Here is a 144,179-nt window from a genome sequence, read left to right as displayed (position 1 = left end):
GTCAAGCCTCTAAACAGATTCTGGAACTACAGAACCTACAAAAAAGACAGAGATACACAATCCTCCTACTTGAGATAATTTAGAAGACTTCAGGAATGGTCTGTCTCACCTAGGCGAAAGGAAGGGTATCTCGGGCTGACTCACCTACAGCTCAACACAGCTGAGAGTGGGACAGCTGAAAGTGGTAAGAAGCTTGCAACAGTTACCCCTGTGCCCCAACAGCCACCCCTGTGCCCCAACAGCCAACTGCATCTTTATAAGCTTAAAAATAGTCTACAATATGAATAAGAAACAAAAAAGGACCTTTACCATTGACAGCTTCTATGGTGAAAGGGAAGACCAAAACTTTGTCAAAATGCCTACAAGGGAAGATTCAAGTGGGAAGATGATCTTATCACAAGACCAAAAAGCCTTCTTTGAAGAGCTCAAAAAGGCTTTTAAAAACCCAATGAGAGAGAGAGACGAAAAAATTGAAAGAAAAATGAGTTACTCTGGGAAAAGAAGCACAAAAATTGACTGAAGAAAACAATTCCTTAAGAAATACAATTGGCCAAATGGAAGAGGAGGTGCAAAAGCTTACTGAGGAAAATAATGCTTTAAAAATTAAAATGGGGCAGATGGAAACTAATGACTCCACTCAAGCATAATCAAAAGAGTGAAAAAACAGAAAATGTGAAATACTGAACTGGAAAATAGATCCAGGAGAGAGAATTTGAAAATAAATCCAGGAGACATAATTTGAGAATTATTGGACTACCTGAAAGCCATGATCAAAAAAACAGTCTAGACACCATATTCCAGGAAATTTTCAAGGAGAACTGCCCTGATATTGTGGAATCAGAGGATAAAGTCATTATTAAAAGAATCCACCTATCACCTCCTTAAAGAGACCCCAAAAGGAAAACTCCAAGGAATATTGTAACCAAATTCCAGAATTACCAGGTTAAGGAGAAAATACTCCAAGCAGCAAGAAAGAAACAATTTAAATATCATAGAGCCCACAGTCCATGATTGCTCAGGACCTGGCAGCTTCAACATTAAAGGATCACAGGGCTTGGAATATGATATTCCAGAAGGCAAAGGATCTTGGATTACAACCAATAATCAACTTACCCAGCAAAATTGATCATTCCTCTTTCAGGGGAAACGAATGGACAATCAATGAAAACAGGGGACTTCCAAAGTTTCCTGGAAAAAAAAAAAGACCACAACTGAACAGAAAATTTGATCTCCAAATACAAGACTTAAGAAAAGTATAAAGAGGGTAAAGTGTGTGTGTGGGGGGTGTTGTTCAATGAGCTTAAACTGTTTACATCCCTATGAGGGAGGATAATACTTTTAACTCTTGGTATCTGTATGTCTATTAAATCCTTATTTTGCATATAAGGAAATAGAGGCCAAAAATTCCTAAGTGACTTGTCCAAGGAAATGTGCTGAGAAAATGTGAAAATTGGGATATAAATCTGGGAGGGAGAGATAGAGACAGAGACACAGGGAGAAGGGAGGGGGTCTAAGAAGGAGAGAATGAGAATTTAAGAATTATAATAGGGATGTGATCAAATTGCTACACTCTCCTCAATGGCTGAGCCCAGAGATTAATTTTTCAGTGGGAGAAGCTCTCAGGACCTCATTTTTCTAGGGGATTGATGCCTGGATGTAAGGGGACTACACTGGGAGGCATGGACTCTTTTTCAAAGTAAGAGACTACTCATAAAAAGGAGAACAATATGAAATGAATTAATCAATCAAGAAGCATTTAATAAGTGCTTATTCTGCACCAGGCATCATGCTAAGTACTGAGGACACAAAGAAAGGCAAAAACAGTCCCTGCTTTCAAAGAGTTCACATTGTAATGAATGAGCTGAAGGTGGTTGGATGTGCTTGCAGGGGGCTTTGTGTACTCTTAGCCAGACCCAGTTCAAGATACAGGAAGCCACCACCTAAGAAACCTAAGAGAACAGAGAATTTGGGGGAAGGAGGAGGAGGGGGACAGGGGAGAGAGAATGAGCATTTATTAAGGGCTTTATTATATTCAGGCACTGTGCTAAAAGCTTTTCAATTACTTCATTTTGTCCTCACAACAATCCTGGGAGGGAGATATTACTATCCTGTTTGATAGTTGAGGAAACTGAAGCAGAGGTTAAGTGACTTGTTCAGAGTCACACAGCTAGCTAATATCTAAAGTCATTTTTTTTGTTTGTTTCTGTGTTTTTTTTGGGGGGGGCTGGGGGCAATGGAGGTTAAGTGACTTGCCCCTGGGTCACACAGCTGGTAGGTGCCAAGTATCTGAGGCCAGATTTGAAACTCAGGTACTCCCTGACCTCCAAGGCCGGTGCTCTATCCACTGCTCCACCTAGCTGCCCCTAAAGTCATTTTTGAATTCAGGTCTTCCTGCCTTCGGGCCAAAAGCAGGAACCTCAAGCTTTGGAAATAGTGCTGATCCCCATGGAGAAGTTAAAGGTACTCTGTAACATGTAAGTAGCCAAACATTCACACAAGAAAGGCAACTGAACTATCTAGGGACTTCCCCCAGAGAGTGTTTGATATGTTGAGTAAATGTAGCACTGAACCAGTTAACCCATTCTCCAATTTACCTTTGCTTGGTAAGCGAAGATGCAGACTGAACTTGTGCTCAGTATGTTCAAATAAAAATACTACCAATGTATTCTGCTTATCTGAAGAGTGAAAGTACCTGCAAGTCTTTGACACTTAGGGACATTTTTTAATCTCTGGAATAATATGGGAAGAACATAAGCAACATTCTAATGGTGACAGTCCATTTCATTCCACATGCAAGGACTTACTAAACCAGGTACCAAAAGACTACTTGAATATGCAAGGTGCTATATGGCAAGAACTCCTCTGAATACAGCTTCCCTGCCAGAATCCATTTGGAACAGGCTCAATTTGAGAGCAGACTTGCTCAAGTACTATGCAATTTGAATGTAATAAAAAAAAGTCTAGAACACAACTATATCCTCATCCTCAGCAGACCCACAGCCAGCATACACAGAGCTTTTTAATCATAGCCTAGAGAACATGGTAGGAACCTTGAGGCCTGAGCAGAAAGCTCAGTGAAGTCAGCATGAGGCATTCTAGTGCATGCATAAAATACTGCCAAGAATTATGCAGAAGTTTTAGTTTGTACTTGCTAATGTTTGGATAAGAACCATATCTGCCTATTGATCTGTGCTTTGGAGTTTAACATGTAAAGACTCAAAAACTGATCTGAGAGAACACTTAAAAGAGGCTTCTGCTCATAAGAATTCAGAAAGGAGGCAACAATAGTATTCTCAAGTTCTCTGGCAGCAACTCCAGCCAAAGGACAGAGTTGTGAAACAAAATCTTGGTGTATGAGAAAAATATAAGATAGAGGATCATTAGAAAGGCATCTCATACCAGATAGCTGAAAGACTGGATAATCTGGCAGTCTACAAGATTGCCCCAGAGAACAGTACAAACTCTGGAAAAGACCAAAAATCATAACCATCTGTGGCCTTTAGTGGAGTTCGTATCCAGGAAGACAGGAATGTTGAAATCCCTCTAGACCCAAACACTCAATCTACTAGAACAATGAAATCCCAGGAGCTTCTTCCAGTGAAAAATTATTCCATAGGCTTAGCCATTAAGGGGAATTTAGTAGGATGGTCATGACCCTATTACAATCCCAACTTCTCATTTTCTCTTTTATCCCTCCCCTTTTCTGGATCTCCCTCTCTGGCTCTCCTTTCAAGGTTCAGGACTGAAAGTGATGCAAAGGACTCCATGAGTTCCATCTATCGAGTACAGATGATAAGTCTGTACCAAACATTGATTTATATAAAGAAAATTGATATCCAGATCCAATTGGAAAGGAAATGCAAGTTAGTACCAACTACACATTTGGGAAAGCTTGGCAAAAAGGCCTCCAGCCTGAGGGGTAACTCTTCTCCAACAAGGGATATGAGATTGGGCTGAATCTTGAAGGTGTCCTTTTCCTGATTGATATTCCCAGTTGTGGAGGACCTACGGAACTGAGTCAAGGTACATATATTTCATTAAGGAACTTGAGTTATGACATTCAGCCTGGGCCATACATAAATTCCATTTAGGAGATTTCTCAAATCTAAGAGTGACACTCTAAGTCTGGAATATTGTATAACATTTTTTTAGTGTTTCTTTGTTCCTGAAGGACCTAAAACTGAATACCAGTTCTTCCACTTACTTGTGGTGTTCCTTTGAGTAAATCATTTAATTTTCATGTGCCTCAGTTTAAAATGATGGGTTTGAGTTATATGACGTATAAAGTTCACTTCAGTTCTATCTCTATACTTTCTAGCCAAAGGTATGAATGATACAAAACCCACAAGTTTGAACTCAGTGTGTTAACTAAGCTTAAAACAAAGGTTAACAGTAGAAATAATTTACTAACAATTATCTCTGTCTAAAAATAGAATGTGCTACCTTGGATGGTAATGAGACTCTCAACATTACAGATCTTTAAGCAGAAACTGGATGACTTTTTGTTGGGAATATTGTAAAAGGAATTCCTCTTCAAGTAAGAATTGAACTACATGGTCTCTGAGGTCCCTTTTAACTGGAATTCTATGAGTTTGAAGCTTTCCTGTAGGCTTATATTACCCAGTAGTACACCTTAAAGAGACAGCTAATTTAGATAGTGAGAACTAATCGGGTTTATGAACCAATTCATGGAATTAGTTCACTTAATGAATCTGCTTCAGTGTCTGACAGACACTGAAGTGGGTGTGCTCCCCCTTCATAGCAGGCTAATGCAAACCCACCTGTGTAACTCTCCACTCAGTAAGATTTTTCTTTTCCTTTGTTTTTTTTTTCCTTGTCATCTTTAGGCAGCACAGACAAGTATGAAGTATGAGGCAAACTGCCTGAAGCATTCAACATAAAAGCAATCACCCAACATTAATCTAATATCATACCATGAGGAGCATATTTGAAAAGAGCTCTCTTTGTGAGGACACAGCTCTCTTGTGCTCTATAGAGAAGACACCAGGAGCAAGTGGGTGGGGACAACACATGGACGGAATGGAGTGAGAGCCTGCAGTGCTTTCAGAAGGTGAAACTGCTCTTTAGTTTGATTGAGCAACCCCCAGTGAGCAATCAGCAACCCCTGAGAGAAGATGTCAAAGATGGCACCTGAACGCAAAACCTCCCAAGTGTTTATTTGAATGAAGCATTTTCACAGGACTTGCTAGACAGGAGCATAATGGAAGTGAAACAATAGCCTTCCTTCCCCCATGAGTCTTCTAACTAGGTGTCCTAACGAGTGCATGCATGTTTAGGAAATATCAGGCACACAAAAGTAGGTGAAGAAAATGGACGTTTACAGAATCTGCCCAAGAGCAGACTCACTACACCAAACGTAACGATGAGCTTTGTTAAATTTTGATTCTGATTTAGTAAAATGTACTCCAACCTATATATGAGTGAATAAACCTTTCAGGTAACATGGATTTGGGGAAAGTGATTTGAATCTCAGTAGGAAGGAGTCCTAACCATGAAAGACTGACTTATTTGTTTGTCAAGCATTGATTAAAGATTTCATATGTGCCAGGCACTGTGCTAAGCAGTGGAAAGGCTGAACTTTCCCTCAAGGAGTTTCCTTTCTAAAGGGGGAAGACAACATATAAATGGAAGCTGAGAGGAAGAAGGGAAGATGGAGGCACCAGGTTTGAGGCATAACAGACAAAGTCTGAAATTTAGCCTGGAGAAGAAAAAGAGGTGATTGGCCCAGGAACCCTCCTTAAGTGAAAGTTCTGGGAGAAGTCATCCAATTAAAGGGAGAGACCACAGAAGCAGAGGGTAAGGGTGCTTCCAATTCTAAAACAGCCATTATTTATTAGATAGCTTAAGTAATATTATAGCTATTTATGTCCTAGGAAGAAACTCAGCAAGGAAATTATTAGGAAAAGCTAGCAACCACACGAGCCAACCATAGCTGAAGCATGTCCCTGCAAAGGAAATTAGTGCTTAGAAGAGGCTAGGCTCAGTCCTGCTCAATTCCTTGAGCTAGTAACTCAGGAGTTAGAGTGACTTCAAGTGATTTACCCAGATCAACTTTGAATAACTATAAATGGAAAACCTTAGTATAAAGGAATTATCCCTCTGAGTAGAACACACCCCTTTACTTTCATATTGCAAGGCCATGGTAGAATTCACATTTAGGGCTTGAGGAAGGAGAAAGCATAGGACATAGAAATCATTCGTTCCTCCACACACAACTTAAATCTGTTTTGGTGTAAGCATCTTACTTTAAGCAAAAAGCTCATAAGGGTGAATGGTTGTGTGTTTAAGGGTTACCACTTATTCTTCCTACTTCACCATTCCTTTTATATTCCTCTTCTTCCTCAGTCACCCTCTTATCAGCCTGAAGTAGATATTATAAAAGTAAAAAACTGCTCTAAGCCGCTTAAGAATTATATAAATGGAAGCAATGCCTTTCCTGTTCATAAAGAGAGATGATACTATTAACCACCATAAATCATGTATGTGTACTCAATTGTTTTTACAGCAGTGGGAATGAATTTTTTCTTCTCCATTCATATTCCCTATTCAAGCCAAAGGTTGTATCTGATACCTAGTTTTAGGCATGGAGTCTGAAACAAGAGTGAGAATACTGGCCCATGGGTTGAACAAACACCTAATATGAGCTCTCCTGGATTCTGTTACTATCTTTTAGAGTAAAGACTGATCATTTCAGATTCTAATTCATTTGAGTTGTAATTTCCCAGACAATATGAGCCATTAGTTAGTTCATCTCAAAGTGCCAGAGTAACAGGCACACTCTTAGAAAGGCAATGGCATAATTGCAATCTAAATGGTCCAGATAACCAGCTATAGATCTGCCAAGTTCAAATAAGGTGAAAACCTTGCAAAGATAAGTGATTTTTACAGCTTTTCCTTTGGTATCTTACCACAAAGTTTGACTCTTACATCTAGAAGAAAACCAACATGATAAATGGACCAATTTCATCTGGGACAGCTAATAACAAAGAAAATTCTAAAAGAATGCACCATTTTCAATATTGCATAAGTTATCAAACACAGTAAAGAAACAGATGTGAATAATAGCAGCTTTGTAGTACTGACTCAATGCTTTAGTGTGCACATCACTTGCATGCACACTAAGTGGCTGGCATGTGCTGTCTCATATTCCCTTCTCCCTTCTAATATTTCTGAACAATAAAAGCCTTCAAAGAACTTACTTAGTCTTTTTAGCCTAATAAACATAGATTGGCAAATAGTACAACATTTTCCATGACAAGAATCTAGGTTATTATTTTCTCCCTAGACTTGGCAACATGTATTATTTATGGTGATCTCTTAATATTTTATCAATGCATACATATCTGAAAGGGCTTTCTTGAAAACAAAAGGCACATTCAATATTTCTAAATAACTTCATGATGAATATTATTGCCCATGCTTCAGTGTGTTCCAGGCCTTATTTTAATTTGTTTCTTTGCTTCCAAAACACATCCAGGAATCTTTCATTTATATTTGAATCAGAGATTTCCAACTCTGATACTGACAAGATCTTGTTTCATTGCCAACTCTTCAATAAATATTCATTAGAGAAATAGAACCCCCAAAGTCCAACAGTTAAGGTAAAGGAGAATGATAATGATTAATCATTAGCCATTGGACTCTAGGGATTTATTAGTTTAAGAGCTGAAAGGGACCTTATAGATTACCTAGATGAAGCCTCTTATTTTACAAGAAAGGAAACTTGACCCCAAACAAATTATGTGAAAAATGACACACCTGGGAGGTATCAGAGTTGTTCTTTCTACCATACCACACTATCTTCTTCATAAAGTTTCTTCATAGCCTCCAATTCATTCTCTTTACTGAATTCCCACACAGAAAAAAAGTCAAAAATAAAAAGAGAAAATGGAGCTTAAAGAACCTGCCATCAAGTGACTTTTTGCCATCTTATTCAATATTACAAATATGTTCAATATTAACTGAGCCTTTATTTTGTGCACAGCAAATGTCCCCAAACTCTACAGTATTGTTTACACTAAAAAAGTTTACATCCCACTTGTCCCATCAAAATTATTTATAACAACTTCTATCACTTAAAGATAAACAGAGTAGGAACCTAACTTATTTATAGCCAATAACAGCTTCAAGTAATTTTTTAAAAATCAGTCAATTAGAATGGTATTTTTTATCACCTGATAAGTGTCTTCTGTTGGGATAAGTCTTATGGGGATTCAGGTAGGGGGAGAGATTAGGAGGGAATACAAAGGAGGAATAAATCATTTTCATTGCCTATAGGGAATTTATACTCTAGTAGAGAAGATAAGAAATAGGATAGGAAACAATAAAAGCAAGACAACGTATATAATAAAATCTAAGATTAGGTTATACAGACAACTTATGAATAGACTAGTATATACTAAGTAGGAATTAATTGTGACATATGGATTTGCCAGTAGTCAACTATAATACAGTAAATTGGATATTTCTTTCAACAAGGCAAGTTATAATACACACATATCTGTCCATGTGTCCCTCTTATCCATGCCATCCCAGCAGTTTGTCACAGGAAATGCACCTGAAGTACTGAAGAACCTTCCTCAAGTTATCATAACATCATGAGGATACCAATATATCCAAAAAGAAAACATTTAAAAAAAAGGAATGAGCAAATCAAAGAGGGCGAAAGCCTTTAGGGCCTTGAACCAGACTTTGAGAGATGAAAAGTATATGAACATAAAGAAAGGAGGGAGGAGGACATTCTAAGTGGATATGACAACATGGACAAAGGCAGAAGCAAGATGGAGTGTAGCAAATACCTATGAATGAGTCAAGAATATGTCAAGAGCAAAGAGACTACTCTAATTAGAGTAGAAGGTACATGTTAAGGAAAGCAGAAGAGAGTACTAAGTAAACAGGACAGGGCTGGATTCTGAAGGATCTTCAAGGCATGGGAGAAAACTTCATACTTAATACAATAGGCAATAGCCAATTATAGACCACATCCATAACACCTCAAGCAACTTTACTCCATGGTAAGAGTGTGATGGGGACTGGATTTGTAATATTTATTTCGATAAACTCTACAACCACAGTACTGTCCCAAGCATCAGGGGGTTTGTTGCCTCTGTTTTCAGAGATATTTCTAGGAATTTTTAAGTTTTTAGTTCTTCCAAGATGGTATTATTGAAGGAGAGGTTTGTTTACTATTCTCCTGGTCTATGCTGGGGTCTACAGGCAACCACAAGCCTGTTTTTCTGCCCTGGAACTACGAACATAATCCTGCTCCACTATGGCTACAAGCTCAGGTGTGCTTGTGTTCCTCCCCAGCCTGGGACTGCCACCCAAGAGTGTGACCTGCATGGGAGTATGGGCAAAACAACATATTCCTGCCTTAGTGCTAGCAAAGAGAGCCCTGTAATCTTCTGGTCAACTGTTTGGCGCCCTTACCATCTGCTTTTTGCTGCTGCTGATTCAGTGGCTCCTGAGGTCTGGTCCTGGTTTGGTAGTACTGGGTCTATGCTGGCATGGCCTGCCCTGGGATGCACTCCACTCTCACTAGGTACAACAGACCTTTCCTGCCAACCTTCTAAGTTTTCTTTGGCTGGAGAATTACTTCACCCTGTCCTTTTATGGGTTCTGGAGCTCTAGGAATTGTCTTATGGCATCACTTGAAGGTATTTGAAGGGGTTTTGGGGAGAGCTGAGGCAAATCACTGCCTTTCTTCCACCATCTTGGCTCCACCCCCAAAGGGGTAAAACTAGTTCCCATATTAAGAAGAGTTAATATAAAATAATGGCAAACCATATTAGAGTTAGAAAAGTCAACCACTACAAGTTTTGCCACCTACTTACCTGTGGCCTTAGGCAAGTCACAACACTGATGGGCTTTAATTTCCTTACTTTGAAAATATGTAGATAAGAGTAAATTCCAGCTCTAATTTTATGATCTTATAAAACGTAAGTTGAGGCACGCAGGGTCGTCAAGTCCGTGGAGGCATTGAGGGAGCAAGCGGCTCTGGGTGCTGCACTGCGATCCTTAGGCCAAACGGGCTGCGCTGTGGGGCTCCGCCCTGCCTGGCCACCAGATAGGAGGAGTAGCCATGAGCGCACTGCTGGCGGGCTGCCTCAGGGGCGGTCTTGGGATCACTGTCTGTGCTGCTGAGGGCGTGCTGCTCCACAGGATCGAGTGCAGCTCGACTCTGTGACATGCCCAAGGGACAAGGAGCCGGGGTCATTGGAGGAGCCTCAGGCCACCAGGGCACAGTCCGCTGGGTCGCCTTGGGGCAATGTGAGCCCTCTTGTCCTCCCGGGCTACCGCCATCAAAGCGACCTAGGAGAGAGGTTGTCATGGACCCAGAACTGGCAGCACAGTATGAGCAGGACTTACAGATTGCTCAAACAACGGCGCTCCCAGATGAAGATGAAGAAGATAATGAAGATGGTGATTAATGTGATGATGGTGAAGATGGTGAATGGGGTGAAGATGGTGAAGGGGGTGAAGATGGTGACCTGTAAGGGATTGAAGCTAGAGACCAGCGTCAGAGGTCTAGTTTTATAGGCAACTGTCCTGTGATGTCAGTGGTATAGCATGTTTGCCACTTCATTATAAAGCTGATAAGAACCATGTGCTTAATCTTTGGGATGCTGAAGGAGATGAATGGGCTTCGGAGTGAATGTGGCAGTTTAAAAAAATATATAATTCATATTTCGGAACTGCAAAAAAAACCAAGAAACAAATGTAAGTCACCATGCCTCATCTAAGATGGAAGAACTATATATCTTGAACAAAAATCAACAGCTTTACAGCAGCTTTGAGGATGTTAAAATCAATGTGGGTAAATCTGTTGCTGCCACCACAAAGCAGAACCATTATCATAACCAATACCCTTAAAATATAATGCAATCCCAGTACCACAAATTTAGGAACCAATGAAGGTTTATTGTTTGCCAGAAAGGAGGCCCCACCATGAGAAAACAAAAGGACATAGCTTATATGGGTTTCAATTTAAGCTAGTATGGAAGGAATAAGGGATATGGTATCCCATGATTAGACAGACCTGTTGCTGGGGGACAATAATAGGAAAGGCTTCAGGTTAGCTATCTCTTGTAATGCCCCTCCCCCCCAATAGCAAGGCCCATCCTTGCTGTTTCAGCAATAAGGAAGGTTACAGACATGGGGGAGGTGGTAATATATAAAAAGGTCAGAGGCAAGATGAAGGAACTGCAGACAAAATGGAGTTGCTTTAGCTTTCTCTGCTACCCGCACCAACCATATGAAACTAAATCAACCATATTGACAATATAGCTCAATAGCAACAAATGGATATGTTTTTTCCCATGAATATGTGAATATACTCATTTGCTGACAATTTTCTTTTCTATCACGATGAAGGGAGAGAGGAAGAAATGGTGAGAGAGACAGAGACAGAAAGAGACGGGGAAGGAGAGAAGGATGGAGGGAGAGAGGGAAAAAAGAAAGAAGGAAGGAAGGAATGAAGAAAGGAAGGAAGGAATGAAGAAAGGAAGGAAGGAAGGAAGGAAGGAAGGAAGGAAGGAAGGAAGGAAGGAAGGAAGGAAGGAAGAAAGCATGGACAGATGGATGGATAGTGGAGAAAACATAGACATAAAGTCAAGAAGACTCTAATCTAACCCCAACTATGCCACTAAGAGCTGTATGTAGGAACTTAAGCAGTTCGCTTCACTCTTGTAGGTCCCATTTTCCAAAATATGTTGGATTAGATTTTCTATTAACTTCTCTCCAGTTTTAAAATTCCATGAAAAGACTAAAACTATTTCATAGACATGTGACACAGATCTTTTCTAGCATCCAAATTCCTATCTATGGCCTATTAGGTCAAGAGAGTTAAAATAGGTGTTATGTAAAGGTCAGGAGTTGATTACTCAGGTAGAAAATATAATCATTGTACCTAGTTAATTTTTCAGTGCTCCATGATCCAAAGTGCAATTCTAACTCTAGCCAGTAAAATATAAACAGCATACTCATAATCACTAGAGGGATTAGATGAAAGTGTATGCATGAAGCCATATAAATAGTGTAGATAGACAAACAGATATCCACCATAGATAGATGTAGATGATGATGCTGATGACAGATAGATAGATAAATAGATATAGATAGATGGGTGGATGATAGAAAAGTAGATATATAGGTAGACAGATAGAAAGAAAGATAATGCATGTGCTTCTGCTGAAGGGTCATTGGTACCATCTTCATGTCTGAAACATGGCATATAAACCCTGATATTCCTCCTGTACCTAGGATTTCTGTGGCTTTTTTGGATCATTCACCTATGAAATTTCATATTCCTTTGTTTTCTTACTACTACAAAGTTCTTTTAATAGAATCATTCCCAGCTTGAATTTCACAAATTCCTCATCTCCTTGGTTTTATAAGCTCCTCCCCTCATCCTACAACAATAAACTCATGGTTGACTGGAGGTTCTGAGTTTACTTCTCTGTCCTGTAATGTACCACAGCTTTTGTGAAATTAAAACTTTCTCAAATTCATCTTCTAAATCAAGTCCATCTACTGTTCTTCACAAAGCTGCATTTTCATAATCCATACCATTCAGAAAGTTCTTAATGCTATTATAATCATTATATTTCCGTTGATTTACTTGACATATATTTTAAAATGCTGTCCTTTATGTGAAAAGCTGGCACTATTTACCTACCATAAAGAGGATATGATTTGGGGATATTTTGTTCTGTTTCATTTTGTTTTTCCGAGACAGATACTGCATTTCACCAAATTGCATTCTCTCTTACCAATATACTCTTTGTACTCAAAACCACTGATTTGAAAGGGTTGGCTAAGTTTAAAGGTGTCTAGTGAGTGGATGTTTATGTACCAGAATAAAGTTAACTGTCCTATATGGAAATAGAAGTCTTTACCTTAACCTTGTGGCTTTTCCAGTTAAATGAGCTAACAAATTGGAGACAGGCATATCTGCAGGAACAGTATGATATTTCTGATACAGGAACATAAACCAATTAAATTCAATCCAAAAAGGATTTAAGCATCAGCAAAGTGGGAAGCATTGTGTTCAGTTCTAGAGACAAAGAGACAAAATGAAAACAGTACCTGTCCCTGAAGAGCTTGCTTTTGAACAAGGGGCAGGCAAATAAACAAAATAAAATAAAATAAAATAAACGAATGAATGAATAAGTAGATAGATAAATAAATACATACATACATACATAAGTGAATAAATGAATAAATAAACGGATAGATAAATTAATAAATATATCAATAAATAAATGCATAAATACATAAACACATAAACACATAAATAAACAAGTAAATAGATGGACAAACAAGCAAACAAATGAATGAATGAACAGACAGATAAATGGATGAATGAATGAAAGGATAAACAAATGAATGAATAGATAATTGAATGAATGAATAGATAAATAAATGATTAAATGAATAAATAGTTGTATGTATGACATTTTTAAATTAAATTTACCTTTGAACAGTTTTTTTTCTATATGGGATCAATTTCTTTAATAAAGTTATTTTGTACCTATAATCTCATACCTCTTGAGACTGCAACAGAGTTTCCTCTACCATGTTCCCATGCCCTTGTTTCCTTTTTCTCCCATGTTCAGCTTCTTTTAATGTGTCTTTCCCAAGGATGCCTTATTTTATATAGTTGTATTCCCAGTGCTTAGCACATTGCTTGGCACATATTTAGCACTTAATAAATGCTTGAAAGCCATTAACCACAAAATCTCATAGATGGAAAGAATTTCCAAACCCATATAGTCTGAACCATCTCTAAATAGTAATAGTTTCTAAAACATGAATGACATATAGTAGGTGCTTAATAAATGCTTGTTGATTTGCTGACTAATCTCTAGTGAGAGGGAGCTCACCACTACATATGAGACTCTGGGCTAGACTCTAATTTCAAACTGTCAGGAGTACACTATCCTGAAACAATAATAAGAACAAAATGCATCTTCCACCTTTCTCCCATCAGCAGGATTTGGGGACTTTTGTTTAGTTTTGCTGTTTGTTTAGGCTCACACACTTTGGCTCACAATAAAAATCCAAACGTTCTTCTGAATATCAATAAGTTCCCCAGCTAAAACTAATAATTCGCTCCAGTTCTATATATAATCCACATTCCGTGCTTCACCAATAATTCCCTTATTTTCTTAAGCCAAAATGAAGGAGTACAAATTTAATTTAATGCTCTGCTCAGTCTAGACACACTCTATTGAATTCTACATTTAATTTGCACGGAAGCAGCACTAAAGCTTATGTCTGCATTAATTTACCAAACATTGTCTCAAAAGCCCTGACATAGCATTGTCTACACACAACTGGGGCAACCTGGAAAATCTCAGTTATTTGCAGTGATAAAACAGGGGGAAAAATCACTTTCTTTTTCCTCTTGTCAGACTGATAAAAGAATACTTGACTACAAGCAGTAACTTTTAACCTTAAAAAAAAAAGTATAGACTAGAAACTTGAACCCTGCTTTGTGGAAGAAAGCAAGTACATCACTTCACTACATTAATTCCCCACAAAGTGTGCTTGAATGAAAATACTTTGTCAGACTCTATCATTATCAGAAATCACTGGAGGTTATTCTGTGGGGAAATGATGATACCTTTTTTTATAAAAATGTCTTTCTTATTCCAAAACTCAGTTTAAAATATATTTGTTTGAACCAGAATGGTGACAAAGGGCTATAGCCAATGTCATTCGACAACTCTAATATTTTTTTTCACACATCAAATGACACCCCTGAGGAAAAAAGTCATCTATGCTTCTATTTTAGCCACATGAGTATGCCTTTGTTCTAGTACATCTAGGGGAAAAATGGAAAGAGGAAATGCAAATGTTACCTTAGAATTGGAAAAATAAGTTAATGTGACTATACTCACTGAATTGTTTCTAGAACAGTTACTAAATAAATATGGATGACTATGGTGGTGATGATACATGAGGATGGGGGTAGGTTTTCTGTGACCAACTTGAACTCACTCCTCTACATCGTAAGGTCCCGGGTATATGGTATCAATAAAATTCACATTTTGTCATGTCTACCACCCAAACATCAGTTCTGGAGATAACAAGATAGTGTAGTGGATCAAGTGTAGGACCTGGATTCAGGAAGATCTGAGTATGAATCCTGCTTCAAATACTGTCTAGCTGTTTTCCTGTATTACATTTCACCTCTCTATACATAATTATCTTCATCTGTAAAATGGGGATAATAATAGGGCTGTTATAAGGATCAAATGATTTAATATCAATAAAATGCAAACCTTAAAGTATATAAATGGTATCTGTGATTACCATTCATACAATAAAATATGTAAAAACATTATATAATACATTATATTATATATGACTGGTAACATTAATACAATATATAATTATAAAATATAATTAGTATAATAACAATTTCCTCTTGACTATGCTCCTTTATAAGTGGTCTCATTGTTCTAATATAGATCTTGGACTTGGTATGTATTATTTAATTAAATGCCATGACTCATATTTCCCCATTCCATTATAGTTTGCTTCTTTCTGTCTGTCCATATGCATTTCATTCAAGGTCACTCAGAATTCAAGCTGTAGAAAACCTTACTAAGAATAGCAGCAATACATCAATACAGGCTGATATCATTATATATACAAAATGCCCCTCCCACCAGCCTATAATTCATCCAGTTCCCACAACCAACCCCAGGCAGTAAGCAAGATGAGCAATGCTTAGAAGCTGAGAAAAGGGAGAGATTTTTCCCTCTAGCTTTTATTCTCTAATTGATACTATATAGATCAGTTTTATAGTGCAAGAGCTATAGCATCTTAAGGTATGTCATACTAAAACCTGCAGGACTGCAGGAAGCCTCATTGGGCCTCCTGATAGCCAGGACTCCTCAGTTCCATGCCTTGAAAATGAGTTGTGTGAATCTAGAAAAGTACCTCTGTTCCTTCTTCAATATCAGGTAAATCTTAAAGGGTTCACCTTGTGGAATATAATGCCAGTTGCACAGCAAAATCCCAACAATGATACCTTGCTAGAGGGTGGGTAGCCCAGCTTGGTCGCCAAAAACTTCCTTTCTCTTCCTCTTAATTCTTTATTTAAATCCCTCACCATCTCACCATGATGGTTATCATTCACTCAAGCCATGAGAATACTCAGGACTGTGTGGGTAGAATTTGTTTACTAAAAATAAATGGACTCATCTATTTTTGCACTGAAAAATGTACATGCCCCTACTCTTGCTTCATGTAAAGAATATGAAATTCATCCCTTTAATGGAATGATTGTGCATATTGACTACTGGGTACATAGCCAATCATTCCATGAATAAGCATTTATTACACCAATTCTATGTGACAGAAATAGTGCCAATTGGGAAGAATGTAAACAAGGTTTTCCAGTGAATGGGGCCTCACAGTTATTGTTTCAATCCACATTAACCACACCCCTTAGATTAATTAGACACATGTACCCAAAAATACATTGATCTGTAAGGATAGAAGATTGATTTCCTTCTGAGAACTACAAAAAGAACACTTTTTTTCCTTTGCTATGTGTGGTGGGGGTATGATTAATTCAGTTTTGGTTATGTTGTATTTAGAGTGGTGGTGGTATATCTATTTAGAGATATTTATTAGACAATTAGAAATGTAGAAGGGGAGCTCTCCGGAAAGGTTGTAGATGAAGATGTAGATTTCTGAATTACCTACACAGAAATGATAATTAAAGTGATGTTAATGTCACAACCATGCGTTTGGTCACCCAGATTTCTAACTTCAGTGTCATCTTCCACTTTTCCCTCACTATCACTTTCCAGATGTAATCTGATAACAAATCCTATTGATTTTACTTCAGAAGTAGCTCTCAAATATGGAATTTCCTTTCCATTCTCACTGAATGATCCTATCTCAGATCTTCTTCTTCTCTTGCCTCAACTTAAATAGTCTTCCTGGATTTCCCTCTCCAATTCATTCTTCTCAATGTTGCTCAAATAATCTTCCAAATTCACCTCCCTGTTCATATCATTTTTCTATTTAAAAGCTTTCATTGGCTATCAAATGAAGTTTAAATTCCTTATTTTCACATCTGAGGCACTCCCATGATACAGTTCTTACCTACAATTCCTTCATATAACTTATATTCAAACTACTCTTTCTTATTCTCCATTTAATCTTATACTATCTCAATTACATACATATTGTTGATCTGAGGTACGACCTTACACTTATCAGACTGGTGAAGAAAACCATGGAAAATGACAAATGCTGGAGGGGCTGTGGGAAAACAGGCACTTTAAGACACTGTTAGTGGAATTGGTCTATTGATTCTGTTAAGTAATTTGGAACTATGCCCAAAAAGCTATTAAACAGTATGTGGAAGAAAACTACATGGAGTTTAAAGAGTGGAACCCAAATAGCATCCTATGACTTTAATTGAGGCTGATAGTCCCCAGTAACTAGGTGAAGGACCTTTCTCTGGTTGTTCAAATTAGCAAGCACATCCTATTACAAAAACTTTTTGTTATTGCAACATAACTTCCTTGAAATGTATCATTCCTCCCTTTCCTTGGAATTGCTCTACTTCAAGACCTAACCTAAGGAGGAACTGGTTGGTAAAAGACTTCTATGTAAATATATATATATATATAAAATTTCTTTTTGTGGTGTTAAAGAACTAGAAACTACTCATCAATAGGGGAATGGCTAAACAAGTTATTGTATATGAATGTGACAGAACACTATTGTGTTACAAGAAATGATGACGTCTATGGTTTAAAAAAAACACCTGGGACTAGCTGTGTGACCCTGGGCAAGTCACTTAACCCCCATAGCACTGCAAAAAAACAAAAACAAAACCCAACCACATGGGGAAACATGTATGGAGTGATACAAGGAAAGTACATATAGACTGAATCATAGTTTTTTTTCTTTTTGGGGGGGGCAGAGGTGTGGAACATGGCTAATACAGGAATTTGTTTTGCATGAATATATATACATATATTTAAGTTTTGAATAATGAGTTTTGCTTTTTTGCTTTCTCAATGAGCAAGATGGAGTGAGGGGAGGGCAGAGGAAGAAGAGAATTTGGAACTAAAAATAAATTAAAGCTGTATTTATATATATATTTGAGTCATTTTCTAAATGGAAGTATGATAATTGCTGTAAAGTTTAGGAAATACCTTATACGTGTTCCCATAATGAACCTCTCCATTTTGTGGATTAGAAAATTGAGATATAAGTGGTCTATAATAAGGTAGAGGCAGGATATACATACATACATACATACATTGTTATGATTCAGGAATTATTCAATCATGTACAACTATTTGTGACCCTATTGGGGGTATTCTTGGCAAAGATACTGGATTATTTTGCCATTTCCTTCCCTGGCTCATTTTGTAGATGAGGAACTAAGGTAAACATTTAAATGACATCCTCTGGGTCACACAGCTAGTAACTGTCTAAGGCCAGATTTGAACTCAGGAAGGTGTTTTCCTTACTTCAGGCCAAGCACTCTATCCATGGTGCCATCTAGTTGCTCACATGCATAGATACTTAGATATATATCTCGATAGATATCTAGATAGATAGATAGATAGAAAGAAATATAGAGAAATAGATGATACATAGATATATAGAGAGAAATAGAGATATCTATGTAGATAGATATGTATATTTACAGGTTATTTATATATGGGTATACCTATGCATATATATGTCTGAATGTACATATATGAGTAATCAAATTTCATTAGGTTTCTTGATTCATATAATTTTAATGTGTTGGGGTTTTTTGTTTGTTTTTGTTTTTGCAGGGCAATGCAGAGTTAAGTGACTTGCTCAGGATCACACAGCTAGTAAGTGTCAAGTGTTTGAGGCCATATTTGAACTCAGGTCTTCCTGTTTCTGGGACTGGTGTTTTATCCACTGTACCACCTAGCTGATCCCAATTTTAGTGTTTGAAAGGACTACAGAGATGATTAGCTAAATTTCTTGATATTATAGGTGAGGAAACAGATCCATAGAGGAAAGGTAATTTAACAAAGATTAACACAGCTCATGGAAGACCTGGGTTCTGAAGATAAGCCTTAAATCGCAATATAGTATTCTCTTTACTTCTAAGAATTGCTTTGAGAAAAAGATTTTTTAACTTAAAAATGCTTTGTAAATGTTACTAAAAATAATAATAATGGTTATTTTTCCACCACACCCCATTGCTAGAATAGTAAAGTGGTTAGAGCACTAAATTTGGTGTCAGAAAACATGTCCAAATCCTCTCCCTGCTACTCTCTCTCCCTATATAACTTTGTGCATTCCTCTCACCTACAGAATGAAGGGTTGAAATTGATGATTTCAAAGGACACCCCTAACTATGCCCAAAGGGCTATGGGACTGTGCATACCCTTTGACCCAGTAATAGCAATACTAGGTCTGTATCCCAAAGAGAATAAAAAAGAAAAAAAGGACCCACATGTACAAAACTATTTATAGCAGCTTTCTTTATTGTGGCGAAGCATTGGAAATCGAGGGAATGCCTATCAATTGGGGAATGACTGAACAAGTTGTGGTATATGAATGTAATGGAATACTATTCTGCTATAAGAAATGATGAGCAGGCAGATTTCAGAAAAACCTGGAAAGACTTAAGGGTACTGATGTTGAGTGAAGTGAACAGAACCAGGAGAACATTGTACACAGTAACAGAAACTTGTGATGATCAACTGTGATAGACTTAACTTTTCTCAGCAATACAATGATCCAAGACAACTTCAAAGGACTCATGATGGAAAATGTTCTCTGCATCCAGAAAAAAGAACTGTGGATTCTGAATACAGATAGAAACATACTGTTTCTACTTTTCTTGTTTGTTTGTTTATTTTTGATGTTTTTCCCTTTTGTTCTGATTCTTCTTTCACAACATCACTATTGAAGAAATATGTTTAATATGATGGTACATATGTAACAGATCAGATTGCTTGCTGTCTTGGGGAGGGGAGAGGGAAGGGAAGGAGGAAGAAAAATTTGGAACTAAAAACCTTATGAAAACAAATGTTGACAACTATCTTAGCATGTAACTGGAAAATAATAGAATACTTTTTTGTTAACGCAAAAAAACAAACAAAAAATGTCACCCTAGCTCTAAATTCCATTAAATTTGGCCTGCTTTTGAAAGAAAATACTATGAATTAGTTATCTTTTAGGCAGAAACTTTAACTTCTATGGAAACTTCAGTACTTTCAGTTTTCACTTTAGAAAAGTTCATGATTTTCTCATAAGCCGTGCCTTAATTGTAACATCTTCAAGATCTTCTTTTCAGCATTTATTCTCTCCCACTCAAATGCATGGACTGTCAGTCCTACAAAAGGCACTCAATATACATATTCAATAAGGGGAAGGGTAGAGTGAACCCCACAAAATCTTTCATATTTCCCAAGCTACCACTCCCTGTAACAGCAGACTTATCATGTCCCTTTCGAGAATATTTTCTTCTGTCCCTAAAAGAGAGTAAAATACAAGTTTATTAGAATATCATTATGGAAGCACAACTGCAACACAGGCTAACTATAAAATAGTTGATTCAAAAATGGACACTAGTTGGAAATGCTTGTTTTATTTCATAAAAAATGTATTAATGTAAAAAATTAAAGGGAAAAAACAAATAAAAAGAAGATTAAGGGGACTGGGGAAAAATGGATACAGGGAAGAATGGTTTAAAGTTTGGGATTTAAAATTGGAAAAGGCAAAAAGCTCACTATAGAGAGGTCCCACATCTCTACATACTGAATTTATTCTTTAAAATTTTAGAATTTTTATCATGATTATTAACTAATATCACCATTTTAAAAAAAATGAAATTGATCCTATTTTAACTGAGGAAAATTGAGTACCAGTGTGGAAATTATTTTAAAATCACTTATCTGACTATATGTACCACAGACCAAAGAGAATATCAAAATCTGAAAAAGATATCAAAATCTAATCCATCCCTTCATTCTATTGATGTAAAAACCTTAGGGACAGAGAATTTATGTGATTTGCTTGAGGTCTCACATATAATGTTAGAATCAGGACTCAAACCAGGTCCTCTGACTCTAAATTCAATACTATCCTATACTACATTCATTATGTTTGTACTATGATGTTTGATTTGTTAGCTAGATCTACTTAATAATAATAAATAATAAACATGTGTACAGAGGCAAGAATTCAGGGAAATCTTGACTCCCTCCCTCATTCCCACCTCAGTTTTGTTAAGTGAGTATCAGGCTATACATAGACCTGAGCTACCTGTCAAGAGTATGTTAGAAACTGAAAGAGTTTACTCATTCCAATGCAAGTTGAGTTGGCTTAAGGGGGTTTCCCCTAGAAAGGGGAATACTAAGTATAAAAGACAAATTTGACCTAAGATTTTCCCTCTGATAACTGGGTGGTGACTGTAGGTCTGACTCACATAAGAGATAAAATAGACCTGAGGCTATAGGACAGCACCCAAATGAAGGATTATCACTCCCTTCTGGGGAAAAATTCACATATCAACTGCCATAAAAATTTTTTTTAAATCATCAGATCTTTCAATGGAAAATAAGATCTTGGTAGTATAGCCCCCCCCCAAAAAAAGTAGCTAAGTATTTAATATCACTAGCTCTGTGGGGAAGTAGATGCAACTCTGTAGGCAGAAAAGTGTCTCAGATGGAATTCAACCCTCAGAGTTTTACATTTTCCAGACAAATTCTGCCCCTAGACCCACTGGTAGTATGGAGGAATGTGGCTTTTAATGTATTGGAAGGGAAAATGAGTGATTTACTATTTTATTTGCCATGCTATTCTGTTTAATTAAATATGTCAGCTTTGACTTGGTGTATATTTGATATGTGTTTGGGTTTTTTGTAAAAATAAATAAATAAATAAAAATGCCAGTTGGGGATTGTGACTTTGAACATATTCTGAGTCAAAGCATTCCTTAAACCAATCTAGATGTTGCTTTCAAAGTTTAAATACATTTGAACATGGTCTACAAAAAAAAAAATTTTAGATAAGAAACACACATGCACACACACATATACCTCTTATCCTTTTTAAATTAACAAAATGAATTTCTTAATATATGAAATAATATAGGAATATGGACAGTTAGATGGCAGAATGGATAGAGTACCAGATCTGGAATCAAAAAGACGTATCTTCCTGAGTTCAACTCTGGCTTCAGACATTTAGTAGCTATGTGGCCCTGGGCAAGTCACTTAGTCTCAGTTTCTCCTGTAGCACCTACTTCCCAAAGTTGTTGTGAAGAACATAAGAGATCATAATTGCAAAGCACTTAACACAATGCCTGCCACATAGTAAATGCTATAAAGATTTGTTGTTGTTGTTATTGTTATTATTATTATTTTACTGTATTTCTCTGCTCTGAAAACCCATACTACAAAATTAGCCTTCCTTTTCCTACTCCTTCAAATCAGATCTTTAATGCAGCTATTACATATTAAGAGAAAAAGAAGTCTATTCCTCAGCCGAATTTCTCACTAAGGTACAAATGTGATACCTCTCATATAAAATTAAAAGCCATCTATTGCAAACCTCTTAATTTTTCAAATGAAGAAACTTGGGGCCACATATGCGAAATAACTTCCTTGGCAAGGTTACACAGATGGTAAGCAATAAGAAGCAAATTGTAAACAGAGATCATCTGATTCCAGAAACAAGGTGATTTTCACTGTTTTGTACTGAATTTGCATTTTTAATGAGTTCTTTATTCATCTAAGTTAATGTATAAGTAATCAGGAGCTCAAAACCCACTTGCAAAAAGCTATCCTCATGGGCAATTTATTGTTTTATGCTCCATGTCTATGGGAAGGGTAGAGTTAATGAGAGTTTGGAAAAAGAGAAAGACTATTCTTTAGCTTCAAGAGAGAAGATACACAATTCTAGATTCTCTTCAAGAAGTCCTTGAAGGGAAAGAAAAACTCTGGGAAGAAGCTGACATATGGAGGAGCTGGCACCATGGTTAAGTTCCTGTCCTAAACTTAACATATACTAGAAATTTGGGGGAATTTCTTCTTCCTTGGAGGAAATATGGGACTCCCTCTCTCTTGGCTGAGGTGAGACAACTCACTCTCCATAGGAAAGCTCATTCACTGCATTTTGTCTAGCATATTCTCACCTGTTTAACTTCTCTTTACTATTGGCTTAGATAAATGTTTATTGGTTTTTTTCCTATTTGCTTTGTGTGTCCTTTGTATAACTTGAACTTGCTAAGAAGGGCGTCAAGCCTTGGATATACATCCTGGGAGACTCCTACCCCATTAAAAATAACAATTAGGGGGGCAGCTATGTGGCACAGTGGATAAAGCACCAGCCCTAGATTCAGGAGGATCTGAGTTCAAATCTGGCCTCAGACACTTGACACTTACTAGCTGTGTGACCCTGGGCAAGTCACTTAACCCTCATTGCTCCACCAAAAAAATTAAATTAAATTAAAATAACAATTAGGAACGCAGCTTGAATCTAAAACTTGCTTAGACTAATAATATTTAAGGAGGCAGACACATATAGTTTAAGAGACTTATTTCTAACCCAGTATCCCCTCTTTAGGGAGAGAAGAGTGACCAGCCCTTGAGCCCCAATCTACTGCTTCCTATTCTGGTAGAAATTAAATTCTCTTTTGGAGAAAAATGGGTGGAAAAAAAGCTAAAGATATCTATCTATGCCACATCTAGACAAACTAAAGTGGAATCACCCAACCTGCACGTGCACGCACACACACACACACACACACACCTTGAGTATACTATGTAGTGAAGATAGAGGTGTCTTCCCAGTTTTCTTTGCCTAGCCTGGAATACTTCCCTTTTCAAAAAGTTGCCAAACCCCTTACCTGTGATACTGAACTCTCTTTGATCATTCTTGCCACTTTAGGCCTTCACATGCCCTCAATGAAATTCTCTCCAGAAATCAATTTAAGACTTGACAGTTTGAGATGATACAAAGTTCCCTAGAAAGAAGTTAAAAAGTGATATGTGCCTACCAACAAGTAAGTATTAAATTCATTCCATGATCTTAGAATAAGAATTTTAGCCGAAGATCAACTTTATTAGACAAATTGATAAATTTTTGGCATTTCTAAATATATCACTCCAGAGCTGTAACTAAAAGACTAGAGTAAGGGAAATAATTTAAAATGCTGAGTTTCTGATTCAGGGAAAAGCAATTCTGGAATATATAACATGCCCAATGATGATACTGGCAAAGGCCTAGTATCCTAAGCATAACTAAAAATACATTTTCTCATACTGCAAACCCCAGGTTTTAAAAAATGATGCAAGTACAACTTGGAGAAATGGTTCTTCTTGTATAGTACTAACTGATCTCTCTTAAAGTAACAATTCAAATCCTGGTGCCTCAAAGATATCTTCTGTAATCTCAGATAACAGCAAAGGATTCCCTTTTCTAAATACCCATATAAGATCTTCACTTGAGCCCCAAATTGTTGTTGTTGTCCTTCGTTCTTTTTTTTTAAATTAATAAAGTATTTTATTTTTTTCCATTACATGTAAAGAGAGTTCTCAACTTTTGTTTATACAAGCTTTACAATTTCAGATTTTTCTCCCTCCCTCCCCTCCCTCCCCCCTCCCCTAGACAGCAGGTAATCTGATATAGGCTTTATATATATACACATGTACATATACATATACATATACATATACATATACATATACATATACTTTATATATATACATATACTTTATATATATATATATACATATACATATACATATACTTTATATATACATATACTTTATATATATATATACATATACACATAATAACATTAATCCTATTTCTGCATTAGTCATGTTATAAGAGAAAAAATCAGAGCAATGATGAAAAACCTCAAAATGGAAAAAAACAACAGCATCAAAAACAAAAGAAATAGTATGGTTCATTCAGCATCTATACTCCGCAGTTCTTCTTTTTTTTTTTTTCCTTGGATTTGGAGATCCTCTTCTATCACGAGTTCCCTGGAACTCTTCTGTGCCATTGAATTGGTGAGAAGAATATAGTCCATCACAGTACATCAACACTCAATGTTGATGATACTGTGTACAATGTTCTTCTGGTTCTGCTCATCTCACTCATCATCAGCTCATGGAAGACCCTCCAGGTTTCTCTGAACTCCTCCTGCTCATCATTTCTTACAGCACAATAGTATTCCATTGTATTCATATACCACAACTTGTCCAGCCATTCCCCAATTGATGGGCACCCCCTCAACTTCCAATTCCTTGCCACCACGTAAAGAACAGCTATAAATATTTTTGTACATGTGGGTCCCTTTCCCCTTTCCATGATTTCTTTGGGAAAAAGACCCAAAAGTGGTATTGCTGGGTCAAAGGGTATGCACAGATTTATAGCCCTTTGGGCATAATTCCAAATTGCTCTCCAGAATGGTTGGATCAGTTCACAGCTCCACCAACAATGGATTAGTGTTCCAATTTTCCCACAGCTTCTTCAACATTTATTATTTTCCTTTTTTGTCATTTTAGCCAATCTGATAGGTGTCAGGTGGTATCTCAGAGTTGTTTTTATTTGCATCTCTCTAATCATTAGAGATTTAGAGCATTTTTTCATATGGGAATAGATAGCTTTGGTTTCTTCATCAGAAAACTGCCTGTTCATATCCTTTGACCATTTCTCAATTGGGGAATGAATTGGATTCTTATAAATTTGATTTAATTCCCTATATATTTTAGAGATGAGGCCTTTATCAGAAGTACTGGCCTCAAAAATTGTTTCCCAGCTTTTTCTGCCTCCCTTCTAATTTTGGATGCATTGCTTCTGTTTATACAAAATTTTTTTTAATTTAATATAATCAAAATCATCCATTTTGCATTTTATAACATACTCTATCTCTTGTTTGGTCATAAACTGTTTTCTTTTCCAAAGATCTGATAAGTAGACTATTCCTTTCTCTCCTAATTTACCTATGGTATCACCTCTTATGTCTAAATCGTGTATCCATTTTGACCTTATTTTAGCATAAGGTGTCAGATGTTGGTCTATGCCTAATTTCTGCCATACTATCTTTCAGTTTTCCCAGCAGTTTTACTGAGTTCCTATCCCAGAAGCTGGAGTCTTTGGGTTTATCAAACACTACATTACTAGTGTCATTTACTACTGCATTTCCTGAGCCTAGCCTATTCCATTGATCTACCACTATTTTTTAGCCAGTACCAGATAGTTTTGATGACTGCCGCTTTATAGTAAAGTTCCAGGTTTGGTACCGCTAACCCACCTTCCTGTGAATTTTTTTTCATTATTTCCCTGGATATTCTTGATTTTTTGTTTTTCCAGATGAATTTTGTTATTATTTTTACTAGCTGTATAAAATAATTTTTAGGTACTCTAATTGGTATGGCACTGAATAAGTAAATTAATTTAGGCAGTATTGTCATTTTTACTATATTAGCTCTGCCTATCCATGAGCAATTGATATCTTTCCAATTATTTAGATCTGATTTGATTTGTGTGAAGAGTGTTTGGTAGTTGTGTTCATAGAGTTCCTGGGTTTGTCTTGGCAAGTAGACTCCCAAGTATTTTATATTATCTACTGTTACTTTAAATGGAATTTCTCTTTCTATCTCTTGCTGCTGGACTTTGTTGGTCATGTATAGAAATGCTGATGATTTATGTGGATTTATTTTATATCCTGCTACTTTGCTAAAGTTGTTAATTGTTTCAAGTAATTTTTGACTTGATTCTCGAGGATTCCTTAAGTATAGCATCATATCATCTGCAAAGAGTAATAGTTTTGTTTCCTCCTTGCCTATTCTAATTCCTTTAATTCCTTTCTCTTCTCTGATTGCTAAAGCTAACATTTCTAGGACAATATTAAATAATAGGGGTGATAATGGACATCCCTGTTTCACCCCTGATCTTATTGGGAAGGCCTCTAATTTATCTCCATTGCATATAATACTTGCTGATGGCTTTAGGTAGATACTGTTTATTATTTTAAGGAAAGCTCCACCTATTCCTAAACTCTCTAGTGTTTTTTATTAGGAATGGGTGTTGTACTTTGTCAAAAGCTTTCTCTGCATCTATTAAGATAATCATGTGATTTTGGTTGGTTTTCTTATTGATGCTGTTGATTATGTTAATAGTTTTCCTAATGTTGAACCAGCCCTGCATTCCTGGTATAAATCCCACCTGGTCATAGTGTATTATCCTGGTGATCACTTGCTGTAACTTCCTTGCTAATATCTTATTTAAGATTTTAGCATCAATATTCATTAGGGAAATTGGTCTATAATTTTCTTTCTCTGTTTTTGCTTTGCCTGGTTTTGGTATCACCACCATATTTGTGTCATAAAACGAATTTGGTAGAACTCCTTCTTCACCTATTTTTCCAAATAATTTGTATAATATTCGAATTAATTGTTCTTTAAATGTTTGGTAAAATTCACCCGTAAACCCATCTGGCCCTGGGGATTTTTTCTTAGGGAGTTTATTAATGGCTTGTTCAATTTCTTTTTCTAATATGGGTTTATTTAAGGATTTTATTTCCTCTTCAGTTAACCTGGGCAGTTTGTATTTTTGTAAATATTCATCCATTTCATTTAGATTATCAAATTTATTGGCATACAGTTGGGCAAAATAATTCCTAATTATTGATTTAATTTCCACTTCATTGGTGGTAACATCCCCTTTTTTGTTTTTGATACTGGTAATTTGGTTTTCTTCTTTCTTTTTTTAAATCAAATTAACCAATATTTTATCTATTTTATTGGTTTTTTCATAAAACCAGCTCTTAGTTTTATTGATTAATTCTATAGTTTTTTTTGCTTTCAATCTTATTAATTTCTCCTTTGATTTTCAGGATCTCTAATTTAGTATCTAATTGGGGATTTCTAATTTGTTCTTTTTCTAGCTTTTTAAGTTGCATGCCCAATTTATTAATCTCCTCTTTCTCTTTTTTATTCATGTAAGCATTTAGTGCTATAAATTTTTCCCTAAGCACTGCTTTGGCTGCATCCCATAGATTTTGGTATGTTGTCTCATTATTGTCATTCTCTTGGATATAGTTATTGATTGATGATTTCTTGTTTGGCCCATTCATACTTTAGAATAAAATTATTTAGTTTCCAATTGATTTTCATTCTACTTTTCCCTGGCTCTTTCTGACATGTAATTTTTATTGCATCATGATCTGAGAAGGATGCATTTACTATTTCTGCCTTTCTACATTTAACTATGATGTTTTTATGCCCTAATACATGGTTAATTTTTGAAAATGTGCCATGTACTACTGAGAAAAAGGTATATTCCTTTCTATCCCCATTCAGTTTTCTCCAGACATCTATCATGTCTAACTTTTCTAGTAATCTATTCACCTCTTTCACTTCTTTCTTATTTATTTTTTGGCTAGATTTATCTAATTCTGAGAGGGGGAGATTCAGATCCTCCGCTAGTATAGTATTACTGTCTAATTCTTCTTGTAACTCATTTAACTTCTCCTCTAAGAACTTGGATGCTATACCACTTGGCGCATACATATTCAATATTGATATTACTTCATTATCTATAGTACCTTTAAGCAAGATGTAATTTCCTTCCTTATCTCTTTTAATGAGATCTATTTTTGCCTGCACTTTGTCTGAGATAAGGATTGCTACCCCTGCCTTTTTTATTTTAGCTGAAGCATAATATATTCTGCTCCAGCCTTTTACCTTTACTCTGTGTGTATCTCTCTCCTTCAAATGTGTTTCTTGTAAACAGCGTATTGTAGGATTCTGGTTTTTAATCCACTCCGCAATTCGCTTCTGTTTTATAGCAGAGTTCATCCCATTCACATTCACAGTTAGTATTACTGACTGTCTATTCCCCTCCATTCTATTTACCCCCTTTGTACTTTTCCCCCCTTCTTTCACCCTATTCCTCCTCACCGACGTTTTACTTCTTACCTCTGCCTCCCCCAATCTGCCCTCCCCTTTTTATCACCCCCCTCTCTTTTCTTTACCCTTTTCTCCCTTGCTTTTGTCCTCCCTTCTTTCAGTCCCCCCTTTCCCTTCCCCTTTTGTTTCCCTAAAGAATGAGTTAAGTTTCTTTATCCCAATGAATGTATATGTTATTCCCTCTTTGAATCAAATCTAATGAGAATAGGGTTGAAACAATGTTCCCCCCTCCTTTCTTTCCCTCTATTGTAATAGGTTTTTTTTTTCACCTCTTCATATGATATAATTCACCCCCTTTCACCTCCTCTTTCCTCTCCTCCCCATAGACTTCCTTTTTAACCCCTTAATTTTTTTTTGTATCATCACATCAAAGACAATTTATATTTATACCCTCTGTGTAAAGTCCTTCTCTCTGCCCAAATACATTTACAATTCTTAAGAGTTATGAGTATTATCTTCCTGTGTAGGAATATAAACAGTTTAACCTAATAGGGTAACCTTTTTTTTTCCCACTCTGTTTACCTTTTTAAACTTCTCTTGAGTCTTGTATGTTGAGATCGAATTTTCTATTCAGTTCTGGTCTTTTCACCAGGAAAGATTGAAAGTCCCCAATGTCATTAAATGTCCATCTTTCCCCTGAAAGAAAATGCACATTTTTGCTGGGTAAGAGATTCTTGGTTGCAATCCAAGCTCCTTTGCCTTCTGAAATATCATATTCCAAGCCTTGCAGTCCTTTAATGTTGAAGCTGCCAGGTCCTGAGCAATCCTGACTGTAGCTCCATGATATTTAAAGTGCTTCTTTCTGGCTTCTTGGAGTACTTTCTCCTTCACCTGATAATTCTGGAATTTGGCTACAATATTCCTTGGAGTTTTCCTTTTGGGGTCTCTTACAGGAGGTGATCTGTGGATTCTTTCAACGATGATTTTATCCTCTGATTCTATGATATCAGGGCAGTTCTCCTTAATAATTTCCTGGAATATGGTGTCTAGATTCTTTTTCTGATCATGGCTTTCAGGCAGTCCAATGATTCTCAAATTGTCTCTCCTCGATCTGTTTTCCAGATCAGTTGTCTTTCCAATGAGGTATTTCACATTTTCTTCTATTTTTTCATTCTTTTGATTCTGCTTGACTGATAACTGGTGTCTCAGGGATTCCTTATCTTCCAAGTGTCCAATTTTAATTTTTAAGGCATTGTTTTCTTCAGTAAGATTATGCACCTTTTTTTCCATTTGGCCAAGTGAATTTTTTAAGGCAGTGTTTTCTTCACTGAGATTATGCACCTTTTTTTCCATTTGGCCAGATGAATTTTTTAAGGCATTGTTTTCTTCAGTGAAATTATGCACTTTTTTTCCATTTGGCCAGATGAATTTTTTAAGGAATTGTTTTCTGCAGTCAATCTTTGTGCTTCCTTTTCCAAGCTGCTGATTCTTTTTTCATAGTTTTCTTGTTTTGCTTTCATTTCTCTCCCCATTTTTTCTTCTACCTCTCACAATTGATTTTTAATATCCTTTTTGAGCTCTTCCAGGAAGGCTTTTTGTTGTTGAGACCAATTCACCTTCCCTCGTGAAGCTTCACATGTAGGCAATTTGAGGGTATTGTCCTCATCTGAGTTTGCGTTGGCTTCTTCCCTATTGATACAGAAGCTCTCAATGGAGAAGGCTCTTTTTTGCTTCTTACTCATTATTGCAGCTTATTTATTTATTTTTTAAGTTGAGTTGAGGTCTGCTCTGGGGGCACCAAAATCCCTGTTTTGGGGTTCTTGTGCAGAGGTATAGGTGCTGTGTGACCGGCTTTTTACTCTGAGGCCTTTATGTTGTATGGAGATCCCCCGCCCTGCACTTCCTGTCTCTGTGCGCTCAGCCAGGCACCCGATCCGGGCATGCAATCCCATCTGACCCGTTCGTGGCCCTCCTGGCTGATGCAGGTTGGTTTTTCCACTGTCCTTCTTGGCCACCAGATTTTTGAGCCAGGTTCCAGGGGCCTCAGTTGTTCGTCTGTGGCCCGCAGCTCCTGCTGACTTGCCCCAACCCCCTCAGCGCTGGGCTGCTGCCCTGTGCTGGGCCTCCCTTTTGCCTGAGTGAGACCGACCTTTTCCTGAAGTCTTCTAAATTATCTCTGGTTGGAAGACTGTGTCTCTCTGTCTCTTTGCAGGTTCTGTAGTTTCAGAATCTGTCCAGAGGCTTGATTTAATGTTCTTTTTGAGGGAACAGAAGGAGAGCTCAGGCAGCTTGCTGCTTCCTCTCCAGTCTTGGCTCCACCCCACCTTATTTCCTTCCTTGTTCTTGAAGAGGACCATAACATCGGGGTGATGGCATGACTTGTAGTGAATTGGATTGAAGTAAGAGAGGACTGTGTAAGGTCAACCTCACTCTTTCCTCCAGAGCTATCTAGGTCCCAAAATATCCTGGGAGTAAAGGAACTTTTCTTCTTCCCTCGGAGGAGCCATTTGATTGGCAACTTCCATACTCATACCATATAGTCCTCAGTTCTTGATGTGTCCAGACCATAACCAATAGGTTTCATCCCTCCCTCAGAATGTTATAACCATGGTGACCCTCTCATGGGCCAACTTCCCCCAGACAACATAAGCATGTAAATGCTGAGTCAATTCCTCTTCTGGGACAACTGCACTCATGTTCTATCTATCCTTATCTCCTGTCACCTCTCTTCTACCTCTGCTCTGCCCTGCCTCTTTGCCCATCCTGGGTTTCTTGCAGCTGGACTAATTGCTTTTAACATTTTTAATATTTCCCACCCTTTATCTCCACTGAAGTTCTTAATGCCCAATCAGCATTAAGTGGGAAAAAGATGGTCAAGTGGATAGAGCACTATACTAGTGACCAGAAGAACTGAGTTCAAATCTGGATTTAGACACATAAGCTTTGTGATCCTGGTCAAGTCACTGAATCTCTGTTTTCCTTGGTTTCTTCAACTGCAAAATAGGGGTGACAATGGATCTTGCCTTTCAGTGCTTTTGGGAGGTTCAAATGAGATAATATATGTAAAATATTTAGCACAGTGGCTGGCATATAGTAATTTCTATCTAAATGCTTATTCCCTTCCTGTCCTTTCCCTTCATCATAGTGTGGTATTTACCACAGAATCTCAGGGTTGGAAGGGCTAAGGCCATCTAGTCCAATCTATAACTAAATAAGAATTACCACCAAAATATATTTGAAAATTGGTTATCCAGGGGCAGCTAGGTGGCACAGTGGATAGAGAACCGGCCCTAGATTCAGGAGGACCTGAGTTCAAATCCGAATTCAAACACTTAACAATTACTAGGTGTGTGACCCTGGACAAGTCACTTAACCCCAATTGCCTTACCAAAAAAAACAATTGGTTATCCAGATTTTTGAAAGCCATGACCTCTTAGATGGCCCATGACACTTTGGTCATTGACTACACTAAAGCCTTTGAATATATAGATCACATCAAAATGTGACATCTTCAATGATATGGGAGCACCAGATCATCTTACTTGTCTCCTAAAGAACCTGTATGTGGGCCAAGAAGCAATAGGAAGAACCAAACTGATTGATTTAAGATTGAAAAAGAAGTATGACAAGGCCGTATATTGTCATTTTATTTATTTAAGTTATATGTAGAAAATATTATGTGAAATGCTAGGTTGGATGAATCAAAAGCCAGAATTAAGGTTGCTAGGAGATATATCAACAATCTCACATATGTAGATTATACAACTCTGGTGGCAGAAAATGAAAAAGAATTTAGGAGCCTCTTCATGAAGGTGAAAGAGGTGAGTAGAAAAGCTGGCTTGAAGATTAATATAAAAAAAACCCTAAGATCTTGGCAACTGGTTCCTTAATTCCCTGGCAAATAGAGGAAGAAGAAATGGAAGTAGTTATATTTTATATTCTTGGGCTCAAAGATCACTGTAGATGGTGATTGAAGCCATGAAATTAAAATACCATTGCCCACTGGAAGGAAAGCTATGGCCAATTTGGACAGCATATTTAAAAAAGAGAGAGGGGGAGGCAGCTAGGTAGCGCAGTGGATAGAGCACCGGCCCTGGATTCAGAAGGACCTGAGTTCAAAACCGGCCTCAGACACTTGCCACTTACTAGCTATGTAACCCTGGGCAAGTCACTTAATCCCCATTGCCCCACAAAAAAAAAAATAAATAAATAAAATAAGAGAGAGAGAGAAAGATCACCTTGCCAAGAAATCTATTCCTCAGGTGAATTTCTTTCTCACTAAGGTACAAATATGATAACTATTGAAGTATGTAAAAAACAAAGCTTTAGTTTTTTGTTTTTCCAGTAGTAATATATGGTTGTGAGAGATTGACTATAAGGAAAACTGAGTGCCACAGAATCAATGCTTTCAAATTGTGGTCATGGAGAAGACTTTTGAGAGTTACTTGGACAGCAAGGAGATCAAATCAGTAGATAATTAAAGAAATTGATTTAGATTACTCACTGGAAAGTCAAATACAGAAGCTGAAGCTTAAATACTTAGGCCACATAATGAGAAGACAGGACACCTTGGAAAAGATCCTGATGTTGGGAAAGATTGAAGGAAAAAGGAAAAGGGAATGGCAGAGGATAGGATTGATAGATAGTGTCAGAGAAGCAATGGCCATGAACTTGGACAGACTTCAAGAGATAGTAGAGGATAGAAGGGCCTGGTATACCATGGACCATGGATTTGGGAAGAGTCAGACATGAATGAATAACTCAACAACAACAACAAAAACAAAAACAACAGCATAGCTCTAATTATTTAAATATTCCCTTTCCTTACCTCAAAGCAAAACCTTCTTCTCTGTAACTTTTGCCCATTTCTCTTACTTTTGCCTCTGGAACAAAACAGAATAAGTCTAATCCCTTCTCCACGCAACAGAATTTTAAATACTTGTAGACAGCAATCTACAATCTCTTCTACTAAGTGTATGATCCTGGCTTGATTGCTATTCTAAGCCTTAGCTTATGTATCTATAAATTAGCCAATGTAGTTTAGTAGACACAACATTATATTTGTAATCAAATTGCTTTGGTTCAAATCCTGACTCTTCCACTTACTATTTATGTGACCTTCGGCAAATCATTTTATCTTCTAAGTCTCATTTTTTTCTCATCTGAAAAATGAGAGATTGGGCAAATGCATGAGCTCTAAGCATATGTCCATAAGGCAATCTGATAATTATTTTCTTGCTGAAAAAAAAATATGAAATTAAAAACCTGAGCATTATCATTGAGAAAATAGAATTTATATCAAATATCACAATATTAAATTATATAGCAACAACAGGGAGTTGACAGAGAAGAAATCCAATGGCAACTCACTCAGAAATGTAGTCACCAAGTTCTAGAACTTCAGCGTTAAACAAAAAAAAATTCCAAGCATGAATGAAAAGACCCTTCACATATCAATTAAAAATAGTACAAATTACAAAATATCTTTTTTTGTATACTAAAATTTGTCATAGGTATGGTGCTTATTTCAGGGGCCACCTATCCCCATACCATCCAAAAGGGCAAATATTGAGTCGCTTCCTCTCCTAAGGTAACTTTATCCATGTAATGACTACCTCCTATCTCATTCCACAACCATGAGTAATGGAAAAAAGAATTAGAACATAATATTTCAAAAGTAAAGGCTGGGGGGCAGCTAGGTGGCACAATGGATAAAGCACCAGCTCTGGATTCTGGAGGACCTGAGTTCAAATCCAGCCTTAGACACTTGACCCTTACTAGCTGTGTGACCCTGGGCAAGTCACTTGACCCCCATAGCCCCACAAAAAAAAAAAGAAAAAAAAAGCAAAGGCAATCAATTTGTATCCCTAGATGTCATTCCTTGGAAAACTAAACTTGGTTACCAATGGGGGAAAAAAGATGGAATTAAAGCAGGAGAGAGGCTTTTGAAAATTTTCTACTGAAGAAATTGAATATGATCCCAGAATTTAACATGCAAATTTATTAAATAAAATTATAAACTTTTAAAAGTCTAATTTCTTTTAAAAGTCTCATCCTGTCTGAGGGTCACTGAGAAAACAAAACGAATATTTATAGGCACAACCCATGAAAGGGAATCAGGAAATATCTTAAAGGTATGGAATAGGAAATTAATAAAAATATAGAGTTGATGATGCTGAATGAAGTGAGCAGAACCAGGAGAACATTATGCAAAATAATAGCAACGTTGTGTGATGATCAACTGTGATAGACTTAGCTTTTCTCAGCAATTCAATTCAAAAAGACTAATGACAAAAAATGCTCTCCACATCCAGAAGAATAACTATGGAGTCTGAAGGCAGATTGTAGCATATTATTTTCACCTTTATGTGTGTGTTTTTGTTTCTTCTCTCTTGAGGTTTTTCCCTTTTGTTCTGATTCTTTCACAGCATGACTAATGTGGAAATATATCTCATATGAGTGCACATACATAACTGATATCAGATTCCTTGCTCTCTTGGGGAGAGAAAAGGGAAAGGAGGAGGGAGAAAAATTTGGAACTCAAAATCTTACAAAAATGAATGTTGAGGGGCAGCTAGGTGGCAGTGGATTAAGCATGGGCCCTGGATTCAATAGGACCTGAGTTCATATCTGGCCTCAGACACTTGACACTAGCTATGTGACCCTGGGCAAGTCGTTTAACCCTCATTGCCCCACCAAAAAAAATTAAATTAAATTAATGTTTAAAACTATATTTACATGTTAAAATAAAAAAACTATAAAATAAAATAAAAAAACTATATTTACATGTTAAAATAAAAATACTATTTTAACAAAAAGAATATAGATTTTAATAAGGAGAAAACTTTGGAAATTATCTAGCCTACCCCATTTGACATATGAAAGGACTGATAGGGGTGTGTTAAATTGCTCTAGGTTATGAAGATAGTAGAAGCTGGATAAAGTCCAGGTTCTCTGACTCCAGATATTTCCAAAAGACCATGCTCTATCTTTCATGAATTAATTTTAAAAAACCATGAAAGGAGGTCAGATCCTAGATTAGATTACAGGAAGAAAGACATAGAGAAGGAGAAAAAACTAAATGACTACTTCTTAGAATAGTTCAACATTTATTGAATTCATTCAAACAAAGATGGAGTGATGTGGAGAGGAAGATGGGGGCAGGAAGAGGTGGAGTACGAGAGAGTACTTAGTTCAGGGACATGGTGGATGATGACAAAGTCAAAAACCAAGCAGAGCAGCTAGTAGCAAAATGAAGAGTTAAATAAATAATAAATAAATTTATATTATAAAAGAGAGAGACAGACATAGAAAGAGTCAGAGACAAAGAGAGAGGGAAAGACAGAATGAGAGACAGACCCAGGGACAAAGATAGGTGGTATGGCATAATGGAAGAAATGGGTTCAAGCCCCTAGCTGATTCACCTTAGCTGCATGACCCTGGACAAGTCACTTGACCTTTCAGTACCCTAGGCAATTCTCTAAAACTGTTAAACTGCAGAGCAACTGTGGATCTGCATTAGGAGAGAGTATTTCCTCTGTTGGAGTTAACTATACCAATGAAGTCCCAGGTCTTGTCCTAATCTGCCTCCCATTCTTCCCCTTACCTTGTTCAAACACAATAAATATATGCAAAAGTGGATGATTGTCACATAAATATATTACTATAAAATAATAACATGTTTTGTCCCTTACTGTAATACTTGCCTCTCTCCTAATTTCTAGAATGATCCGTATTGGGAATTTCTAACTCATTAAAACAACAATCTGGTAACACTGGAAACTACTGGGGATTGAAACAGAGTCCAACTTTTCTCTTTAATGTTTTCAATGCTCTCAATTGCTCAAGGCTGTTGTTTGCCATCATCATCAGTCCATCTATTCAGTATTAAAGATTTTCAGCACCTTACTGAAAGTTTTCATCTGGACTTTGCAAATTAATATTTCATACAACAGTTTGTCCCTGGTAGAATAGCTAGAACACTTGATTTGTTTTGGACACCTTGACACCTACAAGGAAAACAAATGGAAAAGCTCTGAGGTAGGGAAACAATAGGTAAGTAAATGGATCACAATCTTAGAGGGATGAGCAGTAAACAGAATTTAATGATGCCACATTAGCATTAGAGATAGTTGAGGGCAAGCAAGAGCAGCTCCAATGGCATCAAAAAATGGGAGAGGGGGGAAAAAACCTACTTACTAGGATTCAACTAATACAATTAGAAATAATGAGGAGAAATTAAACTGGGAAATGCAAAGGCAACTACAGGAAATACATCAAGTTTGATAAAACAACAAAATAATTTTTAAAAAATAACACAGTTCAATAGTGCACTCAGTCAAAGCATTGAACTCAAAACAACACAAGAATGTAGGAACAACAACAAAGTACTGATTAGAGTAAATAATTGATTTTGTGGTCTTGTCACTCTATTTGCATTCATACTATTTGAAATTATAAGATATACTCATTGGTTCCAACTCAAAATACAGACTACAAATTGTAATAATGCAACCATTCCATGGAATTCATTATTGGCACTTAGACCTAGCTGCATCTAATTAGTGGTGAAATCTTATCAATTGTATTCTTCATACAGTCCTCACATTTATTCCCTTATCTCCACCACCCAAGTTTACATCTTTGTCATCTTCTACCAGTTCTATTACAGTAGCCTCTTAATTGGTCTCCATGCCACTATCCACACATCTGGATGAACATGCCTACTTACTCTTACCCTTACAGGTTATTCCATCCTCTGCCTCCCTGTCTTTGTATAGGCACTTCAAGCCTGACTTTATATATCCTGATGTAGCTCGATCTCAGTTCTATACTATTGTCAGATTCAAAGGTAAAGAGAATGAAAACTCAATAAACTGGGTCCAAATAAAATATGGCCACCAGTCTTAAAGTGTCCTTGCTGAGGTCCAGATAGTTCCTTGACTTGCTTGATTTAAAGGTAATAAGCTAGGAGAACTATAAGATTAAGAAGATATGCTTGGAACAGAGCTTCATAGCAGTCTAGAGAAAGACAAGTTATTTTCACATTGAAGTAACAATGGGAAGAAAACAATGGATGGGAAAATCTAAGAACTTTGGAATGCTAGAGAGTCTGCTATTTTGTGAATAGACTGTCTTCACAGTCTATAACCTCTCTGAATGACTACATTTACTTTTCAGCAATTAACTATATTTTGAGATCTGAGGGGTGTAGACTTCAAGAATAACCTATTGCAAAAGCATTATTTCCTTTCTATACAAAACAAGCAAAAAGAATTGAGTCTTCTCTGTATAAAGAACATGGAATTGTTTAAAAGAAAAAAAATGAATTTTTTTGATTCCCCAGTGCTATCCATTTTGAGTCACACACAGGAAACCTGACAGTCTTCCTCCTTTTGGGGGCGGGGCAGGCAATGGGTGTTAAGTGACTTGCCCAGGGTCACACAGCTAGTAAGTGTCAAGTGTCTGAGGCCGGATTTGAACTCAGGTACTCCTGAATCCAGGGCCAGTGCTCTAACCACTGCACCATCTAGCTGCCCCCAAAACCTGACGGTCTTTATGTTCCCCTTAAAAGACTCATGCTAAGGAATAATCTCATATAATCAATGAATGAAATACCATAAGATGGCAGAGCAAAGTGAATTGCCTGATATTTCATAATCATGTGATTTTAATTCACTGGGTATATTCCAATGAGCATAGGAAATCTCTCAGGGTCACACAATATTCCTGATAGTTTTACCATAACTGTTCCTTGCCACTGTATTGCAGAATAGAAACTGAATTTTTCAATGACACTTTCATGATTTTTGAAAAAGGGTGACATTTTCTATAATAAAGACATTTGAACAATCAGGATAGGCAAATATAATTACATTATATCAAAACTCTTTTTTAAAATAAAAGTCAATGGCACTCCTAAAGAACTATATAGAAATGTTGACTATTAAAAGAATGAATGCATCAGATTCCATATGGTGATTAAATTATTTATTACATTAAATTCATTTGCTGTCATAGAACTCACAGTCCTTATTTCAATGATATACTGATCTGTGTTTAATGGTCAGTCACTCAACAAGTATTTCTTTTTTTATCATAAAAGTATTTTATTATTTTCCAGTTACATATAAAGATATTTTTCAACATGTGTTTTTATAAGATTTTTAATTCCAAATTTTTTCTCCTTCCCTCCCTAAGACAGAAAGCAATCTGATATGTTATATATGTATAATCACATTAAACATATTTCTGCATTGGTCAGGTTGTGAAAGAAGAATCAGAACAAAAGGGAAAAACCTCAAAAAAGAAAAGAAAAACAACCAAAAAATAGAAACAGTATGGTTTTATCTATATTCAGAATCCACAGTTCTTTTTTCTGGATGTGGAGAACATTTTCTATCATGAGTTCTTTGGAATTCAGCAAGTATTTCTTAAAGGCTTATTATGTGCTGGGCACTGTGTTAAGGGTCCCCAGGGACTCAATATATATTAAGTCAGTTTTATTTTACTATCTCTAGGCACATGGCCTCTCTATCTTATATCTCTCTCTAGTTCTATATGTGATTTCCTCCTCCAACCCAGTGTGCTTCTCTTTCCATACAGATCTCCGCACTTGTACAGCTTTCCCGCCATGAAGAAAGCAATGTTATATAGAGCAAAGAACATTGGATTTCAAATCTGAAAACTTGGACTTGAGTCCAAGTATTAGTTATGTGACCAGAGGAAGGCATTTAACCTCTCTGATCTTAAATTTCTTTAACTACAAAACAGGGTCAATATTATTTGCACTACCTAATGGTCTTGTTATGACAAATATGCTTTGAAATCCTAAATAAATTGTTTTTGTTATATGAAAATGGCATTATCATTATAACTCAAGATATGATCACATAGCTGAAGTCTGTATGATTCATCATGAGCATTTGGCTATGAAATAATTTCAATAAAATAATTGCAACCACTTTACATTGTTCATATTTACGTAATGGTTACAGGTTTGCATAGCATTTTCCTCAAAACAACCAGATGAAACGAGGAGTTGATTCACCAATATTTATATATCATTTGCTAATTTTTTCATTTATTTCTATCTATAGCTAATAACTAACATTTATACATCCTTTTAAGATTTATAAAACACTTTATAAATTTTATTTTATTCTATCCTCACAGCAAATCTGGGAGATTAGACCTATTTTATCTTCATTTTACAAATAGGAAAATAGAACCTAAATTACTTGCCCAGAATCACATGGCTGGTATCTATATCTGGATTTGAACTCAGGTCTTCCTAACTCCAGCTCTAACATTCTATTCATCTACCTACCTACTTACTTTTCTAGATAAATTTGTGGTTTTGTCAGGATAGCAAACTCCCTAGTTTGGAAATTTATTCCACACATCAATTTATCTGTAATTTATGATTTTAGATAGTTATTTAGGTCTTTGAGAAGGAGAAACATTCCAGGGTTGGAAAAGTAATATATGTCTGAGTCAGAACGTCATCCAAAATCTTTTCTATTCTAAAGCCAGACCTTTGGGCATTATGTCACTCTGATTCTAACAATCACAAAAGAATAAAATTACAAAAGAAAATGGATTGGTTAGACATCATGAAAATGGCCAGAAAGAGTAAGGAATGGGATGCGGTGGCGGGGATGGGGAGGTGGGGGGGGAGAGGAAGGGAGGGGTACGCATATGGTGACCAAATTTCTAAGAAACCAATTAGGGATGATGGGATGGGTAGAAGAAGAGCTCTAGATGCACCTTGAAATTTTAGAAGGAATAAAAAGTACATGCTTATTGACTTGATAGCTTGTCTGTGGTGCCTTTAAGAATCCTCCCATCCATCCATCTATCCATCCATCCATCCATCCATCCATCCATTCATACATCAAATTGCAGACTGCTTTATTGGTATTGTGCTTCTAGGGAGGCAGAAGGACATAGGACTAGACCCAATAATAGCAGTTCTCATCTTAAAAACCATGAATAACCTTCATATGGACAAGTGGAGAGGTGAGATATAGCAATAGTGATAGCGATAGATAGATATAGATAAATAGATTCGATATAGATATAGTGCTCCTGGTTTTATTTATAAATATAGATAGATATAGACATACACACATACAAACATACACATTTAGTAGCAGACTCACGCATGAGATGGTCCCTATGCCACTTCTTCCTTACTTCCACTAAATTGTGTTCCTAAAATTCTATTAAAGAACAAATTTGTCAGATTTAATATTACTTGTCATAAACTCCATAGCTGATCCTGTCTTCCTGTTGCCTGGTGTCCTTTTCAGCATTAGAGCTTCTGAGAGCCAAACAGAAGAAAGTGACCTTTCCTAATGCAGGGCTGGAAGTTCATCACTGAGCCTATTGTTAAAAGAGTTTTGCTTACCAAGGTGGGACATAAGCATGAAGATTACATTGTATGTCAGGCAGAAGAGATAACCCTATTCTTTTCTCCTTCTACCCTTCTTCAAGGGAAACTTTGATTTCCTGTCAGAAAGAGAAACAGGGGATGGAGGTCAGAAATTTTGGCCGCTCTGCTCTCGTCAGGGAGGTGTTCGGATAGAATTAAATCTAGTCTCTTAAATGTTTGTCTAATGGATATGATTTTCAGGTACAAGCTAATTTCTAGTTGTTATTTCATTATGGGGTCAAGAAGGACCTTAAACTCTATGTTCAAGGCTTAACCCCTTTCCCACCAAATACTAGTGGTGCAGTAGATAGAGCATTGTTCCTAAGGTTGGGAGGACCTGAGTTCAAATGTCACCTCAGACACTTACTAGCCTTGTAACCAGGGCAAGTCAATTAACCCCAATTGCCTTAAACATCCAGGGCCATCTCCAATTGTCCTCATCTATATCTATATCTATATCTATATCTATATCTATATCTATATCTATATCTATATCTATATCTATATCTATATCTATATCTATATCTATATCTATATCTATATCTATATCTATATATATCTTGTGCTTGTATGTTTATTTCCAGCATTTAGCCCAGTGACTGGCTCATAGTAAGCACTTAATAACTGCTTGTTAACTTGAGTGAACATATCTTTGTATCCCCAGAATTTAATACAGTGCTTGGCTGATGCTTTGTGTTTAACAGATGCTTTTTTGATTGACACCTCTTTTGGAGAATGTTCAGGAGATTTTCATGGAGAGCTGTGTTGCTCTTTGTGATCCTCAAATGTAATACGACTATATGTCATATTGGGTAAGTTCCTAGGCTTGGTGTCTAAAGCCTGGAGTTTGAATCTTGATTCAAATACTTCTTAACTGTGTGACTGTACAATCTTGGTCTTCTCTTCTGTAGAGTGGAGATAATAACATATCTCACAGAGTTGTGAAGATCACATTAGATAACATGTGCATTTTAAAGCACTATTTAACTGTTAGCTGTTTTTATTATTATGAGCTTTGGACTCTATGAGGAAAGGAGAAGGGATTTCCTCTTAGAACAGAAAAGAATATAGGACAAATCTTCAATTCCTCAAGTGGTAGTTAGGATTGTTAGCATATAAAGTCAGGAATTAGAGTAGAAGTGGGGGTTGCAGGGGCAGCTAGGTGGCACAGTGGATAAAGCACCAGCCCTGGATTCAGGAGGACCTGAGTTCAAATCCGGCCTCAGACACTTGACACATACTAGCTGTGTGACCCTGGGCAAGTCACTTAATCCCCATAGCCCTGCCAAAAAAAAAAAAGAAGAAGTGGGGGTTGGAGTGAGAGCAGTTTCCCTGATTGTATGTATGGGATTAGATTGAGACAACAACAACAACTCATATTTATGTAGCACTTTGCAAATCACTGTATCATATATGTTACCTCATTTGATACCTGATCTGAAAAACTGAGTTGGTGTGGCCATGCCCTGAAAAATGAAGGGTAGTGCAGGTAATTGCAGTAGTGAGGATCTCTCATTGTCCCCAGGATTATTTCAGATCCCCTTCCTCTGAAGGAGCATCAGCCTGTGGGAGTGGGTGGGGATTGAGACATGATTCCTTCTCCTGTCATAAGTATCCCATACTTAGTGTACATACAAGTATGTAGCCAGTGACAAAACACAATTATCTGAGAACTGCTTTTATTTTCATTTTTTAAGACCAATGAATCACCTGGGTTTGGCCAGACTTTGTTAATTCCAACCTCAAATTGCTTTGTAGATCTTCCAAAGAATCTTGTGACTCTCAGTTTATGTTCAAAACAAAACAAGAACCAAAAAAAATTCTGACCAGGTGAAACAGGGGTGGTCAACCCCAAGGGCAGCCTTCTCATGTGCTCTGTGGATTTTTTGTATCCTATATAAACTGTTTTCAGCCCTACCTTTAGGGTGTTCTTAGCATCTGCTATGCACTACCCTGAGTTATAACTCCTCTGCCCCAATTAAAAACCTTAATTTTGTGTTGATTGCTTTAATAATTTTTCTGGTTGATATTTTGGGGGTTCATGTGGGATTTGAAGACCCCCTAGTCAAGGGGAAATGGGTTGGTGTAGGAGTCCTTAGGAATTCCTCTTTAAAGAATTATACCCTCTAGCATATAAATCCAATTAAAATAAAATAATATTTTATTTGAATGCTTGAGAAAGGAAACCTTCAGAGGAGTTCCCTTATTGGGTGTGGTCACCCGAGGGTGGAATGTCCCCCACTGGTGGTGGGCAGGTAGAAGTTGGGTGAGAGGTGGCTCTGATCTTGAGCCATCTCTGTCCCCCTGTTGCCACTCAGTCAGAAGCCATGCCTAATGGGCTTATCTCTCTTTTTGAAGGTGTGTCTGTCTTCTCAAGGAAAGTTACCTCAGACCTGTGTCCTAAACCCATAACACCCTGCTCAACCGAAGTCTGTTTTTTACTTTGGATGCTTGGCACCAGCAGGAATCCATTGAGTTCCCATTCCAGACTCAAACTTGGTGGCTCAACTTGGGTAAGTGGGACTCTCAAATTCAGAATTCATATCCTTTTCAACTGAGTTCCTAAAGCTCTTTCATTCCAGGGTCTGGCAAAACCCATAGGTAATTTGTGGTCTGCTTCAGCATGTTCACCAGAATAGACTGCTGATGATTATGTTTTCCAAGTATGGACCATGTTCTTGTAAGTACTTGGAAAATTGGTAAAATTTGACTGTCTGGACTGCAACACTGATGGAAACACAGTGGGGTCTCCTTTTTTGTGTTTACTCTTGATTCTGCACCCCACTCCAAAGGCCCTTAGTAAGACTCTTTTCTCTTTCTGATGGTATTTTGAATCAACTAAGCAGGAATCTAAATCTGAACCTTCCTCCCTTCCAGAAAAGAGAGAGTCAAATGAAAAAAAAAAAGAGGAAAATAAGATTTTCGTCCCTCAGTAAAAGGTCTAAATTTTTAAAGAGACCAATTGATCTGCCTCAAATTAATGGGGCTTTGAGGATATAGAGGAGGACTTAATTTGTACATGCTAAATTATTTTAAGAATCTTTATCACTACTGTTTTACTGTTTTTGTGTCTGTAGAATGCTATTTGTGTTCAAATGTTCTGTGTGGGTGTCCCTGAGTGAAAAGCAAGCTTTTTTTTCTTCTTCCTTCTTGCTGCCCAAGCTAAGTCTCTTATCTTGCACTGAGTTATGCAGCCTTCTGCCACTTGAAGCAGAATTGTCAGAAAGGTAATTTACACAGAGAAGCAGTTAGAGAGTTACTACAGCTTGATTTTTTTTTTACCTGATTTTAAGAAATGTAAAATTTTAATTGAGAATTGATATCCAATATTAGAAATTTTAAATCCAGGTTGGTAGATCAGGTTCAACTTAAATCCGTGGAACAGTCTGGCTTCTCATTCACCAGTTTATATCACCATCTAAACTGAGTTTATTGATAATAATGATCTCATGTTGAAATACTGATAGTAGATGAGCCTTAGATAAATTGAAAATTATACCACTTGGGAATAAAGATCCAATTGTAACTGAATTTATTCTGATCTTATTTTAAGGGAAATATGTCTTCTAACAAGATGTGGGGTTTTTAAAGTCAGGATTTATTGTGATATTTGCATTAAGACAGTGTTTAAAAATTCATGGATCTAGAAATTTGTTGATTGCATGTTCTTAAAACAAATTACTTCCGTTTACCAATCTGTAATATGAATATTTGATAATTATAGACCTGTATTCTTTTGGCTTATAAATTATTATAGATTTAACTATTAAAAAGCCTTGTCAAGTAATTGAAATGGTTTGTTTACAAATGCAATAGATATTTATGCTGTTTTTATTGTGAATTCACAAGAAGTGATCTCAAAGTCAGGAACATCTGAGTTCATTTTCCCTTCGGGGATATTCCCTAGGCATAATAAATGTGTGACTCTTGGAAAAATAATTTAGCCTCTTGGTGTAAATAGCAAGAAAACTTAAAAAGATGTGAAAACTGAAGGTTTCCCTAATAGGCCAGAGAAACTTGTTCCATTTGAAAGTTTTTCTCAATAGATCTCTTAAGTAGTTCCTTAATCTGAAGTCAGAGCAAGTACATACTATTGAAGTATTGCATGCTTTAATAATAGTGTGGTAGTTAAAAACAAAGTTTACTGCTGGTTGTTTTTTTTTGTAAACTTTACAGGTATTTCAAGTTTTCATGCCCCTAGCATTTGAATATTTGAATATTATGACTTTGTGTGTTTGATACCTTTTCACTGATTGGTGCTTGAGTAAGATTTGTTTTTGTTTAGTGAGGCAATTGGGGTTAAGTGACTTGCCCAGGGTCACACAGCTAGTAAGTGTCTGAGCCTGGATTTGAACTCAGGTACTCCTGACTCCAGGGCCGGTGCTCTATCCACTGTACCACCTTGCTGCCCCTAAGATTTGTTTAATAATAGGATACTCAACTGGAATTGGTTTTATTATTATCTGGTGTCTCTGTTAAAGCATGTTCATGTGTCTTAATCTTTTTCCTTCTCTTAATATTGTTTCATTGCAAGGATTACAAACTTCATAGCAGTCATCTCCTTTTTTTTTTTTTTTTTTTGGTGAGGCAACTGGGGTTAAGTGACTTGCCCAGGGTCAAACAGCTAGTAAGTTTTAAGTGTCTGAGGCCAGATTTGAACTCAGGTCCTCCAGAATCTAGGGCCAGTGCTCTATCCACTGTGCCACCTAGCTGTCCCAGTCATCTGCTTTTTAAATATTGTCCTGTTACTATTATGGCATTTTTAGGCAGCCTGCATTTTCATACCAAGTGTGAGTTTTATTGGAGCCAACCTAAATGAGGTATCTTCTATCTTTATTTTTATTCTTCTCATTCCTAAAAGGTATGATTGCTGTTAAGATTAATTTCTAATGAAAATGTAAAAAGGTAGTACTAAAAGCATATTGTACTTTTAAATCAAGATGGTTAATGAGACTAACTTTCATCATTGCTTTATGCACCAATGACAAATGACTTTGAAAGGCCATAAAATATCTTGTTGTCAAGTTAATTTTTTAGGACATCTAATATCAGCCAATAGTCTGTCTTGCATGATTAGAGATGCCTCTACTATCCAAACTATCTCCAGGTGTAGAGTTCTCAACCTGGCCTCTTTCCTCCCTGACAAAGAGATTGGAAACCCTGACTATACTCAGGATCATGACTGTATTAAAACTGTTCACTTTATTTTAATCCCCCAAGAACAACTCCAAGACACTGAGAGAGAAGACCCAGATTATTCCTGCTATGCTATTTCTGCCTCTGAAAGGATTCTGGTAAATTTGACTGGCAGGTATATTATCACACTACTGAGGCAGTCACTCAGTCAGGATCCCTTCCTTTGGCTTCTTCAGAACAACAGGATGAACTTGAATCTGTGAGTCCAGCTTTTGAATTAGCAAAAGGAAAAATGAGTGAATATTTACATGGATAGCAGGTATGGTTTGGGGGTTGGCTCATGATTTCAGGATGTTATGGAAATATCAAGGGCTTTTAATTTCCCCAACAAGAATGGGCACAAGAGGGGCAGCTAGGTGGCACAGTGGATAGAGCACCGGCCCTGGAGTCAGGAGGACCTAAGTTCAAATTTGACTTCAGACACTTAACACTTACTAGCTGTGTGACCCTGGGCAAGTCACTTAACCCCAATTGCCTCACTAAAGAAAAAGAATGGACACAAGTCCAAAGATTGCTTGACTCTGTTTTGTTACCAGTAGCACTAGCTGTTAAAGTTCCAGGAAACAGCCATGGAGGTTTTCACCATGCCTGAGGTAATGCCCTTGCTGACCTGTATGCCAAGCAGGTTCCTTGCTGAGGTGTAAGGTGTAAAAAGAAGGACAAGGTAGGAGGGGATTAGATTACAAAATATCTAATGCCCAACAGAGAATTTTTAATTTGCTGGGGGATGGGATTGGGTTTGAAGCACATTCTACATTACTTATAATCATAGTGGCACTGTAAAAATAAAATGAATTGACATTTTAAGAATTACTTATTAGGCAACTAGTACATACCTAGAACTTGTGACACATTCAAAAACTTATTATTCATTCCTACTATAATGTTGGGAAACTAAGTCCAATAGCTAGAAAATGTAAGTAACTCCTTTTCCCTTAGTTATATGTTTTTGCCATAGGGTTCTTTCAATTTTCTAGATATTTCATGAGGATTTTTTTAAATTCCAGTTATAAAGATGTTTTTCAGTTCTTCACTTATAAAATAAGAGCTTTATTTGTCTTAGATTTAATTAATTTTTCAGAGGCTTCCAATTTATACTAAAAGAATAGGTCATACAATGAGAGAAGGCATACCATAGATATCTTTAAGTGGAACTATTGATGACAAAAGGCAAGAGAGCATAATGGAAAGGGTAGCTCCACTTAAAGATCAAGAAGACCTGGGTTCAAGTACATTTGTGTGTGTGTGTGTGTGTGTGTGTGTGTATTACATTTTGTTGTTCAGTCATTTCAGTTGTGTCTGACTTATGATCTCATTTAGGGTTTTCTTGGCAGATACTGGGATGGTTTGCCATATCCTTCTCCATCTCATTTCACATATGAGGCAAATATATATTTGTCTGACACACAAGGCTAAATGACTTGCACATGGTTAATAAGTGTCTGAGGCCAGATTTGAACTAGGGAAGATGAGTATTCCTCATTCCAGGGCAGGCAATCTATCCATTGAGCCACCTATCTGTGTGTCTGTGGGTGTTTGGCAGGCTGGGAGGAGGGCATTCTGGAGAGCAATTTGCAACTATGCCCAAAGGGCTATAAATCTGTGTATATCCTTTGATCTAGCACTACTAGGTGAGGCCATCTCCAGTCATCCTTATCTATAACTTGCCACTCAAGCCAGATGGCTCTGGAGGAGAGAGTGAGTCTGGTGACTTTGCACAGTCCTGCCTCACTTAATCCAATCCAATTTATTCCAATCTTAATTCAATTTACTGCAAGTCATGACATCATCTTCTTGATATCATGGTCTTCTTCAAGAATGAAGGACAAATAACAACCACTGCTAGGTTTATATCCCAACCCAATTGTACAATAGGTCATTCCCCCACTTTTTTGGATGTCACTTAACCCTCACTGCCCTGCAAAAAAACAAACAAAAAAAACAACAAGAGAAGTGGCAAGCAGGATGATCTCAGAAAAAACTTTAAAGATTTATATGAATTGATGTATAGTGAAGTGAACAGAACCAGAATGTTGTACACAGTAACAGCAATATTGTTCAATGAAGAATTGTAAATGATTTGGCTATTCTCAGCAATACAATGATCCAAGTGTAGAAATATTTTGACTTACTGGCCTAATTTGGGGGGCCTAATCTGATTGGGGTACTTAATCTGGGACTGTTGACTGTTTGGTTATCTGACTGCTATTAATTTAATTTGGGCCATTTATAAAGTTCTACCACACTGCTCCACTCCCAAAATTAATAAGCAAAAGATAAGCCTCTTAAATAAATAATCAAAGCAGAGTTTATTTATGAGATACTATTTAAACATAAAAATACAGGGAAATAAAATGTACAACCTGATTGTGTTCTGGCACGTCTCCTTCTACATGCTGAGCCTGTAACTTTTTTAGCCTCCTGTGTACCAACGGACTTCTAGAGTTCTCCAAATCAAAATAAATTTCCACACAAGAAAACCCAAAGGACTAATGATAAAGCATACTATTCACCTCCAGAGAAAGAACTGATATTGATTGAATACAGACTGAAGCATGTTCTTTTTCACTTTCTTTCATTTTTTCTTTTTCTAGTTTTCTAATACAAAATGACTAATATGGAAATGTTTTACATAATTGCACATATTTAACCTATATCTAATTGCTTACCACCTCAGAAAGGGGGTGGCAGGGTGGGATACAATGGGACAGTAGGAGGGAAAGATAGAATGTGGAACCCAAAATTTTAAACAAAAATGTTTTTTAAAAAAAATAAAGGCAAGACTCGAGTCACAGCTGAAGTTCTTCCGTCATGTATGATTCCAAATAGCTATAGTCATTTGTACAGAGAAGCTGTTCTTCAGATAACTCAAAATGTCCTTAACCCCTCAATTCTGTAATCATAACTGCAACAATATCTCCAGTTCCCTGGTGACTTATGGTGACTATGTTTTCATTGTGGAAGGATGTCCGTGATATTCCCCTCTGCAACAATGCAGTCCATTGTTTGATGTCAAATGGGACATGGAAATAGGTTTTCAAATCACATCCCAAATCATTTGCAGCTCTGTGCAGCAGCAGGGGAGCCAAGATTTGTCCCCAGCCTCCACCTTAATGGAGTCACAACCATAGTAGAAGGTGCAGGGGATGCCCTGGCCTGCCAGACTCATGCATGCGGATGAGTGCTCATGCTGTCAGTCCTGGCTGCCCACAGGCATCAGTGCAGCATAGCCAGGAGGACCAGGCCAGGCCATTGAACCCCCTTTCACCAGACCATCATACTCTGGGGAGTTGGGACAGAGCTAGAGATAAGGCCTGAACTGAACAGGACAGGTAGCACCAGTGGGCAAGGTAGCTCAGGGTGGAGACTCTGTGCTTAAGGCAATGAATCTTTGGACACATCCACTGAACTTTTCAATGAATAACCGAACAGAACATCATTTACTTACTAAAACAGCAGCTCTTAAGCAACTCCTTTAAAATCTACATTACTGAGCTCAGTCTATAGGGCACCCTGATTCTATGCATAATATTGCCTCTCAATCCAAACACATTAAGTTCATAGGCTGTGGAGAAGGAAGGAGGCACAAAAATAAAGTGCAGACTGAAAATCCTTGACAAAGGACTTTGTTACCTATTTACAACTTTAATCCAAGGGGCAGCTAAGGGGTAAAGTAGATAGAGTGCCAGGCCTGGAGTTAGGAGGACCTGAGTTCAAATATTTCAACACTTACAAGCAAGTTATACAACCCTGGGCAAGTCAGTTAACCCTGTTTACCTCATTTTCCTCATCTGTAAAATGAGCTGGAGGAGGAAATGGCAAACCACTTCAGTATCTTTGCCAAGACAATCCCAAATGGGGTCTCAAAGGACTGAACAAAAATTATTATCTCATGTTCTTCCCCTACACAAATTCTAGACCACACGAAGTTATTTTTTCTTTTTTCTCTGAAAATGCTTTACACTTTCATAACCCTATGTTTTTGCTTATATTATTTTCTCTGACAGAAATGTCCTTTCCTCTTTTCTTCATTTGTCTAAATCTATATGACAAAGCAAAGGACCAGCATGGAATAATCGAAAGAGCCTAGAAAACCTTGAGTCAGAAAGAGGTGGGTTTTAATCCCATCCCCAACATTAACCATGTGACCCTGGGCATTTCTGTTAACCTCTTTGATCTTCAATTTCCTCATCTGTAAAATGGGAGTTATAATGGTACCTCTCTCTCAGGGTTGTTGTGAAAATTAAATATATACACATATTTTAAAAACCTGTAGAAGGGGCAGCTAGATGGCACATGGAATAAAGCACCAGCCCTGGATTCAGGAGGACCTGAGTTCAAATCCAGCCTCAGACACTTGACATTTAGTAGCTGTATGACCTTGGGCAAGTCACTTAACCCTCACTGCCCCACAAAAACAAACAAACAAACTAAAAACCTGTAGGAGTTCTATGGGAGCAAAGGAGTATAGATTTTTTTGTTTGATTGTTTGTTTGTTTGTGGGGCAATGGGGGTTAAGTGACTTATCCAGGGTCACACAGCTAGTAAGTGTCAAGTGTCTGAGGCCAGATTTGAACTCAGGTACTCCTGAATCCAGGGCCGGTGCTTTATCCACTGAGCCACCTAGCCGCCCCCCCAAAGGAGTATAGATTTAAAGCAAGAAGGACCTTAGCGGGGGTCTAGGCCAAACCCCTCACTTTATAGATGAGAAACTGCAACCTCTGATTCTAGAATTAACACATGTTCCATTGTATCATGTTGATATAAATGTCAACTATTGTTATCAATTTTTGGACCACTTCTTCCATCCTCTGAAATGCTATTGCACTTGTTTCAATGATTTAACAAGCATTTATTAAATCCCTGCTATTTGCCAGGCACTAGTGATACAAAGCACCAGAGAAGGTCCCTGTACTTCAAAAGCTTAGATTCTATTGGAGGAAAAGACATGTGAATAAATACCCAAATATGTAAATAAACAAAAAATAAATAAATAGAAGAGGAATATTCAAACACTTACCTCAGAGAAAGCCTAGTTTTCTAGCTTTAGTCAATCAATAGGCAGTGTGGTAGGTTTGAGTCAGTCAATCCAAGACATTAAGATAAATGCCAGAAATACAGATAATCAAGTGGGAAAGAGCAGAACACATTTAGCCATGTAAGGTAATTTCAGGTGGGAGGATCCTCAAGAAGGCCTTTTTATTGTATGTATCAGTTGAGACAGAAAGCTACAAATCTAAGAGGTGGCAGTGAAGAGATCTAGGTATGGGGAAGAGCTTGTGCATAGGTGAAGAAACAGGAAACAGAAGGTCATTTCAGAGGAAAAGCAAGTAACCCAATTTGGTTTCAAAGTAGATTTAAGAGAGCGGGAAATTGACTAAGCTGGAAAGACAGGCCAAAGCCAGATTGTTAAGGATATTGAATGAACGAGTTTGGGGTTTGGTTTTGCTTTTGGTTTTTGTTTTTTTCTTTTTGCCTAGAGCCAACAGGGAGCAACTGCACCTTCTCCATTAGAAGAATGACCTAGTCAGGCTTGTGCACAGGGTTCACCAGTCTGTTAACTGTCCAATTGACCCTAACACATTTCATAGTTGGCATATTCCAGAAAACATTGTCACAAACATGTCACTTAAGTACTACTCAGATACATCATCACAGCATTAAAGAGACCCAGATTTCTCTAAGACCAATGGAGCACAAACTCTGGCAAGCCTCCTCAAGCTGAAAAATCTTCAGTATATACCTGAGAATGGAATGTATACCAGCCATCAAATAATAGCTTACATTTACATAGTGCCTAATGTGTGCCAGGCACTATGCTAGGAATTTTACAAATATTACCTCATTGATCCTAACAACAACCCTGGGTGGTAGATGCTATTATTATGCCCATTTTACAGATGAAGAAACTGAGGCAAACCAAGGTTAAATGACTTGCCCAGGATCACACAGCTAGTAAATGCCTGAGACTAGGTTTGAACTCAGATCTTCTTGACTCCAGGTTCAGTACTTTATTCTGCTACCTAGCTACCTCTATAAACCAAATATGGAAGATTCATGAAAAGGTGCATACTTAGGTTTCCTCCTCTTCTTATATTTTATACCCCATAATGAACTCTGCAGTCCATGAACACTGAGCTCCTTGCTATTCTTTGATCAAATTCTTGATCTCCTGATTCTGCATATTTTCAATGGTTGTACCCCATATCTGGAATTCTCTCCTTTGTCATCTTTCTCTCCCAGCTTCACTGGTTTCCTTCAAGTTACAACTGAAGCTCTATGTTCCTCAAGAAGACATCCCCAAGCTCCCTTAATCTTAGTGCCTTCCTGCTTAGATTACCTGCAACTTACCTTGTGTAAATCTTGTTTGTACATAGAGGTTTGCATGTTATCTTCTCCATTCAACTGTCAGATCCTTGAGAATAGGAATTTTTTATCTTTCTTTGTATTCTCAGCTCTTAGCACAGTGCATGACACATAGTAGGTATTTAATAAATGCTTATTGATGGACTTGCTTTTTTTTTTTATACCACCATGACTTAAATATTGTCTACGAAGGCACAGAGAGGTGGTGTGTACCAATTTGTACCAGTTTTACTGGTTGTACCCTTTCTACCATGGTGTTTGTGTTTGGCAGGGGAATGACCTTCAAATATTGAAAGATAAATAAGTGCATATGAATCCTGCCCCTCTGGGGCAGGGGCAGGTGTATTATAATACCTCTTTCAACGCTCTCCTTCTAAAACAATTTAATACCCTTGGGGTAAAAGGAAGGGGGAAAACAACAGACCTATAATGTAAAAGAGACTGGTATGAGGAACTCTCTCTGAAGAGAGAGCTCTAATATAGATACATAGCTACTCTACAATGTTTAGTTTTAGAATTACTTTGGGGTCTCAAAGGCTAAAGGACTTGCCCAAGGTCCCACAGCAGGAATGTGTCAGAGACATGATTTGAACTCTTGTCCTCTTGAATCTGAGACCTCTTTCTACTCTACCAAGTTCCCTTTCTTATCTACATGGTAGGCTATAAATAAATGTCCAATGCTAATGACTATGGTGAAGGGAAAGAGAAGATTACATAGGTATTTAATTTCTGTCCTCCTCAATATATCATTTATCATATCCTGTCTTGCAAGGTATTTATTTTTTCATGTAGATATCTTTTCTTTTTTTCTAGACTGTGATCTCCTCTATAACAAAAATCATGTCCTAGTCTTTTTTGTATCCCCCATAATTTTTAGCTCAGCACACAATTAATTAATACTTCTTTTGTCACTGTTGATCATCCATGACTATATAAAAACACATATATCTGTAATATCCCTTGGGGAGACAGGGAACAGACATTTATTAATGTGAGGGCCAAAATTTGATATACGGAGCATTATTTGGGGGACTCGCCTTAATATTGGGGTCCCAGAAATATAAGGGACCTTTTAGGTTCCCCCTCCCCTCTGAACTGCCCTTTTTAGTTATTTCTCCCAGGCCAATAAGAAATGAGCCTCTAAGCTTTAGTTCGCAAAAGGATCAGATGTTTTTTACTTGGGAATTAATTAAACAACAAAGGAGAAACTAATAAAAAATCAAAGATAAGGAAATAGGAAAGTTTCCAATTAAGCTAGTTCGAAGGAGTTTAGGGTTTTCTGTAATCAACTCACTGAACCTGAAAGTCTACTGTTGCTCGTGCCACCAGAGCAGCTAACACGCCATTGCAAGGGGAGTTGCCAGACAGAGAGCAAACAAACCACCAGCGCAAGGGGCCAAGACCGAAAAGACCAAGTTCCAGAAGACGCCTAGCATTCGGGAAGCAGCCTGCCTCCCTTCAGGGAGCATTCAATCTCCGCTCCCCCAAAAGGGGAGATCCTTCAAAAGTTGCCTATGAAGAGTTCTCCTTCTGACCTCAGTAGCATATGTATGCCTGGGGTGGGCCAGGTGTGGCCACTCCCAAATGATTCAGCTAAAACTGAGATATTAATCTTTACCACAAATAATTTTTACCACATTCAGCACCTACTATGTGCTAGGTATTGTACCATTTTATAAATATTTATCTTATTTGATCCTCACAATAACCTTGTGAGGTAGGTTCTATTATTATTCCATTTTATAGTCAAGGAAATTGAAGCAGACATAGAGAAAAGGTCCTTCTCAGGGTCATACAATTTATTAATGTCTGAAGCTGGATTTGAATTCAGGTCTTCCTGAGTCCAAGTTTGCCTCTTTATCCACTGTGGCATCTAGCTTCACTCGAACTTGGAAAACAGGTGCCCAGAAATCATCTGGTTACTTCTCCCTTCAAGGTTCTAAGATTAAAATAGAGGGACTAAGGTTTCCAGTCTGTTTGCTCACAAACCTTACCTAGTGTGCTTCCAATTGGTAATCAGTCAGCAGCTTGAAATAGCTCTAGGAAAAAAGTATTAACCAGGAAGATTTACCAATAACAGGTAACAAAAACCTTCTCCCACAAATAAGAGGCACACTCTCCCCCTGCACATACAAGCACCCAGGGAAGAATGTGATCAAAATTAGAAAACGATGGTAGTGACACATATATGTTCATTCAGCCAACATATTTTGCAACACAAGTCCTGGCAGTGGAGCTTATTTCTGTCTTTGTCAAGTCCTCATAAAGTTCCCCTTAAGTACAGTTCTTTGCTGGCTTCTAAAGATCAGTTCCTTTCTGAAGTACACAACCTATGCTTCTCTCTGTCTTCAAAGGTAACAAAGCCTCAAGTTTTCACCATACTTATATGACTCTCTTTCCACATATGCCTGCATATGTTTCCTCTGTCACTGACTACTACTTCTATGCTAGACACTGCTACTATATCTCATGAACTCTGTTGCCAACTCCATTTGCCAGTGACATATCTTCTGCCTTTGCTGAATCCCCTAAATTCACAGTAGGCTGGGAGCTCCCTCTCAAAATACTAATTCATTCAAAATCAGAAAAAAAAATAGCACAAAAACAAAATAGAATCACCTTGGGCTCATGGACATGAAGCAGTTGGATGGGAGGTAGGATGGATGGTAGCTATGCTTCATACTTCCCCTACAAATACTTGTAGTGCTATATACTTGGCTTGCTTCACTATATATAAGAAAACAAAAGAGACTGAGATGGGTATGTCATACCTTTTGGTATGCACACTTGATCCAGCTCAGACACTCCTGAGTCTTCAGTTATACTACCTCAATAATGAATTAGAAAAATCTTTATCATCCTCTGGTATGCACAACTCCTGATCAGAAGCCAAATCCTTTTTTGGATCTGGGGTACTGGAGCTAAGGCATGTGCTTTTAGGGTTAGCCCATTCTTGGGCTGTCCAGGCCTCTTCCACATTTATTATATATGCTTGCAGTAGGAACATAATATTTATACACAGGAAAGAATAAAATTGTGAATTTATAAATTAGTATCTTTAACCTGAACTTCAGAGGTGCAGTGGAAGAGGTGATAAAATATTTAAATATAGTATTTTTCTACTTAGGAGACTGTTTTAACATGCTTTACACATTATGTATATTACTCAAATACAGACTTTTTAAAAATCTATGTTACAATAATAGAATCTGAGCACAATAAATAGTTAAATTTAAGGCATAAATCAATCAAGAAATATTTGTTGATTGGGGCAGCTAGGTGGTGCAGTGGATACAGCACCAGCCCTGGAATCAGGAGTACCTGAGTTCAAATCCAGCCTCAGACACTTGACACTTACCAGCTGTGTGACCCTGGGCAAGTCACTTAACCCCAATTGCCTCACCAAAAAATAAAAAAAGGAAGGAAGGAAGGAAGGAAGGAAGGAAGGAAGGAAGGAAGGAAGGAAGGAAGGAAGGAAGGAAGGAAGGAAGGAAGGAAGGAAGGAAGGAAGGAAGGAAGGAAGGAAGGAAGGAAGGAAGGAAAGAAAGAAAGAAAGAAAGAAAGAAAGAAAGAAAGAAAGAAAGAAAGAAAGAAAGAAAGAAAGAAACTTTTGTTGAGTGCCTGCTATGTGCCAGGCATTGTACTAAGTGTTGGGTATACAAAAAGAGGCAAAAGACAGTCCCTGGTCTCAAGGAGCTTACAATTTAATGATAGAGACAATATGCAATATAAATATATACGAGGCAAATTATATACAGGATAAATAGAAAATAATTATCACTTTATGACCTTACCTCTTATTTCCAGTTTATATACTATAGAATATAAATGAGTTTCCTTTGTTTCTAAAGTCTAGCAATACTCCAACATGGCGTGTTTAAATAAAGACTGCCAAACTAAACTTATATTTAAATGAAAATTTTGCTATATCTGTGTGTGTGTTACCAAAATAGATCCTTAACGTTACAATTTTTTTTTTCCATCGCATATGTATGAAAGAGGTTTAAAGGTAGATTTTTTTCCCCTCCAATAGACCAAAACATAATAAAGTCGATGTGTATTTGCACAGTCTTAGCCTGAACCCAGGCTACCGTATTTGCCTATTTATTGTCGGTCCTCTTTAGGACACAGTGCCATTTGCAGGACTAAGAAAACTAATGAAAACTAATAAAGCAAGAAAAACAGAGCCTGTCATGCATGCAACAGTATTCTCACTCTACCTAAAATATAGGATACACAGTGAAATAGCAGGTTAGGGGGCACTGAAAAAGGAGTGCAGAGAAAAGTATCTATCAAGAAAGAGCCATAGGAGAGAGAAAAGAGGGGAACTGGAAAAGACAATGTTAGTTAGCTTCAAGGACAGTGTCAAGTGGTGCAAGAGTAGAAGTTCAATTCTATCTAAAAACATTTATTAAGGCCTTACTCTATGCAAGGCAATTCTGAAGTGCTAGGATCACAAAAGCCCACATTTTTAAAAGTTGATAGTTCCTGCCCTCCATTCACATTACCATTAAAAAGATGATGAAATTTAAGATAATTTGAGAGTCACAAAAGCACTAACAGGGAATGGAAGTAATGCTTCATACAGGAGGCTGTACCTATACAGAACCTTGAAAGAAACTTAAGGATTGTAAAGAGGAACAATAGGTATAGAATGAAGAGGAAATGCATTCCAAGCAGGAGTGATAAATTGTGCAAAAGCCTGGAGATAAGAAAGGGAAACCAGACTTTGGGAAACCTGTAAAAATGATAATGTACTCAATGTAAATAGGGAAGTATGGATGCAAGGGTTGGGGGAAAAAGGAGTTCCATTTTGAAAATGTTAATCTTGAAATGCCTAGGGAACATCGATGTAGAAATGTCCAACAGGCAGCTGGGGTATAGGACTGGAGTGCAACAACAGAATTAGGGTTATATATGCAAATTTAGGAGGTTATATACACACATATTACATTGAGATAATAATGGAACCAATAATAATAATAACAACAATAATATTAAGTGCATTAAGGTTTGAACATGTGTATATATAGTAATATATTAATATATGAATGTGCGTATATAATCTCATTTAATAATAATAGGCATAGCTAGCATGCATATAGCTTCTGCTGTGTGCTGAGCACTTTACGATCATTATTTCATTTCATTTTCACAACAGCCCTGCGAAGGGGATGCTATTTTTATCCTTTTTTACAGAAGATGAAACTGGTAAATAGAGGTTACATGACTTGCCCAGGGTCACATAGCTAGTAAGTGTCTGAAGAAGAATTTTAATTTGTTTTATTGACTCTAGGTTTAGCACTTTTTCCATGATACTATTTAGTTCCCTAGTTCCCATGAGAACACGTGAGATTACTGAAAAAGTATAGAGAAAAAAGAGGAGAGGACCAGGAAAGATCCTTGGAAAAGACTCTCAGGAAAGACTCAGGAAGATGAATGGTGAACCAACAAAGGAGATTGCAAAAGAGTGGTCAAGTAGATTGGAGGAAGACAAGGAGGAGTGTCAAAAAGATTAGTTAGGAGAGAGTATGCAAGAAAAACTATCAACAGTGTTGAGATCCGAGACTCCTTAAGAAGGATGAATATTGAGAAAAGGCCACTGACTTTTATAATTAAGAGATTGTTGATAATCTTGGAGAGAACAATTCTAGTTGGGTAGAACAGGGTACAGACACAGTTTGGGTTTTATTTTTGGTTTTTTTTCACAGTTTGGCTGTGAAAGAGAGGTAAGTTATCAAACAATATTGGTTATGGGGAAGGCAAGTTAGAGGAAAAGTTCTTTTCTTTTCTTTTCTTTTCTTTTCTTTTTTAAAGGATGGGAAAGACCTGAGCATGTTAGTTGAAAGTAAGTCAATAGGGGGCAGCTAGGTGGCGCAGTGGATAGAGCGCCGGCCCTGGAGTCAGGAGTACCTGAGTTCAAATCCGGCCTCAGACACTTGACACTTACTAGCTGTGTGACCCTGGGCAAGTCACTTAACCCCAATTGCCTCACTAAAAAAAAAAAAAAAAGTAAGTCAATAACTAAGAAGAGCTTGAGGATAACAATAGAAAAGGTGGGAATAATCCTAAGGGAAAGGTCCTGGGGGTTCCTGGGTCTAGATCATGGAGGCAAATACAAAAGTTTGCCTTGTCACTTCTTTCTCATAGGTCACTTCTTTCTCAGAGCTGAACAAAAGAGAGAGAAAGGGGCCAATGAAAAGGGGTCTTTTTTTAATAGCTTTTTCCAATTACATGCAAAGATAGTTTTCAACATTCATTTTTGTAAGATTTTGAGTTCAAATTTTTCTCCTGCCCTCCCTTTCCTTCCCCCCCCCAAAGCCAGCAAGCAATCTGACATAGGTTATACATTACAATCATGTTAAACATATTTCCACATTACTCATGTTGTGAGAGAATAATCAGAACAAAAGAAAAAAAAAACACAAAAACAACAACAAAAGTGAAAATAGTATGCTTCAATCTTCATTCAGACTCCATACTTCTTTTTTTAGGATGTGGAGAGAATTTTCCATCATGAGTCTTTTGGCATGAGTCTTTTCAATCATCACACAATGTTATTGATTATGTATAATGTTCTCTTAGTTCTGCTCATTTCACTCAGCTCCAATTCATATAAGTCTTTCCAGGTTTTTCTGAAATCCATCTGCTTTTAATTTCTTACAGCACAATATTATTCCATTACATTCCTATATCACAATTTGTTTAGCCATTCCCCAATTGATGGGCATCCCCTCAATTTCCAATTCTTTGCCACCACAGAAAGAGCAACTATAAATATTTTTGTACATGTGGGCCCTTTTCCCTTTTTTATGATCTCTTTGGGATATAAACTTAGTAGTGGTATTGCTGGGTCAAAGGATTTGCACAGTTTTATAGCCTTTTGAGCACAGTTCCAAATTGCTCTCCAGAATGGATGGATCAGTTCACAACTCCAACAACAGTACATTAGTGGTTTCATTTTAGAGGGGTCCCTTTTGAGAAGGGGAGTAAAGTGAGTTCATGGATGATCTCTATTTTTTTTTCGGCTTAGGGATTGACAGAGTCCTATTTAGGACCTAGCCCTACTCTACCATCTACATGTTCATATGAGAATACTTTTTAACCAAGCCTCTGCACAGAACAAAGTGAAATATCCTATCTGTCCTAAAATTATGTCAGAAGACACCCTTTTTCAGCACTTTGCTAAATATCCTTGATTGAAGTATACTGTGCCATAATGAGATCTAAAGTTTAAAAAATGTTATACATACATCTACGTATGTACGTACGTACGTGTGTGTGTGTGTGTGTGTGTGTGTGTGTGTGTATTTCCAATATATTCTGAGTGTCTTTCAGGCTCAACTGAATATAGAAAATTGACCATGTTGACAACTGATCCACTGTTCAGTGCAGCTAAATTAAGACAAGGAATGTACAGGTTGGATGAAGAGTGGGAGGAAATAGGAGAGGCAGGGGCTCTGAGGCTTCTTGAGTACAGTATAAATTATCTTGGCCTGTAATGGAAGTCCTGCTGGTGGCATAGATCACAAGAAGAATCTGACTTTTCCAGCATCAGAAAGCTAACCTAGAATCAAAAGCATGGGGAGGAAAGAAAGGAGGGAGAATTAGGGAGGGAATTATACCCTTCTGTTAGAAAAGTTTGGGAACTTGGCAATGTTTCAAACATTGCTAGATCACTGACAACTTTAAAAGAAAATAAAACTATATTTTAAAATGTGTGTGTGTTTTTAAATGGAACAGCTTTGGGGTAGATGACATGTCATTCTATCCTCATGGAAATAACATGACATCTCACTGATGGGCATATAACATTTTTGCTATATGTGCTCAAAACATTTCTTTTCTCTCATTGGGAAGTCTTTCGTGCTTTATTAAAGTCTCTAGAATTTTAGTAAGTCAGCTTTATTATTATTCCAAGAAAAAATATTGTTTCCTCATGCTAGTACTGGGAATTCAAGCATCTCATTCATCTTATATGTAACCACTTTGTCGTGTTCGACATCAAGTTATGATCACATTACTACTGTCTAGGGAAAATAACTTCATTTAGATGAGAGAATTTAGAACTAGGAGTTGTGTCCAGAGGTCTTATTCCTGACATATATATGTGTGTGTGTGTGTGTGTGTGTATATGTGTGTGTGTGTGTGTGTGTGTATATGTATATTGCTAGTCAAGAATATGATACAATTTCATATCTAAGAAGTCAGTATCAAATCACGTGATGCCTCTGTTTCCCCTCTGTTAAATAGGGACTCCAGTACATATTGAGTCATATTCCTGATTAAAAGAGTACAGGGAGGAATATAATAATTTTGTAGTTCTTCATATTGTGGAATAAAAAGCAGTGGTGTAGATACTTCAAAGCAAGGAAAGACACTTAAACCATTATCTTTGGTATAAGAATACATCGGGGTGGGGGGGGCAGCTAGGTGGCGCAGTGGATAAAGCACCGGCCCTGGATTCAGGAGGACCTGAGTTCAAATCCAGCCTCAGACTCTTGATATTTACTAGCTATGTAACCCTGGGCAAGTCACTTAACCCTCATTGCCCTGATCCCCCCCCCCAAAAAAAGAATACATCATGTACATTTCTTTTCTAAAAGCAGATTTATCTTCCTAATTATGTTCTGTTTAGATTGTTATTAAATTTACTTTCTACACATCTACTGAGAGCAGGGATAAGATGGATCATATAAGCATATTAGGTATCCAGCAAAGGTTGACTAGGAATTTAACATTTTTCTCAAAACTAGACTACATTCTAGATAATACACTGGTTCATAATCAAGCGTTGAATAATCTTATTCAAAAACCTTCATTTCTTTGGATAAGAGATGTTATATAACTATTCAGTATAATAATGTTTCTCTATCACACAATCTGAACAGCCAGTTTCTGATTTTCCTATAGAAACAATCTGGCATACATAGGGGTTAACATAATACCAATTAGAACTTAAAACAATTACATGTTAAAAAATTAACATTCTTTTTTTAAATTTTGAGTTCCAAATTTTCTCCCTTCCTCACACCTCTCTACCACCCATTAAGATGGTAAGCAATATGATTGAATTATACATGGGAAGTCATGCAAAACATTTCCATATTATCCATGTTACAAAAGAAAACATACACATGCTTCAATCTGCATTCATCCATTCTCTCTCTGGAAGTGGATAGCATTTTCCATCATGGGTCCTTTGGAATTGTCTTGGATCATTGTCTTGATCAGAATAACTAAGTCTTTCAGAGTTGATCATCTTTGCAATATTGTTGTTACTATGTACAATGTTCTCCTTGTACTGCTCACTTCATTTTGTATCAGTTCCCAGTTTTTCTGAAACCATTCCCCTTTGTCATTTCTTACAGTATAATAGTATTTCATCACAATCATATACCACAACTTGTTCAGCCATTCCCCAGATCATAGGCATCTTCTTGATTTCTAATTCTTTGCCAACATAAAAAGAGCTGTTATAAATATTTTCATGCAAATATGTCATTATCTCTTTTTAAATTTTTTTTCTTTAGGATATAGACCAAATAGTGGTATTGCTGAGTCAATGGGTATAAACAGTTTTATAGTCCTTTGGGTATGTTTCCAAATTATTCTCCAAAATGGCTGAACCAGTTCACAACTTCACCAAATAGTGAATTAATGTACCAATTTTTGCACATCCCCTCCAGCATATAATTTTTTTCTGTCAATGTTAGCTAATCTGATAAGTGTAAGGTGATATTTCAGAGTTGTTTTAATTTGCATTTCTCCAATCAATAGTTATTGAGAACATTAAATATGATTTTTTAAAGCTTTTTGTTTGTGAACCAAAAAGCAAGACTTTTTTTTCTTCTCTTATTTTAAGGAAAAAATAGAAGTATAGCCAAGGATTTCAGGGAAAATCAAAAGCTGTAAATAACCATATAACTAGTAGCATCCAACCTGTTAGTACCCAACAAAGACTACATATTCGAGGAACAGTGTCTAGCCAACTACTTTCTGGAGTATATTGTGTGTCCAATTAAAAAGATACCCAATGGAGTAGCATCTATCTGAGTGCCAAGGATGACTACATGTTGGTCAGAGACCAATAGTTCAATGGAATCACCAGAAAGGAGCCCTGTAGCATCAGAGATATGAATTGTCCCTCTATGCATGTGCAATGCCAGATATTTCCTATCTTTTTGCTCCTCCACGCATGTGCCCCAAACGTGTGTTTACTCTTCCCACTAATGATAAGTATATTTAAGAAAGTTTGTGTTCCAGGTCTACAGGGAGGGAGGAACTTTTATTACTTTTCTCATTATGCCATTTATCAATTGCCATTGATCCAAATTAATTGTATATTCTGTCTGATCATTAATGGTAAACACAACAATAAGGGCTTATAAGCTATAGTTTTTAGCTAATGTAGATTCATAGAATACCTTGACCATGGAGTTACCTCCTCTGAGAGACCTGCCCCAATTAATATCCCCAGTTATAATACCTTTAGGGCACATGGAATTAAAGGAATCCACTGTAGAAAAATTAATATTTTTTCTTCTTTTGTTTTCAGGCTTTAATCTGATAACTGGTATTGTTGTATGTTTCCTTTGCAAGTCAGACCTATTGTTTTAAGATAGGTTTGATATGACAGCATGACCAGGTATTGATATGTGTTGTATTATTGTGTCAATTGTAAATATGGAAGCTGGTATAGAGGCTGAATACTTAGTACACTAGAACCCTATAATCCACCTAGAGGCACAAAGGAGACTCCTAGGGTAGCTACATGGAACAGTGGAAAGAATGCTAGTTCTGCTGTGAGAAGACATGGGTTCAATTTCCATATCCTTATATGTGACCCTGAGTTAGGCACTTAGACTCCCTGGTTCTCAGTTTCTTCATCTATAAAATAATGGGGTTGAACTAGATTCCACCCCAGAACTTCTCTCACCTCTAAATCTATGATCCTGTGATCCTAATTCAAGGAGTGCCTATCAAAATGAGAGAATTCTGCGAGATAGTAGAGATACTTTAAGGAGACTTTACAAAATGATAAGAGAAGACAGACAAAAACTCTGTATAGTTTCTGTAAATTACCTGAGTAAACATGTTATTCTAGAACTGCTACTGAGATTTCAAAAACAAAAACAAAACAAAAAACTAGGCTTAGAAATTAATCATTAAGACTTTAACTAGGGTAGCTAAATGGCACAGTGGATAAAGTACCAACCCTGGATTCAGGAGGACGTGAGTTCAAATCTGACCTCAGACACTTGACACCTACTAGCTGTGTGACCCTGGGCAAGTCACTTAACCCTCATTGCCAGTAGGAAAAAAGAAAAGAAAAGAAAAAAGACTTTAACTGATCATGAGATGATATTTCATAAGGTAAAAATTCAAATTAGAAGAAGTATTTAAAGATAGCTCATCAGGACTGACCCTACATTAAAAACATATCTTTGGTGTGAGGAGCAGCTAAAGAAACTGATGGGCTTCCATATTTCATAGTTTAATGGCACTAGAACTGGATCTTCTGCATAACAGGGGAACCACCAGCCTACATTAAAAAAAATTCTTTGAAAAATAAACCTTATTATTTGATAAGAACTGCTGAGAAAATTGGACAGTAGTCTGTCAAAAATTAGGTTTGGACCAATGCTTTCCACCTTTCACCAAGATAAGCTCCAAATGGATTTATGACCTAGATATAAAAGTTTATATAATAAACAAATTAGAGGACCAAAGTGGAAAATACCTTTTAGAAGTTTGGCTAGGGGAAGAGTTCATGATCATAAGATGGAAAGGATCACAAAAGAGAAACTGGATTTTGTTACATAAAATTTTAAAAGTTTTGGCAGAAAAAAAAGCAGTTAACTGGGTGGGGGATCTTAATAGAAAGTTTCTCTAATGAAATTCTCATTTCATCTCATTTTAAGATAGATAAGAAATGGATTCAAATTTATAAGAATAATGGCCATTCCCTAATCATCTAAAGTTATGAAGAGGCAGTTCTCACCACTTGTTCCTGATCAAGGTTTCCGCTTTCCTGACCAACTGCAAAAGAAAAGAAAATCTGAACTTCTATAAACTCCATTTTCGTAAGCAGGCATACAACACTTTCCAATTTTACTAAGACTTATTGTGGTTAACAACTTAGTCAATAAAGTGGGGAAAAGTTTCTTTCCATATCTCTTCTTCCTTCTCTTCTAGGGAAAGTCAAAATTATACAACATTCAGATCTCAGTTCTGCCTTTTGCTAGTTGTATGACCAAGGCAAACCCCTTAACCTCTCTAGGTCTTAATTTTGTCATCTACAAAAAAAGATGATTGGATCCAACAGCCTTCCAGGTCTCTTTCTAACTCTAAAGCTAGGGAAATAGTGGGTCTTTGCAAATAAAAAAAAATCAAATAAGGTTCATCTACATTTCAGAGGAACATCCAGTCTAGGTAAATCAACTATGTGCTTTATTACAAATAGGGTGAGAGATCTAGGGGGGAAGATTATATAAGAACTTCTGCAAGTGGAAAAGAATAAAGAAGTGAAAAGATATAATGAAGAATCAGATGACCATTGGTTAAGGAACAGCCATATGATCACCAATATAAAAATAGCTGATATTTTTGTGCCAACAAAAGAGCTAAGCCCCTCTGATTGAAGGGTGTAGAAGAGAAAAAAAAACTCCTGTCAAAGTTTTTTCTTTATAGAAGGTTCAAAATTTTGAGCTAATTCTTTATTTCTCATGATTTTCCAAACTGCTCTGCTTGATTTTGACTCCATGAGCATCATGTGCCACTGAGGTATCTGGCAGCAACTCCCCCTCTCCCCCCACATCAACCCTCCCCTTTGTAGCTTCCTTTTGTGTAAGTTCCTTAAGGACAGGAACTGTCTTTATCTTATTTGTATCTCCAGGGGTTAGCACAACATCTAGCACACAGTAGGTACTTAACAAGTGTTGTTTTTTTAAAGAATACTAATTATACAGCATCTTAGGATTTGCAATAGTTTACATACAATGTCACATTTGAGCCCTGCAACAACCCTATGATATAGGTACACATATTTCTTCAATTTTGCAGATGAGCACTCAGACTTGAGAGGGGTTAAATGACTTGCTCACAGTCATACAAAGCCAGTGGATGTCAACGTAGAAGTCAATTCCAAGTGCAAAACTCAGTTCATTAAACCATGCCGCCTTTTAACAATTCTCCACAACAGCACAGGGAGATGGGTTGTGCCTGGGGTGAGTCTTGATGGAAATCAATGATTCTTAAAGGCAGACATGGTGATGATATCTTCTGGGCATAAAGGATGATTTATGCATAGAGATGGCATTGGGCTGTCACTGTCTCATAGTCCAATTTGTTTAAAACAGAGTTTGTGAAGGAAGTAAGAATGAATAAAGTTGGAAGACAAGTAACTGCCAAATTAAGTTAGAACTTATGCCTAGATCAGAGAAGGTCCTGTGGCAGATGAAGCACCTGAGATGGGCCTTGAAGGGTGAGAAGGTAGATAAGAATTAGATTCTGTTCATCATTATGTGGAATGAGCTGGTCCTTAAAATTTACTCAGCACTATGAGTAACCCAAGTTCTCCCTTGCAAACTATTATGTATGTTAGGTGCTCTTACATATATCAAGTCTTTGGAATTTTAATGAGGAATCCAGTTTTAGAGGGAAATGAGGGAATAGCCATTATTATAGCATGTTATAACTGAAAGAGCAGTGGGCTAGGAGTCAGAAACTTGAGTTCTTATCCCAACTTCCTCCTTATTTTCTGTGTAAACTATCTGGGTAAGTCATTCATCTCTCTAAGTCTCAGTTCCTCAAATGTCAAATATTGGGAGTGGGTTAAATAATCTCTAAATTCTCTTCCATCTCTAACATTTTATGATTCCATAATGCATTGGTCAAGTCTCTACTGTATAATTAAGATAAAATTCATTCAGATAATCTAGTCACAAATGACATTTTGGTCCAAATTAGCTGCATAATTTCTTTGATTCCTTAGCATTTCCAATGAAAGTCTATAGACTACATCAATATTTGGCAAAATATGGGCAGAAAAATATGAACATACATGCCAGGGAGGCTCATTAACAGGTGCCCTGGAGTATGAAAACAAGCCTCAAGCAGGTATCAGTCCCATGGTATATGTAACAAAGAAAAGTCTGTCTAGTGACCATCTCTGCCCTATTTATTATGTGTGTGTATATGAGTTGTTTTATTCCTGCTGCTCCTAAACTGCTCTGATTACAACCAGAAGACTTAACATATAGGGGTACCTACTCTCTCATTCAACCAATGATTAGAGAGCTCTGTAGCCTTGTTCCTGTGTATATGCCTCAAGCCCTTCATTCCTTCAACTCAAGAATCAGGAGGGGATACTAGGTCCACCAGGGAGGAATTCACTTTTAACTTCTAGATTATTGCATGTTCTGAAAGTCACTTCAGCCAGTTGTATCATCTTGTGAGAGTTAAGACAGTAAAAATGAAAAAAAAAAATTTCCAGGTATATCAACTCACCAGAATCAACCCCTTAACTCTGTCGCCATTTTCTGCTATTCTTTATGTTAACAATCATCATATCTAGGCCCTGTTACTTAAAACTTGGGATGCTATTCAGGACAAATTTCTTCATTCCATTAGGAAAGGATAAACCAGTTAATTTGCTTTATTTTCATCAGGATCAAGTATGTATGACAAGCTGCGTCAAATCATTGCTACTCAGGGGGTTGATGAAATGTAGTTCTCCCTACCCCAGATCACTTATTTTTCAGTTCATTAGGAAACTCCCAGGAACAATGCATAGACACTCAGTATTCTTTCTGTAAAAGAGGGAATTAATGCTTCATTTTTCTTCAAGGTTGAGTAAAACAAATTTATACAGCCCTCTCCCCATACTCCCCATACTCCTTCTGTTCACATTGACTGCCCAAAACACAGCTTTCTGCGTCAATCCACAGCATTCTGCTGTCAATGTTAGCAAGAAAAAAAATCTTAAAAGAAATGAATTCAACTCCCATGGATCCAGGCAGGAAACAAGACCTTCATGAAATCCAACACCTAAATCCAATGTGTGACAAAATATATCACAAGTTTTTGTTTGTTTGTTTTTTGAAGAAAGTAGTATAAGAATATCAGAATGAAGCAAAATTTTTGTGAACTAGAGATGTCAAAAGAACAATGACAAAACTACCTTGGGAAATCAGTGATAGAACTGATTGGGAAGAATCAAATAATTTCAATTCTTATCCCAGCTGAATTTTCCTTCAGTTTTGAATAACTCTCAAGCTAAACATTTAACCTCATTTAGTGAGTATGATATAGAAAAAGCCCTTGGCACTGAGGGCACGAAAATAAGACAAAGCATCAAAATCAAATTAGTTCTTGACCTCAGGAAGCTTATATTCTACTGATACAGAGATAAAAGTAGAATTTTGGATGTTATGATATAATTAGGTGGATAGATAGGGGTAGCTAGGTGATGTAGTAGATAGATTGCCAAACCTGGAGTCAGGAAGGACTCTTGTTTCTGAGTTTAAATCCAGTCTCAAATATTTACTATCTGTGTCATCCTGTGTAAGTCACTTAACCCAGATTGCCTCAGTTTCCTCATCTGTAAAAGGAGCTAGAGAAGGAAATGTTAATCCACTCCACTATCTTTGCCAAGAAAACCCAAAAAGTGACTTCACAAAGAGTCAGACACAACTAAAAGTGAGTGAAAAACAAAAACCAAAGTAGATAGATGGCTGAATAGACAGGTAGATGGATAAATTAAAGTATTTATTGGGGGGCAGCTAGGAGGCACAGTGGATAGAGCACCAGCCCTGGAGTCCGGAGGACCTGAGCTCAAATCCTGACTCAGACACTTGACACTTAGTAGCTGTGTGACCTTGGGCAAGTCACTTAACCCTCATTGCCCAACCAAAAAAATTGTTTAAAAAGTTAAAGCCTTTGTTAAACTTTTGCTATATCCCAGGCACTGGGGATACAAATAAGAGCAAAAAAGAGAGTCTCCACCCATGAGTCTTTTATATTCCAGTAGGGGAAGACAACACATTAAGGGTGGTAGAAAACTGAGGTGGAGAAGTTCTGCAAACATATTATAGTTTGGAACTGGGGTAGGGAAGTGAGTCAAAGAGTAAGACCTGAGTCTGGGCAAGATAAGGGCAAAGCTCATGTTTCAGAGCCGAGAATGGCTCAAGAGACAAAGTCTCAGAGACCCAATAGAGAGGAGATAGAGATGATGGCCAATGAAAGGGGCATAGTTTAGACGTAGTGGCCAGAAGGCAACTAATCATGAATTATTTGTGATCTCTCTAGCTAATCCAGAAAAGTAACATAGACCATAATGCAGCAGAAAGATCCCTAGACTTGAATTCTGAGGATACAAGTTCAAATACAGCCTCTATTATGTGTTACTTATATAATTGAGCTGGAACTTCTCTAATATTTCAGTGTCCTATCTACATGACCTCTAGAACCTTTCAAAAATCCTACAGTATGAGCATTTAAACTCTATGGAAGAGAGTACAACTCCAATAGACTGGCCGCATTGTTTGAATGGCAAGGATATGTTTGCCTAAAAGACTATTTTATGGAATACTCACATAAGGCAAGCAGTTACATGCAAGTCAGAAGAAGTGATATGAGGACACTCTCAAGGTCTTTCTGAAGAAATTTGGAATTAATTATGTGACATGGGAGACATTGAAGGACCACCCAGCATGGTATGCCTGCATCAGTGAAGGTGATGTGAAGGTGATGTGATCAGTGATGTGCCTTAGGGACACTAAATTTAGTGGTCATGATATGGATTAAGAACCAATAAAGAACCCTCAGAAGTGGTTATATAAATAAGAGGAAAACCAGAAAAGAGTAGTGTTATGAAAATTTGAGAAGAGACAGTACCTGGAATTAGAATGCTTAATTAGTAATGCCAAATGCTTCAGAGAGGTCAAGGAAGATCAGAATAAAAAAAAAACAGATCTAGAAATTAAGAGATCATTGGTAACTCTAAAGAAGTCATTTTCAGGTGAAGGGTGAGTTCAGAAACCAGACAGAAGAGGGTTTAGAGGCAAATCAGAGGAGAGAAAGTAGAAACACCTATTGTATTTGAATCTTTCAAAGAATTTAGCCTTGAAGGGGAGGAGGGATGTGAGGCTATTTATAGCTCGCAGGATGGGTGAGATAAAATAAGAGTGGGGTTTTTTGTTTGTTTTATTGTTGTTGCTGCTGTTCTTAGGGTTTCTTTTTTCTTGAAGGATGGGAGAAACAGAGATGTTTGTAGGCAACAGGAAAGTAACCAATATATGTTGAGAGACTGAAGATAAGAGACAGTGAAGATGATAGTGGAGTCAATTTGCTGAAAAAGTCAAGATCAAGGGTGGCTGTAGAGGGGTTTGCCTTGACAAGGAGCAGGGCCTCCTATTTATCTGTCATCAAAGTGAAAGTTAGTGGATAGTGGGAGAAAAAAATCTGAGTCAAGAGAAATAATGGGGAGAGAAGAGGGATCTCTTTTCAAATAGTCTCAATTTTATCAGTGAAGCATAAGGAGGGTTATGCTTCATTCAGTTTGTATCAGCTCCTAAAAGCTGATTGTTAAATTTTCAGTATGAGCACTTACATCTTAGAAATCAGCAAATGCTACAAATCAATTTGATACATTGTTTTGTTGATTGTCCAGAATTAAGAGATCAAGAAAATGTTAATAATACTGATTAAACATAAATCTCATATGTACATTTTTTTTTCTGAAGAACCAATTGTTAAACATTTACCGGCACATCCCTGAGTACAAGACAAGTTTTTGAGTTGAAAAAGTGGAGGGCACTGGGAACACTAAAGAGCAATGGAAAGGATTGGAACAGTCAATAGAAACAGTGGGAAAGCATTCTCCATTAAAAAGGAATAGTTTGTCACAAGAAATTAGTATCACAAAGTCTGTGAAAGTCCATGCACTTTATACAAAGAAGAAAGCTACTGAACATCACTACAAACCACTTTTATTTGATTCACAATTTGGATCTTAGAATTTGGGCCAGGTGTACCAAAGTGGGCTTGGCACACAGCCCACTCTCCATTCACACTTATGATTCTGACACATTTGGCTATATACTTTCCAAACTGAAAAAAAAAAAAATGAAGAGGGAAAAGGGGCTATTAGAGGAAGGTACAGTAACAGCACTGAGAAGTGAAAGGGGTGATAGTAAAAACTAGACACAGGGGCAGCTAGGTGGCACAGTGGATAGAGCACTGGCCCTGAATTCAGGAGGACCTGAGTTCAAATACGGCCTCAGACACTTGACACTTACTAGCTGTGTGACCCTGGGCAAGTCACTTAACCCCAATTGTCTCACCAAGAAAACAAAACAAAACTAGACATGAGAATTTTAAAGCTGACAAACTGGCAATATGAGACCAAATTATGCTATGTACTTTAGTAGTCTCTGGTGATATCACTGTATAATAAAATAATTGCCATTCATAGTTATATACCTGAATTATCGCAAAAGGCCAAATTACATTTAGTATTTTCCATGTAAGAAAACATGGAAATAAACAAGACATTTTCAAAAAGTTTACACCAAAGAATGATCACTCAAGAGAGTTTGGCCTATCCATCCACACAGGAAAGACCAAATTGATGGAAAATGTCATATTTCAGCATGTATCTGATGGGTATTCTATAGAGCTTATCAAATAGTATGTCTATCTTGGGCAGACTACAAATTGACAATGAGTTAAAAATGAGGAGGGAAGGCCATATAGTTTTAGGAAATTTGCAAGGCGCCTTAAGTTTTCCTTTTCAGCACAAGCCAATCTTTTTCAATAGAAATATTTTAGTGATGCTGTTATATAGCAATGAGACCTGGACACCTAGACTGCCGCTGAAGAGCTAAGAATTATTATAGGACAGAGGCCAATTGAAAAGTACACGGTGGTTGTGAACAGGTGGCTGAAAAATTTTAGAGAATTAAAGTAAAAGATGCTATCCAAGAAGTGTGTGACAAAAAGAGAAGATGGACTAGTCACACAGTGAGAACAAGGGAGGAAAGGTGGAAAAAGTATTCCACAGGGTACACTCACAATGTTGGGAGAAATAGAGAAAGGTCTCCATCACATTGGATGGAGAAACCTCTGAGCTAAACTTTTTTTTTTTTTTTTTGTGAGGCATTTGGGGTTAAGCGACTTGCCCAGGGTCACACACCTAGTAAGTGTCAAGTGTCTGACTGGATTTTTGAACTCAGGTACTCCTGACTCCAGGGTGAGTACTCTATCCACTGTGAGACCTAGCTGCCCCTGAGCTAAAATTTTAGGAAGACATTGTGAAGGTGTCCCCTGAACTTTTTTCCTGAGTTACCCTATTTTCAATGAAGCCCCCATGGGCTAACATAATTTGCTACTTTCGACCTTAATTGAACTCTCAGTGTGCCCTTGAGAGTCAAACTAGCTACAATACAGGCAATAAATAGTCAGCCTACACCAGACTGATAAACTGTTTATACAGGTGGGATCCTTGTAGATAAGCCGACTGTCCTATCTTCAAGGTCCCACTGTTCCCCAAGCTCTCCTGTTCCATTTCACTTCCCCTCTCCTACTTCTCCCTTCCTCCTCTCCCGCCACTCCTATTTGGGAGGGGATTGTCTTTCTCTCCTCCCATGAGACCTCCCTTTTCTGTTTTAATCTTTAAGTACCCAAGGCCTTACCTGCACTGTTGGAGTCCTTTGTTCTCTATACAAGAAGGGACCAAGCATGAATGCTCCTTCTTGCTCTTGTAATACATTGTTACTGCTCAAGTCTTTTAGAGTTGTGATTATTGATTAACAGCAAATTGGCAAGGGCAGCTAGGTGGCGCAGTAGATAGAGCACCAACCCTGGAGTCAGGATGACCTGAGTTCAAATCTGGCCTCAGACACTTAACACTTACTAGCTGTGTGGCCCTAGACAAGTCACTTAACTCCAATTGCCTCACTAAAAAAAAAAAAAAAAAACAGCAAATTGGCATCAGAAGTAGGCTATGATGAGAGAAAGTGACTCAGACTGGCCAGAAGCTCTGAACACAAATTTAGGTACCAGCATAGGGACTTTTTTGCCTACCTGTCTCTAATCTCTAGTTTGGCGAGTATCACCTACATCTCAGACTTCTGTCTTTTTCTGTTGAGTTCATTATTACAAGAGAAAATTATTTGTGGTTAAGGGGAAGAAGGATTCCATTTCAAGAGAGCTCTTAGGTAAAGTATTCTGTAACCTAGTTGAGATAGGCTCAGATTTGAGCAGGAACTTTCCAGATTCCAACATGGTTGCTACCCAAGCCCAGTCTAAGGGCAGGAAGTCCTGATGGAAGGGTAAGTTGAAAGTGGTAAGAAGTCCTAGTCTAAGGGAAAGTGGGTTTTTTTGTTTTTGTTTGTTTTTGTTTTTTCCAACTTGGGTTCAGGAACCCAAGCAAGCTGGTTTGGGGCTGCCACCCAGTTTTGATCTGTTCCCTTTCTTTTCTTCTTTCATCTTAGTCAGAGGTGCATTTTAAACTAATTTTGTAAATCTAAAGTCTAGGTTAGCAAGGGATTTTCAGCACTGTTGAGAGGGCTTTCAAACCACTATTGCCCCCTCATTATATTAGGAAAAAGACCTGAGTACCCTCAAAAAGTGAATAATAAAGGAGGAGGAAATTTTGGGAAGCCTCAAGTAGAACCTTCAGTCCCATTAAGAGACACCTTGAAATGACAATTGCTTTCTGTATCATAGGATAAAGAACAGTCTCTCTCTCTCTCTCTCTCTCTCTCTCTCGCTCTCTCTCTCTCTCTCTCTCTCTCTCTCTCTCTCTCTCTCTCTCTCTCTCTCTCGCTCTCGCTCTCGATCTCTCTCTTTCCCTCTTTCTCCCTCCCTCCTTCCCTTTCTTCCCTCCCTTTCTGATTACATATCAGAGGGACAGGAGAGATGCAGAGGAGGAAAAACTCAGTGAAGTGAAGAATATTTGGTATATGATTGATAAAGGAAGTATCAGATCAGAATATGCAAGAAATAAGACAGGTGCAATTCTAAAAGGGGAATAATTTGTTAGGCTATGTCTATTCATCTGTGTGTGTGTGTGTGTGTGTGTGTGTGTGTGTGTGTGTGTGTGTGTGTGATAGACAGCATGGCCTCTTTGAAGATATCTAGTACGGCCAGCAAGAAGAAACTTTTAATACTGGGGTCAATGTCTAACAGTTGTCAGTCTGTTTATGTTTCCTATACCTGTGTTTATGTGTCTCTGAGTCTGTAATTGTGCTTACAGAGCTTAGTAGGAAAAATACTTTGCCAGGAAAGCTATCTCTCTGTGTTTTGTTAGCTATTTTGCTTACTCTTCCCTCGCATTCCTGAACTATGGCCAGGGTTGTGGAATGTAGAAGGATAGAAAAGAGAAAGGAAAAAAAAAAAAGAAAAAGAAAAGGAGGAGGAATCTTTTCCCCTCAGACCTATATTTTGGTAAGGTTTGTCATGCTGGGGTGGGATTGGGGATAAGCTCCCACTCTCTATAAAATGCTCCAGTAGAGTGCGTCTCAAATAGTCTCTGACAACCGAAGCCTAACTCCTAGCCTTCTCATGGCAGAACTGTTTCTACTAACAGGAGAAGGGGCGAAGGCGAGTCACTGGTGCCTTAAAACCAGTTGCTTCGGGAAGGTGGGGCTCATTAGCCTTGGCAGGCAACCCACCGAGGGGAAGGAACCCTGATTTTAAACCTCTGCTGCCTTGCGGCTATACCCGTATATGGGAAAGGCTTCAGGAGTTAACCCCGAGGGAAAATCAGGAGTCAGAGTACCTTAGGCAGTTGGATATTGGACATCACATCCCTCTGGAAATTCCTGCAGCAGCACTGGTGCCAAACTGTTCTGGTTCAGCATTGTTGCAGAGAGGGAAAACCTGCTGCATGGGCAACAGTTTGTTTTCCATATTGATCCACCCAGGCCAGCGCCCTGGAGAGGACACTCTAGCTACTCCTCATGGGGTAGATACAACATGGGATGCAGCAGTTACCAGTTATAAGTCACTCAGGAGCTGCAGCTCCCATATCGGACTGCACAGCCACACTGTGGCCTGTGGCTCTTCAAGGCACTGATCCATGGTCGTCCGCGACTAGTGGAGGCCTACTACTACTACTGAGTATGACTGGAACAGCTAGTTAGATATGTAAGGTGTTGTGGGGAAATAGGGTAGGGGGTTTGGGATAGGGATAGGGGTTGGGGTAAGGGTTCTTAGGAATTGCTCTTTAAAGAATTATACCCTCTTGCACACAAATCCAATAGAATAAGATAATAGTTTATTTAGGGGCTGGGGAAGGGAAACCAAGAGAGAAATCCTTGGACTCCTCATGAGGAGAAGGCATAGCAAAGAGTGTGTCTCAGAGATACCAATCTCCTCTAGCAGGAGATAGGCAGATACTTTTATAGAGGACTGATGGGGGTGATCATCTGACTGTGGAAAGTTCCATTATTGAGGGAGGACCATCTCCCACTGATGGTGGCTGGGGGAACTGGGTAAGGAGTAGCTTTGGATCTCTCAAGCCACCTCTCTCCTCCTCCCTCCACAAAGGCAGCAGCCACACCTAATCTTATCTCCCCAGGGGTGGGGGAGACTGGAATGAAAGGTGATGGTCCCTGAGCTAGCTCAGTGCTGATCAGGTTCCACTTATCTCTTTAGGTGAGTCTCTCCTTTGGTTTAGTTTCTCAAGGAGAAGGTTCTTCTATGTACCCCAGAGAACTTCTGGGGTGGCCTGGGCCCATAACAAAGGCTTCATAAAAGTTATGGACAAAAGTTGTACAGCATGGGTAGGCATATATAAGTTGCAATGTACATCACTGAAGATAATTCTCAGTTGAGTATATTTTTATTTACAAGAAAAATATTTCAAATAAAAGCAAAAAGGTCCATTGCATAATAAAGAGGTAAACTTTTATATACTTTCACTCATCTGCCTCCCTCTGCTCTTAGAGGATGATGTGGTTTTCCTCCCTGTAATATCTCTCCATTTAACTGATAAGGAACTTGCTAAGTAAGGCAGTTTTTATGGTTGTCTGGCCTCCTTATCATAATGATCTATGTATTTAATTGATCTACATATTTAAATTTCCATATGAAATTATTGCTGGATATAATTTCCTTCATCCATATTTCATGCTTTACATCAATGATTTGTCTATGTAGGTCAGGTTTAAATTGTCTTAATTGAACATCATTTTTTTTTTCATTATTATTCTTTTTAGCTTGGTAATAATCTTTCTCTAACAAGTCAGTTTTCTAACAAGACACAGATAACTGACTCAGGAATAACTCCTATCACTAATGAATCATTTCCTGTCTGTTAAAACATCATAAATTCAATTTTTATAATGTGTTTTGGTGCTCACCATATTCAATACTCTTTTAATCTATTTTCAAATAAATTATTCATGATATGTGGGCATAAAACTTCTGTGTAGTCTACAAACATTTAGCCTCCATTGTTCCTTACTCCCAATCTATCTTTTGCAACATATTTTTCATCATTCTCAACATATCCACTTTCACTTTGAATTTACTATCAAAATGATTTGATTTGGAGAGTTAAGTATTTCATAGTCTTTCTTAATCTCTTTACTTTCTTTGATAGATACTGGTATATAAAATGAACTATTTTCATGGTGGTCTTTTTTGCAAGTCATCATGAATATTTAAATAGGATATGATCAAATGACCAATAAAGTGGCATTTCTTCTTGTTTTTGAAATTGATGTCAAATTCTTAAACTCCTTTTATTTGGCTTTCCAAGGAGGACCAGTGAACCATCTCTTTATTGACCTTTGACTTTCTTCTATTTTCTGGTTTTCTTCATGGAGAGATTAAGTTCTACAATAATTTGTCCTAAATTATTACAGTAGCCTACTGCTGGTCTGCCTGTCTCAAGTCTTTCCCCACACCAATCCATCCTTTTATTTATACTCCAAAGTGATTTTCCTTATGCACAGGACTGATCATGTTACTCCCCTACTCAATAAACTCCAGTGGCTCCCTATGGCCTCCAAGATCAAAGACAAAATCAATTGTTTGTTATTCAAAGCCCTTCATAACTTAGCCCCCTCCTACTTGTTATGGGGGAAATAGATGGGGGCTTGGGGTAGGGGTTCTTGGGAATTCCTCTTTAAAGAATTATACCCTTGGGGGCAGCTAGGTGGCACAGTTGATAGAGCACCAACCTTAGATTCAGGAGGACCTGAGTTCAAATCCGGCCTCAGACACTTGACACTTACTAGCTGTGTGACCCTGGGCAAGTCACTTAACCCTCATTGCCCTGCAAAAAAAAAAAAAAGGAATTATACCCTTTTGCACACAAATCCAATTAGAATAAAGGAATAGTTTATTTGGGGGCTGGGGAAGGGAAACCAAAAAAGGGAAGTCCTTGGACTCCTTCTCATGGGAAGTAGGCATGGCACAGAGCGTGGCTCTGAGATACCTATCTCCTTGAGCAGGAGACAGGGAAATCATTTTATAGAGGACTGATGGGGGTGATCTGACTGTGGAAAGTTCCCTTTTTTGGGGAGGACCATCCCCCACTGTTTAGTGGCTGGGTGAAGTTGGGTGAGGGGCAGCTCTGGATCTCTCAAGCCATCTCTGTCCTCCTCCTGCTACAAAGGCAGCAGCCACACCTAAGCTTATCTCCCCAAGGGGTGGGGGAGACTGGAATGAAGGCTGGTGGTCCTAGAGCTAGCTCAATCCTGATCCAGTGCCACTTATCTCTTTAGGTGTGTCTGTCCTTTGGTTTAGTTTCTCAAGGAGAAGGTTCTTTGATTTACTCTAGAAAACTTCTGAGGTACCCAAAGTCCCCATAACATACTGTTCCAGTCTTCCTATGACTTACCCTCCATCATATACTCTTTTATCTAGTGACATTGGTCTCTTGGCTAATTACTGACACTCCCTCTCTCAGATCCAGAAATTCTCTCTGGCTTCCTCCTTGCCTGGAATATTCTTTCTCCTTAACTCCACCTCCTCAGTTCCTTGGCTTCCTTTAACTCCCAACTAAAATTCCATCTTCTATAGGAAGCCTTGTCCAAACCCTCTTAATTCTAGTGCCTTCCCTATGTTAATTACTTTTTTATTTATTCTGTATGTAACTTGTTTGTTTCTCTGTTAGATTATAAGCCCCTTGAGGGCAGGAACTCTTACTTTCTTTGTATCTCCAGTGTTTAGGACAATGTCTGGCATTTGGTGCTTAATAAATGTTCATTTGTCCATTTGTTAGTCATTGGACAAGGATCTTACCTTTACAATACTAACATTTATATTCATGGTCATTCAGCCCATCAATTGGTCAACTAGAATGTATTAAACACTTAATATTTGCCATCCATTATGCTAAGTACTGGGAATAAAAATAGTAGGAGAAAGAAAATCCCTGCCTTTGAGGAATTTACATTCTAATGGAAGAAGACAACACATAAAATGAAACTGAAAACTACTGGAGTTGGGGGGGGGGGGCAGGTGCACTAGAGAGAAAGATAAAGTCCAGAGTACAGTCTGGAGACAAATGAGACAAGCTTATGTGCCCTCCTTAATGGATGTTCTAGAAGAAGTCATCCAAAATATGGAAGAAGATGCAGAGATAGAGGGAAATTCCATTGTCTCAATTCCAGGTCTGAAGAGAAACTTCAGGATTTAGAGCTTGATCATAGTAGAAAAAGTCTGGAGTACATATTAGACAGGATAAACTAAAAATAATCTAAAAATTACCTTCTATCTTTTTTTTTTTTTTTTTTTTTTTTTTTAGTGAGGCAATTGGGGTTAAGTGATTTGCCCAGGGTCACACAGCTAGTAAGTGTTAAGTGTCTGAGGCCGGATTTGAACTCAGGTACTCCTGACTCCAGGGCCAGTGCTCTATCCACTGCACCATCTAGCTGCCCCTAATTACCTTCTATCTTAATTCCTCTCCTAGATCTGCTTCTGACTCTGAAATTCACCATTTCTCAGTTGCCTTCTCTTCCTGGAAGTTCCTTGTACATCCATGAACTCCTCACCTTGGAACTTCCCTTCAATCCTGTGGCCTTCTCACCCTGGAATATCTCTCCACCTTGAGGCCTCATTTTCCCATCCTCATATAACTTCCATTTTTAGGAAAGTTGGAGGATAGCCATCCTTCAGTCCTCTCTTGGCTCTGCTACTGACTCTTTGGAATTCAACATCATGTCCCCACACAGGTCTCTTCCCCTCCCCCTTTTTTCATCTCCCTTTTAAGTGTAGTCTTTCCTCATTAGAAAACAAGCTCTTTTAAGAAAAGGACTGTCTTTTTTTGTGTATATTTGTATCCCTAAAGCTTTAGTATAATGTAAAATCATTAAGTGTTTAATGGATGCTTATTGACATTGCTTTTACTTGACTTTTTGACAATTTTCTATCATTCTGAAACTAAGTATAGAAATAGAAGGGGCACAAAGAACTAGGAACCATTTTCTATTTCTTATGTTTATAGATTGGTATAACAAAAGTATACATCACCATGAGGCTAGTCTATGGGCCACAGGGTCTTTCCAAGTCTAGTTGGGCTAGTCTTCAGAAAGCAGACATAATGTATGGTAAAGGGCATTACTGAAGCCTTTGTAGCATGTTAGAAATGCCAGTGCTTGTGCTTCATTTAAATAGATTTCTAGAAACTGAATCATTTCCACAACATGATGGGGCATAACAATAAGATTTGCAAAGCTAGTAGAGCTTTAAAAAATGTTTGTTGAATTTAATTTACTTGGATATCATATCTTGGAAGTGAGGAAGAAAAGAAGGAAGAGTAGGAGAGAAGAAGCAAAGGATAAAGGAAGGAAGGGAAAGAATTTCTTTTTTTCTTTTTAAAAAATTTAATATTTTGTTTTTCCAATTAGGTGAAAAAACAATTTTTACCTTTGGGCTTTTTCACAATTTTAACTTTCAAAATTCTCTCCTATCCTCCTACCCCTCCTCCTTTATTGAGAAAGCAAGCAATTTGACAAGTGATACATGTGCAGTCATGCAAAACATATTTCCATATTTGTCATGTTGTGAAAGAAAACAGACAAAAATAAAGAAAGTTTTTTTTTTTTAAACTATGCTTCAATCAGCATTCAGAATCCATCAGTTCTTTCTCTGGAGGTAGATAGTATTTTTCATCATAGGTCCTTCAGCATTGTCTTGGATCTTCGTATTGCTGAGAAAAAGCTAAGACTTTCCCAGCTGATCATCCTAACAATATTGCTGTCACTATGTACAGTGTTCTGGTTCTGTTCACTTCACGTTGTAGTTTTTCATGTAAGTCTTGAAGGAAGGCTTTATTAAGCACTTTCTATTTTTTATTATTTAATTTATTATTATCTATATTTTTTATTAAGCCAGGTGTTATACAAAGCACTAGGGACACAAATATAAGCAAAAAGAGAACAGTAGTCCTTGACTTCAAGTTTACTCTATAATGGGAGAAGATAACATACAAAAAAGAAGCTGAAAAGGGGTGCTTAGTGGAGGGGGGAGAGCATGATGGTACTTGGAGGGGGAGGCACGGTTTAGAAGTTGAGAGCCCCAGAATTGGTCTGAGAGCAAGAATAAAGATCAGCCTGAGCTGTTCAACAAAAGTGAGGCTCCAAGGGAAACTCAGCAATAGAAGAGGGTAGGTCATACAGAGGAATGTTATGTATTGAGAAAGCTATATGGGTGATTGGGTTTCTAGGGCAAGGAGGCCCCAAGCATAGAAGTTCTAGGATAAGACAGCATGGTTTTTTAACATCTATTTTTTTAGGGGGGGGGGGGGGTGGTGAGGCAATTGGGGTTAAGTGACTTCCCCAGGGTCACACAGCTAGTAAGTGTTAAGTGTCTGAGGCCAGATTTGACCTCAGGTCCTCCTGACTCCAGGGCCAGTGCTCTATCTACTGTGCCACCTAGCTGCCCCTGACAGCATGGTTTAGAAGTCCAAAAACCAAGAACTGGGCCAGGAGATATATATACATATTTTTTAATGAAATCTACTCCTAGGATTTAAATTTCTGTCTCAACATGACTTTCAAATCTTTATATCCAGCTCCACTCTTTAGTTCTAACTGCTAGTTAAACAGTATGAGGGAAAACAATTGTCTTCTCAATAATTCTCAGGAACTCAGCAGTAATGTGACAAAGGCTCTTTTATTTCCTTCTCATGTGAAGGAGGCATCCTAGTGTGCAGCTAGTGGGTGCAAATAAAGGGGGCTCACAGACCCTGTTTTAAACCTTAGTCCCTAACATGAATGGACCCTCCCCTTTTTCATCATTGGTCTGATTACTCAAGGGTTACAATCTATGCCCTAAAACTAGCTAATTGGAATGCAGTATTCCCATCCCTCTTCCTTATATGGGCATAACTCAGGAGTGGACCTCATTGAGACCAGGGCTCCTTGAATCATGTGATTTTGTTAGCCAGAGGGGGAGGAGAGGATCTGAAACCTTTGTCCTAAAAACAGGTCAGGAGGAGTATGATTGACTGTTATATCCCCATTGAGAGGAGACAACTACCCATTTTCTCACAGTTTTACCCATTTGCCATATTGGTACCTCAAAATCAAAATCTATAAAACTAAGGTCAAAAACTGATCCTCCAAATTTGCTTTTCTTGGGCTATGGTGAGATAGGTGCAGTAATACAATCTTGGCAGCATATTCCCTAGTATATACTTAGTGTTTAATAAATTGTCTATTAATCTACCTGTCTTTCTCTGTCTGCCTGCCTTTAGTTCCTGAAATTAAGATTTGGTCTCAGTTCACAATATCAGGTGAGGACCAGTTCACTGTTTCCCACCCTTGGATATACTTATAAAGTTAGCTAAAAATATTCTTTTCCTCTTCATATTTCTTATAACATTTTGTCTAAGCCTCAGTTTTCCTTTTATCCTCTTCTAACACTTATCATACTTATTTTTGCATATGGGTTATTCTCCCATTCTACTTAATAATTGTGTGACCTTGGACACATTGCTTATCCTTTCTGGTGCTCAGTTTCCTCACCTATAAAAAGAGGAGTGGACTTTAATTTCTCTTCTAGCTCTAAATCAATCAATACACCAACAAGAGTCTGTTAAATATCCATTTTGTGCTAGATACTGTGCAAGGCACTAGGGATACTAAGGCACAAACAAAACACTCCCCACCAGCATCATCGACCCCACTTTGGCAGAGCTATGCAAACTGAAACATGGGCTGGTATGATAACTCAAACCTATCCCCTATTCCCTGTTCCAGGGAAAAGCAAAAACTCTGCTTTGACTAGCAATCCTTATGGTAGCACCCTGTGCTATCACAGTACTCAGCCAGAAAACTGAGAAACATAGGGAATCTGGGCAAGGTGCCACCATGTGTGTCTCCACCAGGCATGAAACAAAGGGTACTGGTATCCAGCTAAAGCCAATCCAGTCTCCCAGAAATCACTTAGTGCATAGAATAAGGCCAGTGCAATATGAATTACTCAGAATGAGAGCAGACGGCTTTGAAGTAACCACCAGGCAAAACAGACAGGAAAAACAACATTAATGGGGGATAGAATCAAAAAGTGAGTGATAGAGGAATTTAAGGAAAAAAAACAGAAATTTCCAAAGATCTCCAGAAGAAGAAAACTCAGTTAAAGATTCTGAACAAAAGCAGATAAACCAACAGGGAAGATATGAATAACAGAAGAAAATATGGTCTCCATGTGAACTAAATGAATCCAGACATGTCTGAATAAATATGACAAAGCAAAAAAAAAAAGTGATAGATACCTGATAAAGAGAAGGATTTTATTGATACTTGAAAGAGCATAAAATCAAAGTAGGATGTTTCCAAATAGTTTATGAGAGAAATGAAAATTGTGAAAGCAGAAATGATGACAGTAGAAATAATTGGCAGAATAAAAAAAAACCTTGAATCTATAGTGGTAAACCTCACCAAAGGGAGAGGGGGGCAGGGAGGGGACAGAGGCAGAGACAGAGACAGAGAGAGAACAACAGATTAGGATTAAAAAATACATAGAATTAAAGGGCAATCTCCAAAAAAAGCAAAAAGCAGTAACATTAAAAGAAAATGATCCATAAGTTAACTAAACATTTTGATCAGGATGTGTAGAGAGACAATTTAAGGACTATATGAACACAAGTCAAAAATCTAAACATTACAATGTAAGAAATAATACAACAAAGCTACCCGTAGCTTCTGAACACAGAAAAAAAAATGCTAATATTGCCTCCATGAAAAGAAAAAAAATAGAACTATGCAACAAACTCTGAAGACATACAGTAGTAAATTTAACAATTCCTGCAACAGATTCTTCAAGAAACCAGGAGAAAGACCTTTCAAATATAAAGGAACAGAAATTTGATTGACCCAAGTCTGTTAAACACCTACCAGAAACTGCAGAAGGGAATGAAATTATGTTCTGAAGAACAAAATTGATCAAGATACAACCCAAGGTGACAATACCCTGCAAACTTGAGCTAAGCATCATGAAATAAAGATAGACACTAAGTAAAATGTATTTTTTAAAAATATCAACAATCTTTCCATTAAAAAAAATTAATAAAGTCACTATGCTGGCCTTGGAATGTCTGTGTTAATTAGTTGGTTAAATTCTTCCTTCTCAGAAAAACAGAAAAGAACTTGCACCCATTGCACTATTAAAGAATAAAGGATGTGATGAAAGGTAGCTGCCAGTGAGATAAAGACAATGAATATTTTGGCTCCACTAAGAACACTCAAACACAAACCTTTAAGCTTTCCTTCTTTTATATATCATAAATCATAAAACTGTAGCACTGGAGGGGAATAAATTATAACCAAATAATTAATCTGATCTTCAAACTCCTCTAAAAGTTGTTGATTCATTCTCCACCTAAAGGCATTTAGTAAACAAATAGGCAACTCCCTTGTAAGGATTGGAATGACACCACCTGCTGGAGACTTACTGTAGAAAAGCTCCATCATGAGGTGAACGTCCCTGAGGGCAAGACCATGCATCTTTTCTTTGGCATCAAGAAGTGACATTTGCTGGTGGGAGGAAGAAGGGGGGCCTGGCGCTCTGACTCATGCTCTTTTCCTGAGGACTCCAGTGGAGAAGGGAGAATAGATAGATGAATATAGGCTTTTCTCTCTCTCTTTACCAAATTCTTATTCTCCTTAATAAATGCTTAAAAGTCTAAATCTTGCTAAAGCTTATAATTTATTGGTGACCACTCATTAGATATTTTAGACAGACTAGCTAGAATTTTAGCTCTTAACAGATGGCTGACCACGAAGAGGAAAGCTGAAACCTCCATCTTCTGATCTTCTGGTTGGGTAAGAAATTTCCCCTACCCTGTCTCTTTAAACTGCTAAGTACCGGCTGTTTTCCCTTTAAATTTTTTCAAATGGACCTTTTAAACTCCCTAATTACCCTATTTTTTATTTTAGTCTGTTTAACCAGACAAATGGGAGATAAGATCATGTTAATGCTTTGTTTTTGTGGATTTTCTATTTTTATTTTTATTTTTATTTTTGTTAGAAGAGCCAGCAAGGTGCTCACAAAAGGGAATATCTCCCCCTCTCCCAACCATGCTTTTTCAGAGAAGCCTCTGATTTCTGCAGCTTTTCCAAGTTCTAACACTAATTGTTGCTCTAATTTTGCATGCCTGGAGGCGACAACCCAACCTCTAGAAGCCTTTAATTCCCTAGCAGTGGAGGAAGTGGGGGAAGGGGAATCCAGGCCTGAATTCAAAATCAAGTCTGATTCAAATTGCCCTGGTCCCTCCCCTCTTCTCTAGACCCCACTTTCTACCCTTCCCATGGCCAAGCCCATTGCTTCCCCTGCCCTGCTGGAAGTCCAGAGACCTAATGCGCATGTGCAGCTTTCTCTACCTACTTTTGCAGCTTCAGGCTCAGCCCTTCCACAGCCTGGCTGTGCTTCTGACTCAACCTTAGAAAGTCTTTTAAATTCCAGATATGCTCGTTTTGTTCATAATTTTGCTAAACTGCTTTTGTCTTGAATTAGTAACCTTATAAAGCATTTGTATGGTGAAAAGACTGACAGACAATATAGAGGGGTTAAAGAAGAAAAACTTAAGCTGAATAAGAATGACAATCATAGTTCAAGACTGCGCTTCTTTTGCCATGGAAGGGTACATATTTTACAGAAATGTAGAAGTAAGCAGCAAGGTATTGATATGAGTATTGGGGATTTTAGATATCTGAATCAAGTGTTCTGAATTCACTCAGAGTAATAGTATCAGTTCAGAGGTTACATAGGATTTCTATGCTATTACACCTACATTTTGAAATTACTGGTATGGGTTTATTTTCATAGAAATTTTCATGCTTTTGAGATTGTGTTTTATACTTAATTTTAGAAAAAGAGAATATTGGTAAAAGCTTTTATAGTCATGTGATGAAATTTATATTTTGTAATACTCCTATTAATGTTAAATTCATATTCATTTAGATTTCCCTAGTTTGAATTTCATTGTCTTTTATTGTTCCATGTGTATTTTCTTCTATTCGTTCATCTATCTAATTTAGAAACATTGCAAGATGGTTTTGATTTCATAATACAAAGTTAATTCTAGTAGTATTGTGCTCCCATATTCTGAGTTTTTTGTTTTTATTATTTTTTTTCTGTCAACTGATTATTTGATCAAACTCTTTAAAGCATTTCCCTGGCAAATTGGTTGCCATGGCAAGTATAAATTGATTCTAGAAGTATTATTTTTGATAAGCATAGTAAAAAAAAAAGGGGAACATTTGTAAGTTTTCTTTGAGATTGTGTTGTGCTTTAACTTGTATTTAAATATGTTGCAATTTTTCACAAAAGTAATTGTATACTAAGTAAAAAAAGGGGGTATTATTTGAAATTGTTGCATAATTGTATGTTATATTCTGAGTCAAGATGTATTCACATTTTTTGCGATCATTTATTATCCTCAATTTTTAAATCCATATGAGACTTGGATTATGGGAACTTATCATTTAAGATATTAATTGCCTTTATTCTGAGTTATCAGATGCCAGTTGGCCAAAATGCCATCCAATAACAAGAGGAATACATGCAAGAGCAGACATTGAACTGTCACATGAGGGGAGACATGCATGAAGTCAAGATATGGCCAAGGGAACGGCTTTTGACAAATGTTGAGGCTGGATTCTCTTGGTTTAATTTTTGTTTTTGTTTTTTCTTTTTCCCCACAATATTGTACAGATGGCTGGAAGTTTTGATCCCACCCATCTCATTCTACACCTGGCTTCTATGCCCCCTCCTATATGCCTGATGCCATGGACATTTCAATGCCATGCATCTGATTAAGTCTGACTCAGTTTCCTCCAATCTGTTTGGTGGCATGGACATATAGTCCATCCACTTATTTTAAGCCTGGCATACTGCATGGGCAGTATATATTGTTCAAGTGTGGGAATGCTCATATCCCATCATTTCTCTGTTCTTTTATGGTAACCCCCATAATTATCTCAGGTGTCATGATAAATACAGGGTTGGATTTGGCCTTGATATCTGTTACCAATTATATTAGATTTTAAAACTTCTCATAATGGCATGAGAATAATTAGGCAGATGATGCAAAAAGTGATGAAACAAAGAAAAATTATTTTTAAAAATTAATATCGCAGCAATTGTCTTCTCAATTTACCCTCCACAAGGGGGGGACTATAGTAATATTAATTTTAAAGAATGTTTCAATTTTTGTTTTATTATATGTTTCATGTGTAACAACTAAGATTCTGAATTCCCTCAGACATGTTTTCGAGAACTTTCATTGTTTGATTTGATCATTGACAAAGTTATTTTAAAGTTGTGTTAAGCTCAATTTTGTAGGAAATTTTCCTGGCTGATTACCAGCATCCACACATCAACCCCTAAAAAGACTTCCATTCCATGACTACACCCAGAGGACATCTGAGAAAAGATTTTCAAAGACTTTAAATGAACAGTTTTGTTTTGTTATTGTTGTTGTTTTCTCTCTTTTCTCTTTCTGTTATAATATACACCATCTGTAACATGTACTCTCTGCAGAGGCCCTCCCTTTGCAAGGCCAATGTCAAAGCATTGGTTCATGAGGACAAAAAATTGCCCCTCTGGACAAAAGTTTGCTTTCTCCCTTTTCTATATTGTTATTAACATATTGTTAGTTAGCATAGGATATTATATTCTGTTATTTTTGACTGTTTCAGCAAGGAAACTCCCCATTTCTTGAAGAAACAAAGCGGGGACTGTAACGATTGGAATGACGCCACCTGCTGGAGACTTACTGAAGAAAAGCTCCATCATGAGGTGAACGTCCCTGAGGGCGAGACCATGTGTCTTTTCTTTGGCATCAGGAAGTGACGTTTGCTGGTGGGAGGAAGAAGGGGGGCCTGGCGCTCTGACTCACACTCTTTTCCTGAGGACTCCTGTGGAGAAGGGAGCTAGGAATGCTCTCTCCCTTTAATAGATAGATGAATATAGACTTTTCTCTCTCTCTTTACCAAATTCTTAGTCTAAATCTTGATAAAGCTTATAATTTATTGGTGACCACTCATTAGCTCTTTAGAGCTAAAATTCTAGCTAGTCTGTCTAAAATATCTACCTTATCTACCTTGAGGTAGGCATGGCTGCTGACTGGTCAACACCAGAGGATAGAGATAACTCCAAAAATCAGAAAAACCATCCTTCACCCGACTTCTCCCAACCCAACCCCAATAAGGGCTCAGATAATCACCCTATCTACCATCTATAAAAGATAGGTATCTCAGAGAACATCTCTCTGAACCCTGTCCCCTTGAGAGATTTCTCAGTCATTTTCTCTAGCACCTAAATAAGAGATTATTTTATTCTAATTGGATTTGTGTGTGAGAGGGTGTAATTCTTTAAAGAGGAATACTCAAGGACCCCCACCACCAGCAATTCCCTCACACACACACACACACACACACACCCTGGAAAAAGCTACATGTGCAAAAGTCCAGAAATTTTTAAAAAAGAAAACTATTCAATGATTTTTTTTTAATTGCAGAGGAATTTAAAGCAATTTACAATTCATTAGATACTACAATGTTGGAACATATAACTTTAATTAAATAGAAAATGTATTTCTCTTATTAATTTTCCCTTTGATTTATATTTAGTGATTTTGAAAACTAAATATTTCATACTTTGTTCTAATGAAAAAGAAAAAACATATATTTCAGAATCTTCTATGTTAATGTTTACAAGCCTTAATATTTATTTGCATACAAGTTGTTAGTATATACCTTACCTAAAATATATAAAGTCATTATATAAGTACCTAAAATGATTAAAGTTTATGAGTCCTTAGAAGACAGGGGGCTTTCCTTGTTCATTTATGACTTGTAGCATTGAAATACTGAATGGTTAATAAAAAGTGCATGTCAGTAATGGTACACTACAATGACCTCTGAAGTTGCTTTTGCTTTTACTTTTTTTTTTTTACTTTTTTTTTTGTTTTGTTTTTTTTGCAGGGCAATGGGGGTTAAGTGACTTGCCCAGGGTCACACAGCCAGTAAGTGTCAAGTGTCTGAGGCCGGATTTGAACTCAGGTACTCCTGAATCCAGGGCCTGCGCTTTATCCACTGCGCCACCTAGCTGCCCCTTGCTTTTACTTTTAAGACCATGATAATAAAGTTCATGTGGTTGGGGGTTTTTTCTTTATTTGTTTTTGTTTTCAGAAATAAAAAGACATCAACATATTACATTGGGTTCTTACAGTAGCATTAGTTTATTTTTTTATGGTTTATTTTTTCTTGTGGGGCAAGGAGGGTTAAGTGACTTGCCCAGGGTCACACAGCTAGTAAGTGTCAAATATCTGAGGCCAAATTTGAACTCAGGTCCTCCTGAATCCAGGGCTGATGCTTTACCCTCTGAGCCACCTAGCTGCTGTCCCCCTCCCCCATCAGTTTATTTTCAACTTGAATTACTTTCTAAGTTGCTTTAATATGAGTATCAAAAAAGAAAGATTGATTACCAGGCAGTTGATCACTTTTGATGTATTAAGATATTTGAAACTTCCTGATTTTTCTTATTAATGTAAAAATTATTAGATATGTGCTATTTTTCACACTTGCTAAGACACTTTTTTTCAATATAATTTTATTTTTTTCCCTAAAAAAGCTAATTTTATGTCAAGGTGACATTTTTGAAGTCATGAAGATTTTCTAAAATTAATCCATTTATTAAATCCATATATTAGAACCTGGATTTGCTAACCTCATAATATCATTGTAAGTATTCCTGAATGTGTTTTGAACATAAATAATTGTGTAAACAATATGAAATGCAGAATTAGATACAGTCTGTGATTAAACAAGTTTGGTTTGGTGGTTACACTGACTTTATGACATAAATAATGTCACATGGTAAAAGTGACATGATGTTGCACAAAAAAAAAAATGTCTCTTTACCTTGGGAAGATCCAGTTCTTCAAAGCAGAGTGAAGGAAGATGTATGGTAAGGTAGAAAAGAGTCAATTGAGTTGGGTTCAAATCCAGATTCTGCTATTTACTCTCAGGATGATACAAGCAAATTATTTAACCTCTCTAAACTGTAATTTTTTCATTTGCAAAATGTATAGAAAGTTGAAGGCTCCTTTCCAGTTCTAAATTTATGGAACTCTGGACAAAGTAGTTATATAAATGCAAATATATGTTAACAGAAAACTAATCTCTAGAACCCACTTGCAAATTCAGTATTTAGCACCATCTCTGGAACATAGTAAGCAGTTAGGTAGAGAAATAGATACAAGAATAAGGAAGACCTGAGTTCAAATGTGCCTTCAGATACTTACATGCTATGTGACCCTGGACAAGTCAATTAACTCTGTTTACCTTAAATTCCTCATCCTCCTGAGTTCAAATCTGTCCTTAGACCCTCATTAGCTCAATGACCCTGGGCAAATCACTGTTTGTCTCAGTTTCCTTATCTGTAAAATGAGATGGAGAAGGAAATGGCAAACTGCTCCAGTATCTCTTTCAAGAAAACCCCAAATGGGATCCTGAAGCTGGACATGACTGAAAATGAATGAACAACACCACTATCCATTTGTAATCATGTTTTGTTTTGTTTTGTTTTTAACGAGCAAGATAGAAAACATGAAAATTTTGAAACATTTAGTATGTAATTTATCAAATCCCTGGTCTACATGATAGATCCTGGTAGCTTTTAGACTTCGTTGAAATGAAAAAAATTTCCTTTTTTTTCTTCCAAAGTAAATGAAAACATCACCTTCAAAAACTAAGGTTTATTTTTCTCTCTCAGAAACAGCTAGATAGGTAATGCAGTGGATAGAGCACCGGACCTGGAAACAAGACCTATATTCAAATCTGGTCTCAAATGCTTGCTAGATATGTGACCTTTGAAAAGTTAATTTTTTTTTAATTGTCTGCTTCAGTCTCTCCATCTATAAAATGGGTATGATAATAGGACCACCTCCCTGGGGTGTAAGGATCAAATGAAATATCTGCAAAACAATTTATAGTCTTTAAAATGTTATTTAGCTAATAAGTTGTAGTTTAAATTTCAAAGATACAAGTCTTTGTTTAAAAAGCCATGATTTGGGGGAGTGAAAGAGACAGATGAATTTAACAAGATGCCTTGTTAGGAGGAATATATGAAAACAAATTTCAAATGCTTGAGAAATGGCTTTGTTTTTCAGGTTTTTTTCCCAGTCATATCCAGCTCTTCAGTACACCATTTGGGGTTTTCTTGGCAAAAAAAATATTGGAGTGGTTTACCATTCCTCTTTCCAAATAATTTTACAGATAAGGAAACTGAGACAAATAGGAGTAAATGATTTGCCCAGCATTGTGAAGCCAGATTTGAACTCAGGAAGATGAATCTTCCTATTTCCAGGCCTGTCACTGTATAAATGTGCCAGTGCTCCATGTGGCTGCCCCTTGAGAAATGGATTATAATGTAGATCCTTTAGACTTGAATTTACAGAGGTTCCAGGGAGCTGTTATATATCTTTCTCCCTATAACAGTGGAAACAACTGTATTTATTAAAGGCATATTATTGGTGTTAGTCCCTATGCTCATATTTTTTTTAAATATCAGTTTCATTAATACTTCTTTTGCCAGTTTTTTTAATGAATCTAGTCACTATATCAAGACAATAGAGGCAGACATACAAAGAAATGTGGATCAAGTATCTTTTCTTTTTCCAGTCCCCCAAAATTGAAATATGACTCTGTTTTTAATCTCTTCCTTGAGTTCTAAGCACCAAGAAAACAATCTTTTTTCTTCTTTTCTCAATATTCCTCCAAATTTTCCTACTATTTTATCAGTAAGTCATTACTATGTTCTTCTCTTTCATCCCTTAGAAATATTAAGAAATTTTACTTTCTCAGTGTCTTAGTCTGAGTCCTTGATCTCTTATGAATAGACAACCCTGTCAGAACTTAATCAGTGTTACAGTCTAAAAAAAATCACTTTAACAGGCTCTGGAATTTGTTTCTAAAGGGAAATGAAGTCAACATTTAGAGATAAACTGAAGATAGAATTAGTGTGGTGACTTCCCAAAACAGTAAAAGGTCCTTGATTAACCCATACATTGAACTAATTAGGGTAGAGATCAGACTGCCAAAAGAAGGAAGTTTTTGACTAATTCAATTAATAGAAATATCTCGAGTTCACCTTTTGACCTAGGTGAACATATTATTGTAAGGAGGAGCATAATTGGGATTATATGGTTTTTAGAAAAATTAACTCTAGGGTACAGCAAAAACTAAGTGACAACTGTTCTGTTTGATAAATCTCAAGTATTAACAATTCACATGAACTTGTTAACTATGTTTTCACTTATTATGGAATTAAGAATTTGGGGACACTATAAATTGTGAGTGGAAATGGTTTGTGCTAGAGAGCTTTCAAAAGGCATGGGGAAACTCTTCCCCTTTTCAATTTCTGTCTGTAGATATGCTGATATAACAGGGGACCTGTGCTCTGAAGGGTTTACCCAAATGCTCAGCTGAGGCAAATTTGTCACATAGAAGAGGCTGGGGAACCTAGTTCTGGATGATCCATTAGTATGCGTAGACATCTTGTAACTAGCGCTGTTCTATTAACCATGTGGTTAGAAAAAGCCTTTTTTCTTTTGCCATATAGCCCGAACTGGAAGGGGGCAGAGTGGGGGGTGGTTCAAAAGGCCTTAGTTAGCCTCAGCCATTCACTTCTGGCTATTTCTTCTTAATTTTATTCCTTCATGTAGGACATCCAGTGAGAGACAATACTGTTAGGGCAACCTTGGTAACATAGTAGCCTCAGGAAATGGTCCTCAGTTCATTGCCTCTGTTTTCTTTCATTTTAAGTAGCAGGATTGGAGACTCTGACCTTATGAATTTCAAAAGGTCAGAAGAGTGAGCCACTAAGTATCCCAATATCCTCAGATCCTACATCTGAGTTTTGCAGCCAATCCATCTTTTTTTGGGGGGGTGGGGCAATTGGGGTTAAGTGACTTGCCCAGAGCTAGTAAGTGCCAAGTGTCTGAGGCCAGATTTGAACTCAGGACCTCTTGAATCCAGGGCCAGTGCTCTATCTACTGTGCCACCTAGCTGTCCTCAACCAATCCAGCTTTGATACCCCAAGTAGTAACGACTGATTTTCACAACCCAATCCAGTGGTAGCTGAGACAAGGACTAATTCACCAGTAATGCCACATCTGGAAATGAACTTGATGGAACCAATGCTTTATAGAAACTGAGCTAAATGGGAGTACATTATTCACAGAGAATTAGGTCAGATGGGGCAGTGTGTGCCCCATAGGTATTGAGGGTAAAGGTTTATACTTTTATTATTGTTGTGTCTTCAAAGTGAATATCCTTTTGTAAAACCTAATTTATATAAAGTGGTTAAATGGAACTAGTATATTACTAGTGGCCAAGAATGAGGGAAATGCAGCCAGTGGGGGCTTGAGCTAATAGAATTAGAGAAGAAATACTCGAACCTAGAAGGGTACCTAATCCTGGAGTCTGTCCTTTCTCTAAGAAAATGAGTCAGAGAGAATACTCACTATACTTATTAAATTTATTTATTAATTTGATTTTTTCAGCCTTGTGTCCAAAATGCAGGATGGAGGATCTCATTCACTGAACAGATTTATCCACTGAACTCACAACAGTGATCTTTATAGAGTCCTAAAATGGTAGGAAGTCCCTGGAAAAATGTACTTTTGTTTCATGGGTCTATCTAAGGGCATATCCATTTTTCCAAATGATGAGATGAGCTAAATCAGGATTGATGCTCTTTTGCTAAGCTTGACCACATTCAAAAATAGCAAATCCAAATTTTGCTAATAGTTTTCAAATAAACACTTGATATACAGAGAAACAAATTGAAAGGATATAATTAGATAAACCTTTCAGCTTAGGGTTAGGCTTTTGTTTGTTTTTTGTCTACATTAGGGAATGAAAGGAATGTGCTAACTTCTGTAAAGGCAACTGGTTATCATCTTATGTGTAGAAAAAGTAGAGATACTTCCCTAAATTAAATTTTGCTCAAGAGTCCCCAGACCCTAAGCCCTAAGTACAAAAAATAAACATGACAAACAGGCTTTTTACTATACAAGTTAGCCATAGGTTTGCCTGAGAAATCTACCAAAAAGAAAAAAAAATGAATAACTAGATTACTTAGATCAAGTACGAAGGAGAAAAAGATTTTAGAGTAACCTGCAGAGAGTGTTTTGTGTTTACGTTTCTGCCAGTATCTAATGGTACTTGTGTAGGTAAGAACCAACTGACCTGAGAGGATGGGGCAGTGGTACCAGAGTAGCCTTGACCACTAAGCTGCCCCAGCTCCGAATCAGATCTGGGAGAAGTTTATTCACCAAAAGACGGATGACAGGCTTTTCATGTATTCTCTAACTAATTATAACTCCATCCCAAATTCTAAGAGGAAATCTCTTAAAACTTAAGTCTGGTTGATAATATAGGGACTCTGAGTAAGGGATTAATAAGGTGGCTGTCATGGGGACCAGAGTACCCCAGAAGTTCTCTGGGGCACATCAAGGAATCTTCTCCTTGAGAAACTAAACCAGAGGACAGATAGACTACAGAGATAAGCGGAACCAGATCAGACTGAGCTAGCTTCAGGACCTCCACCCTTCATTCTGGTCTCCCTTACCCCTGGGGAGATAAGATTATGTGTGGCTGCTGCCTTTGTGTCCTGAAAAGAGAAATGGCTTGAGAGATCCATAGCCACCTCTCACCCAATTCCTCCAGTTACTACCAGTGGGCTATGATCCTCCACTCCTCACCCAATTCCTCTAGCCACCACCAGTGGTGGATGGTCCTCCCTCACTAAAGGAACTTTCCACAGGCAGATGGTCACCCCCATCAGTCCCCTATAAATGTACCTGCCAGCCTCCTGCTCAAGGAGATTTGCACCTCAGAGCCACATGCTTTGTTCCATACCTCTCTCCCCATGAGAAATCCAAGGATTTCTTTCATGGTTTCCCTTCCCCTCCCTTCCCCTTCCCCTAAATAAACTACCAGCTTATTCTAACTGCTTTTGTGTGCAAGAGGGTATAATTCTTTAAAGAGGAATTCCTAAGAACCCCAACCCCTAACCCAAACCCTGTACCCATTTTCCCCCATAACAGTGGCTTCTTGGAAATTACTCTGTATAAGCATGACTAATGCAGAAATATGTTTAATGTGATTGTGCATATATAACCTATATCGAATTACTTGCTGTCTTGGGGAGGTAGAGAGAAAAAAATTCAAACTAGAAATCTTATAAAAACAAATGTTGCAAACTATCTTTACATGTAACTGGGAAATAATAAAATACTTTTATGGAAAAAATAATTACTCTGTATAAAATAAGCTAAGTATAGGGAAGGTATTTTTTTTCCTCTACCACAAATAAATGCTTAAAATGCAAAAGACTTATGATAAAAATGATGAATATAAAATATTATACTATAACTCATCATACATTATACCTTCCCATGTTGTTGATTCCCATAAAATTCTTTGTGGGACTGATGAACAGATATTTCACCTTCAACTCAACTCTGCACTGTCCAAAAAATTCAGTCATGGTCTATATCATCATGTTGGGGAGACTTGTGACCTGGCTCAGGGGGCTAGCTCACCCAAAGAATTAGAGACTCATCATGAATCTTATAAAATAAAAAGAGTTTTTTTTTTTTTTTAGGAAAGAGGAATATATGGCCACAAACAGAATACCATGGTGATTGTCCCAGTGGAGTAAGAGAAGACCTGGTCTTATGTTTCTTTACAAAACAAAGGAAGGGAAGGGCATTACAAAACACTGGGAGGGAAATACAAACAACAGGGAGGGGATTTTTGAATAATGGGGCATCAGTAAAATATGCAGCACATATCCATATCTACTATATCATCTTGCAGACCTTGGAATTGCTTGTCAGTGTACCAGGGTCATGCTTGGCAACACCCATTCCTGAGATGGGAGACAGAGCTGCCCCCTCTTCCAGAAAAGTTCAAGGATTCTTTGGGGGCTGGGATCTTTAGGTTTCTTAGGGCCCCTCTGCATTCTCACAACAATCTCTCAAGCCAGTCTCTACCTCCTTAAAGTAGTCACTTTTTCTTTTCAGAAATTGTTTCCGATGTCATCTCCTTCCATTAGAAAACGAGAACCCAAATCCAACTTTCCTCCAAGACTGAAAAATACTCATTGTAGGACCATTATTCAGTAACCTGTGCTCAGGGAAATGCAAAGGGAGAGAGGCAGCAAGAGACTTGAGGTTCAATTTCAGGATCACCTACAGAGTATATGCTCTTACTGCTATGTGAACAATAGCTATAAATACTGAGAAAGGAAGAAATATCTTCTCCCCTCTCTTTGGAAGAGAGAGAGAGAGAGAGAGAGAGAGAGAGAGAGAGAGAGAGAGAGAGAGAGAGAGAGAGAGAGAATGAATTAGCAAAAGATGCCTCTCCTTTTAAAATCTATTCCAATAAGCAATTCTTCCTTTTTAGTAGCCTTGATCCATCTACCATAACCCCTAACTCCATCATGAGTATAAAGAAACCAAAAAGAGGTTGCTACATTATCTTAATATGAAAGCACCTCATCATTTTTTTTACCTCATGACTTATTTTATTCTGAACTTAAATGAAACAAATATTTCCATAATATAATAGAATACTATTAGAGAATAATCCCTCCTCTCCCCCCTTCCCAAGTGGCAAACAATCTTATATGGGGCTTACATGTATGATCATGTAAAACATCACCATACTTGTCACTTTGTACAAGCAAACTTAATCATAAAAAAATGTAAGAATATGGAAAATAGCATGCTTCAGTCTGTTCCATCAATATCACTTCTTTCTTTGGATGTGGATAGTATATTTCATCAATAATCCTTTGATATTGTCTTGGATCACTGGATTGTTGAGAATAGTCAAGTCTTTCATAGTTCTTCATCAAACAATATTGCTGTCTCTATGTACAGTGTTCTCTTGGTTCTGCTCACTTCCCAATACATCATTTCATACATGTCTTTTTCCAAACTTTTCTAAAGACATCCTGCTTATCATTTCTTATTGCACAATAATATTCCATCACCATCATATACCACAGTTTGTTTAGCCATTCCCCAATTGATGAGCATTCCTTTGATTTCCAATTCTTAGCCACCACAAAAAGAGCTGCTATAAATATTTTTGTATAAATAGGTCTTTTTCTCTTTTGGGGGATGTTTTTGGGATATAAACCTAGTAATGGCAATCCTGGATCAAAGCATATGTACAATTCTATAGCCCTTTGTGCATAATTCCAAATTGCTCTCCAGAATGGGTTTGATCTTTTCACAACTCCACCAACAGTGGATTAGAGTCCCAGCTTTCCCACATCCCCTCGAACAACCAATATTTTCCATTTTTGTTATATTTGCCACTCTGATAGGTATGAGGTGTTACCTCAGAGTTGTTTCAAGTTGCATTTCTCTGATCAATAATGATCTAGAGCATTTTTTCATATGATTATTGATAGCTTTGATTTCTTTGTCTGAAAACTGCCTGTTCAAATCCTTTGAACATTTATCAATTGGGGAATGACTTGTATTTTTATAAATTTAGTGCAGTTCTTTATATATTTGAGATATGAGGCCTTTACCAGAGATATTTTTAAAAATTCTTTCCCAGTTTTCTACTTCCTTGTAATCTTATTACATTAGTTTTGTTTTTGCAAAAGCTCTTTAATTTTATATAATCAAAATAATCTATTTTATATTTAATTTTATTCTCTATATCTTCTTTGGTCCTAAATTCTTCTGCTGTCCATAAAGCTGACAGACAATTCCATACTCCTTTAATTTTCTTATGGTATCATCCCTTATGTATAAATCATCTAACCATTTTGACCTTTTTTTAGTATACAGTGTGAGACATTGGTCTGTACCTAGTTTCTGCCATACTGTTTTCCAGTTTTCCCAAGCAGTTTTTGTTAAATAATGAATTTTTGTTCTAAAATCTTGGATCTTTGGGTTTATGATATATTAGATATTAAGGGCCTCTGGGTACCTCAGAAGTTTTCTGGGGTACATCAAAGAACCTTCTCCTTGAAAAACTAAACCAAAGGACAGACACACCTAAAGAGATAAGTGGCACTAGATCAGGACTGAGTTAGCCCCAGGACCACCACCCTTCATTCCAGTCTCCCAAACCCCTTGGGGAGATAAGATTAGGTATGGCTGCCACCATTGTGACATGGGGAGGACAGAGATGGCTTGAGACATCCAAAGCTGCCCCTCACCAACTTCCCCCAGCCACCACCAGTGGGGGATGGTTCTCCCCCATTAAGGGAACTTTCCAGTCAGATGATCACCGTCATCCATCCTCTATAAAAGGATTTCCCTGTCTCCTGCTCCAGGAGATAGGTATCTCAGAGAGCCATGCCTCTGTGCCATGCCTTGTACCCATGAGAAGGAGTCAAAAGACTTCTCTCTTGGTTTCCTTTTCCCTAGCACCTAAATAAACTATTCTTTTGTTCTAATTGGATTTGTGTGCAAGAGGGTATAATTATTTAAAGAGGAATTCCTAAGAACCCCTATCCCAAACCCCTACTATCTTCCCCATAGTGTAGTTTCTATCTATTCTATTCCACTGATCTACCTCTCTATTTCTTATCACTAAACTGAAGCTGTTCTTTTCATATTCACAAGCATCTCCTAATTACCAAATCTAATCTTGTTTTATCCATCCTTGGTCTTTGTATTTGACACTGTTGACCTCCCTCTCTTTCTAGATACATACACTAGCACCTCATCATTAAGCAAGAGTACATGTGTCATTGAATATAATCAGGGTAACTCAGATCAGCTTTCCATATGTCTGTAGGATGACTTTCATAGGACCATCCTCACGTGGACTCAATGGAATATTCTCTAATGTAACCTTCAGATACATTTACACAAAGTAAATGATTTTCTGTCCTAGAAGAGGTGAAATGATTAAGTAATCTATCTTTATTCTAAAAGTTATTAGGAAACAATTGTATTCATTGAAAGAATAGAGGAAATAATTTAAAGAGGAAGAAAAGAAGGAAAAGGAAGTGAAGAGACAAAAAAGAATGACATAAGGTTGGAGAGTAGGAAAATGTGGAGGCTGGGGAGGAAAGGAAGAAGGATTGATGGATAGTTGGAGTTAACTGATGGGTATGAGGCTTTTCCTAAAGAAAGAAGAGATGGTACATCTTGGGGTAAATCAGCTTTGTATGCTCTAGCAGAATATGACAGATATCCATAGGAGTGGTATTTGGTGCCATTCACCTAAATTATACACTGAAGTGGCTATTACTCAACCTGACGTAAGCAAAAGAGTTTCAGAGTCCTGAAGGATCTCTGTTTCCACCTGTCCACCTAGTTAAATCCAAAATGAAAACAAATTACATCTACAACATAAATAATATACCTAACATTCATCCTTTCTTTAAAGACTTCCACTGAGGGAGAATTTTCTACCCACTCTTTCTCCAGGTAGCTCACTCCACTCATGGTTATCTTGAATGTTTAAAAAGTTCCTCCTTATATCAAGAGGAAATTTGCCTTTTCCCATTTTCCTCCCTTTGCTTCAAGGTCAGTTCTCTCAGACCAAACAGAAAATGTCTAATCCCTCCTCAACATGAAAGCCCTGCCACTACTTAAAAATAGCTATTATCAATTCCCTACATCCAAAAGTCTTAACACCTCCTTATCATTCAATACTATGCCTCTCACTGCTTTCTTGACCGCTATAGAGCATTCTGGATTCATATTTAGAATTCAGCTGAAAAAGTTCCCAAGATTCTTTCCCCTTTATAATATGTTCTAAACTTTCATGAGATATAGAAGTCAAGTTCACTTGTCTATAGTTTGTGGATTCCATTTTTCTCCATTTTGAAAACTGATGCATTTGCCTTTCTCTAATACAACATCTATTACTCTCTATGATCTTTCAAAGATGGTTCACTGGTCTGAAGCTATGTATCCAGAATGTGACAAAAATCATCCCAAGGCTTATAAAATCTGACATCTCCAGCCTCTTCTTGGTGGCTCAAGTGAGGAAGGGGGAGAATAATACTCTCATTATGAACCAAGAATGCTAAAGAATATGAAATACTAAATAAACACAGATGAGTGAGTACATGTGCCCCCATACATACAAACATATGATCTTTAGTGAAATTTTCAAGATTAAAGGTAGGACAGTAAGGAGAAAAGGGGAGATATGGAAAGTGGATGGTAGCTGGCTAAGAAGAGATTCTAATTCATGGATCATAAACTAAAATATAAGAAAACTGGCTTCATGATCAGGAATGGAGTACACATAACAGGGCTAGTAAAGAACATATTTTCCTGGATCCTTGAGAATCTAATCAGGGGGGCTTTAAGCTAAAAAAGAATGAGGAAGGAGACTATTGTTGACATAGATCTATTATGTCTAAGGAGAATAGCAGGTATAATATATAAGGAAGAGTAGCAGAAAAGAGGATGAGTAATTCATGAGATAAAGTATCTAAGAAGTGAACAAGAAATGAAACTACTTCATCTCATACCTTAGATGTTTATATACAAAATATGGTCTATAAACAAGATGAATTAGTGGTGTTCAAGCAAGGTGGCACTTTTAACCTCATAGGAATCCCAGTAAGATGAAACATTGGAAATATGCCTCTAAACATGTTGCCATTATTGGAAAGCAGTAGAATGGGAAAGAAAAGTATTAGAATGGTTCTCCATTAGACAATCACAAAGGAATCTGATGAGGAAAACATAATTGAGAACATTTGGAATAGGATCAATCAAGGGAGGGACAGAATTGATATTGTACAAAACTCCTGGACAAAAGAATTACAGGAGGACTTAAGAAAGCTAATTACTCTTTTAGCATAGAGACAAGAGCCTCAATGATTATCTGAGACCTCAGCTATCCAGATGACCAAGTTCTGAAAAGAAAGAGACACTCAGAAACAATCTGTTTTTGCTCTCCTTTGTTTTCCCAGGCACTTAGCACACTGCCTGACACATATAGCATGTGCTTAATAAATACTTGGTAACTGACTTAACTTAATGATAATTTCATCTTTAAAATGTGTAAAGACCAACGAGGGAAACTCCTATTCGAAACGCAATTCTGACCAACCATGAGAAACTGACTGCTGAAAAAGAAATTCTTCAGAGAACATTACCAAACTATCATGGAACTGATGGTAGGGAAAGAGAAAAAAGCTGGGCATTTTTTGATGTGGATCTTATGTCCAGGGAAAGGAAAGAGGAAGGCTAAGTAGGCTCACAGAGACTAATGTTTTACAGAGGAAGACAGTTCAAAACAGATTAGCCCTGTAAAAGATAAAAGTGTATAGACATAAATTGAAATTATTTCAGTGAAGAAGAAAAGGAAGATCTGCATAAAGATACCCAATATGAATTCAAAAGAAATTCAATTGTCAAGTTGAGATTTTTAAAAAGACATACACAGAAAATGAAATCAAGCAAGGAAGTGTAAGAATGGAGAGGAGACGCAAAACAAAGAATCAGCTGAGTCAGTCACCAAGAATTTATTAAGTATTTATTATGTGAAAAACACTGTGCTAAGCACAGGGATACAAAGAGATACAAAAACAGTCCCTCCTTTCAAGGTATTCATTACCTAATTGGGTAGAGACAAAGTAAAAACAACTATGGCAAAACAAGTTACATACAAGTTAAATTGGAGATCATCTCAGGTGTTAAATTCTAATATTAAGTGGAATTGACAAAAGCTTTTTTCAGAGGGTGGGATTTTAGCTGAGACTTGAAGGAAGTCAAGGTAAGGGAGAACATTCCAGGAAGGAGGGAAAGCCAGGGGAAATGTCTGGAGTCAGGAGATGGACTTTCTGGAGAAGAGCATATCAAAGAGAAAAGGGTGACTGATAGTGTTAAAGGAGAAGTGAAGACAGATGAATGATAAAAGGCCATTAGACTTTGTGATTAAGAGATCCTTGGTAACTAAAGAGAGCTGATTCAGTTTAATTTTGAGGTCAGAAGCTAGACAGCTGAGACTGAAGATGAGAGTGAAAGGATGGTTTTCTCTATGAGAAAGAGTAGGGATGAATGCTAAGGACAATAAAAAGTAATTCTTGGACCATGTTGGGAGTAAAAAGAAGATCAAAGAAGAAATATGAATGTGGTTGACATGAATAAAATGATCACAGAGAATGATGGTAAGTGGTATGAACTATTCAACTCTTATTTTGATTTTCCCTTCCAAGAAGAATGAACTCTGAACTTGGAAGAGTAGAACAAAAATTGTTAATAGGGAGCTTAAGTTCTAGGTGAAAAATGAGATGGTAAGAGAACATTTACCTGCCCTTATCTAATTCAACTAAACCAAGTAAATGTCAACAAATAGTTACTAAGGACCCCCAAAAGGCAACTTAGAGAACATCAATAACCACCAGTCTATATACCTACTCTCCCATCTACACTAAATCTTTGTGAAAAGCTATCTACACAAAAATCAAGGTCAGTCTTGAAGGTATTAGGTATTAGTAGGAAAAAGCAAGCTTTTCCAAGTTATTCTCAATAATGGACCACATCTTTACCATTTCATTTATTGCAAATGAATCTGGAGAAAGTCCCGCAATCACCCTTATTCAATCCACAGCTAATTGATGTTATTTAATATCAATTGGGTCTTCACTACAGCAAGAAATCCTTTTACTTAATTGATTCTCTATGCAATTCACAACAGTGACTTACAAACCTTCTCCTCTCTCCACAAGATTCCACCTGCACCCCTTCCACCCTTTGCTTCACACTTGTTTTGCTGAAAACAAAATTGAAGCTATCTGAGAATTCCATCTTTTCCCTTCCTCATCTTCCTCACCTCACAGTCCCTTGACATTATATCCCACCATTTCCTCTTTTACTCCAGTCTCTCCTGAAAAGTTGGCCCTTCTCTTCACAAGCGTCAATCAATGCCTGTAAGCCCTCACATGTTCTTCATCTAATAGTCCCCATTATTATCTCTTCCTCTCTCTCATTTCCAACCTCAATCTATTGTCTCCTACCCTGCTACCTTAAAACATGCTCAAGTTTCTCCATCCTAAAAAACAAACAGAAACAAAAATACCTCTTGTTACATCCTCCCTTTCTCATACAAATTCCTTGAAAAAGGAGTCTACAATTTGTTTAAACCCCTGTCATCTAGTTTCCCATCTGATCACTAAACTGAAACATTGATTTCATAGTTCAAAAGATTGTCTTTTTCAGAAAAATCATGCCTCCTCCATCTTATATTTGTGAAGTTGATTTTTTAACCCAAGTATAATGCTTTGCATTTATACCTATTGAATGTCATCTTATTAGATTTAGGCTATCTAGCCTTTCTTGACTTTTTTGAATCTTGACTCTGTTATAAATTATTTTAGCTTATCTGCAAATCTGATGAGTGTTATTTGTGACTTTATTAAAGTCACTGATGTGACTGATATGAATGTTAAACAGCAGTTCATTTATGTTGATTCTTTGTGTCCAGCCATTCAAATACCTCTCAGACCATCTAACTGCATTACCATCTAGCCAGAAGTGTGCAACACAGATGTGGCTTTCTAAGTCAATATGCAGCCCACAAGTATCCTTATGTATGATTTAGTGGCCCACATTTCTATTTGACTTTGTCACCTCTAAATAATTCACATCTCTTCATATCTTCCTCAAGCAGAGTATAAGATACTTCATCAAGTGCTGTGCTAAAATCAAGCTATATCCACAAAAGTGCCCACATCTGCTTTGGGAAGTCAAATTAGTCCATCATTTCCCTTAATTCTTACCTAGCCTTTAAATACTGAATGGGTGTTGTTTCAGATCAACTGAGACTTGGGAAAGACCTTAGTTTAAAAAGGCCAGGGTCTCCTACTGCATCCAGGACCATCACCAGTCATCCTAACCTGTCTTGCCACTGGACTCCAATGACTTTGGAGGAGAGAGTGAGGTTGATGACTTTGCACAGCTCTGCTTCACTTAAATTCAAATCAATTGTAAGTCAAGACATCACCGCCACCACCACCCCCCCACTCCCATTCATTGGTGCTCTTTGAGAATGAAGGATGAACAAAACCCACAACAATCCCTAATCTACCAGTTTAGTAGTACTGTTGTTTGTTTGTTTGTTTTTTCCAGAGGTGTGGGGAAGGGGGCTAAGGTTATCAAGAATAGATGTTGTGGGGGCAGCTAGGTGGCACAGTGGATAGAGCACCAGCCCTGGATTCAGGAGAACCTGAGTTCAAATCCATCCTCAGACACTTAACACTTACTAGCTGTGTGACCCTGGGCAAGTCACTTAACCCCAATTGCCTCACCAGAAAAAAAAGAAAAAGAAAAAGAATAGATGTTGTTATTCTTGATCTTGTTCATGGGAGGTGAGTTGGGGAAGAAGGTGTTTAAAGCTAGGGTAATTAGATTAGTAGATCAGGAAAATAAAGACACAATATGCTCTTTTGGTAGACAATATAAAGAAATATGGATTCAATGATAGTATAATTGGCTGCAGAATCAGTTGAATGATCAGACCCAAAGAATAATGTCATAGGTTGATACTAATATAGATGGTGGGCACTTTTGAAAAACTCCAAGAATAAGACCTTGGCTCTATGATATATATATATTTGGGGGGGGGCAATTAGGGTTAAGTGACTTGCCCAGGGTCACACAGCTAGTACACGTCAAGTGTCTGAGGCTGGATTTGAACTCAGGTCCTCCTGAATCCAGGGACAGTGCTTTATCCACTGTGCCACCTAGCTGCCTGCTATATATTTTTTAATCAGTGACTTTGATGAAGACTTAGAATGTATGTTTGTCCCATTCACTCATGACTAAAACCTAGCTAAGGCATTGGATGATAGAACCAGGATCCAAAAAGATCTTACCAGGCTAGAACTAATAGAATAAAATTTAATTTAATTGAAGTAGCTATACTTCTGTACTTGCTCTTAAAAATGACCTTTGTAGGATATGAACAGGCAGTTTTCTGATGAAGAAACCAAAGCTATCTATTCCCATATGAAAAAATGCTCTAAATCTCTAATGATTAGAGAGATGCAAATTAAAACAACTCTGAGGTACCACCTGACACCTATCAGATTGGCTAAAATGACAAAAAGGAAGATAATAAATGTTGGAGAGGCTGTGGGAAAATTGGAACACTAATGCATTGTTGGTGGAGCTGTGAGCTGATCCAACCATTCTGGAGAGCAATTTGGAATTATGCCCAAAGGGCTATAAATCTGTGCATACCCTTTGACCCAGCAATACCACTTTTAGGTCTTTTGCCCAAAGAAATCATGGAAGGGGGAAAGGGACCCACATGTACAAAAATATTTATAGCTGCTCTTTACGTGGTAGCAAGGAATTGGAAGTTGAGGGGGTGCCCATCAATTGGGGAATGGCTGGACAAGTTGTGGTATATGAATACAATGGAATACTATTGTGCTGTAAGAAATGATGAGCAGGAGGAGTTCAGAGAAACCTGGAGGGTCTTCCATGAGCTGATGATGAGTGAGATGAGCAGAACCAGAAGAACATTGTACACAGTATCATCAACATTGAGTGTTGACCTACTGTGATGGACTATATTCTTCTCACCAATGCAATGGTACAGAAGAGTTCCAGGGAACTCATGATAGAAGAGGATCTCCAAATCCAAGAAAAAAAAAAGAAAGAAAGAACTGTGGAGTATAGATGCTGATTGAACCATATTATTTCTTTTGTTTTGGGTGCTGTTGGTTTTTTTTTCTATTTTGAGGTTTTGCATCACTGCTCTAATTTTTTCTCTTGTAACAGGATTAATGCAGAAATAGGATTAATGTTATTATGTGTATATATATATGTGTGTGTATATATATGTATACGTATAGAGATATATAGATATAACCTATACCAGATTACCTGCTGTCTAGGGGAGGGGGGAGGGAGGGGAGGGAGGGAGAAAAATCTGAAATTGTAAAGCATGTACAAACAAAAGTTGAGAACTATCTTTACATGTAATGGAAAAAATAAAATATCTCATTAAAAAAAAATGACCTTTGTAGTTACAGAACAAAGGAGGCATATATGAACAATACCTGGTGGAGGCAGGTGAGGAAAAAAAAAGGGATCTTAGTGTGAGTCAACAGTATAAAATGTCATCTGGAAAAAAAAAAAGAAAAGGAAAAAAAAAGCTAATTCAATCACCCTCTTTTTGTTATAGAAATGGGTAGGGGTAGAAGGGCCTTATAGTAAGCATAAACTATCAAAGAGTTGATATGTGGTTAGTTGAGTTCTACTGGATTTTTTTGTTTATTTTGTTACAAAAGAAAGCTGATTGCCAAGAATGGAGGGAGAAACATATCCAGAAATGACGGCTATATATTAATAAAAGGCTTTATTAAAATTTTTAAAATAGATTTAAAAGCAATTGTTTTTTTAAAAAAGCCCAAAAGGTCCTAGGCTACATTAATACACACACACACACAGACATACACACACACATACGTGTGTGTGTGTATGTGTGTGTGTGCAAGCTAACAGTTTGGGTATAATCTGCTCTGGTCAGGCTACATCTGGAGTACCCTATTTCGGTTCTTTCTAGGTGCCATATTTTAAAAAGGATATTGACAAGCTGGAGAGAGTCCATAAGAAAGCAAACAGGATGATGAGAGGCCTAGAGGCTATGCCACAGGAGGTTTGACTGAAGAAACTGAAATGTTTAGCATGAAAAAGAAACTGCAGAGGGAAAACATACCTCAGGGACATACATCAGAGGATATTCAAATAACTGAAAAGCTTAGAGATGGAAAGAGAATTGACTTGTTCACCATGACCCTGACCTAGGAGCAATGGGTAGAAATTTCAGAAGAGAAGATTTAGGCTTTGATTTAAGGGAAAACTTTCTAACAATTAAATCTTTCCAAATGTGGGATGTGTTTGTCTAGGAAACTCAATTAAATTTCACTTCAACAAGCATTTATTAGGAATATGTTATGTGCAAGCATGGGATAAATGAATTAATTACTCTTCCACCCGTCCAATTTCACCCTTTCCCCCCACACATGAACCACAGAGACTGATTTCATCAAGTTTCCTGAGGTTGGCAGTTTCAAGTGAGCCTTCTCTCCTTCCTTGCCTAATAACCCTTAGCAAATCTCCTTGTCTTGTACCAGAAACTTTTCCAACATGTTTGTATAACAGAGACCCTCCCCCTCATTAGAAAAAGCCCTGATTCAAGGCATGTTGATTCTATTTTATTTTGTACCAGCCATTTTGCTGTAAATGACCCCTAGGGAACTGAACACTAGCTTCAACAGCTAGTGTCCCTCACTGTGTCCTTTTTGCCTCTTGTACATACAAAAAAACCCCAAAACTCAGTTGAAGGTGTAATAATCAAGAGTCCTAATAAGTTGTCCTTCTAGTCTGACCCAATGGGTAGATTTAATTGATTTAGTGAGATCTGCTATATTTGGATAACTCCCTTCTCTAACTCTTATGGCTAAGAATAAACAATTTTCTCAAACAAATATACTATTCTTTTTTGTGTTTTATGAATAGCATCTTTCTTTTCTTTGTTTTGCACAATGTTACTTTGAATAATGTTTAGCTTATGAATGCTGCTTCAAAAATGTGTATATAAGAAAATTCTTATGTCAGGCTCAGGGTGGATGCTTTCCATTTTGATATCTACCCTGATAGCTTTTTGCTTCACTCTTAATTGACTTCTTACTGCTATTATCCGACCCCAACCTCAAGAATCCAGATTACTGAGTAACAACCCTCTTGGGTCCCCCCTCCCAAAATTCCACTACACAAGGCACTGTGTATTGGGGGATACAAAGCCAAAAAATAAACAAAGAAACAAAAAACAACAGTCCCTATCTCAGGGAGCTTACATTATATCAGCAGGAAAAAGCATAAACATCAATAAACACTATTTAGTTTTGAGGCCGGAGAGTTGCTGGATTCCCCATCACAGGAGGTGGCATTATAGAAGGGATTCTTATTCAAATACAGACAGAAATTGGAGGTTCCTTCCAAATATGAATTCCTTTAATCCACCTCTCAGTTCCACACATTTTCTCTAGCTGTCCCCCAAGCCCAAAATATACTCTCTCCTCAATTCTACTTACTGCCTTCCCTGGCTTCCTCTAAATCCCAACTAAAATGACATCCACAGGAAGCCTTTCCCAATCTCTCTTAATCCTAGTGCCTTAGCTTTCTTTTTTTGTTTTCCCTTTCTTATTTCCTATTTATCCTGTATATAGCTTGTTTGTACATAGTTTGTGGTGTCCTCCATTAGACTGTGAGCTCCTTGAGGGCAGGGGCTTTCTAGTACAGTTCCTCACACATAATACATGCTTATTAAATGTTTATTGACTCCCTGATTGACTGTGATTGTGATAGTTCCTTATCGATCTGATGTCAAAATGACCCAGATATTCAAAGAAAGCCAGTTTTTATAGAATCCTTCCCTCTTTTTCTTCACTTGGTCTAGTTTCTTTTTCTTTTACTTCTTACTAGATCTCTATGTTGGGGGCGGGGGGGGGGGGACGGGGGACTTGTGACCTGGATGGGGGAAGTGGGGCTAGTTCATCCAAAGAACTGGAGACTCATCATGAATCTTGTAAATTAAAAAGAGATTTCTTAGGAGAGAGGAATATATGGCCAGGAACAGAACATCATGGTGACTGTCCCACTGGAGTAAGAGAAGGCCTGGTCTTTTGCATCTTTACAAAACAAAGGGGAGGGAAATACAAACAATGGGGAGGGGATTTGGGAAGAATGGGGCATCAGTCAGATATGCAGCACCCACCCATATCATGCACATCATCTTGCAGACTTTGGTATTGCTCATCAGCTACCAGGGTTGCCTTATTCCTGAGGTGGGAGACTGAGCTGCTTTTCCCTTGGGAAAGTTTTAAGGATTCCTTGGGGATTGGGATCTTTAGGTTTGGGGGGGTCACACTGCATTCCCACAACACCTGTCCTTTGGTCCTGCAGACCAAGAACGTGATTTCTAGGAGTCTGCTTATTACAACAAATTCCCACCACTCCAATACAATCTGGGTCCCTGGTATAATTCTTTTTGCTGATATTTTTGCCAGTAGCTCAGGAAAGATAGTTAAATCTTCCTAAGCTGTGTTGAGTAGTATGGTATTGCTGTCTTCAGAGTATTTGAATTTTAAAAGGGTTAGAGAGGGCTAAGATTTCCCCTGAAATTAAAATCATTTTGTGGTTGCTTTTCATTTCCCATACTTGTTTTCCCTGCTGCAATAACTTACGTGGAAGAGGTAATTTAAAGGTATTGGCAAAACTGTCTGAAGGTGCCCTTACCTGTTTTAATAATCGTGCAATATTAGTGCACCATTATGGTCCATATGCGAGCCTTACCTCCTGTGATCTGGATACTACACTTCTATTAAGGCAGCCTCAGATTAAATTAGAATTTTTAGCCACTGCATCACATTGATGGCTCAATTGTGTTTGTGGTCAACTGAAATCCCCAGGTCTTTTTTCAAAGAAATTGCTGTCAAACTAGATCTTCCCCTACCTTTCTTGCATTCAAGAAAAAAGAAAACTAAATGCTACAGTGGAGATTCAAGTCTGTCAAATTTTGTTGGTTTCAGCCCATTAGTTTAGCTGTTTCAAGCAGCAAGATATATTAGAATGTTGTTTCTGGAGTCCAAAAACTTGTGTTCCAATTCTGCCTTCTCTTCTTATTGCCCATGTGGCCTAGGGCAGGTTTGGTTCTCCTCTCTAACTTCAGTTTTCTCTTTGATAAAAGAAAGGGTTTAAACAAGAGGATCTGAAAATTCCCTTCCAGCTCTATGTCCTATGGTTAACAAATATGAACCCCTTTTGGGTAAAGCAAGATTCAGGCAATCTTCTTTAAATAGTAGCTTTTCCCCCATTCCTCAAGAACTTCATGTGAGAACAGCTGGAGGACCTTCCTGATCTGAATGGATATCATTATGTTTCAAGTTTAAATAAGAGAAGTATTTAATACTATTTACTCAGGCTAAGCAAATTTATACTATGCTTGACTAGAAGGCTCCAGACAAGCACAGAGATTTTTACCAAATAAATTACAATTCTTTTCTGTTACTATCTCAGCCTCCTGACCCCACTCCCTCAACTTTTCATCTACAGCTGCTTCAAATGTTCTGTAACTGGGTCTGGGAACACTGGTTGGGGGGAGGGGGTTAGGAGGCATATTAAAGAACATTCAATTATATCCTGGACATAAGGAACAAGTAAAACAAATGTAATATACTGTCACAAGATTTGAATCTAATTTTCTGCTATGCTCTCCAGCCCTCATCTTCAACTGTGAATATGTGCCTATTCTCACTGCCACTCATCAGGATTGATTTGCCTAAATCTGCAGAACTGCCTTTCCTACAATATTTATCTTTGTTCTATGCCTTATATTTGTCTTCTGTATGAATCCTGTTTTCATGTAGGATTGCCCTTATCCCTATATATTAAATACCATTTTTCCCATACAGTCCCTCACATCATTGCTATTGCTTAAGATTATAGCTTGATTTTCCTTTCCCAGTTCCATAAATGACAAATTCGTGTGCAGCACCTGCCAAATTTAGGGTATCGTCTAAGGTCAGAACAAGGGCAGTACTGGGGACTCAGCAGGTAGATGTTAAATTGCCCACTCACAGCTTTGAACTTCCTCAAGGTCACCAAGAAAACTAACACCCGGCATAACTTTGGCAAGCTTGGCTTCATCACTCATCATACTTTTCTGCCTTATCATTAACTCCACACTGGTATAATCATGTGACTCCTTATGTCAGATGCCCCAATGCTTACTGTCTGTTAACTCACATGCAGATGGATGCTGGGCATCCAGGATCCTGATTAGATGCAGTAGCTGGCAGACAACTCAGGTAGTCAGGTCAGAACACCGAGTGTGAATATCAAGAAATGAGACCTCTTACATAAACCACACACATAAATCATCCACACATGCATAGGTTATGAGTCAGTTCAACATTAAGACAGGTAATGGGGTGTAATTGAAAGAGTGCTAGATTTGGAATCGAGAAAACCAGGTTTTGAGGCCTGGCTCTGTCACTGACTAACTATATAGCTAGTAGACAGCTATTCAGCACAGCAGAACACTTGGGCATGGAGTCAGGAAGACATGAGTTCAAATCCAGCCTCAGACACATACGGACTGTGTGACCTTTGGCAAATCAACTCCTATTTACCCCATTTTCCTTAACTGTAAAATGGAGATAATAATAGCACTTTCCTCCCAGAGCTGATGTGAGCATCAAATCAGATTCTGCTTGTAAAGTACTTAGCAAAATGCCTGGTTTTTGCTTAATAAATACTTTTTCCTTCCTTCCTTCCTCTATCAACTTGGACAAATCACCCAAACTCTCTGAGCCTCAGTCTCCTCATCTGTTAGATGGGGTCATTGTGCAGAATGTGTTCCATGTGCTTTAAAGTATCATATACACATTAGACATCGTTACTGCGATCATTAATTTAGCCATCTAACTTGTCTGTGATTTTTATTGATTTAAGCTATTTATTTTAGTATATATAGGATTACAGACTTTTAGAAAATGAATAGACTTCAAAAAACATCAACAATCAACAAGTATTTTTAAAGTGCCTACTAAGTTCCAGGTGGCAATGGGGATACAAAGATAAAAGCAAGATTGATCCTACCCTTAAGGACCTTACCTTGTAAAAGGGGAGACAATAGGCACATACATGTATATTTGTAAATGTTGTATACAAAACATATAGAAAACAGATGAAATAAGTTTTGGGGAAAAGGCTGAGAGGAGCAGGAAAGTTCTCATACAGGAAACAACACTTAAGTTGATGGAAAGCAGGAATTCCAAGAGAAGGTGAGAATGGCGTGAGGTCCATGCCTGAAGGACAGCCAAATTGGATGTAGAATGTAGCTTATGAGAAACAGCACAAAGGTCAATTTAACTGTACCCTAAAGAGAGGAGGGGAGAGTCCTGTGTAATAAGTCAGGAAAAATAGATTAGGACTTCATTTTGGAGGAGTTTTTAAACTTTTTTGCATCATGAAAAGTTTTGTCAGTACAGTGAAACCTAGAGACTCCTCTTTAGAATAAGGTTCTTACATATTTTAAAGAAAATATATAGGATTGCAGAGGTAATCCGTTATAATGAGATTTAATTATTTAAAATTTTTTTTGAAACCCAGTTCATGAACCCCAGGTTAAGAATACATCCTTGTCCACATGATGGTCAAAAAATGGTAACAACCAATGTTGGAGGGGTTGGAGGATAATTGTGTGAGATTTAAAATTGGTTACTAGAGCATTAATTTCCCCTCTTTAACCTTTCCCTTAATTTATCTCCCAGACTAGTAAATGGAAGAAACCTCTGGTTTAGAGCTTTTATTGTGTGGTAGTTACCAGGTGATGTTGATTAGAGGGATAGAAAAGCAGAAATACAAAACAAATAGTCTTAAATCTAAGCTTAGTCTATATTCTGTATAAAACTCACCAAAAGCCCAAGGCCACCTTTGGGGAGAGAGAGAGAGACCAAGTCAAGCACGTGCTGCTAATGGCGAGCCAGGCCATGTCCAACTCCAGTCCGCGTCTGTCTGTGTGTCAAGCCAGCATCGGACCAGGAGAGCAGGCAAGAGATCCCACTTCTGTTCTCTCCTTGCCCTTTAAGCTCGCACCCCAGAAGTGGAGTGCTCAGCAGCTGGGCTGGCGTGCATAGCCCATGCACGGCCGCCATCGGTCTCCTCCCCGAAAGGGTGATCCTTTAAAAACTGGCGTCTTTCCGTATTCACTAACCGACTGTTAAAAACTTTTTACCACAATTGGAACAATAATACATTTTTGGTTGAGCTGCAAAATTGTATGGACATTTTGGAAAGAAATTTGGAATTATGCAAATAAAATGACTACATTGTGTTATCCTTTGAACCAGAAATTCCCTTAATAGGCTTATAGCCTAGTTTTTGTGAAAGCAAAAAAACAAAGTAGATACCCATCAGTTTGGTAATGTATAGACAAACTGTGGCATAGAAATATAATGAAACATCATTGTACTGAAGGAAATTAATAATATCATAAAAATAGAAAAGCATGGAAAATCTATATCAACCAATGTGAAGTGAATAAGCAGAGCCCAGAAAACAATGTGAATGACTAAAACAATATAAAGAAAAATAACAGCCACATAAAAATCAAAAGAGAATCTGGCAAAATTATATCTAGAATGTCTCAAATGAAGAAATATGAGAGAATTCTCCTTTATGAAGGTGGGAGGTCCACAGGTTTTGCACATTGCATGTGTTTTTGGACTTTTTCAATGCATTGATCAGTTGTGCTAATTTGTTCCCCTTCATTTCTTTTTTTTTTTTTGTCTTAAAAATATTTGTTATATTGGAAAGCTTTCTGAGAAGGGGAAGGAAGGGAAGGAATAAACTAAGATGATGTAAAAAAAAGACATGGATAAAATCTTATTCAAAAAAGGCATTGGAGTTCATTATGGTGGGACAGGGTGACATGGTTATACCTGAATTTTAGGAAAAATCACTTTGGTGGCTGGATGGTAGATGGATTAGAGTGAAGAAAGACTCAAGGCAAGGAAACCAGCTAGGGCACTATTTCTACAGCTGTAGTCAGAGATGATGAGGACAGGAATTAAGGTAGTAGCTATGTAAGTTGAGAGAAAATGAGGGCTGTAAAAAATTTCATGGATATAGAAACAGAATTTGATAATGGATCGTATATATGAGGTGAGTGAAAGTTAAAAGAGTTAAGAATATTACCACAAGTTTGAAAGTATGAGTAACTGGAAGAATGCTTTTTTTTTTTCAAGACAAACAGGAAAGTTTAGAAGAGAGAGTCTGGGGCAGAGAAGGAGGAAGATAAGGAATTCTGTTTGAACATGTTGAGTTTGAAGTGCCTAAGGGACATTTAATCCAAAATATTCAATAGGCAGCTGGTGATTCAGGACTGAAGCTCAAGAGAGAACCTAGCATTGGATGTATAGGACTGGAAGATATCTACATAGAGATGAGGTCATGAAGTACAAGAGTAGCTAGAGAAAAAAGAAGAGGTCCTAGGGCAGCATCTTCACATACACCCTAATTTAGAGGCAGAAACTAAGACCCAGAAAAAAGAAAAAAATACTTGCTTAAGGTCATACAGGGATTAAGTAGCAATCTCAATATAGGGTTCAAATTTTCTAACTCCAAATTCTTTCCCCAATACAAGGTTGAAATATCCCATGATTTCACTGGTATGACCAATTCAACAATTCAAATCATAATCTCTTCAAGCCTTTATAAATTGTTATGGACAAAAACATTTAAACTCAAGGACAAACTTTTAGTAATTAACCTACTAAACTTAATTTGAATGGTCCTTAATAACAGATAGATATGTTTCCAATGTGATCCAACATGCTAGAGTTTGAGATCCAATATTATTGTCTCTGAAAATCTGGCCATGACCACAACATGAGAAGGCATCAGAATGTAGCTGAAGAAGAGGAAGTAGAAAGGGGCATCTAGGTGGCACAGTGGATAGAGCACCAGCCCTGGATTCAGAGGACCTGAGTTCAAATTAAGCCTCAGACACTTAACACTCACTAGCTGTGTGACCTTGGGCAAGTCACTTAACCCCAATTGCCACACACACACACACACACACACACACACACAGAAGAAGAGGAAGTAGAATAACTGTTGATATAATTATGGCAAAAGAACTGCCTATAAGAAGTAACAAAAAAAAGACACTTGACACTTACTAGCTGTGTGACCCTGGGCAAGTCACTTAAACCTCATTGCCTTAAAAAGAAATGGAAAAAAAAATTATAGGAAGAGATAATGGATCTCTAACATGGCAACCTTTCACTCAAAACACCTAAGACTATATCTGGCAGTGTAACTACAAAATCAAAGTTGGTTGTTATAACAGCTGAGACATCAGGAAGAGGGAGAAAGTTGTCTTGATTTTCTCCAGCATAATGTGAACAACCTGAAATTCATCATTCACAATATTGTCATATATAGCCCTAATTGCAAACTGTTTATTATTTCCAATCCAATCGATATTTTGACATATGTAGCTAAGCAACTTTCTCCAAAATTTATTAAAAGTGGTTACAACTTGGATTCTACCTGTTATATTGTTGTTGTTGTTGTTATTGTTGCTATTATATGTAATATATAATATATAATACCTAATGGGAGAAATACTTAGTGTCTACTCTTCAAGTTGTCATGGGTCAGTCCTTGGGGAACATGAAGATTCTAGTGTTCCTGTGTATAGTGTTGTGGATATCAAAGGTATCTATAGAAACTTCATACTGCCTTAGGAATGGATGCTGATCCATAATAATGGAAAAATGTTCATAGATGGTCAAAATACATACAAAGTGATCAAGCTGAAGGGCTATACTTCATGGGCCCATTTATTTATCTGTGGCAGATCTAGCAGAAAACATAATGAAGAATTTTAGGAAGGTGCTTCAAATATCTACTATGATTAAGGGCCAATGTGAAATTAAGTACTAATGTACTCCATGTATCTTGGGGCAGAATGGCATTTCAGATGTTGTGAAGATAAACCCTGAAGTTTTATCCATAGAAGGAGACCAATTTAAAGAAAAGTTCTGAAATGTTTTGGGGAATACAAAACAAAATATAATTTTAAAGTCTTTTAATGTTCTGTCACTTTGCTGTCATTGTTGTTTTTGTCCTTCATTTTTTTTTGGTGAGGCAATTGGGGTTAAGTGACTTGCCCAGGGTCACACAGCTAGTTATTTTTAAGTGTCTGAGGCCAGATTTGAACTCAGGTCCTCCTGACTCCAGGGCCAGTGCTCTATCCACTGCACTACCTAGCTGCCCCTGTCCTTCATTCTTGAAGAGGACCATGACATCAGGGTGATGTCATGATTTGTAATGAATTTAAGTGAGGGATGGCTATGAAGTGACTAACCTTACTCTCTCCTCCAGAGCCACCTGGGTCCAGTGGCAAGATACACATTAAGACAATTGGAGATGGCCCCAAATGTTCAAGGCACTTAGGATTAAATGACTTGCCCAGGGTCACACAGGTAATAAGTGTCTGGGGTCATATTTGAATTCAGATCCTCCCAAATATAGGGCCAGTGCTCTATCCACTGTGGCACCTAGCTGTCCCTACTTTACTATCTGGAGAATGTGGCAATGGTTAAGGGATTATATGGAACACACTTTCCAAACAGGTGAAATCCTTCATCTTATTAGTGATTCAACACCAACTATAAAGCAGAAAAGTAAAATCTATGGAGATACTCTAGCCTCTTCCAAATGTTAGAAATGGAGAATAGTAAGATGGCTCCTTGTTTTTGTTAAACCCTTTAATTTGCATATTGATGCTGAATACTACTTGTCTTGTACAGTCATTAAGTGGTTGATGTATAGAGTAGAGGCCTCACCTCATTTATCACTGCCTGTCTTATAGGTGCTGCAATTTTCCTGAGATCCAAAGGGGAACTTTTAGTCCCTTGACACAAAACACTATACAGTAACTCTTTGTTGATGGATTACATTTGCATCCCTCTCCATTAGGCCTCCACAGCATGTCCCCAAGCACAAACTTTTAAGAGGATCTTATTTTGTCTTTGTCTCATATATAGGTGTATATGTTTGTGTCTGTGTGTGTATGTATATATATATGTGTGTGTGTGTGTGTGTGTGTGTGTGTGTGTATACACACATATATACATATATTCATAAATAATGTTTTATATAACATATATAATATATCCTATGTAATCAGATATAATACATGCAATTAGTAGGTAGATATTTCCAAATCTTATAAAAAGATCTAAATGTACAACAATGCAACCAATTCTTCAAATATCATTCTAACCCAAATACTGAATGAACTACAAACAATTGTTTTGTTTTGTTTTCTTTTCTTTTGTTTAAGGGAAGGAGTGATAACCAGTGGGTAACCCTAAGTGCTCCACTGGGACCTACCAATATCAAAAGATCTAGGGAAAGTCTTGGTTCCATACCACATAAAGAAAATGCTAAATTTTTAGTAACCTTATTATTTGGTCCAGATAGAATGCTAACTTGATAGAAACACAGCAAGATGTCAGCGTATTCTCTGAGTGCAGTAAGTCTTATTTCATATTTCAAAAACTAAATTATATTTGACACTTCCTTTAAGAATATCAAGGTAATTTAATGTAAGCCAAACTTACTCCATTGGGTTAGAAAGATGTGGTATTTAAAGAGAATGAAGTCTTCCCCATTATTATTTTTAAAATTGTATGTTTCTTGTTGTGGGTGCTTTTTCCTCTATATTCCAGGTCATCACAAGGACCTTGAACAACCTCTACCTATTCATGTACATTGATTGCTATTTGAATCACAACAAATAATATATTAAAACTATAACTCCTGACATGCTCTACAATATTGCAAATATAGGAGATTCTTTTCTAGGAGAATAACATGAGGAAGGCAATATTGCTGAGGCAAATGTCAAGGGATAGACAACATTTAAATATTAATGTTAGTTACTTATAGATAAACATGCACATTAAACATTCTTCTGAACATATCAATGTGTTTTAGAGATTCTTCCTATGTCATCTGCAATAGTAGAGATTAAAAATATTTCAATTAGATTTGATTTTTTCTTTTTTTAATATTTAGACACATCACTTACCAGAAGGGTACCCAAATAGCAAACTATTTTACCAAATTAATTAAAAAATATTAATTGACCATCTAGCATATGCAAGATGATATCAATAGTAGGCAGGAACAAAGAACATTCAGTGTGATAGGTAGGATTTGAACCCAGTTCTCCTCTGATCCAGCCTCTCAACTGTATCATCACACAACAAATCTAGATTGACTGATTTTTTTTCTTTTTACCTAAATTTTTTCCATACTGTTGTGAAACAATGTTAAATTAGAGTGATAATTTCAAACTATCATCTATATTTTGAGAATATCCAATGAATGAAATTCCTACTATTTCCAGGTAAAGCAAAGCCCGTTGTGACAGCCATATGCCTTCTCACCAAAAAGAAGAAAATGTGACAAGAGTAAGTTTTTGAAGTCCATTATCTAAAAATTATTGAATAAATAATAAAAACCCTTGGCCCAGCACCCTTAGCTTCTGGGTTTCAACCGCATCTTGGTAGGTTGTACCTAAAATTATTTTTCAGATTATATTGTCCTCATTAAAGCTTCCAGGAAACCTCAAAATTTAGCTTGTATCTAGCACCCCACAGCTGTGCGTGAAAGGCCCTACTACTTGTTCAAGGAACTAATTCAAGGAATGTTACTCAAGGTAATATTACATAATGGATGTGATAGCCTTCACACGTAAAATGGACAGAGATGAGAGGACCCTGTAATAATCAAGACACTCCCCTTCCCTCTCCTGAGTACTACTTTCTACCCCAGGTATCAGTATAGGCCGCCAGCTTTGTACCTATTCTAATAGCTTCTATAACCCCCTGAAGAGAAATTAACTTGAAATTTCTAGAGGAGAATCTCAATTCCTATCAGATTTGTATTTTTTAACTAACATTTCAGTATAGAGGGAAAAATTTACATTTTGCTCCTGGGTTTTGGGGCTCAGTCACCTGCTATTCCTCTATCTCCAAGGTCACATTAGTGATGCTTTATATAGGAACTGTAGTCTTTCCTCTGGAAGTGGGGGTTCACAGATTCCCATCACTGGAGCTCAAGATGCATTTCTCTGTACTACAGCCTGAGACTGGGAGGTTCTGCCATGACCTCCTGACAGATTAGTGCAGGAACTAGGATTCCAGGAACTAATGGCATTGCACCATTAGCCCCTGGCAACTACAGTACTAATTATTAGAGATGAGCAATTATTCCAACATAATTTCATTTTGTGACAGCAATATATATACCTGTATGCTTCTACCAGGCTGACTCAGAAGGTTGAACCTTGACCCAATGAAACATATTAAGTTGGTTATCCTTCCTCTAGTTAGTTCTCTACCAGTTAAGTGCTAGAATTCATGCCATACACTTTTTGTTTCCCTTTCTTATTATGTTTTTAATTCTTTGTTTTTTAAACATAGATTTTTACTCCAAGAAATGGGTTTAAGCATGCTTAAAGGGCATGCTTCATTGACTATTAGAGATATTGTAGCAGGTGTTGATCAAGGGTTTTAAGGACATCCAAGAACTCAATGTAACAGAATCAGTTGCACTTAAATGCAGAAGAAAATGTGGCCAAAATTATCAGTAACAACACCAAGAGTGGTAGCTAGGTGGCTCAGTGGATAAAGCACTGGCCCTGGATTTGGGAGGACCTGAGTTCAAATCCAACCTCAGACACTTAACATTTACCAGCTGCGTGACCCTGTGCAAGTCACTTAACCCCAATTGCCTCACCCTCAAAAAACAAAACAACAACAATAACAAAACAACACCAAGAGCTAACAAATTGTTGTTGCAATATTGCCTAATTAATACACAGAAAACAAGCAATGTCCTTAAGAGAGACCTGGCAGTGAGAGGAGTTCTTAATGATGCCCCTACAGTATCATGTAAGCTTCTTGAAATCAGAGAGAAAACTAGTAAGGGAGGGAAATGCTACATATTGCAAAAAAAAAAAAAAAAAGAAATGATCATGTGTCATGAGCAAAACAACATAACTGATCAATTGACCAGAATTCATTACAATTTTACTATGTACTAGGCACTGTATCAAAGATATAAAGAAAAAGCACAAATAATCCCTGACCTCAAGGAGTTTACATTTTAATTAGGGAGACTATGTATATGCATATGTATATGTATATGTGTTTGAATGTGTATGTGTATATAAATATACATGTATGTATGTACATATACATACATATACATATATATATATATATATATATATATATATACAAACAAGACATATACAGAATACATTTGAATTGGTAGGATTCTTTATACATTTCACTGGCTGTCCCCCATGCCTAGAATGTATGAAACCCCTCATCTTAGAAGTCCTGCTTTCCTTCAAACCTCAGAGCTGCACTATCATATCATATATATTATTTATTCCTAGGAAATTCATTAGACAAGTTAGCAAAAAATGCTTATTACCTATTTATTGGGAAAAAACTAGATACTAAAGTACATTTCACTATAGCTTCTTTTGCAAAATATAGTATTTTTTATTTTCATCATTTCCCCAAACAAAATCAATCCTGAAATCTGCCCATTTTGTGACAAGCCTGGGCATTAACATGTAAATATAGATGGGGAATTCATTTGGCAATGCATATCTCTGAAGAATCCCTTTAACCATCTAAAATACAGGTGAGATGATTTCAGCAGTAAAAGAATCAGCAGGGACAGGAAAATGCCAACTCTGATTAGAACCCTTGAAAGCACTAACTGTAGCATCTCAAGGTAAAATCGGATTTCCAATAACTCACCCTGCATCACAGCCCTTGCCAGTGGTGAGAGGTGGTTGGGGGGGGAAATAGAATTTGACCTTTTCTTAGTGAAATAAAAGAAGTTCATTCCATTGAACTGGAAGCTTTTAGTGGAGTTACTGGAAGACAGTTACATGCTTGAAAGCGACAGAAAGTGCAGAGCATCACAGTTTTATCAGAGATGGTACTTCAATCAATTTACATTTGATTTAAACCCAGGGAGTTCTCTGGGCTTTAAAAGCAATTGAACCACTGAACATTCACCTTTAAGACTTAAAGCTTCTTGTAAATTATGTTTATATGAAGTTGCAAAATGAATTAACTGCTGAGGAAAACATCATTGCATTGTGCAGAATATCAAAGCTTATTCACATTTCTCTATATGCCAGGAAACACAAAAATGGAGCTTGTGAAATGCTAAATCAGAAATAAATCTGTCATGAGCTGAGCTGTATACCAAATACAATTCTCTTCCTCTTTCCATACAACATTAATGCTTTCATTTCATTGAAGAGTTTCTTTATTAGAACTTCTAGAGTCTGATTTCCTATAGAAATTTACATCAGACTTCCAGGGAGAGCCTTGGATGTTTCTCTATCCATTTCAAAACCAATGCAGTCACTTGAAATGTAGTATCCTGTAAATGTAAAATGAGACTTTATATTTTTTTATGAAACAAATGGATATTTCCTTCCTTTAAAAAAAGTTTTGATGTCTTTCAAAATTGCATGCCCTTTTGTTATTTCAAGTAGAATGAGTTCAGAGGTCAAAATAACTAAAGGAGAAGGGCACTGGTTGGCCAAATTACCTTTGATTCCTCACTGCTATGTTTCAAACTCTCAGCACTGAGACAGTGACCTACTAAGTCCTCAAAAATGGGTTTTATCCATTACTAATTTATTTCTTTACAACCAGTTATATTTTGAACAAAAAAACAAAAACAAAACAATCAGTTATATTTTGAAAATGGTTGGAAAAGTGACTGGCCAAATCAAATTTATCAGAATTTTCCATGAGCTAAGATTTTCACTAAGCAGTGTTAGACAATTTGGATTGGATAAATGTCAGAAATAAAGTAAAGTAACCCTCAATGAAGGGAGGTTAAGGTATGGGAAAGCATAGTTGGAGAAACTAAGTCAAGCCATAAGAAAGTAAAGAAGAAAAATTACAGGCTGATGTAGCAATTCTTTTTGACATTAATGACTTCTTTCATGTGGATGGCAGGGGATAAAAAGAGTAGGGGATAAGGAAGTAAAGAGCAAATAGAAGAATAAGAAGCTATTCTGGATTCTGTCCATTTCATATCTGTAATAAAATCTCCTAAGTTCAATAAAATATTCAGCTGAGATTTACTGCTTGGGCATTCATATTAAGGTGAGAAACTAGCCTTCTCTGATTTTTAACTCAACTCCAATCAAGCTGCAAATGTCATCTTAAAAGGTTGTTTCCTCCTACTCAAAATGAATTTGGTTGGTAAGACAAAGAATCCCTATGATTTTTAATTTAGAATGACTGCTTTTTCTCCTTTCTGCCCCAATCCCAATCAGCAAAGGAGTTAATAATTTAAATTAACTCCAGATCTTTAGACTGAGGATTCTGAAAGACTGATGCTTCATATAAAACATGCAAATTTTCTTCATAATTCTTGAAATAAGTCTACCTTCTCCAGATGGCATAAGTATCTGTTTACACCAATGACCGGTCCAATATTTTTACCTTGTTTTTTTTTTTTAATCTCAAATAAATACCTGGTTGCTGGTTAAGAAAAGCCTCATGAGAAGGAATGGCTGTTAAATGGTGTTTGTTTCTATAAACACAGAATATGTCATTAATCCAGTTCTATCCCAGGGAGGATGGTTGTTTACATGCATTATGGTGATTTTATTGTATCTTATTAAGGAATAATGGCAAACTAAAGCAACTACATTAACACGGTCTTGCAATAAAAAGTAACGTTTTTGCTGTTCTAATTAGTTACACTCATTTTATGAGCCAAAGTAACCAGATATGTTTGGTTATACATTTGAGCTCCAAGGTCCTTAAGAAGGAGACACTTCCATGACTCTTAACACAGGTGTGCTACACTACTGTGTGTATCCTGTTGTTCTGAGAAACAGGGCCAAATTTTAGCTTGATAACTATATAGTGTGGGGTGTACTCTAAGATCTTTTCCATCCCTAAAATTCAGTGATTCTTTCATTATATGATTATTGAGAGGTTTCACACCAGTTTTAATGCCTAAGAAAATTCAAAGTTTCAAAGATTGTGTAGTAAACTTAGTGTGCCTTCAAGCACTAATGATAGTACAGTTGGCGTCTTGCCCCACTGAAGGATCAAATATAGGCACAATTAGTTGCACATGAGTGCTTTTGGCACCTGTAGATTTTCATGTGTAAAAACAGGAGGTGCCTTGAAAGATATGCCCTTGGAGCAGATCTCAGCTTCTCACTCCAAACAGAGCTGCAGAAAAAAAAAAAATTTCCCCAAACAGTGTACATGCTTTAGTAAATGCACTGGGCATATAAGAATTGCTTTCTCATTCCCTCTCTACCTACTCATCTTTGCAACACCATTCTCCAGAACTCACCACTGGAGCTGTTCTTTCTCATAAGACTCTTTACATGCCTTGTTATGTGAGAGAAGACATTTGCTTGGAGAGAGATTGAGTCTCTTCTCATTATAAATGTCAAATTTCTGCTTTAAAAACCTTTAAAAGATCAACCATGATTCATGTTTTTAGTTAACCAAAGTTATTTTTATTTTTATCCAAGTAATTAGCATGCAAAAACACAGACACTTAGAGTTGGAACATGTTATAGAGGCCATCTCTTTCAAACCAAACCTGAACCAAGTAACCTAAAGGGTTACTATCAAGTTGACTCATTCTTACTCTGTTCCATCATTTACTCTATGAAATATACATATAAATCTTATGTATAGTTCATGTCTGGGCTTCCACAATGTGAATGAAAGTGTTTCCAGTTCTTGTATAATCACAAATGCATATCAATTAGAGGACTGTCTTTATTGCAACTCACAGAAAAATGCACAAGGTACAGAAAAGACATAGAGTAGCTATAAACAGGCATAAAAATGCATAAATAACTAGCAAAACTTCATAATTACTCCCTTCAAAGGTAACTCAACAGAAAAGTAACACTATGATTATGTGGAGAGAGTGCCAGGCCTTGATTCCAGGCAGACTCATTGTCATGACTTTAAATCCTGTCTCAGATACTTATTAGCTGTGTGACACCTGGAAAAGTCACTTAATCCTATTTGCCTCAGTTTTGTCATCTGTAAAATGATCTGGAGAAGTAAATGGTAAACCCTTCAAAGAGAGAGAGAGAGAGAGAGAGAGAGAGAGAGAGAGAGAGAGAGACTGACTAAACAGCATGATTATGTGGAGAAATACCTTTTTCCCACAAGGTCTTACTCTGAGACAACCTCTTCTTTGCACTGCTACTAGAAGGAAACCATTTTGGGGCTCCTTGGAAGGCAATACCTTTCTACCAAATTTGTATGTCCAAATAACACAGTAAGAAGAGAGTGCAAAGTCCAGGGTTTCCTGTTTTCAATCTTGTCACTTCAGTTCCTATTGTGGAAATCATCTTATTTCTTCAAGAAGCCTGCCACTGAGGAATTGTCCATTATCTCATTGGCTCCCATATGTTTGACTATTATCTGTATGCATATTGATGCCTTAAATATATACCATTCTAGAGCTCTATGCCAATCATGTGTTTCATCCTATTATCACAATACCTATTAAAGTTGACTTGGCCCCCTTATGTCAAGATCGCCAATTCATATTTCTTGTTTCCTTTCATTACATATATATGTATATATATTTACATATAAATGCATATGTATATAACTACATACATGTGTGGAGAGAGGGACAAGGACAGGGACAAGGAAAGAGAGGGAATAAGAGAAATTCACAGGAGAGTAAATCTAAGAAAGCTAGCAACCAATAAAACCCATGAATCCCCTAATTTTGTGGGTTCTATTGCTTCCTCCTTTCTTGGATTTACTCTCTTATGAATTTCTCAGATTTTCTCCAAATATTCTTTTTCCTGTCTTGTCACCACTCTCTGTGGTAACTAACATGGTGTGTATGTATATATTTGTGAAGGGAATTTTCTCTGTCAGTCTTCCTTTTCAGTTTATAAAACATTGTTATTGTACTCATAAAACTTAAAGTCTAGTAGATCACACATCTAATTAGTAGCAGAGGCCAAATTGGAGCAATGTTTTAGGTGTTTTAATGACTCAAAGTTTAGTGGCTTTTCTGTAGTGTCTATCACAAATAATAACAGATTTGGTAACACACAAAATTTTTACAGAATGTAATGCTTAGGGGAAAAGACAGAAAATTGACAATCATGCAATTATTTTGATCAGTGAAGATGACCAAACCAAAAACTTCAGAACTTGCAGAAGAGACTTTTGGCTTAAATTACTCAGTTTTATTATAGATGTTAAATGATCTGAATTAGTTGACAAATCCCTATAGCACTGTGTAAGCAAATATATACCAAGAACAATTTTTGTCAATCCTTCTTTTCATGGGAATCCAAGAATACTTCTAATAAATACTGGTTTATTTAAATGCATTCTGTCCAAAATCTGTTTTCTTTCTTTAAATATCATCTCTACAAAGCCTTTTTATTTAGCCTTTGTACAATTTGTCTTCTTAGGACTGGAAGACTTCCTCATGGATTTCCTCAATGAATGAACTGCCGGTGCTCAATAAATGTAAAGTAATAATTATTAAGTGTTTGGTTGTATTTTAAATGAAGAACACTATATAAAGCCTAATTGGTGAGCAGCAATTTTAAAGTGCCTTTTACAATATAAATGATATACCCACAGAGTAGATTTTATGTGCTCCTATGGGCCCATTACACTTAATATGCATTGTTAGAGTAGTATCTTGGCCCCCAATTACTCACTTGATGATAGGTGCCTCCAGTCTTGGTGTTCTAGTGCCAAAACACCAGGGACAATAATTTAATGAATATTCATCTGTGATGAATATTTATTCATGCCATGTCTTCAACAAGAAATTTCACAATAGACCTGTCAGTAATGCATGTTTTTTACCATGTCAGTTTTAACTCTGGATTCATTTGCTTTTCTCATTAATGTGACTTGAGACAAATATAATTTTCATGTGTGTTTACAGAGCACTGGTCTTTGGTATTTGATTTGGGAAGCTTTAGTCTGCTCTGTCTCCTACATTAGTCTCTTTAACATGCAAAAAACAAGTCTTATAATATGATTGATTAAAATCAGTTAGAAGTTGCTTCCTGTAAAGTGAGAGTTGACCACTTTGAATTAAGGTAGAATGCACATAATGAGGTTTCTCATATCCTTTAAAAGAAAAAGAAATAAAAGAGGGGGTGAAATTATCCTTACTTTCCAAACATATAGTCAGAGAAAGTTAAAAGTGGAAAGGCAAGATTACTTCATCCAAACTGCCTTAAAGAAATAGTGAGATGCCCAATTACATACCTAATCAGTGCTGGAGTCAAAATTTAACCCAGTTATCTCCTCACTTCAAGACTAGCAATACTATGCTACCCTTCCCCCACCCCAGTAACCAACATATTTTATTAGCAAATGAACATATTTCTGAATGAACTCTTGTATTTAGAGAAAATATTTGATTCAATTTCAATTCCATTCAATTCAATTTCAATACAGCTTTGTTGCTGTCTTGTTTTGTCTTTTTATCTCCAGCACCTAGAATAGGGTCTTATAAGTAGTAGATAATTGACAAAGGATTGTTGAGCTCAACTCTTGCACTAGTTCAGGCTTCTCATGATCTCTAGGAGTTTTAAGCAGTGTTGTTATTATTGCTGAGTGATTTCAGTCATATCCAACTGTCCATGTCCATGTCCTATTTGGGTTTTTCTTTTCCTTTTTTTTTTTTTTAGTGAGGCAATTGGGGTTAAGTGACTTGCCCAGGGTCACACAGCTAGTACATGTTAAGTGTCTGAGGCCAGATTTGAACTCAGGTACTCCTGACTCCAGGGCCTGTGCTCTATCCACTGTGCCATCTAGCTGCCTCCTGTTTGGGTTTTTCTTGGCAAAGATAATGAGATATGTCCCATTTCCTTTTCCAGCTGGAAATTTTTTCATTTTACAGATGAAGAACCTGAGGCAAACAGATTTAAGTAACTTGCCTAGGGTCATACATCTAGTATTTGTCTGAGTCTAGATTTGAACTCAGGTCCTCCTGACTGCAGGATCCTGCTCTATCCATTGCACCACTTGTAACTCTGTAGTCACTGGTAGCAGTCAGTTCAGCTATATCAATACCACAGCTGCAAATCAGTGGAGGCCCTTGATGGACAACCCAATGACCATTCTAAAGCAAGATCTCAGACTGAAAGTAAAGAGTTCTTTGGGACCTTAAACTTTATTATAACAATTTCTTTCCTGAATAGCCAGTCAGGGCACTGTACTATCTCTAAAATTTTTTCTCAGTCTATTGGCCAGAACCTTCATTCTCTGCCCTCACCTTGGACTTGTCTTTAATGACCCCATTCACAACCACCCACCCCAGATTTAACCTTACTTGACCATAGCTAACTTCTACAGCTGATTGACTGTCTTGACCTATGCTCAGGCTGAGTTTAACGCATAATTCCTATGCCTTTTACATGTACTACTAGTTCAAACCTAATCTGACCTCCACTATGACCTGCCCGGGCCCAAAAGCTAATGTCTCTAGTGTGGTTTCCAAGAATAAGTGTCAATAAATTGCAATTTCTTACTTTAAACTGCAAGTTAAGTGAAAGAAAGGCCTTTGTCTTATTTGTTGCTTCACTGTATTTCAGCACTCAGCATGGTGCCATACATCCTAGGCAATGCTCCATAAACATTAATTGAATGGGTAGGGTGAGAAAACATTTCAGCATTCAAACAGAAGTAACATTTGTTGTCAATATTACTTATAATCCAGATAGAAGCAAATTATTTTATATGTAAAAGTGTACTCTGGAAGTCAATTTTATGTAAGTGGATTGAATTGTCACAGTTTGAGTGTCATTTCAAGGAAGGAGGGACTTATCTCAAAAATAATATATAATTAAAACAAATTAAAATAGTAATTTTTAAAAATTCTGTGCTGAGTGTTAGAAGATTCAAAAGGTTACAAATGAGGCAAACCCTTACCCCAAAGAACTTAAATTTGACAATGTAGAATAAGGTATATATTCAAATTAGTACATAGAATGTGCTGGAGCAAAGATTTCAGGGAAAAAAAAGCATTGTAGGAAAAAATTTAGAAGAGAAAAAAGACTACTTTTAAGGAGAGGGATTAGGGAAGGTTTTATGCAATAGATGAACTAAAGATTTGAAAAGGATTTGAACAGGCAGAGATGATGAGGTAGTACATTCTTGGTTTAAGGGATGACCTTTATGAATTCGCTAAGTTAAGAGAGTAGAGGATGAGATCAAGAAAAAGCTAGTAGTATACCCTTTGTTTTATAGATTCCACTCTTAGGTATATACTCTAAGTTGGCCACTAATAAAAAGAAAGGGTCCCTTACGTATCAAGGTATTTGAAGCAGCATTTTTTATGTTAACAAATAATTGAAGAGAAAAAATGGATGCTAATCCATTTGGGGAATGGCTGAATAGATTGTTGTAAATGAATGTAATGCAATGTTCCTGTGCCATAAGAAAGAGTAAATATGATAAATACAGAGAGGCTTGGGAAGATTTGTATGCATTTATGAAAAATGAAATAAGTAGAGCCAAAAAACAATAAATAATGGCTACACTACTATAAATGTAAAGAATAGCCCTCACAAAATAATAAAAATGAAATTTTAAAAATTTTTATTTATTTTATATACATTTAAATGTTCTTCGCACTACCTCCCCCAACTGAACAAAAAATAAAATAAAACCTGCATCATAAACACATAGTCCAGCAAAACAAATTTCTCAGAGTGATTATGCTAAAAAATGTATGAATCTGTCTGCATATTAAGCTTATCATCACTCTGGCAGGGAATGTTAATGTCTTCTGGGATCCTATTTTGTCATTACCTTTATCAATATTCTAAAGCCTCAATGATATTTTTCTTTATAATTTTATTGAAGTTGTATATAAAAAAGCATTCCCCTAGTTTTGCTTATCTTACTTTGAATTAGTTTATTAAAGTTTTTCCAATTTCCATTGATACTGTCCATTTCATCATTTTATAGCACAATGATATTCCATAAAGGAAAAAGGAAAGATATACCCAAATGTCTACAGAATTACAGAGAATAGAAGGGAAAGATAAGGTTTTCTTAAATAAGCAATGCAAAGAAATAGAAGGAAACAGTAGAATGCAAAAGACAAGAGATATCTTCAAGAAAATTAGAGACATGAAGTGGATATCTCATGCAAAAATGGGCATGATAAAAGACAAAAATGGTAAGGACTTAAGTGAAGTAGAAGAGATTAAAAAAAGATAGTGTGGGCTATGGCTAGGGCTCAGGTGTGTAATGCCCCTGTGAGTGAGATTTTCCCTACCACTTAGTTATGAGAGATTTAATATAGCTAAAAGTGATTTAATTATGATAATAATCAGCATATTAACTGAAAATTGTGATCTATTTTATTTAGATATCTTATTTTAATTGTATTAGTAGATTGTCTCCCTTCTTACTACTTAGTAATATCAGATGATACTTTCTAATATCAAGCATTAAGTAATATCACAAGATACAATAGTCAGCAATACTATATTTTAGAAATCACAAGTGTTATTCTTAACTCAAGGGGGTCATGCAGCTCACTAGTGATATACTTGATTAGAAGTGATCATGCAGCTTATGACTCTGTTACCACAAGAAGGCTGATATGAGTAATGGAAAATGCTGACATTTGTCATGTAGGCAGTTCCTCTATTTCCTAAGAACATGCTTTAATTTTAGATATTTTTAATCGCAATTGTACAGAAGCATTCAAGCTCTGGGAGGGGTATAAAAACCCACTGATTTTGTAACTCAGGGTCTTTCAGGTCCAACCCCTGACTGACCAGCTTTATTGTGAGATGAGGCCTTCTCTCAATAAACCTATTTTCTATGGCTTGGAGACTGTTGTTTCTGTTCCTCCGTTGGACTTAGAAATTTTCCCAAACCCCCCTACCCAGATGTAAACTCTGTACCAAAGAGAGCCATTGGCAGCTCCAGGGTGAAAGAGATAGAATTTATTTGAAGAAGACTTGCTTACAGAGGTCTTTGTGTCTGTGACAGCATGAATATTGTGAATTGCCTTGAATTCCTGAGCTTTCCCTCCCATTCCCCTCTAATACTTATATATGTAGGTTACATAGGGCAAGGAACCTTCTTTGTTCTAACTAACATTATTCGTTGCTTACAGTGTTTGTGAGGAAGATGTTGATTGGATTAAAGGGTTCATTAACTCCTCATGTATAGTTTGCTCATGTTATAGGCACTTTAAGAGAAGCATGTATGGGCTCTTCCTTACATGGATAGTCCATAATGTATATCTTGGAATTCACATTCCATCCCTTATATGGCTATTCCATTCTTTATGTCCCAGACCCTACAGATGGCAAGAATATTGAGAGGAACCATATAAGAAAGATCTTAGCATCATCAAGAACCATGATGGTGTTATTACTTATCTAGAGCCATACATCATGGAGAATGAAATCAAGCAGGCCTTAGAAAGCATTTCTAACAATAAGGTTAGTAGACGTGATGGAATCTCAGCTGAAATATTTAAAATCCTACAAGATAGTGTCAAAGTGCTGCACTCAGTATACCAACAAATTTGGAAAATTCAGCAGCAGTCATTAGATTGTAAAAGATCATTTTATGTCCCAATCCTAAAGAAAGACAATGCCAAAGAATATTCAGCTTACTGAACAATTTTGCTCATTTCACATGACAACATGATTATACTTAAGATTCTGCAAGCTGGACTTCATCAAGAAGATCAAGCTGGTTTTTGTTTGTTTTGGTTTTTGGGGTTTTTTTTTGCGGGGCAATGGGAGTTAAGTGACTTGCCCAGGGTCACACAGCTAGTAAGTGTCAAGTGTCTGAGGCCGGATTTGAACTCAGGTACTCCTGAATCCAGGGCCAGTGCTTTATCCACTGCGCCACCTAGCCGCCCCGATCAAGCTGGTTTTTAAGGAGGCAGAGGAACTAGAGGCTAAATTGCCAATATTCACTGGATTGTGGAGAAAGCCAGGGAGTTCCAGAAAAAAACAACTACTTCTGCGTCATTGACTATGTGGATGACAGGAAATGTGGCAAGTGCTCAAAGGGATGGGAGTACCAGGTCATCTTGTCTCCTGAGGAACCTGTATGTGAACCACGAAGCAAAAGTTAGAACTAAACATGGAACAACTGATCAGTTTAAGACTGGAAAGGGAGCATTCCTTTTTCAGAAAGGTTGTATATTGCCACCTTACTTATTTAACATATATAGAATACACATGTGAAATGCCAGGCTGCATAAATCAAAAGCCAGAGTTAAGGTTCCTGGGAGAAACATCAAAAATCTCAGATATGTAGATTATACAATTCTACTGACAGAAAGCGAAGAAGAATTAAGAAGCCTCTCGATTAGCTTGAAAGAGAATGGAAAAACTGGCTTTGAAGCTTAACATAAAACAAACAAAAAAAACCCCTAAGATCTTGGCAACTGGTTCTATCACTTTATGGAAAAGAGAGAAAGAAGAAATGGAAGCAGTGTTAGATTTTACATTCTTTTTTTAAAAATCTTAATAGTATTTTATTTTTTCCAGTTACATACATAGTTTTCAATATTTGTTTTTATAACATTTTTAGTTCCACATTTTTCTCTATTCCCTCTCCAAGACAGAAAGAAATCTGATAAAAGTTATATATGTACAGTCACATTAAACATATTTCTGCATTACTCATGTTATGAAAGAATCAGAACAAAAGGAAAAAACCTCAAAAAAAAAATAGTATGGTTCAATCTGCATTCAGATTCCAGTCCTTTTTACTGGATGTAGAGAGCATTTTCTATCATGAGTCTTTTGGCATTGTCTTGGATCATTGTATTGTTGAGAAGAGATAAGTCTATCACAGTTGATTATCATACAATGTTATTATTACTGTGTACAGTGTTCTCTTGGTTCTGCTCATTTCACTCAGCATCAGTCCACTTAACTCTTTCCAGGTTTTTCTGAAATCTTCCTGCTCATCATTTCTTATAGTATTCCATTACATTAATATACTACAGCTTGTTCAGCCATTTCCCTATTGATGGGCATCCCCTCAATTTCCAATTCTTTGCCACCACAAAGAGAGATGCTATAAGTATTTTTGTTCATGTGGGTCCTTTCTGCTTTTCTATGATCTCTTTGAGATACAGACCTAGTAGTGATATTACTGGATCAAGGGTATGCACAATCCTATAGCCCTTTTTAGCATAGTTCCAAATTGCTCTCCAGAGGATTTTATATTCTTGGACTAAAATATTACTGTAGATGGTGACTGAAACCATGAAATTAAAAGACCCTTCCTCCTTAGAAGGAAAGGGATGGCAAATCTGGCCAGCATACTGAAAAGCAGAGATATCACATTGCCAACAAAAGCTCAAATGATCAACGCTATGGTTTTTCCAGTAATAATGTATGACTGTAAGAGTTGTGCCATAAGGAAAGTTGAACGCTGCATAATCAATGCTTTTGAATTCTGGTGCTAGAGAAAACTTATGAGAGTCCTTTGGACATTAAGGAGATAAAAGCAGTCAATACTTCAAGAAATTAATTCAAACTATTTACTGAAAGGTCAAATACTGAAACTAAAGCTTGAATAATATGGCCATATGATGAGAAGAAAGGACTCATTGGAAAAGACCCTGATATCAGGAAAGATTGAAGATAAAAGGAAAAGGGAATATCAAAAGCTGAGATGTAGTCCCATGGAAGCAATGATCACAAACTTGGACAAACTTTGGGAGATAGTGGAAGACAAAAGGGTCTGGTATGCCCTTGGCCCTTGGTCAATGGAGTCATGAAGAATCAGACATGCCTGAATGACTGAAAAACAACAAATACTCCATTAATCAACAAGCCAAAATTTGTTTATAAATTGTCTAATAGAGTGATAACCCCTGGATTGCTAATTTTAAAATACTATGAAAAGATCTACTATAAATATTTTTATATACATAAGGGTTTTTTTCCTCTTTCTTTGATCTCTTTGGGGTATAGGCCTAGCAGTGATATAGCTAAGTCAAAGGGTATAAACAGAAATGTGAGAAGATGACGCATTCGTGTTTTATCCTAAAAGGCATGAGTTTCTGAAAGGTTTTAAACAGAGTAATGACATATCCAGACTTGCACATTAGGAAAATTGTTTTGATAGCTATGTAAAGAATAGTTTAGAGATCTAGAAAATTGGAGGTAGGTAGACTATTTGGGAGTCTATTACAATAGATCAGGGTAAAAGTGATGATGGTATGAACTAAAAAATAATCCTTTATCTTTCAGGTTCTGGCTCTTTACAATAGTATGTCTTGATTTTTATCATATATTTGGCAAAAACTTGCATGAAGCTTTAGAAATTATAATATTTATCTACCTATAGAGATAGAAATAAAGGTTCAGTTCCCTGTTGTTCACAAAGGTCTTTACATGAATCGTTTAATTTGATCTTCATGATAACCTTGTAGTAATCATAGATATTTTCTCCATAGATATTATTTTCTGAACAAATTATGAGATATTAATGCACTGTAAGACATGACAAATCTGATTAATTCAGAGAAACCTTAAAAGTCATGTATCAATTGAGGCAGAGTAAAATAGGCAGAACTAATAAAGGAATGTACATAATGACTATAATAATATGAAGGAAAACAACTTGGAAAGACTACAGTATTCTCTAATCCTTAGCTTCTTAAACTATGGGTCCTGACCCCATATGGGGGTCACACAAGTGAATGTGGGGGTTGTGAAAAATTTGGCAATTTTATATACCTATGTACTCAAGGTTGCATAAAAATTTCTCAGGATGGTCCAGCTAGGTGACATAGTAGATAAATCACTGGCCCTGGATTCAGAAGGACCTGAGTTCAAATCTGACCTCAGACACTTGACACTTATTAGCTGTGACCCTGGACAAGTCACTTAATCCTCATTGCCCCTCAAAAAAAAATTGTCAGGAGAAAAGGGGTCACAAGTGAGAAAGTTTGATAAGCCCTGCTCTAATCAATGAATGTGGTATTTAATCACAACTACAAAAGACTGATGATAAAGTATGTGATTCACTTCTTAGCAGAGTAAATGGACTAGAGATATGGAATTAGATATATATTCAGATATGGCCAATATGTGAAATTGTTTTGCTTAGTTATATTTAATTTGTCATAAAAGAGGGTGGTGGTTGTTTTTTGGAAGGGGCAACTTAGTGGTTAGTAACAGAGGTACAAAAACAAAGTAAAAAGCATCAATAATAAATTTAAAAATAGAAGAAAATACAAATTTTCAGAAGGGGAAACAAGTAAATGTTGGAATTCTGCCCCTTTGTTAAATTTAAAATGTACTTTTGGGGACAGCCAGGTAACGCAGTGGATAAAGCACCGGCCCTGGATTCAGGAGTACCTGAGTTCAAATCCGGCCTCAGACACTTAACTAGCTGTATGACCCTGGGCAAGTCACTCAACTCCCATAGCCCCGCAAAAAAAAAAAAAAAGTACTTTTTAAAAAAACTACATAGATTTCACATACATAACATTTTTTCTTACCATATTTTAATGTTCATGTGTGTTGCTCATTATTAAGTTTATCATAAAAAAGAGAATTTAAATGAGATACATTTATATTAACTTTGTTGTTGTTCATTTCAGTTGTGTCCTACTCCATTTGGGATTTTCTTAGCAAAGATACTGTGGTTTTCCATTTTACAGATAAGGAACTGAGGCAAACAGGAGTAAGTAACTTGCCCAGGGTCACACAGCTAGTAAGTGTCTGAGTCCATATTTGAAATCAGTCCACCCACTGTGCCACCCTGCTACCTGTCATATTACCTTAGACTGAATTAATAAAACACCATATAGATCATAAAACAGAAACATTGTAAAAAAAGAAATGACATTAAATCCACAAAAGAGGGACCAGAATGTTAGGAGCACTAAAACCATGTTATACATGAGGAATGATTTAAAGAACTAAGGATTCTCAGCATGAAAAAGAGAAGACTAAGGAGAGATATGAACTGTCTTCAAATGAAGAGGTGTTATGGGAAGAAAGAGTAGATTTTTCCTGAGTTGTTCTAGAATGAAGAAGCAGGAACAATAAGTGGAAAGGATAAGGGACATTCTGGTTTGTGATAAAGGACAACTTTCTAAGAGTTACAAATGGGGCGACTCTTGAAACAGTGAACTATCTGCTACGAGAAGTACTGAAGCCCACTAAATGATCTCAAAGGTTCCTTAGAAAGTAATCTGCAAACCAGGTTGTACTATCATCTAGTGACCATTCAAAATCTATAATGGCCTGATTCTACAAGGGGTAGGGAATGATAAGTGGCAAATTGTGAGGACAAAAGAATAAAATACATTTTTAGAAGAGTAAAGAAGATAACTAAAATTTGGTCTCTCTATTGGAAATGCTTTTCAGGAGGGAGAGATACTTTCAGGTAAAGTGATAAAAGGATTGAATATTTTAATTAGCTAGGATGCATTTTCTATTCAGGAAGTATGTATTGAATTTGATCTTTTCTTATTAAGTCTGGTAAGTGCTAGATTAGCACAAAGTAATTGAATTAATTCTGTTTTCAATAAATAAATTATACATTTCTATAGCAGGGTAGACTAGATGGCCTCTCAAGTTTGTTGTTTATTTCCCCACCTCTGAGGTTTGTGATTCTAATATGCCTTATACTTAGCCAAATATCTGTGAAATGCTGTATATAGTAAGATTCATACAAAAGACTAAAATTTGTAACATTTCATTTCATGAATTGAGAAAAGCATAATATGCTTATACTCCTTTAAGTAACTGACTTGATAGAATTTGTCAGAACAACAGGTTAAATTCAGAGTTGGGGTTTATTTGGGGTTTTTTTGCATATATGTTTTCACTGAACAGTATGAGTAATTTATTTTCTAAACAGCTGCTTGGACATTCTGTAGTATAAGTTTCAAGATTCAATGGCAACTGGAGAATTTTTTTTAATATGATAAACTTGTCTCATCATTCCCCACTAAACTGACCTTCCACCATAATTGTGAAAAACAGCAGCAAACTGATAGAACATGATACAATGGATACATGGCTGCTCTCTGAAACAGTCATTTTTCTTTTCTGGTTTTGCTGGTTTTCAACAGTATGTTTTTTTAAGTAGCTCTCTTATTTAAAATAAAATGAATCTAAGGAAAACAAACTATGTAAGAAAATGTTAACAGCCTTTGGGTTACTCTATGCAGGATATTAATAACAATAACAATAATAACAAAAGCAGCAGTAACAACAACTAACACTCAAATAGTCCTTCCTGTGTTCAGGATAATGGGTCTTTGAAATCATATAATTATGCTGATATCCTAGAATTGGAATAGGCTGCCTGTGGATGTAATAGGTTTCCTCTCACTAACTAGAGGCTATGAACTTTAATTGAAAGGTGATGACCACTTGTCTGGAATACTGTAGAAGCAGTTCCTGGTAGAAAGACTCTGAAGTCCTTTGCAACTCTGAGATACCATCACTACCCCTAGAGAAATATTAAAAATTTAAAATCAACTGGGGCAACCAGAATCTTTAAGTGATTGTTTCTGAGATGCTAAAATGGATCCTGAAGGAATATTAAGATAAAGAAAGAAGAGAGACAACACAATGCTTTGTAAACCTTAATTTCATTTGGTATAATCATTAATAAGTCTAAAATAACTGCACTCTAAGTTATATTTCCTTTGAAGCTTTCCAGTAAAAGAAGTGAATTTGAAGGGTTTTCCATACATCAATTTTAGTCATCAAGGTTCATAAAATAAAGTTAGAGAATACAAAACACTTAAGACCCATACTAGTACTTTCAAACTGTCCCCATTGGTTTTCAGAACTGCCTCCATATTTCTGTGTTCCTAATCAAACTTCACTTTTGATATGCCTATTAAGATGCTCATAAAACTTCTTGTTCTCTAGTTGTGCTTCTACAGTTGTCCCTTCCACAACACAACTTTCCCTATTGCAGTTTCACTGTATTGGGGCTGGCATAGGAAAATAAATGGGAATTAGAAGGGCATTTTGTGGAAGTTGCAAAAGATAAGCAAAGGACAGCAGATGATGCAGAACCTATGACCAAATCCTTAACCCAAATTTTACAACAAGGTACTAAAAACATCCCATAAAAGAAAAAGAAAAAAAAATCAGAATTTTTCCTCTGGTATCAAAGGAGGAACAAAAAAAATTCATGCAGATTTTCTATATCATGGGATGCCAGCTCCTAAGCCCCATGATGTGGAAGGGATAACCACATTTTAGGGGTTTTTGTTTGTTTGTTTGTTGATTGGTTTGGTGTGGTTTTGCTTTGTTTTCTGCTTAAAGTCACAGTTTCAGAATTTTATAGATTTAAAGCTGGAAGGGACTTTAGAGTTCATCTAGTCAAATTTCTTTGTTTTACATATAAGGAAACTGAGGCTACAGAAGTTAGGTGGCTTGACTAAGCATTTAATAGTAATTGGGAGACTTGGGACTCCAACCCAGGTACTCTGATTTCAGATATAGCAATTTTCCCCAAATGAACAATGCTGCCTAATTAGAAACAAGCCCAGCTTAATGTTATCAGGCCTTTTTCAAAGTCAACTGACATTACAATTGATGGTCTGATTATTACATACAAATGTGTAGTTGATAAAGGTCTATATCCCATTTTTTTTCCTTTTCAAGGTGAATCACACATTTGTAGAGATTTCTATACTTTCAATTGTGCATTTCCTTAATGAGCTAAATGATGGCCTTACTCACATTGGGCTACCCAGCCTCTGCTGCAACTTAGATCATTTCCAGAATTAAATAGATTGTCTTCCCATATGACAAAAGGATAAAATAGTAGAAAAAAGAAAATCTACACAGGTGGGGAAAACAGCTGAACCTTCACAGTCATGATAAAAATCAGCAAGGGAGAGGCTAAAAGGATAAAACTAGGCTTTCAAGCACTACTTGAGACAAGTACTACCACTCAAATGCAGATGCTCTGATTAAATTAAATGATTCCTTTTTTAAGGCACTATTTAAAGCTGAGTCACCCAATTCACATACAATATGTAAAGGCCTTATCTGACACACAATTAAGAAAGTCTAGCTCCATCACTGTTAAATGTCAGGAAATTGTAATTGTAATACATACATTGTATTAAGAACATGTCCATATATAGTATCAAATCAATTATTTTGGTGGTGTTTTAGAGCAATCACAGAGTAATCAATAAGATTGTTTCACAATCAATATGATATTTTTTAAAAAAAGGAAAGGACAGCCAAGATAACTGGGCTATGGTTCAACAGGCATTTGACCAAGTAGATGACAATCAGTCATTATGGCAGCCAAAGATTCCTAGTCAATTGGGCAATGATCAAACCCACTTCATTGTTTATTATTCAGCATGGTACTTTTCAGTCTGAAATGAAACTGTCTCATTCAATAGGTAATAGCTTCTTGAGGCCAAATGGTCTTAATAGCCACTAAATGGTGACTTTCTGTAAATAGATAGGCATCATTAATCCTGTTTTATCTTAGACTGCTTTACCTTGTCTACATACATTATGTCGATTTTATAGTAATTTAGTAATAATGGCAAGCCAAAAGGACTATGTTAATACACAGTTGCATTCAAATGTGATTATTTATTCTAGTTGTGCTTATGTAGTGGAAGAAAAACATTCCCAATCTTTTTACTGAATTATGGAAGTTATTTTTCAATGACCTAAATTTCCAAATGACTTTGTTTTTGTTTTGGGGTTTTTTTGCAGGTCAATGGGAGTTAAGTGACTTGCCCAGGGTCACACAGCTAGTAAGTGTCAAGTGTCTGAGGCTGAATTTGAACTCAGGTCTTCCTGAATCCAGGACAGGTACTTTATCCACTGTACCACCTAGCTGCTCCTTCCAAATGACTTTGAAAGTTATGCTTAAATCTTTTTCCTCAAGTTATTTTGGATATCACTATTAAAACAGAACAATGAACATTAATAAGTTAATGTTGCCCTTGTCATTCTTAATATACAATTTTGATTTGAACATGAATTTGTTGTTATGTAAATGAGATTTGGATGTTGTAGTTAATTTTAGAAATATCAACACATCTGAAATACTTGAATTTTTTTTTTTAATTTACAGGGTGATGAGAGTTTACTCTTAAGATACTATATAAAGATAGATTTTTTTTAAATGACCATACAATTTAATATCATGCTGTCACAATTAAACAATAATACTTATGTAAGGGGCTAAAATTCTAGCTATACTATCTAAAATCTAATGAGTGGTCGCCAATAAATTATAAGCTTTAGCAAGAGTATTTAAGTGTTTAGGTATTTATTAAATAGCATTAGGATAAGAGACAAAGGTAAAAATCTAACTATTTCTAAGAGACCCCATCATCCGACCTGCCATGGCGAGGTCAGGAACCAAAAGAACTCAACTCCTCCTGTGAAGCTGGGAAACCCCCCCCCACCCCCCCACATGCACACACAGCTCCAAGCTAATTGTCTGGTAGCCTTGATTGACAGTATCCATGAGCAAACGTCACTTCCTGACACCAAAGAAAGCCACATGGTTTGCCCTCAGATACCTTCTCCTCATGGCAGAGCTTTCCTACAGTAATTCTCCAGTAGGTGGCATCATTCCAATCATTACACATATAAATCTACTATCAGAGACACACACCCTAAATGTTCTCTAACACAGAACAAAATGGTTGAAAATATTCAAATAAGGGGTATACAATAAATATTAGAACTCCATTCTTTAATGTTAACTTCTTAATCTACAATCCCCTGCTTTAATCAGTTTGAGGCATTTACACAAACTATTGTGTCTCAATTCAGAAAAAAAAAACTACTCAAACAAAAGAGTCATTTTCATTTTGACTTTTGTCCAATGAAACAGCTTAATTTTTTTAAACTTTTTAGTTTGGGAGGCATCATGTATCTTAAGCTATTCTTACACATGCGAAGCAAAGTAAAAAATTACAGTTATTATCCTGATGTTTTATTTCCATACTTCAAAAAGAGCATGATTCATTGGGGTACGGTAGAAAATGGCGCTGGATTTGGAATCAGAAGACTTTGGTCTAATTCTTACATTTGTCACTTACTACCTGTGTGAGCTAGGGCAACTCACTGAACCTCAGTTATCTCATCTGTAAAATGAGAGAACTAACTAGATCACCTCTCTAACATTCCTTACCAGGTCTATGAACAAGTGATCTTTGGTTCAATTACAATGAGCATTTCCTTCATGGTGTTGAATTATAATTCCTTCTGATGATAAGAATCTTCAAACTTAGCTGATGGTTCACTTTAGTTGTATAGAGTTACAAAGATCTATTAAGACTTTTTAGCAAAATAGGACCTACCAGAATGTGTGTCCCATTAACATATACTTTAAGAAGTCAGGGGCAGCTAGGTGGTGCAGTGGATAGAGCACCAGCCCTGGAGTCAGGAGTACCTGAGTTCAAATCTGGCCTCAGACACTTAACACTTACTAGCTGTGTGACCCTGGGCAAGTCACTTAACCCCATTTGCCTCACTAAAAAAAAAAAAAAGTGAGGTAACCTCCACACCTTGATGAATCCTGTACTAAGGTCAGTTTGAATTAACTGATTTCTCAGAAAATAATTTCAGATGAAATATTTAAATATTTGAGACAAAAAATGTATTTATCCTTTGAATTACCTAGAGAATTTTTTCCATTTCCAACTTCATACTATATATATCTATATATCTATATATATAGATATAGATATAGATATATAGATATATAGATATATAGATATAGATATAGATAGATAGATAGATAGATAGATAGATAGATAGATAGATAGATAGATAGATAGATAGATATAGATAGATATAGATAGATATAGACAAACCCTCAGTGTAAAATTGATGATGTTCATTTTGATAAAGGCAGTCACAAATTTCTCTTTTTGTCTTAAGGGAATTTCCATCTCTCTCTCACCCAAGACTAGCCTTTTCATATATTATTTCTTCCACTATCACTCCAGATCCTTTGGCAGTGAAAAACGTTCTCATAACTTTTTAGTTAACACCTCATATCTCAAAGCTCTAGAAAGTACCTATTTGTTTTATGCTTGGATTCTTGCAAGAGAGGGGGGAAAAATTGAGTGTCTAGCACCTGAGGCAGAATGTAGGGGAAAAAACACTTCAACAAGATTTAACTCATGTCATAAATCTCTTCTGTCAGATTCTTGACAGGCATGTTCTCACTGACCTCTTTCTGGTTGGAGAGAGAGGAAAGAAAGTGGTGCTGATTGAAGGTCATTATAGCATAAGCAATAAATTAAGATCCAAAATATTGATATAAATTTTTCCCACCATTTAAGACTATTTGTTACTGTAGTTCATTATATTTTTGGAAGCAAACTCTAGGATGTCCTCCTCAGTCATCTTTGAGATTTATAATGGTAATGGAAATGGGGAGGAATAAAAATTCTTTATCTTTAGAAACTTTGTAGAAGCAAGGAAAGGATAATACTGTTAAGATTTTAATCCACATTTTCCATTGTCTTAGTTTAAAAAATTTTGACATTTTTAATGAAAATAAAAGTAAGTCCTCAGTAAAAGAAGGCATCTGTCACCTTTTGTACTATACTTAGAGGTTAGAGCTAAAAGATACTTTAGAGTTCATGTTAATCAATCCCTTTCCTTGTGTTGCAGAAGATGCAACTGAGGGCCAGCAAAGTTAATCTACTTAGTATGATAGATCATAGATCTTAACCTGAAATCAATCTCAGAGGTCATTTGGTCCAATCCCCTCAGTTTATAGCTGAGAAAATTCAAGTCCTTATAGCTGAAAAAATTCAAGCCATTTGCCCACATGGGCAATAAGCATTAAAGGCAGGATAACACAGGTCTCATGATTTTATAGCTGGGGCTCTTCCATAATATGTATATGTATGTGTATATGTATGTACATGCATATACACATACACAAACCTATATAATATATACATATCTATATCTATGTATACACACACACTTATATATATCTATCTCTATCTATATATCTATATGTACACACACATATGAAAGAGTTGAAATTCTACCTTTGCCCTGGCCTTTGCCCTCCCAACTCCCAATCCAGGGCATTTTCCATGTTCCCATGCCCCCAGTCCTAAGTATATATTGTACCTATCCATATAATTAGAAAATCCATGTCTTCATCTTAAAGGTTATTTTCTTTAACTCATTTAATTAATTGAGCTAGAAAGACTTTTAAAATTAACTTTGTCTATCTGGCTATGTTTAGATTTATAGTCTGTCTTATACTTGTGATATTAGAATATGAAATTATGAAATATGATCACTATTGGATCACAAATTGGAATCCTTTTCATCCCCACTCTAGACTTTTTCAGTTCTCTCAAGGTAGTAAAGAAAGCAGGAGCACAAAAATAGTACCAGAATTCATGAAGCTGCTTTATAATGATGCAAAAATTCCCATGGAAGGGTCTGAAATTAATGATAATTTGGTATTTAAAAATATGCTTTATCCAAAGATCACACCAAATTTGACACATGTAGTGACATTTCAAAACCACTTTATCTAGAGGAAGTGCCTATTACTATTTTGTTTTTGTATTTGGGGACAATGTAGAGCAGAGAGTAGAGGGGCATGGGGGAATATCACTAACGGTCAGAGACATAAGATCTCTGAGTTTCTGCTCCAAACCAGTAAATGAATGCTGTTCCTCAGTCAACACTTGTGATTAACAACACTAGGTCCAGACTCTTTTGTGCCTGGGGGTTCTGCTATCTAAAGAACTCCCTAAAAGTCCAGTGTTCCCTAGCTCTTAAAATAGAGCAAAGTTGTGAAAAAGTTAAAATGTATTCTTGTTCCCTCCCATCTTCCCTTAAATTACTCTTTCATTCCCTCATGTGCTCTGTTCCAGTAAAATTTTAATGGCAGCTAATGTTTATACAGCAGTATTAAGATTTGCACAACCCTTTATTTGCAGTGTCTTACTTGAACTTCACAACAACTGTGAATGAGGTGATATAATTATGTCTATGTTACAGGTGAAAAAACTGAGAATAAGAGAGGTTAAATAATGTGGGCTGAAACCACAACATTGAAATTCATCCCTTTGAATGTTTGAGTCTTGAAAGGTCTGGAGTCCTAGAGAATCCTCTAATACACTTTAATGCAGGAATTAATTCAGCCGAGGGTAAAGTAGCATGGTGTAGTAGAAAGGGCGCTGAACTTGGGTTTGACTCCAATCCTGATACTAGAGAAGTCATAAAATTATAAATTTAGAATGGAAAGGAACATTAGATATTCACACCCCTCAGTTTATAGAACTGTAACTCCAAGAGGTTAAGGGATTGGACTGAGAGTCTGAAGGTAACAAGTAGCAGAACTGGGACTTGGACCCAGTTCTTCTGACAGTGGAGCCAATGATCTATCCTGACCATGACTTATTGTGAACAAATGTCCCAATAACATATTAATAATGTTGGGAAATGGTTTTCCTCCCAGGGTATTTATTTTGCATAATGAAACTCTATAAGACCAAAAATTCTTCTCGATTAAAAGTCATAAAGTAATGAATTTTTATGGTGCACTTCCATAGGAGGGGATTATTATGGTTATAGTTTGCCTAGATTTTAGTAAAGCTTTTGATAAAATATCTCCTAATATTCTTGTGGGAAAAATGTGGATAGATCTGGGGTTAATGATTATACAATTAGATTGATTTATGACTAGTTAAATGGCCAGATTCAGAGAGTAATTATTAATGGTTAAATGTCAATATGGTAGGAGGTCTCCAGTGTAATATTTATTTAGCAAAGTTCTATGCTTAACCTTGTAGTGCTTAACATTTTTATCAATGACTTGCATAAGGGCATACATAGTTTCCTCATCAAATTTGTAGATTACACAAGACTGGGATAGATAGCTAACACAGTAGATGACAGTGATAATCAAGGATTGAGACACTACAGCTTTGGGCTGAGTCTAATAAGATGAAACTCATTAGGGATAAATTATAATTCTTATATTTGGGTCAGAAAAACTTTGCAAGTATAAGAGGGGAAGTTTTGGTTAGATAGTCATTTTTTTTAAAGATTTAGGCATTTTGGGGGACTGCAAACTCAATATGAGTCAATACTACAAGATCAATATGAGTTTATAGTGTTATATGGAAGCCAAAAAAGATATCAAAAGCTGGGCTTCAATAACAGGAGTATAGCTTCCAGAATAAAGACATGAGAGTTTCACCAAATTTTTACACTCATAAGACCTTGTTAGGTGTATTGTTTTCAGGGCATCACAATGTAAAAAGAACATTGTTAATGTAGAGTTTCCAGAAGAGGGCAACCAGAATGGTAAAGAGCCTTGAGTTCATGTTATATGAAGACTGGTTGAAGTAATGGAGAATATTTAACATGTAAAAGACTCAGGGGAGCTAGGATAGTTGTCTTCAAATATTTGAAGGTCTGTTATGGGAGGGAGGCGGCTTGGTGGTGCAGTGGATAGTTCACCAGCTCTGGATTCAGAAGGACCTGAGTTCAAATCCAGCCTCAGACACTTGGCACTAGCTGTGAGACCCTGGGCAAGTCACTTAACCCCAATTGCCTCACTTAAAAAAAAAAGATTAATGTGTGCACTGATGTCTGAGAACTGGGGACAAAAGGCTGAAGTAGACAATAGCAGAGGGTAGTTTTGCAGACCTCAGTGGTCTTACCTCAGCAGCCAAGAGGCATTATGTTGCTAGACTTGGGACCTCTGCATAAAGATCCCTTCTCCATTTTTTAAAAAATGGTTCTGCTACTTACTAGCTGTATGAGTCTGGGCAAGTCATTTCACTATTCTAAGCCTTGGTTTCCTTGAGTGGGGATGGGCAGGGGAGGAGTTGGCAAAAGTTGTAATAATTGATCGTAAGACTTTATGATTGCTTTTGCTGGAAGAAAGTTGAAGTTGGAAGAGCTGGTGACAGCAGCCTACTAGGATGTACAATGCAGAGATTTTCCCAGGCTTCCAGGTAAGAACTAGAGCCAATAAAAATATGATGTTTTTAAAAACTAACCCAAACCTTTTCTTCACGGTCATCTCTTATCCAAGGATTATTT

The sequence above is a fragment of the Dromiciops gliroides genome, chromosome 4, assembly GCF_019393635.1.
Source record: "Dromiciops gliroides isolate mDroGli1 chromosome 4, mDroGli1.pri, whole genome shotgun sequence".
NCBI lineage: Eukaryota > Metazoa > Chordata > Mammalia > Microbiotheria > Microbiotheriidae > Dromiciops > Dromiciops gliroides.
This window is presented reverse-complemented; position numbering follows the sequence as displayed.